This window comes from Chionomys nivalis, chromosome 2 (assembly GCF_950005125.1).
Source record: "Chionomys nivalis chromosome 2, mChiNiv1.1, whole genome shotgun sequence".
In the NCBI taxonomy this organism is placed as follows: Eukaryota; Metazoa; Chordata; class Mammalia; order Rodentia; family Cricetidae; genus Chionomys; species Chionomys nivalis.
The window spans coordinates 67,559,421-67,681,316 of NC_080087.1; the positions used below are offsets into that span (position 1 = coordinate 67,559,421).

Here is a 121,896-nt window from a genome sequence, read left to right on the forward strand (position 1 = left end):
AAACTTCAACAGTTTTACAAAAGAAAGGAGACAAAGAGGCTAAATAACCTTTTTGTGCTATTTGATCAATTTTAATAATGTATACATACTATTCTTATAATTAAACTATAGCAAAAAAAAACTTGAGATGAATTTTTTTTTTCTTTTTCCCTTTTTTCTTTTTTTTGGACACAGGATTTCTCTATGCAGCCCCAGCTGGTGGAACTCCTAATATAGACCAGGCTGGCCTGGAACTCAGAGATCTTTCTGCCTTTGCCTCCCCACTGCTGGGATTAAAGGCTTGTGCCACTAGATGGGTTTGTTTGTTGTTTTTTGAATTGAAAAAACACAATGGAAAAAAAAAAAAAAAAAAAGAAAAAACACAATGGGACCAGGAATGGAATATCAGCTTTAGCCAGAATCAGGGAGTGGAGTTCTGAAGCTCCTTGCGGCTGTTTCCAGTCTGTTGGCGATCATCCAGTCTTGGGTGACCTTGACCTGTACCCATTGCCAGCTGGGGAACGTCTCCCTCCTTCCAGGGCAAAGACGGGAGACCAACATATCAGCACGATTATGTTAGGTCACAAAGTCACAGTAAAGGCCACTCAGCGGTGGCACAGCTGCCCAGATGCCACCGGAGGAACTGGCTCACAGGGCACCTCATGGGGCAAAGGTGGTGAAGAAGATGTACATCTTGACCAGGAAGGTAGTGACAGAGCCCTGACGCCACAGCTTCATCTCGACATCCAGGGCAAAGTCTGGGGGCTCTAGGACAGACCTCTGTAGGGATAACACACCAGTGTAGGCATTGGGTCTGCTTGTGACGAAGTAGCCCTCCTCATTCCCCTTGGTGATGGTCAGAGAGATGGTGTCCCCAGCAAAGGCAGGAGCAGGGCCAATGCGGAAGATGTGAGCGGGTACCGGTAGGCCAGTTTGGAAATTGAGCTGGTAATACGTGATGCGGGCTGGCGAGGTCTGGCACTCAGTGATATCCTGGCATGTGGTGCGCTCACACTTCCTGTGAGGGGAGGATGCTTGGTCAGTGGCTGGGGATCCTCACTCCCATCCCAGAGATGGGACAGAACCCGGAATCTGGGTCAGGAACCAGAGGACCAGAGGTCAAATGTGAGCTCTACCCATAGGAGTCCAGATATCACTTTACCTCTGGGTCTCAGTTCCCACTAAGAGATGGTCTCCCAGGGGTGTGTGGTTGGCAGTGCTCGGCAAGGGTCCCAGCAGGCCTGTCAGCAGCTCTTTTTCATACATGTTTGCTTCTTCCTTTCTTCCCCTCCCATCACACCCCACTTCCTGATAAAACCTGAGTGCTGCCTGCTGGCAGCCACAACACACTCTCCTGCCTCCTCTTGCAGGGATGGGTGTTGTCACCTCCAAGTTAATAAATTCTGCATCTCCCTCACCCGGTGGCCTGCACTAAGGAGGGCAGATCCCAGGCAGCCCTTGAGAGGCTGAGGGGCGAGGAACTGAGGCCTCAGTCTACAACCTGGTAAGTGCCTGGCAGGATGCTACAAATGCAGGCCAGCAGCCAGATGACAGGGTAGGGACAGGACAGCTTGATGGTGTGCTCAGGAGGCCTCCACTGGGGGTTGTCTCATGAAGCTGCACCATGAGGCTGCTCTGGCTGCAGGTCCCCAGAACCCCCCGGGAGGTAATGAGAAGATCTATAGCAAGGGGATTACACAGTAGGTGAGGTACGAGGGGTGTATGCATGTGTGTGTGTGTGTCTGTGTGTGTGTGTGTGTAGGGAGGTGAGGTTGAGAACTGAAGTTATGTCTGTGTTAAGGATTCTATAAGGTTGATTAACTGATTGATTTCATTAAACTGCTCCCATGAGCATGTTATTTGAGGCAACCTTAATTCACGTTCCTGGGCTGTGGTCATTCATACCTGGCTCCAGATTAACTTTACTGTCTTGGAGGTGACAGCCCTCTACGTGCCTGGACAGCTCTCTATTCTCTTCATAGTGCACAGGGGCCATGAAGGGCGCTGGGTCACACCAGAGCTGAAGGCACTCACGTTTCCGAGACACGGACATAGTTTGGTGGGACTCAAAGCGCAGGCAGCGGAAACCGCCCTGGAGGTTATGGCACGTCTCAGATTCAGAGCAGTTGTGGGTGCCCAGTGCACACTCATCCAGGTCTGGGAGGGAAAAGTAGGGCTGTTAAGAGAGTCCTCGTGATGTAGGAATCCAGCCTGAACCACTCCCACCAGGCTGGAGGCCTGGGTCCCAGACACCATGAGGTCTAAGAGCATGATTCACTGTCCAGCCCCATCTCACCATCACACAGCAACAGCGGGCCCTGACCATGCTGGCTTCTCAGGTTCTCATAACAAAGTGCAAGGTGCCCACTGAACACCAAGTGCCACCACTAACGGGGATGCAACCTGGTGCTGGACTAACTCGCCGGACCCACAGCCACCAACCTGAATGCAGAGCTGCCCACCCCATGCCTAAGGCACTCTTTCCCTCGGGACACACAGGGCCACCGAGCCCCACTGATCTGTTCACTCACAAGGCCACCCAGGCTTCAACTCCAAAGCTTCTCTTGAGGGGGATTCAGGGCCCCTCCCATGGCCACCTTGCCTTGCTATCTTGGCAGACCCAAAATTTTGTGGTCAGTGGCACTGATTAGAATCATAGCGCAGGGATGCAGCTCGGAGGGAGAGTCAAAGTCACAGGTCTGGTCCATCCCAGAACTATCTCCTCTGTAGCAAATCTGATAAACTGCTAAAGCTGGGGCTTTCTGTGTCCCCAGTGGCAGAGCCACCTCCCCTATCTCCTGACTCGCACTGTGGTGACAGGGGGCTGTCAACCTGCACTAGACTAGACAGTGCTGACCTCCCTGGGACTCCTTCTCTACATCCCAGCCTGTGAACCACACACTTTCCTGTTCCAACCTGCCACTAGACAGTGTGATAGAAATTTGAGGACATCAGCTTGGGTCTCTGAGGCTCGTAGACAGTTCCCTGTCTCTTCACACCAGGGCAGGGTACAGGTTCATGGCCAAGCCTGGGAGATTCTATGCTGGCATGAGTGGCTGGAAGCTCATCCTCTTCCTCATCCCAGGTCTGGACATGGGGACTATCGTCCCGAACACAGCTGTTCTGAGCACATGGGATTAGTGCAGCCCTCCAAGCACGAGGCAGTTTGCAGAGCCTGGTGCATGCACAGAGCTGTCCAAGGCCTGGCGGAGTGGAGGCTGTCACTTACCCTTGCAGGACCTCTCATTGGCCATCATAGTGTAGCCCTGCTCTGGGCATGCACACTGGTAACTCCCAGGCACGTTGACACAGGGGAAGGTGCAGAGAATGCCAGCGCCCTGTTCACACTCGTCAATGTCTACCAGAAAGGGTCAGCTGGTGAGCCTCGGCCAGCCATCCACCAGCAGAGCCGGGAATCCCAGGGGCCCATTTACAGGGAAGGCAATAAGGCACTAATGGTGTGTGTGAATTGCTCAGAGCCACATAGACGATGGGGGCTAGAACTGGAGTGCACCTCACACAACAATGTGTGTTACTGATGCCAAGGCCTATTCAGGTGCCAGCCCAACTTGGGTGATACAATCATGTTGAGATCAGGGTCATCATCTCACTTTATAGCAGAAGAACCTTAGGTAAGAGTAGAGAGACCCAAAGTCCCACAGCAGAAACACTGTAAGCTAGGATATGAACTCAGACCCATCCCAGCACATGGGAAAGGGGTCCCCTCTTCACAGAGTCCTTGGGGAAGACAGGTGCCCACCTGTGCAGCTATGCCCATCCTCTGCCAGCTAGTAGCCCTGGCGACAGTAGCACTGATAGGAGTCGTAGATGTTGGCGCATTTCTGGCTGCAGCACCGGGCCTCACACTCATTCACATCTGTGGGGATACAGTCTCCATCACGGTGGATCCTCCCAGCTCATATATTGGGCTGGGCTGGCTCACCGGTATCCTTGTTCAGACAGACATTCCTTTCAGCCACCCATTGGTGAGGGTGGGACCAGGCAAGGAACGCAGCAAGAGCAGGTCCTCTGGCCCCAGGACAAAGTCAAGGCAGAGCCTTGTGCTGTCCTGCTGGGGACACACAACTGCTGGAGCAGATGGCTCTCGAGTCACCTGGGTGCAACACAGGCCAAGAGTTGACACTGCATGAAAGTGGTGGGGGGGAGTGCAGGAGTTGGGATGGGCGAATCAGGAAGTGGGGGGGGGTGCGGGAGCTGGGATGGGCGAATCAGGAAGTGGGGGGGGTGCGGGAGCTGGGATGGGCGAATCAGCAAGGTTAGTTCATGACTTCCTCAGAGCGTCTGCCCTTGAACATTTCAGAATAGACTGTGCCAGGCCCACACTGGACTTGGGGAGACAACCATAAGCAAGGCAGAGAAAATCTTCTGGGAAAACTATCTCACCTGGACAGAGAAGAGGGGAGGAGAAAGAGTGGTAAAAATGAGACAGCTAGCATGCCTAAGTATGTCAAGTGGCAAGGGGAAAACATCAGAGAAATGGGAAGGGGTGCCTCACAGTGGTCCTGTGGTGGGCTGCAGCCTTATATAAAGTGGTCAGCCTTATATAAAGAGGATGTGATCAGCTGAACAGGGTAATGTGACCATCTGGGAAAGGGGTTCTCCAGATAGAAAGCTCAGTATGTGCAAAGCCCCTGAAGTAGGAGTTGCTGGGTGTTTTTGACGAACATCAAGGAGGCAAAGGTGGACAGAGCAGAGGGAATGTAAAAGAGGGCAAGCCACGCCTGACGGTGCCTGACTCCTGAGATCCATGCCATTCACAAAGACATGCATCAATGTGTGGTTTTGTCCACCCTGCTGGACTGAGCTTCTGGGCAGCGGAATCCATGCTCAGTTCTCCTCCACATCTCCAGCGAGCAGCAGTGGGAGCACAGAGACGAATGTAGGAGCTGTGCCTAGGCAGAATGCTGAGACAGAGGCCCTGCCCGCCCCAAGCTGTTCACACCCAACCTGGATGTGGCAGGCCCAAACTATGCCACCAGTGTCCTGCCACAGGTAAGCCCAGAGGACTGGGAGTCCCCCCAAAGTCTCAGCAGATCTGTCTCATGTGGAAGAGAGTAAGAAAGACAGTGCTAAGAAAAGGGGCCAGAGATGCCAGGACCCAGCTTCTCACTGAGCTGCCTCATGACTTCCTTCCCAGCAGACCGAGCCAGCTGCACTAGGGGCATTTGTGGGGACAGTGTGCCATCATTTCCCCAGCTACAGGCCTGTCACACTTGAGAAGACTTGAACCACAGCCATAGTCCGTGCCCACACTTGGTTTAGGTCAGTGAGTACCTCAAGGCTTATGCCATCAGCAATGAGCAAGTAGCAACTAATTCTACATTCATACTGAAATTCCTGAAAAGCCAGAAAAAAATAGATTCTCCTGGACCCTATGGATTGCTGACATCATCCCTGGGAACCATGTGGCCATTGCTCCCTCACAACTCCTGAGCTCTCATGGTTGCCTTGTGGCATCTTGGCAGCAAAACTCCCTGTGATCACAGTAGGAGCAGAGCCTGTCTGTCCACGTGGGACCATGTTTTCTGAGCCCTGGACTTGTAGCTCACTCTTTTGCCTCTGTGCAGATGGGAGGGGGTAAGATCCTGGGACTGCTTAAGCTACTTCAGACAAAACTCACCGAGGAAGCCAACCAGCAAGTGTTAGAACTACTGCTCCCACTGTACACTGTGAGTTCTAGTACACAGCGACCCAGCCGAGACAGGACCATTCATAGAGGAGGAAGCTAAGGCTCTGGCTACAAACATACACACCTTGGGCAAGAGCTATCTCACAGTTACTTGGAGAAGGCAAAAGAGGGAAAGAAGCAGCAGGTATCTAGACTAAAAAGCAGTTCCACCCCATACAGTCGACATGAAGAAAGGCACGGTGCTAGGGACACAACTAGGGCCTGGAGAGGGTCTCTGAAGCCCAAGCCCAGCTTCAGGCAGTCTTCAGAGTCCCCAGAGCTAGGAGCCTCCTCTGGTTTCTGCCAGCATCAACCCAGAGCCAGGAGGAAGAGAGTCTAGCAAGGCCACCCCTCCACTGGCAGGACAAGCCTGTGCCTGGACTGCCTACAGCTCACCTGAGCAGAAGGTGTGGGCGTCACCCTGCAGCTTGAATCCAGGGAAGCAGGCACAGTGGTAGGAGCCCACAGTGTTGATGCATAGATGCTGGCAAAGCTCCCCAGGGAGCAGCAAGCACTCATCCTGGTCATCTCCCGGCAGGCTATTGGGAAGTTCCGCTTCTGTGCCCAGTGACAGGGCCTCCTGGCTTGCCATCTTTGCCTCTGAAACTGGGGTGGTTGGTCAGCACTTGGAACATAGCAAACTTGACCCATGGGTGGCTGAGCCCACAGGATCCAGGAAAGCAACAGAGGCTCAACGGATGGTAATGATGGAGAAGTGAAGGGGGAGAGAGGCAGGATGGGGGAGGGACTGAGGGATGGAGGGATGGAGGGGGAATGGAAGGGATGGATGAGGGATGGGATGGATGGGGAATGCGATGGATGAGGGGAGGGATGGATGAGGGGAGGGGTGGAGGGATGGAGGTATGGGATGGATGGGGGATGGGACGGGATGGATGGGGGGATGGAGGAATGGGATGGATGAGGGTGGTTGGGGGGATGGGGGATGGAGGTATAGATGGAGGGATGGAGGGATGGTGGATGGATGAATGAACAATAGTGAACCCCTGTAATGGGTCTGAGTCTTCATCATCTGGGTCCCTTCAACAGGACAGACCATGCCTAATTGAGGCTCTTGCTAAAGTGCTGAACTGGAGTCATAGAAAGAGTGCTGGCCTAGGTTAAGACAAATCAGGCTATGACGTCAGCACTAGGCACTTTGTGTACCCCAAGTCCTGGGACCCACAGCCTGCTATGCAGAGGGTAGTAGTGAGAGAAAGGCAGCTGTTGCTAGGCTGTTCTGCACTGGCCTGATACCTCAGCCCTTACCATCAGCCTCAGGCATCAAGAGAACAGTGTAGTAAGAAGGCAAGCAGGCCTGCTTTTTGTCCCGCTCGGCTCCCTCATGGCTAGGTTAGCCCCAGAATCATTACATGGAAACTGTATTCATTTAAACACTGCCTGGCCCATTAGTTTCAGCCTCTTATTGGCTAATTCTCACATCTTGCTTAACCCATTTCTAATAATCTGTGTAGCACCACAAGGTGGCCACTTACCGGGAAAGATTCAGCATGTCTGACCTGGTGTCTGGATCCATGGCGTCTGACTAACTATGCTTTTTTTCTCCCAGAATTCTGTTCTGTATACTCCACCTATCTAAATCCTGCCCTATCAAAAAGCCAAGGCAGTTTCTTTATTAACCAATGAGAATAACACATAGACAGATGACCCTCCTCCATCAATGCTTATATTGCCTCTTTTAGGTCTTAAACATTTTTATTCACTTCTTTCAACTCAATGTTTTCTTTGCTTTCCTTAAAGAATTTATTTCATTTACTACATTTTTTAGTTTGCTTTTCCTCAATTTCTTTCAGGTATTTATGAATTTTCTTTTTAAGGTCCTTGATCAAATTCATGAAGTTGGTTTTAAGGTTGTTTGTTATACTTCAGCTATGCTGGAATAGTCAGGGCTTGCTGTAGTAAGATATCTGGCATTCTCACATTAGTAGTTGCATATTACCCCAGCTGTTGCTGATTCTGTACTTAATCTGGTGTCTAGGCATCTGATTTTGTGGTGAATATAGACCTAGATGTTTATTCATGAGTTCATCTTTGGATACATGCTTTAATCCTTCTATTTTTTCTTCTGTCATCTTGCACATATTGCCTGAAGATTTTAAAAGCATCTCCACTAAAGTTGGAGGATGAATGTCTGGTGGCAATATTGGCCTCTTGTCCAGCAGGAGTACACTCCCTATGCTGTGGCTGGGGCTCTTCTATGCGTGGAGGTTTGGGATTGTAGGTATGGTAGGGCACCAAAATGTGGGATTATATGAGAGTAGGCCATCAATATCAACCTCTAGTACTCTTGTATGTTTTCTGTTTGAGTAGAGACTATCTTACAGTGTTGAAGGAGAAGCACTCTCGTCTGGAGACTTGTAGATGGGCAATCACATTTGAGGGATGTGGACAGTGGGGGGCATTCAGGGTGAGTGGACTATCTGAAATTCTGGTGGTCACCGAGGTCTCTGATAGAGCTGAGAGATTCTGCTCCTGTTGCAGACTGGGGTAAAGTAGAAAGGGAGATGGAAGACATGAGATATGGTGAACAGGCAATGAGAGAGTGAGGGACTTGGTGAGTTCAACATCCAAGTTGCCTACATGGATTTATATTGGCAACCATGTTTGCAGGTAAAGATTTAATAAACCAATGCAGGATTGTGTTGAATCATTGACTTGCTCTGTCATTGATGCTTTATCTGTGGTGAATAGTCATCTGTTCAACTGCCTAGGGAAAGTTTACACAAGGTTCAAAACGCTTGTGGGAACAGTAAAACATTTCTGAACAGGAAATTAACAAAAAGCATGTAATAATTAAAAGTAAAAGTACTGAGATTATTCCTACAGTGCCTCACAAGATGCATCATGACACAGTAATGCAGAGATAAGCACACACCAAGCATAATCTGTGCCTTGCGTTCCATCAAACCATGCAGGTTATTAGACTAACTGCAGATCATTGCCATCCTCTCCCCTCTAACAAATCCAACCTTAAAGTCTATTCCCCTGCTTAGTAGTAGATTACCTGCTGTAAAATTATGTCTATACACTGACCCTTTTGACAATGGAACACAGAGATCTTCTCTCCTAACTTTCTCCCTATCACTTATTGCTTTAAAAAGGCCCAGGAGACATTTTCTGAGTATTCACATCCAACTCCAGCCAGGGAAACATAAAACCTTACTGGAAAATGTTCACTTTTTCTTCATTTCCTCAAAAAATAAACAATGTCATGTACTCAACATTGTAGCAGATCCCCTGCTTCAGCCAGCAACATCAGCTTCTCCAGTTGGTCACATAAATCTTCCACACCAAACTTCCTTCTCCATACCCTATGTTTTATCCCAGTCATACAACGTAAGTGACAATAACCAGGGAACACTCAGTACACTATGGTCAGAGAAGAAATTGGCTATCCACAGATATTAACCTGTCCTTCCATTCTTCTCAGTCTAATCCATAATTACCATATCAAAACTAGTCCAAAGTGTTAAGAAGGCCACTGCATATTCACCAAAGGAAAAATCCACAGAAATAAAAAAAAAAAAATAACATATATGCCTTCAAGACAAATAACCCAGGGAAGTAAAAGAAACATCAATACTCCTTTACAACAAAACATTGATAGTGGAAGATTTTGATACCAATTATCACTAATAGACAGTTAATACAGACAAAAACTAAACAGAGGAATACTGGCACTAACAGATGTTGTAAACCATATGGACCTAAAAGATATTTACAGAACATTTCACTCAAACACCAAAGAATATACCTTCTTCTCTGTGCAGCAAGAAACTTCTTTAAAAGTGACCAAATTCTTAGAAACAATGGAAGTTTCAACAGATAAAGGAAAATTAAAATAACTTCTTGCATCAGATCAGACCTTCTTGAAATAAGTAAGATATGAACAACAACAACACAATCATATAAAATCATAGAAACTGAACAACTCTCAAGTGACTAAAAAGAAGGATGGGACAGAAATAAAAGAAAATAGGGACACCATAATCATCAAAGAACATGAATACACTGCATATCCAGAATTGTACAGAAGAAATATTGTTTTAATAGGCAATTTCAGAGCATCAACTATCTCCATAAAAATCCTGGAAATATCTCACATGACATCTACAGTGCACCTGAAGTCTCTTGCAAAAAAAAAAATAATGTCACCCCAGAGGAGCATACACAATGATATAATTAAAAACATCAATAAAATAAAAAATAAACAAAACAAAGAATCATTAAAACGAAGAGCTGATTCTTACGTAAATTTAGCAAGATATAAAAATCCTTATCCATCCTAACTAAAAGAAGCAGAAAGAATAATTATATTGAAAAATGCAAGAGAAAAGAAAAGGGTGCAAGCAACAGACACTGAGGGAATCCAGAGAATCTTAAAAACACAGTTTTATAACCTATACTCCACAATATTTGATAATCTAAAATAAATGGATAATTTTCTTGATAGATCTCCCTATCTGCTGTGGAACAATGGTTTTATATCCTGTCACTCATATTACTTTTCATAAAATGCGAATTGGCCACTAGCCAGGCAGGAAGTATAGGCGGGGCGACCAGGCAGGAAGTAGAGGTGGAGCAATGAGAATTCTGGGAAGCAGGAAGTCAGTCTATAATCATGACCCAGCTACTGAGGAAGCAAGATGTGTCTGCCTTGATGAAAAAGGTACTAAGCCCCGTGGCTAACAGAGACAAGAATTATGGGCTAATAAAAGTTATAAGAATTAGTCAATAAGAAGAGCCTGAGATACTGGGCCAATCAGTTTATAATTGATGTAGACCTCTGTTTTTTGGGACTGCATGCCTGCAGGACCAGGTGGGCAGAAATCTCGGTCATCAGAATGGCACCAACATGGACAACTAAATCCACTTATAACCTGAGAGAATTTGGGAAATAACTCTAGACAAAAATAAATAGAGTTAAGCATGGCTTCTTGGTAGCATTTTATCAGGTGGACTCTGCTTGGTAGAGGCACATGCTCTCATTTAAGAAAGGTTTCCTGACTCAGCTTTAGCTGTAGAACCTTGCAGCTCTTTTAAGAGGTCCTGCCACAAAACACTTAAATGATATTGGTGAAAAGCTGACCTCATGATTTTTGGTGGTGGTAGGGACCTTGAAATGCCATAAAATTTGTGACAATAAACATAGCTCTGGCTGGTACCTCTCCCATGAGGTTAGTCTCTCAGAAAGCTAAGGAAGCGGGTTGATCCAGGTGTCAAAGCCATGGCTTTAATCCTACCCATATCGCTTAGCAAATTAAAGACTCATGTGGTCAGAAAAAGAGAGATATACAGTAAAGATAGATTCAAAGACAAAGAAAACCTCTAAACAGTTTACAGTGTGTTTAAAAGTATATGTAGGCTTGGTAGAAAAAGAAAAAAAGGATATAGTTTTTAAAATAAAAAAAGAAAGTAGTTGGGTATGGTGGCATACACCTTTAATCCTAACACTTGGGAGACAGAGACAGGCAGACCTCTGTGAGTTTAAGGAAGAAGCAACATCTGTTTAAAGATATTTGAATATAAATACTGCTGAATTAATAAAACATAAATATTTTATAAATGCCTTGACTTCATGAAAAAGATATGTTACTTTGGAGAAGAGGTTTGCTTTTGTTTCCACAGTAAATGTGAAGCTGTGTGTTTATTCTGAGTTATGGAAAATCAAGTTTGACCAAGGAAGACCCCCTGAGAAAATGCTTATAAGAGGAATGGCCCAGATGTTTGGGTTCTACATCCAGAACTGTTCAAAGACTGCTGCCTGAGATGATCAAGCCTCACAGGATACTCTAGTCAGGACTCAAGCATAATTCTAAAATTTCTTTAGGTCCCCATAAGATTATTAGTACCCCCAATCAGCATGAAGTAACCTGGAAAACTATGCCAACATTCCCAAAATATGGACTATTAATATTTTCCTTTGTTTAGAATATTGGTTACAAGTCATTATGGATAATGATCAGAAGAAAAGTGTTAGGTTGGGAGCACAGATCCCAGTATCTGGCAACTATCCCAGCCCCCAGGCCTAGTCTGGACTTCAAATCCCAGCAGGCCAGGTCCTGACCCCTCCCTGGGTCAGGACCACTCCCCAGGGTACTTAAGTGATCCCCCCACCCAAAAGAAAGAAAAACACATGGTCTCCCTTTCTTCCTCCCCTGAGTCGCGTTCCTGCGGCTTGTTTTGATTTGGCTTGATTGGGAATTTTTGCGTCGTCAGAGAGCTCGCTTAGGAAATATTCCTAACATTTGGAGGTTCCCGCCGAGCTAGGGCAGGTCCTTTCTATGTGGCAGGCCTCATGTTGAAACCCTAGTCTGCAGTTCGAGCTCTCTATGCCACGCTTAAAACCCGCTTCTGGGCCACAGCGGCTGCGTCTTGGTGAGTCCCTTTTCTTGTCTATGCTATAGGGTTTGGGGGACCCATTCGTACTTATTTTTGGCTTTTTCGGATTTTCATTGAAGTCGTGAGCTCACGCTGGGAATTTGAATCAGGTGCAGGATCGGGCTTGGCTGAGGCGGAGATCTGTGTGTACTGGTATGCCAGGCATCCAATCTCCGTGACCCCTTGGGACCTAAGAGCCATCTTGATGGACCCACTAAGGTGGGCTTAGGTCATATAGGTGGGCATAGACTCTAAAATGGGCACTTACAGTTCAGCCAGGTCTGTTGTTGCCCCTGTAAGTCTCTTACAAAAATCTTTTACATTGAGCCTGCCTGACACAGATAAACAAAACTTACATATATATGTTTTTCCCCATGGTTTTCTTGGCCTCTGCGCTCTCGCCCCTTCCCCTTTAGCCAGCCTCACAGCACCATGCTGCCTGAGGCACTGGCCCCTCCCCCACTCCCTCAAGCCCACACTCCCAACCCCTCCTGTGGGAGTAACATTCTTTCCCCTCTCTTTCCCAATTCAGAGGTTCAAGGTTAACTTCCACCTTCCTTCTCCCCCTCCTACCTCACTGCTCCACTCCTGGACCCCCTCTGTGCACTGGGCTAGTCCCTCCCCTGCTTCATTTTTTCTTCCAAATCTCTCTCAGGTAAAAAGTGGCTAGCTTCCTTTTCTACTAATCATTCTTCCTCAGTCAGTACCAGATATTAGAAAAAAGTTTAAAAAAAGGTTGAGGATGGTCCCCAAACTCCTATACAGGAATCGGTGAAAATGGCCTTTAAAGTTTTTAATGCCTGAAAAAAATCAGCTGAGTCTTCCCGACAGACAAAGTTACAACAATCTACAGGCCCAGGCCTTACCAGCTGCCCTAAGGTCACAGGAAGGAGACAAGGGAAGCCAATCACAGGGTTCTATAAAGTGGCCTAATGGCCTAAATGGTCATGTGGCACGATTTTGCACTACACCTGCTCTGAGGTTGTGCCCTATCTGCCAGCAACTTGAACACTGGAAATCACAATGCCCCTGTGCGGGCTTGTACTCTATGCCAAGCCACAGAGGTCTGGCCTCATCACCATCAGCAAGTGAAACTGTGCCAGCCTTCAAATGTCTCAGCCTTGCAGATTAATGCTGCCCAGACTTGGTAAATCCCGTAACCCTCTCCTAGCCTAGGGTCATGCTACAAGTGGCAGGTAAATCCATTACTTTTATTTTCACTCAGGCCTTAAGTTTCCCTCACCATATTTAGCTATGGGGGTAGACGGGACCTGTTCATCCCCACTTAAAAATTTGCCACTGCCCTACATTCTTTTTTTTTTTTAATTTATTTATTATGCACCAGATCTCATTATAGATGGCTGTGAGTCATCATGTGGTTGCTGGGAATTGAACTCAGGACCTCTGAAACAGCAGTCAGTTCTCTTAACCTCTGAGCTATCTCTCCAGCCCTGCCCTACATTCTTGTAGGACAATTATTTTCTCTCATTCTTTCTTAGTGATACCAGCTTGCCCAGCACACTTACTGGGTGGAGATATTCTTAGCGGCTTCCCCAAAGCTTTGTTCCGCTTTTTTGAGCCCCTTTTAACCCTGCCCATCTCCAAGATTCTATTTTACAGGTTCACTCCTCCTGCCAGATGTGTGCACAGGCCAACCCACAAGGAGTTCTCCACATACACCAGCTTCATGGACACCAACCGGACAAAGATTGGCAGGTTAATTTCACCCATACGCCTACTCATAAAAGACTCTGTTGTCTCTTAACACTTGTGGCCGCTTTTACAGGATGGATAGAAGTATTTCCAGTCTCCAGGGAAACAGCAGATGCGGTGCTCAGAGTCATGGAGCTCGTGTCAGAAGCTCTCAACATCTTCTGGACAATGGGACTCATCAAACAACTAACCAAGCTCTTCACTGAATTCAGGTTGTCTTGGCCCTCGCCTCAGGGCCACCCCATGTTCCCCTATGGGCCTGAGCCCTTTTGAGTTGCTTTATGGCAAGCCCTTTCTCCTTAACCATCATCTCCCAGTTCAAACTCCTCCACTGGCAGGATACCTACCCTACCTCTCCCTTTTAAGGTACCTTCTCTGCTCACACGCTGACAATTGTCTCCCTGCCCTCACACCAGTGGGCCTAAACCTGCCCTGCTCTCCCCAGGGGACAGAGTACTCCTCAAACAGTTAACTCCTAGGTCTCTTGAGCCTCCATGGACAGGACCTCACACGGTAATCCTCACCACCCCCTCAGCTGCCAAGCTCTTGGGACACCCATGCTGGTACCATCTCTCCAGGCTCAAGCAGACACCTATTCAAGACACTTGGTCTATCTGGCAGACAGGACCTTCCTTCCACCCTCCAGTTTTCAAGGATGCCGCAATGAAGGGCCTACCTGCTTCTCATTCTGACACACTCATCTTTATCAATAACAACTTTTTTTTCCCTAGACACCTGCCTTCTCATCTCCCCCAAGGAACAGATGCCTGTCTTCTCTGGGATGACAGTTCATGGGATTCCTTTCCAGCCACACCTCTCGCTAAGCATAGATAACCTGGCTCTCCCCTTCCCTACGCCACCCCGTGCCCATGGAAAGTAGACGGATTTGAGTCTACGCCCTTTGTTCCCAATAGAGCCTAAGTGTTTGTCATAATTACCATTCCAATTTTTTGTCAGCCCTATAGCCAAAGAGTCTGGAATGTTAGGTTGGGAACACAGATCCCAGTCCCTCGCATCTATCCCAGCCCCCAGGCCTGGTCTGGACTTCAAATCCCAGCAGACCAAGGTACCCAAGACCACTCCCCAGGGTACTTAAGTGGTCCCCCAAAAGCTAAACAAAGGATATTCAATTCAGAGCTCTTGATTAAAAAGGGGAAAGTGCTATGGGAAAGTGGTCTTTTATCCTGTCACTTAGATTATTTTTAATAAAATGCTAATTGGCCAGTAGCCAGGAGGAAGTATTGGTGGGGTAACCAGGCAGGAAGTAGAGGCAGGGCAATGAGAATTCTGGGAAGACAGAAATCAGTTTAAAGTCATGACTCAGCTACTGAGGAAGCAAGATGTGTCTACCTTGATGAAAAGGGTACTAAGCCCCATGGCTAACATAAACAAAAAATTATGGGCTAACCAAAGTTATAAGAATTAGTTAATAATAAGAGCCTAAGATATTGCATCAATCAATTTATAATTGATGTAGATCTCTGTGTGTTTCTTTGGGACTGAATGACTGCAGGCCTGGGAGTGACAGAAATCTCAGTCAACACCTATCAAACTTAACTCAATATCAGATATACAATGCAAGTTGGCCTATAATCCCTCATGAAACAGAAGCAGTCATTATAAATCTCCCAAGGGGAGGAAGAAGGCAGTAGTCATACAGTTTTTATACAGAATAGAACTACACTTTTTAAGATGATTCAACACAAATTCTTTTTTTTCTTTTTTTTTAAATTTATTTATTTATTTCTTAAAGATTTCTGCATCTTCCCTGCCACCACCTCGCATTTCCCCCCCCTCCCCCAATCAAGTCCCCCTCCCTCATCAGCCCTAAGAGCAATCAGGGTTCCCTGCCCTGTGGGAAGTCCAAGAACCACCCACCTCCATCCAGGTCTAGTAAGGTGAGCATCCACACTGCCTGGGCTCCCACAAAGCCAGTACGTGCAATAGGATCAAAAACCCATTGCCATTGTACTTGAGTTCTCAGTAGTCCTCATTGTCCACTATGTTCAGCGAATCCGGTTTTATCCCATGATTTTTCAGACCCGGGCCAGCTGGCCTTGGTGAGTTCTCGATAGAACATCCCCATTGTCTCAGTGTGTGGGTGCACCCCTTGCGTTCCTGGGTTCCTTGCTCGTGCTCTCTCTCCTTTTGCTCCTGATTTGGACCTTGAGGTTTCAGTCCGGTGCTCCAATGTGGGTCTCTGTCTCTGTCTCCTTTCATCGCCTGATGAAGGTTAATATTCAGGAGGATGCCTATATGTTTTTCTTTGGGTTCACCTTCTTATTTAGCTTCTCTAGGATCATGAATTATATGATCAATGTCCTTTATTTATGGCTAGAAACCAAATATGAGTGAGTATATCCCATGTTCCTCTTTTTGGGACTGACTTACCTCACTCAGGATAGTGTTTTCTATTTCCGTCCATTTGTATGCAAAATTCAAGAAGTCATTGTTTTTTACTGCTGAGTAGTACTCTAATATGTATATATTCCATACTTTCTTCATCCATTCTTCCATTGAAGGGCATCTAGGTTGTTTCCAGGTTCTAGCTATTACAAACAATGCTACTATGAACATAGTTGAGCATATACTTTTGTTGTATGATAGGGCATCTCTTGGGTATATTCCCAAGAGTGGTATTGCTGGGTCCAGGGGTAGGTTGATCACGAATTTCCTGAGAAACCGTCACACTGCTTTCCAGAGTGGTTGCACAAGTTTGCATTCCCACCAGCAATGGATGAGTGTACCCCTTTCTCCACAACCTCTCCAGCAGATGCTATCATTGGTGTTTTTTATTTTAGCCATTCTGACAGGTGTAAGATGGTATCTTAATATTGTCTTGATTTGCATTTCCCTGATCTCTAAGGAAGTTGAGCATGATCTTCAGTGTCTTTTGGCCATTTAAACTTCTTCTGTTGAGAATTCTCTGTTCAGTTCAGTGCCCCATTTTATAATTGGGTTGATTAGCCTTTTACAGTCTAGTTTCTTGAGTTCTTTATATATTTTGGAGATCAGACCTTTGTCTGTTGCGGGGTTGGTGAAGATCTTCTCCCGGTCAATGGGTTGCCTTTTTGTTTTAGTAACAGTGTCCTTTGCTTTACAGAAGCTTCTCAGTCTCAGGAGGTCCCATTTATTCAATGATGCCCTTAGTGTCTGTGCTGCTGGGGTTATACATAGGAAGCGATCTCCTGTGTCCATATGTTGTAGAGTACTTCTCACTTTCTCTTCTATCAGGTTCAGTGTGTTCAGACTGATATTGAGGTCTTTAATCCATTTGGACTTGAGTTTTGTGCATGGTGATAGATATGGATCTATTTTCATTCTTCTACAGATTGACATCCAGTTTTGCCAGCACAATTTGTTGAAGATGCTCTCTTTTTTCCATTGTATACTTTTAGCTCCTTTATTGAAAATCAGGTGTTCATAGGTTTGTGGGCTAAAGTCAGGGTCTTCTATTTGATTCCATTGGTCAACTTCTCTGTTTTTATGCCAGTATCAAGCTGTTTTCAATACTGTAGCTCTGTAATAGAGTTTGAAGTCAGGGATGGTAATGCCTCCAGACAATCCTTTATTATATAAGATTGTTTTGGCTATCCTGGGTTTTTTGTTTTTCCATATAAAGTTGATTATTGTCTTCTCCAGATCTGTGAAGAATGTTGATGGGATTTTGATGAGGATTGCATTGAATCTATAGATTGCTTTTGGTAGAATTGCCATTTTTACTATGTTACTCCCAATCCAAGAGCAAGGGAGATCCTTCCATTTTCTGGTATCCTCTTCAATTTCTTTCTTCAAAGACTTAAAGTTCTTGTCAAATAGATCTTTCACTTCCTTGGTCAAAGTTACCCCAAGATATTTAATGCTATTTGTGGCTATCGTGAAAGGTGATGCTTCTCTGATTTCCCTCTTTGCTTCCTTATCCTTAGTCTATAGGAAGGCAATTGATTTTTTGGAGTTGATCTTGTATCCTGCCATGCTACTAAAGGTATTTATCAGCTGTAGGAGTTCTTTGGCAGAGTTTTTGGGGTTGCTTATGTACACTATCATATCATCTGCAAATAACAAAAGCTTAACTTCTTCCTTTCCAATACGAATCCCCTTGATCCCCTTATGTTGTCTTATTGCTATTGCTAGAACTTCAAGCACTATATTGAAGAGGTATGGAGAGAGTGGACATCCTTGTTGTGTTCCTGATTTTAGTGGGATGGCTTTGAGTTTTTCTCCGTTTAATTTAATGTTAGCTGTCAGCTTGCTGTAAATAGCTTTTATTATATGTAGGTATGACCCTTGTATCCCTAATCTCTCCAAGACCTTTATCATAAAGGGGTGTTGAATTTTGTCGAATGCTTTTTCAGCATCTAATGAAATGATCATATGGTCTTTTTCTTTCAGTTTATTTATATGGTGGATTACATTGATAGATTTACGTATGTTGAACCAGCCCTGCATCTCTGGGATGAAGCCTACTTGATCATAATGGATAATTTTTCTAATGTGTTCTTGGATTCAGTTTGCCAGTATTTTATTGAGAATTTTTGCGTCGATGTTCATGAGTGATATAGGCTTGTAATTCTCTTTCTTGTCAACACAAATTCTTAAGTTATTCCAAGGACAGAAACAAAATTAATATTGCCTAATTCTTTTTATAAGGTATAGTTTCTCTAATAACCATACCACACATGAGCAAAATAAAGAGGGAATGACAGATCAGTTTCCTTTGTGAGCATCAATGCAGAAATGCTCAGTAAAATACTTGGTAATTGTAATCCAATATCTCATCAAAATGTTCATCACTGACGTGTGATGGATCAATATATAAAAATCAACTAATGTTTCAATGATATAGGCAAAAAACATGTGGTCATCTCATTAGATGACAAAATTTAACACCACTTCATTGTAAAAGTACTGAAGATAATAATTGTACAAAGAACAGACATCAACCAGCTAAATGCAGTCTAGAGAAAGGCTATGATCAGCATGAAAATTTAGTAATGCTATCTTCTTTGCACCCAGTATTTTTACTTCCCATTTTTTATTATTTTAGACATCATGAGTGAAAATATATACAAATATTTTAGTTCTAATAATGGAAACTCTATTAAGACAGGTTTCCCACATCACAATAAGTATGAAAAACCAAAATTGGACAAATAAATTAGTATGTAGAAGTTATGGGAATTGCTGTCAATTTTTTTTGTGAAACTAAATTTAGAAACTAAGGATCCTACTGTGGTAAACACATACAGCTAATTCAGTCATTAAATGTAGGAATGTAGGAGTATCTTCTGATCCATCCATACCTCCTATAGATCTTTCTGAAAGTAGATAAGTTGTTAAAACATGCACTCTTGTCTACCCATATTTATTGAAGAATTATTGAAATAGTCAAGATTAAAAATCAACCTTGATGTCTCTCAACAGAAGAGGAGATATAAAAAATATTTATATAAAATTTTGTGATTTCTAGTGTTCATTCTGGATTTTGTTGAATATTTAAAATCACAATTTAATACTTAAAGTGTGGTTCTATGATCAGCTGGGTAGTTTTGGAATATTGGAATTTAGAAATTTTCTGTAGGTAGTTTGATAATTAGTTCTCAAGACAATGGAAGCACAAGATTTGGTTAAATATTCTGTACCTGCCACAGATGAAGCATAAGTCCAACTTTCATGCTGTTTGGAATTCAATTGTTCTAAGCATGAAGTTGGTTGTCCTAACATGAACTTTGTAATACTATGTTCTGTGTATAACCATGAATTTTGAATTTGTGAGTGCTCTTGAAACAATAATACATGTCTCACTGTGAGTCACCTAATAAATTTCCTGACAACATTTCTAAAGACATTAGTATAAACAGATTGATAGAATGTCATCTGACCTTTTTTTTTTTTTTTTCAAAAATGGCATCCACCCAAGGGCTTTAATTTTTACAAAGATGATTGATGTCATGAAACAACCTGAACTTGCATCATATTTGTTCATAACATGGACTTTAGACATCAGATGCAAAGCCTCTGAGAAGAGTGTTAAAGATCACAATGTGTGAGAAAATGCTTTCAAATAAGAAATCAGGAATGTACAAGTATCTATCTTTGTCCAAAGATTTAAAAGCACTTGGGAATACATGGATACCCATATGCTAAGCAGATATGAAAGGCATTTCACAATTACACTGCCCAGACATACAGATGGACAAATATTATTTTCCTCTTTTTGCTCCCAATAATTCCACTTTTTTTGGGGTCATTTTCATCTTATCCAAGAGATTTTGGAGAAGAAAGCAAAATGAAGACTAAGAGGGAGTCTTGTTAGCAGTTTGCCCCTTCTCACTTTCATTGTAGTAGTGCATTGGCCTGTGGAAAAAGCATTTAAACAGTATTTTGAATATATAGTAAGTTACTTTCTATGTTGTATGAAGTGTCATCATGAATATTTCATTAGGGCTAGACGATGAGTATCAGAACAATGGTATGGATTTTCTGCCCTGTTGTCACAGCCTGCACATCAATAGGCAACTCCAATTCTTTTAGAGACTGGAAGCTGACAAGAAAGGACTCTCTACAGTGTTCCATCATATGTAGCCATCTGCTTCTCAGTTTCTATAGCACTGTTGCAGGACAGGACTTATTAAATGAAACCCCATTTTATTTCAATTAGTATCATCCTAAGTGGTCCCAAGCAAATGGCCATAGAGTAAAATCAACTGATGGACATTCATCAATGTGTAGGTTCTAAAGCATGTGCGAGGGCAACCAATACTTGTGACACCTAGCTGTGAACAGTTTTCACATAGACATACAGTTACTCTCTTGAATGATCTTTATGTGGTCCCATTATCCTCAAACTGCATCAAGACTGGAAGTAAGAGACCTGTCCATTGTGAATATCATATGTGTTCATATTTCTCCATTCCTCATTTACATACATGTAAAATCACTGACATTTAATTTCAAAGTCCACTTGTTCATTCTAGTTTCGTTCAAAAAGGAATTATGAACTATGAATGATATGCTGGAATTCTTTTAAAAGTGCAATTGTCACTTCCCTTGTCACTTACTTGAGTGACAGCCCTGGTGTGTAATAATTAGAAAAACATTAGAATGGGAATAGAGCAGCTACATACTAGCTCCTCTTTGCCATTATTTTAAAAACAAATGTCTTCTCTCTTTGTATCTAAATTGTTTATTTTCTGACTTGTATTTCACTTAAACCTCTTATATTTTCTTTCAGTAAATTTGATAAGTAAATACATAAAGACATCAGAGTAGTACAATATCTAAGTAGGAAACAGATTTATACTCTGAGTGAATAAATTAGAATGAAGAAGCATGATTGATGTTTATTGGTCAGATGATATGAAATGACTAAGAAAAGACAGAAGTTACTGCTCTTCCCAAAAACATAAACACAAATTGGTATTATTGCTTCCCAACTTGCTTGTTACCTATTTTTATTACAAAAAAACCTCATGAACATTTTCCTCACATTTTATACTTTATTGTTTTCTATTTTACAAAGATGTTAGACTGGCATATACAAATTTATGTAGGATGCTATTGTTGTGTTAGTATAACTGGAAAGGTAGTCAAAACGATTTTCTAGCATAAAAATGGATTGGTGAGATATTCCCAGTGTGAATATATGACATTTTCTGTAAATATAAAGTGGGTGAAGAGTACATAGAAGGTAGTACAAGGCCTTAATCTCTGCACTAAGAACCCGGGTCGTGTGTATCTATGTACATTTGATGCCAGTCTAATCTCTAGAAAATTATTGTCCAAAACCTTGGAATCAATTCTCTATTTATGACCTACATAAGCATTAATACTGTCCACATACATTGGTTGACACATATATACAGCTTTATAAAATACATCTCTGATATTTTAATTCATTTAAATATAGATCTTTAAAAAGGTTTTACACCTCCATTAGATAAACCAGAAAGAAAAAACAAGAACACAGAGATCAAAGTTGTATGTTAACTATAATGCCCACTGATTATAAAGAATTGAAACCACAAGAACCAAACATTGTCCAGACTATTGGGCATTCACCGGGCATTATTTGAGAGTCTTATCCAATTCAGTTAATTTAAAAAAAAATATGATAAACTCATAGGCTCACATGTCACATAAATTTTTCACACACATTGCTCAGCAATTTCAACGTGAGTACATGAATAGGTTTATTGTTTGGTTAAAGCCTCTGCCATTGTCTTTATCTTTAAAGTAAGCACTCAAACTAGAAATTGAAAACACACTCTTTGAAAGGTGCTGATGGCTCATCTTATTTATGGAAGATGCACTCTAATGAATTTTTGAAGCTTTTTCAAGCTTCCAGATACTTATATTATTCTAATCTCAAAGCATAGGTCATTTGTATCAGTATTGGCAGTGGTTGGGAATACTTACAGCTCAGAATAGTACATCCATTGACTACATAGAATCATCTGTAGATCTCTGTAAGTATTAATTCCCATACCCCTTTACAGAACAACTACACATCCAGTCTGCATTGGCCTTAGCTTTTTCCATGGTTGAAGTCAACAGAAACCTTGATCTTTTACCAAATTCATCATTCGTATTTGAATGCCCAGAAGGTGGTTGTGCAACTGGGACAAAATTGTATAGTCACTTACAATTTTCTGAAGAATTTCGTGATTCTCCCTTTAATTATATCTGTGATGAACAGACTATGTGTATAGTGGTGCTTACAGGACCAAATTTAGCAACATCTGTGATGGCTGGGACTATGCTCAACCTCTTCACACCTCAACAGGTGAGGTTTTATTTTGTGAGTTTGCAAGAAATTCTGATACTGCTGTTATAAGTCGTAGATGCTAAAAAGATTGTGAGGAGTATACTACCTTCAAATTTGTGTTAAACAGTGTAGTTCATGGCTACTATTCAGTCTTGTTAGAGCTTCATTTTCTTTTTGTGAAACTGACATGAGGGATGAACTAACAGATAACAAGTTTTTAAGAAACTCTTGGCTGAAAGTGTGTTTACAAGTTCTTATGACTCTGTGCTACCTCATGCTGCTCCCTGTGTTGTAGATCTTTCAGATTACCTATGGACCTTTCCATCCCATCCTGAGCAATCATGAACAATTTCCCTCTCTGCATCAGATGGCTGCCAAGGACACATCTTTAGCCCTGGCCATGAAATCTTTGATGTTTTACTTCAACTGGAACTGGATTGGACTGGCCATTTCAGACAATTGAGAGGAGAGATGGAAAAAAATACAGTCTGCTTTGCCTTTGTGAGTATGATCCCAGTCAAGATGCATTTATTCTTGACACAAGCTGAAGTTTATTATAACCAAATCATGACATCATCCACAAATGGAATTGTCATTTATGGTGACCCAGAGAGTTCTCTAGCTTTAGAAGGTGGCAATCTCTAGGTTTACAGAGAATATGGGTCACCACCTCACAGTGGGATGGCACTACAACTAAGAATGACTTCCCACTTAATTCATTCAATGGAAAAATAACTTTTGCACACCACCATTCTGAGATTTCTAATTTTAAAACTTTTGTCCAGACATTGAACCCTCTCAAATACACTGGTGAATTCCTGGCCAGGCTGGAGTGAATGAACTTGAACCGAAATGTCTCAGCTTCTATGTGTAAGACCCTGAAGAATTGCTTATCCAATGCCTCATTGCAATGGCTCAAGGCACAGACTTTTGATATGGCCTTTAGTGATGAGAGTTATGACATATACAATGCAGTGTATACTGTGTCCCATGCCCTTCATGAAACGCTTCTTCAGCATGTATATAATCAACCAATGGATAATGGAAAAGGATGTTATACTGTTGAAGGAGCTGTGGGCTGCGTTCCTGCCACCCAGCTCCTGGCCGCCTGGCTAGCTTATGCCCCAAAATAACAACACACAAACTGTATTCTTTTAAACACTGCCTGGCCCATTATATCTAGCCTTTTCTAGGCTAATTCTCATGAATTAATTTAGCCCATTTCTAATAATCTGCATAGCACCACTAGGTGCGCTTACCGGGAAAGATTTAGCATGTCTGACCTGGCGGCTGGCTGCATTGCATCTGGCTCTGAGAGGAGCTACCCTGCATCTGAGCTCACTTTCTCTTCCTCCAAGCATTCTGTTCTGTTTACTCCACCCACCTATGTTCCAACCTACCAGAGCCAAGCAGTTTCTTTCTTAATTAACCAATGACCTTCCTCCATCATTATGCTCACTGCTTGAAGGTAGTGTTTCCTCTTTTTTTTTTTTTTTTTTTGGTTTTTCGAGACAGGGTTTCTCTGTGGTTTTGGAGCCTGTCCTGGAACTAGCTCTGTAGATCAGGCTGGTCTCGAACTCACAGAGATCCGCCTGCCTCTGCCTCCCGAGTGCTGGGATTAAAGGCGTGCACCACCATCACCCGGCTGTGTTTCCTCTTTTGAATGAAATTTGATGTCATCAAGATCAAAGTCTTTAAGTGTCTCTCAAATGTCCCAATTTAATGGATTGTGGAGTATTTCATAAAATAGTAAGATTTCTGGAAATTTTTCCCAGTAGTTATATAAATCTTGAAGTTGTATAAATCTTAATGCAAAAGCAATGGTGTGGATGGCACAATTTGAAAAAGAATCATACTAATTTTGTTACAGAGTACATGACTATCACCACACCTATTCTAATACTGTAGGCCAAGTCCTTCCTCCTTAATCCTCTTCCTAAAGAGAAGATGAATCCTTGTATATTTATTGTCAAATGTGTGATTATCAGTTTATGAGATGATTTCTCACACTGTTGTAAAAAGATTCTACTCACACTGTAGGCTCTTATAACCTCATTTCTCATCCTGAGTGAAAGTAATTACACAGTAAACAGTGTCATTATTCAGTTAAGGACATGCATTTGTGTTCATATGTGTGAATGCATGGTTCTTCCGGTGTATTGTTGAATGTTTGTGTGGCTGGGCATCTCTATTCATATCTGTATTGCTGTGTATATATGTGTTTCTGTATATCTGCATATCTATATGTATGCAGAACTAAACATAAATTTGTCTTCTACCAATGTCTTTCTGAATAGGAGTTTGTTTCTGTGAAAAACTTTCTGTGTATTTTTTCAGTGCATGTGTTTATATGTGTTGATCTGCATGTTGTATATTACTTGCACATATGTATATCTTTGTTTTTCTGTGTCTGTCTGTCTGTCTGCCTCTCTCAATCTGTCTTTGTATGTGAACACAAATCCCTCTATGCCAATACCTCTCTGTGTAGGTGTTTTTATCTGTGAATGTCTCCCTGTCTGTAATTGTAAATTAAAGTGTGCATGTATTTTTGGGCCTTGTATGTATTTTGCAGGTTTCTGTTTTTGTGTGTCTGTTTTGGTGCATATTTCTCCTTGTGTGTAGCTTTGTTTTGGGGTGTGAGTGTTGGCATCTATGTGTATGTCTGTATAAAATGTATGTAGCTGCATTATGTATGTCTGTATGGATTTGACTTTCTCTTTCTCTCACTGTGTCTGTTTTTCATATCTGTGCTTGATATCTGCATATATGTCTGTGTTGCTGTTTAGGGTTTTTTTTTAAAGAACTTAAATTCTAGGAAAATCATGATAATTTTATTAGTCCACTTAATCTATTGTTATATCTCCCCTGGACACCTTCAATAATACTGCCTTTAAAATGAAATAAAATGCATTTTGTGGATTCAACAAAGGACATACACATTATGGAATGGTGTGTCACTTTCAGCTGCACTCCTTTCTGAGGAAAACACATTTCACTAATCCAGTTGGAGATAGAGTGTTTATGAAACAGAAAGAAAAACTTCAGGAAGAGTATGACATTTCCCAGATTTGGAATTCCCCATATGGTCTTGGACTTAAGGTGAAAATAGGAGAGTTTAGCTCATATTTTCCATATGGTCAACAGCTGCATATATATGAAGACATGATAGAGCATGCAACAGGAAGTAGACAGGTGGGTCTGACTTAACTGCATTATTTTGCATCACACAGCAGTAACAGGGACAATGGGATCGATTTGTGATGTCCTGTAAATTACTGCAAATAAATAGTCACATTACAGAATATTTTCTGGCTTTCTATTTTATGTTTTTACATTTCCATTTTCAATGTGACAGTTCATTCGTACTTTGAGGATTTTACATATGCATACAGTGAATTTTTTCATTTCCGAATATCTTTCTGATTTTTAATATACAATGTATAATGAGTGTCACCATTGTTCTATATTGTGTCTAGTAAAGAGAGCCACTTTTTCTTCATACAGTTATGATGACTACACAGTGATTGTCATCCTTTCTGCGGAATTTGACACAGGTGTTGAAAGACTGAAGGTAACTCTAAGGGAAGAGAAAAGTATCACATACAAATCACTAATATTTATTAGATAATTTTTATTAAGCCTTTTTTTACCAACAGTTCCTAAACTGCCAACATATTGAACCATATATTAAGGTAATATTTTCATAACTCTATGAATTATAACTTTATTCATTTTTCTTTCTTTTTGGTTTTAAGTAGATATGGATATTTTGTATATATGTCTATGTAAGACTGATATGTATGATGTCAATGGATACATATCTGTTAAAGAAATTGCTACCTAGAGAAACTTTGCTGGGTCCTGTATATTCATTCATATTTTACTCAAACCAAAGAGTGTTTGTCTAGTTACCTTATCTGTGTGGGGAGAAAATATTGGTAGTAAAAGAAATGGCTTTTGGATGTTTATAAATGATGAATTCCATTATTGGTCTAAAGTATGCTATAAGTGTGAATTCTGATGTGGATGGTTTTAAGATATCCAATTCATACTACTCCAGTATTATGTGGCTTGAAATTTGAAGTAGTTAATTTCAGTAAAGTTGTCAAGCTAGATTTGAAGTTGTATCAGATAGCCCAGATAGTATAAAATCTACAAAATAATATTCAATCTCAGAGTGATGAGCAGAGTTACTATCAGGGAATAAAACATATGGACTGAAATTATAGTCAATGACTGACATATACATCCAGGGAAGAACAATGATTTTACAAGTATAATCTTTCCAAGACAAACTGAGCATGGAAAAATACCCACTGAAAGAATACAGATTACCTGGGGACATTTCTGTGAATACTTGGGGACCCTTTAGAGCCAAGCCTCTTGCCAACCCCAAAATGGCTCCTTAATTAAGATATCTTCTTCCCTGCTATGATATCCATCCTTCCTCCATCTCAACCATCCCACTCCCCCAAGCTCTCCCCACCCTCCCCTTCTCCCTTCTCTCTCCCCCTCTCCCTTTCCCTCCATCCCAACCCGACCCTCATGTTCCCAACTTTGGCCTGGCAATCTTGTCTGCTTCCAACTTCCAGGAGGATCAATATATGTTTTTCTTTGGGTTCACCTTATTACTTAGGTTCTCTAGGATTGCAAACTACAGGCTCAATGTCCTTTGTTTATAGCTAAAATCCACTAATGAGTGAGTACATATCATATTAATATTTTTGTGTCTGGGTTATCTCACTGAGGATAGTGTTTTCTACTTCCATCCATGTGCATGCAAAATTCAGGATGTCTTTTTTTTTTTTTTTTGTCTGCTGAGTAGTACTCTAATGTGTAGATGTGCCACACTGTCTTTATCCATTCTTCCATTGAGGGGCATCTAGGTCGTTTTCAGATTCTGGCTATTACAAATAATGCTGTGATGAACATAGCTGAACAAATGCTTTTGTAGTATCATTGGGCATCTCTTGGGTATATTCCCAAGAGTGGTATTGCTGGATCCTGGGGTAGGTTGATCCCGAATTTCCTGAGAAACCACCACACTGATCCAACATGGTTGCACAAGTTTGCACTGGGTTAGTGTTCCCCTTACTCCACATCCTCTCCAGCATAGGCTATCATTGGTGTTTTTGATTTTAGCCATTCTGACAGGTGTAAGAACCATCAAAGTTGTTTTGATTTGCATTTACTTGATAGCTAAGAAGTTGAACATGTCCTTAAGTGTCTTTTGGCCATTTAAAATTCTTCTGTTGAGAATTCTCAGTTCAGTTCAGTAGCCCATTTTTTTTGTCAGGGTTCATAATAATCTGTTTACTGTTTTTTATGATTTTTTTTTACTTTATAAACAATACCATTTAAAATTTCCATTTCCTCCCCTCCTCCCACTTCCCTACTGCTCCCCCACAACCCTCCCTTCCTCTCCCTCCAGTCCTAAGAGAGGGCAGGAAAATTTTAGCCAATTTTAATGTCAGGGTGCCAGAACTGGCCTTGTCCCATAATCAGACTGATGACTATCTTGAATATCACCATAGAGCCTTTGTTCGGTGACTAATGGAGATAGAGACAGAGACCCACATCGGAGCACTGGACTGAGCTCCTAAGGCCCAGTTAAAGAACAGAAGGAGGGCCGGGCGGTGGTGGCGCACGCCTTTAATCCCAGCACTCAACTCGGGAGGCAGAGGCAGGCGGATCTCTGTGAGTTCGAGACCAGCCTGGTCTACAGAGCTAGTTCCAGGACAGGCTCCAAAACCACAGAGAAACCTTGTCTCGAAAAACCAAAAAAAAAAAAAAAAAAAAAAAAAAAAAGAACAGAAGGAGGGAGAATAATATGAATAAGGAAGTCAGGACCACAAGGGGTTCGTCCACCCACTGAGACAGTGTTCCTGATCTAATGGGAGCTCACCAAATCCAACTGGACTGGGACTGAACAAGCATGTGATCAAACAACCCTCTGAATGTGGCTGACAATTGGGGCTGACTGAGAGGCCAATGATAATGGCACTGGGATTTGTCTCTACTGCATGTATTGGCCTTTGGGGATCCTAGTCTATTTGTATGCATACCTTCCTAAGTCTGGATATAGGGGGGAGGGCCTTGGACTTCCCACAGGGCAGGGTACCCTGCTCTCTCTTAGGACTGGAGAGAGAAGGAGGGAGGGTTGTGGGGGAGCAGTAGGGAAGTGGGAGGAGGGGAGGAAATGGAAATTTTAAATGGTATTGTTTATAAAATAAAAAAATTCATAAAAAAACAAGTAAACAGAAGATTATGAACCCTGCAACCAGTGCTCATCTCCCATATAGGCGAATTTCAATGCAAAAAAAATGAACAAAATGTGAGTCTTCAAGCAAACACAACTACAAATATTACAGTCATAGGCTGAAATGAGAATATATTCAATGACATTGTTGAAGCATTCAAAAAATGATGATAACAAAATTCCAGGACATCAAACATTACACAAATCACTTCTAGCAGAAGGCAATGAAATCATAAAACCTTGCATACCATAACTGAGTGAGCATGTGACAGATACTTTCCAAATGGTACAAAATGATAAAAATAATCAAACTAAAATATGTAAAGTAAACAAAAAAGCAATCCAATAAATATCACAAAATTTTTTTCTCATAAGGGAAAACTTCAAGTTGAATACAGGATAGCAAGACTCAAAGACAAGCAGAAGAATTAGAAACTGAAACCATGACAGGTAAAAATAAGAACAATTGAAATATATATGAGACAAAAGGGATGTGATTAAATAATCAAAGTTACTAAAACTGGAAAGAAGAAGAAAGATTAATGAAGACATCAACAATATATTCAATAAAATTCAATAACAATTTCCCAAAGTGCAATGAGTTATGTGGTCATCTGGAGACAGGAGGAATTTAAATACTAAACTCATAATATCAGAGAATAAAAACCTTCCTATGATGTATTTTACTTAAAATTTGTATTATACTTGTGAAGAATGAAAATTGAAGGATGCAGGAGAGAAAACCTATTCATAGAAAGACCCCTTAAAAATAACAGAAGTTTTCTTTAAAAACCCTCCTAAAAGGGGAGAGTATCAATGATGCAATTCAAGGAGTTAGAGATATATTTGTAAAATCCTGTTACCCAACAAAGTACCCTTTAAAAACAAAAGAATCTATGAAGGTTCTTCATGGATATAAATTTGACTTCATCTAGAATTTATTAAACTAAAAAATGGAGAGCATACTTGTGAGTTATTTTTGTTTAATTTGAAGTAAGAAGATACACTTGAGACCCAGATCTTTGAGATAGAAAGATATGCCTTACATCACGTAGTGGTAATACATGTCTTTAATCCCAGAACTCAGGGGGCAGAGCAAGGTGGACCCTTGGGTTTGAAAGAAACTCTTCTATATAGCAAGTTCCAGGACAGCCAGGGGTAGAAAGAAAAATAAGTCTCTAAAATAAAACCAAAAAATGAAAGTGAGAAAGAAAGAAAGAAAGAGAAAGAAAGAAAGAAAGAAAGAAAGAAAGAAAGAAAGAAAGAAAGAAAGAAAAGGCAGTCATGCCTTAAATCACAACTTCTAATCTGGGAAAGAAGAATTGTGTATCAGAATCTTAAATTGGGAAGACAATCTTTAATCATTTAGTTCATTTTACCTGTAAAATTATTCTATAATCTGTGCTACACCCTGTGCTGGAAGCACAGTTAGATAATTTGATCTTGAAAATCCCCTACAGTATGTGCTATACACTCTGCTGGATACCTATACAAGAGCAAAGAGAAAGGAAACTTGTTTTCTGTCTGCTGTCTCTCACCTTGCTAGAAAGTCCATTCCTTCATTGGCATTATAATGAACCAACATGTTTGGGATTCAAGTGTTTACTGAAGATCAACTGAGACATTCAGCATCATAGACTGAGTAGTTTCTGTATTCTTCGAGTTCCCATTTTTATCTAGCAGTTATTGGATCAGATAGACAACAAACTAAATGGCTATATATATAAAACCATAACTAATAATGAAAGAGATGAATATTCATTGATGCATTTAATTTATAAAAAATTTTGACCACAATGGAAGACACTGGAAGAACTCCTACACACTGGAAACTAAGATAAATACATGGTCAGGCAAGACAATGAAAGCATTAGAAAACTAGACAGAAAAACAACCATTAGAAAAGTATTATATATAGCTATAACAAAATGAACGACAATTAGCCAATTATTCTCAAGGGCAAATATTTTCACATTATCCTATCATACAAACAACACAATTCTGGTTTGTAAAACAAACATTCATTTCTGCATCCAAAAACAAACTGCAGTTATAAACATGAAGAGATCCCTTCTGTAAACATGGAGAAAAGGAATGTTATGGAAATGAGACATAATAAAGAACATCAGACACTACAGATTTTCTTGGACTTGAATAAAATGTTTACAACTAAATACTGAGTAATATAAATAAACAACACAACAGAAAGACCTGTCTCTGTGACAAACATTACTTTATTCCAAGGTTACAATCTGAGACTCTGTTTCAAGAAAGCCACAAGAAAAAACGAAGATCATCTTGTGGAGAACATGAAAGAACCAATGCGTAGAAAACACTCTGTTTTTGACACATAACTCAGTTCTAAACGGAGGAAGTAGAGTGAGCACACAACAATCAGCAGTTTGTATAGATCCCAATTGAGAGCTTTTTGTTTATACAAAGCTCTTTTAAACTTTAAGAAGCACTTCAATGAAAATTTTACAAAATCAAACTTTTATTCAGATTCCCCAAATATTTGCAGGCTTTTAAAGCATTTAAACCTCGGGAAACACCATTCCTTACAGCTCAATGCATATCTATTAAGCTCACTCTGCCTATTTAGCTGCTTTTTTTTTCTCTTTACACTATGTCATGCTTTGCAGTGCTGTTTTTGGAGTTTTGTGTGCCATCTGAAATTTAAAGAGATATTCCCGTTTCAGATGTTCATTCATCTTAGCTTTCTTTGATGTTGCTGTGATTAAATACTAACCAAAATCATATTGAGTGGGGGAGGTGTTGATTGGGCTCTTGAACTACAGCAAAGAAATGACAAGGCAGGCAGGCATATGGAGACTGCAACTAAATTGTAGACCCCGGAGAAACATAGCTTACTGGCTGTCTCTGAATTCTCATACAGACCTACTAGGAACAGCACTGCCCAAAGAGGGCAGAACAGTCCTAAATCAATTACCCATTAATAAAATGCTTAAATAATTCGACAGCAGGCTAATTAAATGGAGAGAAATATTTTAGTTAAGGTCCCCTCTAACTTATTAATGGACTTTGTGTCACTGTGATGAAAATTAAGTAGAAAAACCACTTTGTAAGCTCCATAGTGAAAGAGCCCCGGTAGGGACCTTCCCTCAGGTGGAGACCCCGGACCCACAGACCAGGCCGAGACCACGAGTCGGATGCAAACTGCAAGAGGTTTATTAGGTAGGCACAGGTACCTGCGGGCGGCAAAGTCTTTTGGAGGACTTGTGCACCTGCAGACTGGGAGGAGGACTTTTTATAGGAAAGAGGGCAGCAAAAAGCAATTTACAGAAGCAGAAGCTTGGTTATCGGAATGAGGCGGGGGGCATGAATGGTTTTCCTCTCCCAGCATGGATGTCTGGCAGCAGACATCCTGCTCTTATCTTATAGATATCCTACTTTGCAGCCATCTTGCTTTGTAGATGTCCTGTCTTATAGATATCCTGTTTTCTTCTCACGAGAGCAGGCTAGCTGCTGATCTTGAGAATTTTTCAAGCAAACAGGACGTTCTCCCGGGGAGCCTGCTGGCTGTGGGTTCTGAGGAGGGGGTCTGTAGGGTCTTTCATTCCCCCCTTTTCTTTTATCATAGAGTTAAATCTTTTACTCTAAGCAGTTATGGAACCTCGGTTTCTTGTTGTTGTACCATATGATACTGATGGGTCAGTGCTAGGGCCTGAATAACTGACAGCCTGTCTTTCATAAACTGGACCAAGCAGTTTAAGATGCAGGGCCCAAACAGGAGTGTCAGAAGGAGGATAATCAATCAAGGGACCCATCAGAGGAGACAATAGAGTCGTAAACCAGGGAGACTTATTAAACCACCCTTCGAACCATCCCTGTTGTGATTCGAGCAGCTTTTGTGTCTGTCTTTACCTCTCTCTAAGCTTTGTCGTAGTGTGGTTCGCATAGAAACAACTTTTCTCTTTGAGTGCTGCGCATAACCCTCCCTCTTGTAAAAACAACATGTCTAGCCCCCTCCTGTTTTGTAGGGCTACCTCTGAGAGGGAGGTTAATGACTCTCCAAGTGCGCTAACTGATTCTTCCAGCGCCTTGATATCGGTATGCATGGCTGCCTGAAGTTGTCTAAATTGGCTGGTCTCCATAATCTAGGACTAAGGGTGGCGCCCTGGACATTGGTAGCGGTAGTGATCTCATAGCAGGGGCCACAAGCTTTTCCCCCACAAGTCCAGGGTCCCCTTCCTGAGTACCCAGGCATGGTTCCTCGTCTGAGCATGATTAGATCCCAGGTGGAGGAGGGTTTCCAGTAAGCCTCCCCCATCGTTTCACAACCCCATTGGGCACAGTAACCGTCCCCCGGCCCTCCACGTCCCTTTTGTGTGTTTTGTCTTGGACAAACATAGAAGTCTTTGTTCCTGGTCCCATGTCATCCCCCTCCATCTCCCGGGTGATGGCAGTCATATCCCGGGAATGTCGCCATCCCCAGTCTTAGTAGGGCCCATATAATGATCCAAGGGCCCCACGGGTAAGCCTTATCTTTAAGGGGTTTTGAGTGCGTTGGGCTCTCCATGCTGGGGTTGCGGCAGGCTCCATTTTGTCAGCTGTATGGGCGGCCTTAACGTGTGAGGCGTGGATCCAGGCTGCGATGCCATCAACCTTTAGTGCCATTGGGGGTCAGAAGGACAGTGTAAGGGCCTTTCCACCGAGGTTCCAAGTTTTAGGTCTGGTGTCTGCGGACCCAAACAGTATCTCCTATCTGGAAGGGATGCGGTTCCACCGGCTGGTTCAGTTGGTCGCGGTAAGCAGCAGCGAGTGGCTTCCAAACCTCTCTCTGTACAATCTGTAGACACCTGTAAATGAGCTTCCAGAGAAGGACTGTTAGCAAAATCGGCAATGTTTGAATCAAAGAAATTTATAAATGGGGGAGGAGCCCCATATAGGATTTCAAAAGGAGTCAGTCCATGAGGCCCCAGGGTGTTGTGGGCCCTGTACAGGGCCAGTGGTAAGAGGAGCACCCAGTCTCTAGTGCCAGTTGCAAGCGTTAATTTGGATAAGGTCTCCTTAATTGTTCTATTCATGCGTTCTACCTGTCCTGAACTTTGGGATCTACACGCACAATGTAATTTCCATTCGACCCCTAGGAGTTTGGCCACCTACTGACTTACCTGGGAGACGAAGGCGGGCCCATTATCAGTGCCAAGACTTGAGGCATTCCGTACCTGGGAAATATTTCTTCCAAGAGCTTTTTGGTCACCACCTTTGTGGTTTCGTTTTTGGTGGGAAAGGCTTCTACCCATCCTGAAAAAGTGTCTATGAACACCAAGAGGTATCTGTACCCCTAGAGACCTGGCTTAACCTCCATAAAGTCGATCTCCCAATGTACTCCGGGACGATGTCTCTGTGCCCAAACTCCAGGACCAAGCTTGGTTCTGCCTGCATTTACCTGAGCGCAGACTTGGCATTCATCAGTCACTTTTTGCAGGGCTCCGTCCCTGTTCAGGAGGTATTGGCCTGACTCCTGTCTGTCCAACAAGGTTTTCATCTTCTTTGGCCCCAAATGAGTCAATTTATGCAAGTAGTCTATTATTTTATAAGTATGTTTTGTTGGCATACCAATCTTTTCCTTGAAAACCCAATGTTGCTTTTCGGGGTCATATGTGGCCCCCATTTTCTTTAGAAGATCAATGGCCTCTTTACTATAGGGTAGCGAACTGGAGGCTTGGGCCTCTTCCGGGTTCGTCAAGGGGAGAGCTTGGGAGGTCATGGTTGATTTTATAGCAATCTCTCGGGCAGTGTGATCTGCCAGTCTATTTCCCTTTGCCTCAGGGCTATGGACTTTTTGATGCCCAGGACAGTGCATAATACTTAATTTTTGGGGCAAAAATAAGGCTTTCAGGAGTGCCAGTATCTCAAGTTTGTTTTTAATTTCCTTTCCTTCTGAGGTCAGCAGCCCTCGTCTTCAATAAATTTCCCCATGTATGTGAGTCGTGGCGAATGCATATCGGCTATCCGTATAAACATTCAGTCTCTTACCTTCTGCCATCCGGAGTACCTAGGTCAGAGTGATGAGTTCAGCCCTCTGGGCGGAGGTGCCTGCTGGTAGGGCTTCTGCCCAAACTACCTCAGTCTCTGTTGTCATTGCTGCCCCCGCCTTTCATTTCCCATTTGCCAGGAAACTGCTGCCATCTGTATACCAAGTATAGTCAGCATCTCGGAGGGGTTGATTCGTCAGGTCCGGTCTGGTCCTATGTGTTTCTGCGAGGATCTGGAGGCAGTCGTGGTGTTCCGGGTCCTCCGGCAGGGGGAGCAAGGTCGCGGGATTAAGAGCGACCACAGGTCCGAATTGCACCCGGTCCGCATTCAGGAGCAGGGCTTGGTAGTAAGTCATGCAGGCATTGGAGAGCCAGCGGTCTGGAGGCTGCTTGACCAAGGCTTCCACCGCATGGGGTGCCAGGATAGTCAGTGGCTGGCCCAGGGTTAGTTTACCCGCGTCTTTAGTGAGGACTGCAATAGCTGCTACCATTCGCAGACAGGGCGGCCACCCTGAAGAAACTGGGTCGAGTTTCTTTGAGAGATAGGCTACAGGACGCCTCCAAGGGCCCAGTTTTGGAGTTAGGACCCCTTTGGCGTAACCCTGTCTCTCATCCAGGAACAAGTCAAAGGGTTTGGTAATGTCAGGGAGGCCTAAAGCAGGGGAGGCTGGTAAGGCTTTCTTAATGTTTTTGAAAACCCTCTGCTGTTCCTCTCCCCAATCAAACATTGTCCCCTGTTTAGTTAGAGGATACAAGGGTGCAGCCATTTCGGCAAACCCTGGGATCCAGAGGCGGCAGAATCCCGCTGTTCCCAGAAACTCTTGCAGCTGGCGGGGGTTCCGGGGGGCAGGGATGTTAGTGATAGTCTGTTTGTGCACCTCGGTCAGCCATCTCTGTCCATCTTTTAATTGATAACCTAGGTAAATGACTTGCTTCTGGCACATCTGAGCCTTCCTGGCTGATGCCCGATATCCTAATTGTCCCAATGTCTGTAGGAGGGACTTTGTGCCCTCCTGACATTCTTTCTCCGAAGCGGCCGCCAGAAGGAGGTCATCAACATATGTGGGATGGTGGCAGAGTGCTCAATAAGTTATAGGAGTTGGGGACCGTGGGGTGCATGTCCTCCACCCTTTTGTAATTTCCTTCAAATCCTGCACTGGCCGGTAGTTCCCAGTCCCTGGTTTCTTTACTGGTAAAAGGGGGGGTATTCCATGGTGACCGGCAGGGGATGAGGATGCCCTGGTCCAAGAGCCTCTTTTTTTTGCAATAAGCACATTGGTCCCTGTCCATTTTGGCCCCCTTCCTTTCTCCCAGCCTACCTCCCTTTCTTTCTTGTCCTTGAACTACAGTGGCCAGCAGCCTGCTTAATTCTTTATTCTGTTTCATGTCTCTTTCCTCATTTATTGGTTGCTCCTCTGAATATACTTGTAAATTCTCCTTTCCTTCTCTCTTTCTTTGCCTCCTTCAGCAGATCCTGTATTGTATATCCCTGCAGACCTTCCATCCTCTGTAATTTACTTCTGATATCCGGACTGGACTGCCAAATAAAGGACATTGAAATGCTAGTGGCCTGCCCCGGTTCCCCCGGGTCATAGGGAGTATACATCCTATAAGCATCCTTGAGCCTCTCTAAGAAGGCTGCGGGCGTCTCTTCATTTCCCTGTATTACTTGCCTAACCTGGGCCAAATTGGTGGGGTGGTGTGCCGCCCCTCGGAGACCCGCTATAAGCAGCTGGTGATAGAGGCGTAGGTGTCCCTTACCTGCAGCTGTGGTGAAGTCCCAATCAGGTCGCGTCAGAGGGAAGGCCTCGTCAATTTCGTTAGGCAAAAGGGTTGGGCGACCGTTGTCGCCTGGAACGTTTCTCCGAGCCTCCAAAAAGACTCTTTGCTTTTCCTCTGAGGTGAGCAGGGCTTGCAAGAGTTGCTGGCAATCATTCCAGGTGGGCTGGTGGGTGACTAAAATAGACTCGATTAGATTAGTCAGCGCCACTGGGTTTTTGGAAAAGGAAGGGTTATGCTGTTTCCAGTTATAGAGATCAGAAGCTGAGAATGGCCAGTACTGTTGCTGCCCATTCGGACCCTCTCGGAGGGGAAGGGCGTGGGAGGTGGAATCAGGCGGCGGCTCGCGTCTGTCCCTCTGTTGGCCAGCCATAGGTGAGAGGGCCGGGGATTCTTGTGGGGGCCCCTCGGCCATGGCCGCTTCAGGTCCCTCTGGGCTATCTGATCCTGCATGTGGAGGAGGCTCAACATTTTACAGGGTGTGTCAAACTTTTCCAACTTCTATAAGCAGTTACAAATATCATCAGGTCAATTCCAGTAAGAGTACAATGACAGACATTGTTGTTATTAAATACCATCAGTTCCAGTCTCTGAGCAACAGTTAAAACCCCAATTTTCCCCCCTTCTTAAGTGAAGAGGGGTTGTTAACGATTGTCCCATGGTACCAGATTTAGACTCAAGCACAAACAGATATACAAAAACAAAGAACATATTTAAACACAAAAATCCAACAATTAGACACAAACAATATGGACGTGCAGCACGGCTTCGGCGCAAAACCGAAAGCAAAAATTCAGACAGAAATCAGGCTCCGGCCACCTTTGGAATGTGGCCCGTCAGATGAGCACTGAAAAGGCTCCAGATTCAGACCCAAGTCAGCAAAGCAAGACTTTGGGATACAGTTGAGCTCCGGAAAAGCTGCCACCTAATTCCGGGCTCCAGACACCCTTGGAACGTCTTCCAGGGCTGCGGGGTGGAAGTCCGAGCTCGTCAGCTCCTTCCTGGGCCCGCCAGATACAGAGCACCCAGATCTGAGTGTACAGAGTTAACAAAGCACATAAACGACGCAGACACAGACTAACAAATCGGTGCTGGCCAGCTTACCTCCCGATGGTGGGTCGGTGGTCCCTGGGTGGGGGCCTTCAATTCCCGGCCAATGCACCAAATGAAAGACCTCCGGTAGGGACCTTCCCTCAGGTGGAGACCCCGGACCCACAGACCAGGCCGAGACCACGAGTCGGATGCAAACTGCAAGAGGTTTATTAGGTAGGCACAGGTACCTGCGGGCGGCAAAGTCTTTCGGAGGACTTGCGCACCTGCAGACTGGGAGGAGGACTTTTTATAGGAAAGAGGGCAGCAAAAAGCAATTTACAGAAGCAGAAGCTTGGTTATCGGAATGAGGCGGGGGGCATGAATGGTTTTCCTCTCCCAGCATGGATGTCTGGCAGCAGACATCCTGCTCTTATCTTATAGGTATCCTACTTTGTAGCCATCTTGCTTTGTAGATGTCCTATCTTATAGATATCCTGTTTTCTTCTCACGAGAGCAGGCTAGCTGCTGATCTTGAGAATCTTTCAAGCAAACAGGACGTTCTCCCGGGGAGCCTGCTAGCTGCGGGTTCTGAGGAGGGGGTCTGTAGGGTCTTTCACATAGTATTTGTTCATATCAAACAATCCATTCTTCCTCCTAAATTTCTGTGTTTAGGAAGCTACTCAAATTTACATCAGTTTGTTTCCATACATTTGTATGCGTGGTATTTTAAAAGATATTAAGCTTAATCTGATAACTCTTTTGGTGTATATAAAACTAGCTAACTGGTATATCAACATGATAAGGAAATATATTTATAGAAGTAGGTATAACTCCTGACACCAGCATGTATCTGATTTTTCACAGATGCCACCCTCTGTGTGCAGTGCTGATTGTGGTCCTGGATACAGAAAATTCTGGCAGGAGGGAATGGCAGCCTGCTGTTTTGATTGCAGCCCCTGCCCACAAAATGAAGTTTCTAATGAGACGAGCGAGTGTTTGGTAATGAGATAAACCCTTCACATCACATAGATCATCTTCTCTCAGTCATACTGGCACTATCAAATCGTCCAAAAGATAAGTGAAGAAATAAAATATATCACTTTCCTAAGTTAGTTTTTATAGGACTATGATTATTAACAAAGTCACTTTAAGTAACTTGTTATACCATTGTAGTGGCATTTCAATTAAAAACTGCATGCAAATTCATTCCTGTCCATTCATTCCCCCACGTCTGTCAACTCTAACCATTTCCCGTCACAGGTGCTCAGAATGCTGGGAATTGTAGTCTTAGACACGCACATCTTGTCTCTGTTACAAAGGACTCTGGGAAATGTAGTTCTGCCATTATCTCTAGCATCTGTCAGGGTAACTTCTGGTCACCAAACTATGGAACGCTGGGAAATGTAGTCTTAGACAGCTACTCACCAGGGAACCCCAACCCCCAGGTGGGATGACTTCATCCGGAATCCCTGACACCCAGGTGGGATGATGTCATAGGGAACCACAACCACAGGGTAGGATAATATCATGGGGAACCCCCAACCCCAGGTAGGATGACATCATTGGGAATCACCAATTGGGAGGCCCCGCCCCCTCCTGAAATTGATCCTGACTTACAGCTATGGGAGGGTGACGTCATCTATCCCCAGGGGTGAGGGGCGGAGCCGAGCCCAGGAAGTGGGTCCCTGGAGGGCGGGGCTTGGCCTTAACGGACAGGGCCAGCCCCAGGCTGACCATGGGGGTCCTGCGTGGGCGGGGCACAGACCAGAAACTGGGGGGAGGTGCTAGTTATGACGTCACTGCAGCCGGAACCGGAAGTCTCTCACCTTGTCTCCCCGCCCCCGTTGGAATTCCCACAATTCCCGTTCCCTTCCCCCCCTACCGGATGGGGAGGATATGACTGCGTATGCGATGACATCACCACTCCCGATGGCCCCGCCCCCTCTGGCCACCACTGCTAAGTCTGACATGGATGGTGAGGGGGCAGGGTCATGGTGTCAGGGTTCACGGGGGTCGTGGCCCCCAACTCTCGCGAGATCTGCACTGCTCCCCCCCCTCGTGGCAGTGACTAAGGCTTCGGATCCCAGTGCGCCCCGGGTTGAGCAACTTCTGGAGCTGACGCTGGGGACGCGAGGCATGATGGGAGTGAGTGGGTGGGGGATGTGGTCAGAGCAGGGGTGACGTCATCGGGGGCCAGGGTCGGGAGGCATGCTGGGAGTGAGGCAGGGGAGCTCGGGTCTGAGAAGGGGGTCGTGCAGATGTCACTGACTCGGGGTGACTTTATCACCCCCCTCCTGGACCGGAAGTGTGGAGTGACTGACAGCCATGCGGGCCCCGCCTCCGCCGGAAGTTCCCGGGAATCCTGGGCCTGAGAGTGGTGGGCGCCAAACCGGGTCATGGGGATCAGGGCGACTGCAGGGAGTCAGTCACCGGGCAGGAGGCGGGACTTTCGGGAGACTGGCAATCAGGGGGCTAGGGCGGGACTTCCAGGAGTTAATCAGTTCATCCCACGGGTTTGGCTTCCGTGTGATTGACAGCAGCAGAGGAGCCGATGACATCATGGACTTTTTTCCCCTTTCTAGGAATCCAGAGCAGAGTGTGCGGATCCCGGAAATCCCGCCTCCCCTGGGGTGATTGACAGGTGATTTTACACGTGACACGGACGTCATTGCCAGGCTCAGGTTTATTTATTAAAAAACGCCAGAAAGGATGAATCACTTCCAGGTCTGCGGGGGTGAGGTTTCATCTGTGTTCCAGGTCCCCGGGAGCGGGAATTCCTATGCGGCCAGGTCCTTCCTGAGGGTCTGGTGGGGTGGGGTGGGGTCAGTAGGGGGTCACGGACAGGCCCGGCCCCACTCTGCAATCCCTGACCTCTGACCTGGGGATTGACCGAAGCGTTGTCGTTGACTTTGTCCTGGATGTCGGGGATGCGGGGGAGGAGGCGGTGCCAGATGAACCTGGGGTCGGGGGTCAAGGTGGCCAATGTGAGGCCACCGGAGACATCTTGGGTCAGGGCAGCCATGACAGTCATGTTGGGCCAGGGTGGTCAATGTGAGGCCATGGCAGCCATCTTGGCTCAGGGCAGCTATGTTGATGCCTGAGCGGCCATGTTGGGTCATGGAAGTCCATGTGAGGCTGGGTTGGAAGCCATGTTGGGTAAGGGCAGCCATGTTGAGGCCATGTCAGCCATGTTAGATCAGGGCAGCTATATTGGGCCAGGGCAGCCATGACAGTCATGGTGGGTCAGGCTGGCAATGTTGAGGCCACAGTGGCCATCTTGGGCCAGGGTGGTGCCCACTCACCTCCTCCAGGCGAGTGCCAGGCCCAGGGCGCAGGTCAGGGTCACGGCCATCACGATGATGTAGACAGGCAGGCGGGGGACGGCTGGGCGGGCAGCACCTGCAGGGGTGGGGCATGGAGAGGTGGTGGCTGGGTCGAAGGCAGGAGGGACCGAAGTCATATAGGAAGGGGCGGGGCTTAATCGGGAAGGATGGGAATGGGGCAGGAAAAGGCGGGGCTCATGCTCAAAAAGGGGCGGGACCCGAACAGGAAGGGGCGGGACCCACCGAACTTCACCCACTGACTCCACGCACTCCACCGCTTGCTGCGCACATCGCCCGCACGCACCCTGACCATGTGACCCTCGCGCGGCTCCGGGCTTGGGAACTCGAATCGGTTCTCGGGGCGGCTGGAGACGGTGACCTGGGAGAGGGTTTCAGGTCAGGGGCGGGACTTCTGGGGTGGGTGGGGGCTGAGGGGGTCAATGCGGGGTCGGCTCACCGTGTCATCAGGGTCCGTGTCCTAGGAGACAGGAAGTGGGGTTACAACGACAGGAAGTGTGACCGGAACAACAGGAAGTCTCACCCCCAGGAAACAGGAAGTGGGGTCAAAGCAAAAGTCCTACCCCCCATCATTTCCCAGCATCCCCTGGGGCGCACGCACTGTGTGGCGCAGATCGAGCTCGTAGCGGAAGTCGGCGAAAACCATGGTGGCCCAGGTGCGGGGTGGAGCCCAGGAGACAGCGCAGTGCGAGGCGTTGCAGCTTCCGGTGATGTTGTGGGGTGCGGACAGGCGCTCTGGGGGCGGGGCCAGTGGTAAGGGAGGCCCCGCCCACGGGCAGGAAGTCCCGCCCCTCAGCTGTCAGTCAAAGCTAATCCTAATACCAAACAGGAAGTCCTCCCTCTCAGCTGTCACTCAAACTTAATGCCAAACAGAAAGTCTCGCCCCTCACCTGTCAGTTAATTCAGGTCCCAAACAGGAAATCCCGCCCCTCAGACGCCAATCACACCCAGCCCTACCCACACACCAGGAAGCTCCGCCCCAAGCCATGACGTCACCCACCGATGGCCTTGGTCTTCAGGATGACGTCGTAGGCCCTCAAGGCGCCGCCAGACTGGCTAGATCCGGCCACGGTCACGTGAAGCAGGTCCGGCAGGCCTGTGAGGTCATCGATGCGGCAGCCGAAGGGGGCGGGGCCACTGCGACATCCGGGAAGCTCGTGGCCCCTGGGGGGAGGGACAAGGGTTATTGGGGGTGATGTCACCCTCCCCTACCTATGATGTCATTGTGCGGAAACCTATGTTGTCGCCGTGCCTGATCTATGATGTCACCAAGGCCCGCGGGGCTCCCCCCACCTGTGACATCACCCCAGGCTCACGTGGCGTTGCGCAGGACCAGGAAGTAGTTAGCGTCAGGAGGCGCTAAGGGCCCTGCCTCCCAGGCGCACATCATGGCAGTAGCATCGCGGATCTCGCAGGAGACGTTGACGGCTTCGGACCCTGGGGGCCCTGGGGGGGTGTTTGACGTCATTGTGCATAGGGGAGGAAGCCCCGCCCTGGCCAGAAGTCCCGCCCCCAGGGACACACAGGAGGAGCTGGAAACGGGGTGACTGGCGCGCCCCGCCCACACCCGGAAGTCCCACCCCCGCACCGGGGACGATGTAGTCCAGCCTCTCGTGGAGGGTGACGTTGCCTGCGGTGGCGTTGACCCCCAGCGTGACCCCGAGGTGCAGGGTCAGGGGGCTGAACTGGCAGCGGCACCCAAGAGTATTCTGGGGGAGGAGATGACGTTATAGGAGACCCCCCCCCACCGCCCCGGAGGCTGACGTCAACGATGATGTCATTGGGTGTTCCCAAACCCACGTAGGGGTGACGTCATCAGAAACCCCTAACCCCGGGTAGGGATGACGTCATCGGGAATCCCCAAAGCTCCGGAGAGGGATGATGTCACTGGTGGCACTGCCCCTTCCCTGAACGGATGACGTCACCACGAGCCCTGACCCCCACCTGCATCCTGCGCCTCCTCGGCCTCCCCTGCAGAGTGAAGTTCACGTAGCATGACGTCACCGTGATGTCATGGGAGCAGAGCCAGGTCAGCGTCCAGGTGCCAGGGTCGAAGGTCAGGTTCAGGGCAGAGGACGTGGGAGGCGGCGGGACTTCCGGGGCAGGACCGTCCGTCACTGGGTGCCACGTCAGCTTGGAGTCAACCAGAAGTCCCGCCTCCGCCGGTGGAGAAGCGAGGGTCAGGGCGGTGAAGAGTGGGAGCAACATGGCGGCTAGGGGCGGGGCCTCGTGGGATAGGCGGGGCCGGGAGGTCACCTGTCAATCAAAAGACAGAAGCATGATGGTGTCAGCTGTCAATCACCGGGGCACTCAGCGCAGCCCGCTGCCCCCAGGAGTGCAGACCACAGAGAACTCAGCATAGCACCTTGAGAGACAGCACAGGACTCTACCTAGCACCCAGAAGGGCTCAGCCAAGGATCCAGGAAGCACTCAGCACTCGGAAGGCCTGAACACAGCACCCAGCACCCGGGAAGACTCAGCACAGCACTCAGCACCCAGGAAGACTTAGCACAGCACCCAGGATAACTCAGCCCACCACCCCACCCAGCATTCGGAAAGACTCAGCCAAGCACCCGGGATAACAGCCCAGCACCCAGCATTCAGGAGGACTTAGTCAAGCACCAGGGAGGACTCACTCAGCATAGAACCCAGCACTTGGGAGAACTCAGCCCAGTACCCAGCATCTTGAGAGACAGCACAGCATCTGGGGACTCAACCTAGCACCTGGGAGGACTCAGCCAAGGATCCAGGAGGACTCAGCTCAGTACCCAGCACCCAGGAGGACTCAGCCCAGCACCCGAGAGAAATCAGCCCAGCACCCCCCAGCTCCCTGCTCCTCACCCGGTCGCCATCGACTGCACTTCCTATTCTGGAAGAGGAACTGAGTGATTGACAGGTGGGTGATGGACAGCTGGAAATGGGGAAGTGGGCAGGGCATAGGGTGATTGACAGCTGGGGGCGGGTACCTGGCTTGATTGACAGTGGAGTCTGATGACGTCATCGTGGACGGTCTCTGGTGCAGACAAGAAGTGGCCATGGCGCAGTCCCGCCTCCTGTCAATCACTGGGAATATCTGACATCACTGGGGTCACGTGGTTGGAGGCTGTGGATGACGTCATGGACACAGCACCTGTCAATCATGGGGGGGAGCTGCTGTGAGGCCTGGGATTCATGATCACGGCACCTAGCACCCAGCATCCGGATCACCCAACACCCATATGACCCGGATCACCCAGCACTCAGCACCCGGATCACAAGCACCCCCACCCCATATCTGACCCCCATCGCTGACTCAGCCGAGATCCCCATCGCCCCCGCGCAGGCGCACTTCCTTCCTTGACTTCCCCAAAATGCCAGGGCCGGGTGGGGAGACCGCGCTCAGTCCCCGTGGTGCTCGGTGTTTAGTACCTGGGGTGCTCGGTTGCCGCGGTGCTTGGTCTTTAATACCCGGGGTGCTCGGTCCCCGCGGTGCTCAGTGCTTAGTACCCGGGGTGCTAGGTGCTCAGTCCGCTAGGTGCTCGGTGCTGAGTCCCCGCGGTGCTAGGTACTAAGTTCCCGGGGTGCTCGGTCCCCGCGGTTCTCAGTGCTTAGGACCTGGGGTACTCGGTGCTCAGACCGCTGGGTGCCTGGTGCTGAGTCCCCGCGGTGCTAGGTGCTCAGTCTACGGGGTGCCCGGTGCTTAGTACCTGGAGTACTTGGTTCCCGCTGGGTGCTTAGTTCCATCGGTGTTCGGTGCTCGGTCACCGCCATGCCCGGCCCCGCTGCGTTCATCGCCGTCATCCTCCTGCTGCAGCTCCGGATCCGGGAGAGCGCGGGTAAGTGGGGGGGGGAAACGGGCGGGGTCCCGGGGGTCGCGGGGTCACGTGGGGCCCGGGCCCAGGAGTCGCGGTGACGTCACAGGGGTCGTGGACGCGGAGTCCCCACTTCCGGGATCGGATCAGCGCGGGTGGCGGGCAAGGCCGGGAACCGGAAGTCCCGCCCCCGGGCCCAGATTGACAGGCGGAGTTTACAGATAGGAAGTCCCGCCCCGGGCACCCAGACTGACAGGCCGGGAGCGCAGCCTCGGGGCGCTCAGTCGTTCCCGCGCGGCTCCGCCCCGTCGCTGACGTCACCCGTCCCCGCCCCCCAGAAGACGTCACCGTCGTCTGCCGCGACCTGCGCGACGTGGAGGTCACGTGGGAACCGGCCGAGCATGCGGGGGCGAACCTGAGCCTGACATGGAGGTGTGACCTCGGCCGAGGCCCCGCCCCCTCCCCGACTACGCCCATTTCTCAGGCCACGCCCATTTCCTAAATCCCGCCCCACTCTCTGACCACGCCCACATCTTAAGCCTCGCCCACTAAGGCCCCGCCCCTACTCCCGTCATCCCCCGCTCTCCCCGCAGCTACACCCCAGAGCCCCTGCGGCCCTGCCCCCAGTACTTCCTGTCCGGCGGCCTCACTTCCGGCTGCGTCCTCCCCGCGCGCCTCGGACGCCCCCTAGAGATTGACGTGCGTCGGGGGGCGGAACCTGTGTTCCACCGGAAGGGGCTGGCCTCGGCCTTCCGTGAGTGACAGGGAGGGGGCGGGGCCTTTGTTCGTGAATGACAGGGGAGGGGGCGGGGCCTGTCTCTTGGGGGCCAGGGCTTGTGATCGTGAGTGGCACGGAGGGGGCGGAGTCTATATCCGTGAGTGACAGGGGAGGGGCGGGGCCTGGTTCTTGAGTAATGATTGACAGCTCTCTCTCTCTCGCGCGCGCGCGCGCGCGCGTGTGTGTGTGTGTGTGTGTGTGTGTGTGTGTGTGTGAGAGCTCTATCGCTGTCTCTCGCTCCCCCCACAGTGAAGCCCCGCCCTCCCGACAAACTCACTCTCCATTGGCTGGAGGACGCCATCCGTGTCACATGTCCTGCCCTCCCCCATGTCGGGCTCGATTACGTCATCCAGCACCGCGGGATGGGGGACACGGACTGGGTGGTGAGCAGCGACATCATTGGGTCCCAGCATCCACTGGGGCAGGAGTGACATCATCAGGTCCCAGCTTACAACGGGGAAGGGGTTGGGTGACGTCATGGTCCCAGCATTAGGTCCCAGTATGCCATGGGTGTGGTGGGCGTTATGCCATCGACCCAGCATCCACTGGGGCTGGGGTGACATTGTCCGGTCCAAGCATGCAACGGGTGGGGGAGGGATGATGTCATAGGTTCCAGCATGCACTGGTGATGGAGGTGACATCATCTGGGTCCTATGCACAGACTTCCAGTGACGTTTCTGGATTGTTGCCCATGTATTTCCTGCTTCCGTATGTCACCAGGGTCACGCCCAAAGACTTCCTGTCCCCGCCTTGCAGGCCTCGGCCCCGGTGCCCTCCTGTGATGTCATCGTGGGTGGAGTCGACCCCAGCGCCTGCCTCGCCTTCAGGGTCCGGGCGTTCCCGAGAGAATCGGTCTATGGCCGCGAAGTGAAGCCTAGCGATTGGAGCTCCGTGACACAATGGAGGGCGGGTGACGTCATGGGTGCGGGGAATGGTGGGTGACGTCATGGGTCGGGGCCTGGCTGTTAATGTCAAGGGTTTTGGGCTGGACGTGGGTGACGGCATGGGGCGGGCCCTGGCAACTGAGGACACCCATCCCGTGACCCTGAGGCCCCGCCCCCAGATTCCTGCCAGGCCCCGCCCTCTTCCGGGTTCCCAAAGCTACAGGTTGCCTGTGGCCTCGTGACCCTGGTGACATCATTGCTGCTGCTGCTGGCATTGTGGAGGTGAGGGCAGGGACAGGACAGGGACACAAAAACTCAGGCTCCCTGCTGGAGGGCACGATGACGTCACTTCCGGCTCCGCCCCCAGGGTCAAGTGCGGCCTCCTCCCCTGGGTCCCTGACCCCAGGGGTGGCTTCCGAGGACTGTTTGAGCGACATGGCGGGAACTTCCAGGTACCGCCCACCCACTTCCTGTCAGTCAGGGTCCCGTTTCCTGTCCCTCACCCTTCCACTTCCTCTGACTTGGGACCAACATTGGTTCCCGCCACTCTCTTCCGGCCCCGCTCCTCACTCCAGGCCCCGCCCTCAACCCCCAATCTTGCTCTTGCCACGCCCCAAACTCCCGACCGCGCCCCTCACCCCGCCCCTCCAGTCCCGGCCCCAAACCGACCCCACCCTGGCCTTGAGCCATGCTCAGGCTAAGTCCCGGCCCCGCCCCTCACTTCTGGCCCCGCCCCCAGGCCTGGATTGCGCAGGACGTGTCTCCGCCCCCGAATCCCGAAGCCATTGACCCCGCTGACCCTGCTGAGGTGGCCCTGGTCCTGGAGCATTATGGGAAGGGTGAAGCACCCGACCCAGCCTTGGGGTTTCCCGGGCTCCCCTGCCAGGGCCCGAGGGACAGGGACCTGGTGAGGGTGGGCGGGGCCACCTTCGTGATGGATGGAGGCTCATACATGACCCTGTGACCCCGACGTCACCCTGCTTTGACCCCGACGCGACCCTGCTGTGACCCCGGCGGCCATGATGAAAGAAGGCGCTCATAGTGCATGCTGGGAAGAGGGAAAATTTCTGGGTCTGTGCATTTCTAGTAAAACGTCACATGCGAGTCTCAAGTATTATGATGTCACATGTGAGTTTCTGGTATGCGAGTGTCACATTACTGTGGGGTTCTGAGGCACAGCATGACGCCTCGCAGACTGAACTACATCTCCCAGCATTCACTGCGGCTCCCGACTCATTACTTCTGGCTGTCAAGCAATTTTTTTCCTGATTCCCAGTATAAGCCATTAGGGCTCTCAGAGAAATTGCGGGTGCTCTGAGTTGAACTACATCTCCCAGGATGCACTGTGATCTCGTTATCCCATTTCCGGCGGGGATTCACATACTTCTGATTCCCAGTATGAAGCAGGGCTGTGGATCTCACGTTGAACTACATCTCCCAGCATGCACAACGGGGCTATTCCTCACTTCCGGCTGTCAAAGCGTCCTGATTCCCAGTATAAACCAGTGCAGTCCAGGAATGCAGTCTGGAGACCCAATTTGGGCCTCCCAGAGCAAACTACATCTCCCAGTATGCACTGCGTCGCCAGGAATTTCACTTCCACCAGTCAAGCACATTTATCCGATTCCCAGTATAAATCAGTGCTGTGCAGGACGGCAGCCGGTGTGGGGCTCCCAGGGAGAACTACATCTCCTAGCATGCACTACGGCCCCGGGATCTCACTTCTGGTCACCCTGCCTCCTCGTTCACGGCGTCTGTGACCATCGTAAGGGTCCCATTGTGAACTACATCTCCCAGCATGCCCGGCGGCTCTTCCTTTACCCATTTCCGGTGTCATTAGCTGTCACTCCGACCGCCGGTACAGCCGAAAAAAGTGTTCACCGCTGTGCCGGTTTCGCGGGCGCGCCGTGTCCGTTGACCCAGGTGAACTACATCCTCCCGAAGCTTCGGCGGTGTTCTACAAAACTTCCGGTACATACCGAAAACGCCCGTGGCTACCTTATTAACAAATCCCCGCCGTGGTCGACCGGTGGGCGGGGTTTCGCGGTAAACTACATCTCCCAGAATGCTCGGCGGTTCTGCCGAGTTTGTAAAGTTCCGCCGTGACCGTAAACAGGGCTCCCAAGTGAGCTACGTCTCCCAGAAGGCTCGACGGTTTGCCCAACTACTTTCTGGTATAAACCGGAAACGTCTTTGACCGGTTTCCTAGGCCCCACCGTGCTCGGTAAGCGGTAATCTCTGTTGAACTACAACTCCCCGAATGCTCGGCGCTTTGAACCTAACTTCCGCTACAAACCGGAAACGGCCTTGACTTCCCCATTTTTGATGCCCCACCTTGGTCGCGGATGGTTCGCGCGGCGGGAACTACAAGTCCCAGAATGCTTCTCTATGCTTATCTTGCGGTGTTTCCCGGAACATTACGGAATAGAACGGGGTCACGCCTTGATGGACCGGAAGTAAACGAGAGCTCTCCGTCCTACACCGGATGTGACCAAGGACAACCGGAGGGGCCCGAAAACGACTGGAATCCTACCGTGCTTGACCGGAAGTACTCCGTCCTCCATTCAAAACCCCATTCGCGGTGCTCGTCACTCTGAATTCCGCCGAAAGTCCCTCTCCTACCCGGAAGTCCCGCCCCACCCCTATCGCCAAGGCTTCCTTCTCTGCCATTGGCCGCGGCAATTTATTGCGCTTTTTAAAAATATTCTTTTCTTCCGGATTTTTGTTCGGTTTTTCTCGGGTTCGGGTCCCGGATGGGCACGCGGCGTGCGAAGCCGCAGGTACGGGGCGGGGGACGGGGTCTCAAATTTCAGATCTAAATTCAAATTTCCGTTGTTTTGTTTTAATTTCGATGATTCTGTAAAAATCATTTTTTTAAATGTTGTTTTAATTTCCTCCCCCTCCGCGCGCGGCCGCCGCAATCTTGCTCCGCTGCCGCGGGACCGGGAGATGGAGGCGCCGCGCGCGGGGTCCGCGTTCGATCTGAGTTCAATTTCCGTTTAATTCCGTTTCAATCCAAATTTAAATTTTATTTTATTTTTTTCATTGTCATCTGGGCTTTTTTTGTGTTTATTTTTTTATTTAATTTTATTTTCATCCTGTTTTCGTTATTTTTTTTCCTCCCGGTTTCTATTTTTCCCTTTCCCCCCAAATCTTTTAATTTCGTTTCCTTTCTTTCTTTCTTTTTTTTTTTTTTTTTAATTTAAATTTTTCTTTTTGGCTTCCATGCAGCCAAGTGCGCAGTCCGCGGGGGGTGGAGGGGGGCGGGGGGGGGAAGAAGGGTCCTCCGGGAGCTGCTGCATTCATTCATTCACCTCCTTCATTCGTTCAATTCGTTCATCCCCACTCAGCTTCTTTTTATTTATTTTTTGCAGCTGAATTTTTAATTTTCCTTCCTCTCTAGGATTTGGCACAGTGCGCAGGGCGGGGGTTGGGGGTGCGGTGGGGGAGCGGGGGGGGGGGAGGGGGGGTGTCCAAGGAGCTGTCAATCACCCTGGGGTCCCCCCCTCGTCCCGCCCCCGGGCAGGGAGCGTAGTTATTTTGAGTCCTTGTTATTTTTTTTAATTTCCATTTTATGATTTAATTTTAATAATTAATTTTCATGCTTAATTTTATTAATTTTCCCGTTTTAAATTTTCGTTATTTATTCCTGATAAAATCCCTTACAGTTTTACTTCGCTGGGTTGTCTGCTGTAACGTGTTCAAGTGTTCCATGTAGCATGATGTCCGACACGTGTGATCATGAATCATCACATCCTAAATGTGTGGTTTCTTAAATAGAATTTCATACAAAATATAAAGTTTTCATACCAACAATAATCTATTAGGGAACCATGTTTCCTATCACATGTGTCACATATGTTCCGTGAAGGGCCATATGTGGTCCTTGGTAGACATTGCAGTGCACACACGCGTGTGCGCACCTACAGGATGTAAGGATTTGTATTTCATATTTTATATTTTTGTTTATTTTTTTAAGGATTGAAATCTGGTTCCTTGTTGAGGATCCGCGACCTTCTTCTCGTGTGCGTGAAATCCCTCCGGGGAAAATTCATTCTGCATCCCATGCCTGTGCGTGTGTGCTATGGCGTGTGTGCCCGTGCTGTCACTACACACGTGTGAGATTCACATCTGTCGCAAATTCTTTACATTGAAATGTTCATTTTTCACTGATACTAGATCCTTGAGAGCTCACGTGTGTCTGCATGTCATCAACACAGATGAAATTCTGATTGTACATGTTAAATTGTGTGTACACGTATGCATGAAATTGCTGCTTAAACATTAGATTATTATTCATGTCACATTCCTACATACATGTCTATCAGATTATGACACAAAAACATCCATGTGTCTAACTTACGTGTCATGCACACAGCTCTGGGCCTTACGTGTGTTTAAGGATATATGTTCCTGGCTCATGTCTGATCGTGATATAAATGCAGCGTGTGCCCGTGCTGAAAATAATCCGTGTCACATGCATATCACACGCATTGCTCCAGGCCTGCATCTTTATACGGATTCACATTGTCTATATCACATGCGTGACCCTGCGCCTGGGTGTGCAGCTATTTAGTTATGGTACTCACGTATGTAACATGTTTTCACATGTATGAAGTAGACGGTTATGCATAGAACATGTGAAAAGCGTGTTTTTATTTTTGAAGTGCAGTGTACACAGGAAACACAAAGGGCCAGGCTTGCACATATAACACATATGCGGATGCACGTATAACGTGTGTGCACAGGTCTGCGCTCATGTCTCTGCCACTCCGCATAATCATGACATAAATGTGTTTTATATGTAAGAAGCATCCAGGCCCACAGTCACGCATGTCATGTCTGAAGAGCATGTTTTTGTATGTGAACATGGAGTGTGCCTATGGAGACAAAGACTAGGATGTATACACATAACATATATGCATATGTGTGTTTGAGACTCTAGCATTTTACAGACCCATTTTCTGCATAACCGTGGGCCTGTGTCACACGTGTGCATATAACCTTATCTTTGCATGTGAGCAAGGGAGTGGTGTTTTCCATACACGTCTATCATCACCCATATCTACGTAAAGCACATTTACATACGTGTGTGCACAGCGCTGTGCCCGTGTCTGTTTATTCATGGTATAAATGTAACGTGTGCGATATGTGCTTAACATAAAATGTCACACGCCTGATACCACACGCATGGCTGCGGCCTGAATCTTTATGTAGCATCCACGTGTAAGCGCCTGTTCCATATGTGACTCCAGCCCGTGGCCTCTAGTTTTCTGTGTGTGCATTTTACATGCATATTCCATGCATAACCCAGAGCCCATAGGCATATAGCTGTGTAACTGTGACATAAGCATGTGGTAAGTTTCATATGTGCACAGAGATATGGGCCTGGAACTATGCGTGTAACATATTAAAAATGTTTTTAGGTATGAATGTGAGAGTGTTCATGGGAAAAGACACTTGTATACATAAGCTTACATGTGTGACTCTAGACCCACGTCTGTAACTACACAGAACTGGTGTGCATATAACATCCACATCATATGTGCTCACTAACATACATGCTAAGAACTTCACGGATCCTCAACACCAATCCTTAAAAAGTAAATAAAAAATAAAATATGAAACATGGATTACTCTCAGCCTTTATCTTTACACATGTGTGTGTCACTTTACACGCATGTTGCATGAATAGCTCTGAGGCTGTATGAACATCACATTTGTGATCTTGGCAGACATATGTATTTCTGTATGGCTACATCATGCAGATCTAGAGTTGTATGTATAACACATGAAATGTGTACTTTTGTGTTGTGCACGCATGCACAGGCAAAGGATTGGCCTGTACACGTAACGTGTGTAATTGTGAGAACAGCTCTGGGCTGGATCTTTACAGCCGTGCGTAAATATGTCATCTTCATATCCATATGTGATCAGGATATAAACGTGTGTTTTATGTGTATGGAGAGGTACACGCCTGGAGTCAGGCACAGAACATGGGAAAAACAGGACTAGAGTGAAATACACCATTTTATTTATGAACATAGAGTCTACATGTGAAAAGGATATTGACTTAGGCCACACCTAATGTGTTAGCGTGTGTATGTGTCTGCCTGGGCCATCTTTATAAATACACATACACTGCGGTCACACGCATGTACCTGCAACCAGGCACACACAGTTCACCATCACCTGTGTCTACCCTGCTCATATTCTCGTGTCCACATGTGTAGAGCATATGTATGTGTTTGCATGTCCACACCCACTCCCGGTTTTATTTTCCACACATGTACATGTACATCTGGGTGCGCACATATCTGTTCACCAGGAGCCCACGTGCACGCGTGTGTACACAGATACTGTGCCGTGACATCTACTCTGTCCCGTACATGTGTGTGTAATGTGTGTGTGTGCGTATGCATTTGTGTTCTACATAGTCCTAAGCCTACCTTGCCTATGTCTGTGCACATATAACTTCATATGCATGCACGCACACACGTGTATTTGCAGAAACATGCATGCTCTTCCTTGACCAGTAGTCCTCTTGACTCCATATCTGCACACACATTCCCTCACATGTGTTTACATGTCATTTACACACATACACATGCTCCCTTGACCCACACTCATTCATATACATATATGTGGCATTCACACCTGTGTGTACACACTCTTGGTTCTATCATGCACCATCTGTCTGTTATGTTTGCTTGCTGTGACCCCCTCACCTTGCACACGTGTACACACACAGCACGCTGTGACGTTTACTCTGTCCCATACGTGTATGTATACAGGTGCATGGACGTATGTGTGGCCCATCAAGCACACATGCTTGTGTGTACTGGTTGACTCATATTTCTTTTCCATGCATATATACAACACCTATATTTGTACACGCAAATGATATGCATGTAGCAAACACGCACCTACCTGCAGATAAATCACATATACACGTTTACAGCCGTGGCAGGGTTACACTGAAAACACATGTAGCACACATGTGCACATGGATAGATTGCATGTGCACATGTGCAGTCTCCAGTCTGTCAGGCTGGGATTCGAACTCACGTCCTCCCTTCCCAGTGACACCACAACCATTAGTATTTCCATTACCATCGTTCACATGATGTGTGCCATCACTGTGACCACGTGTGTGTGACTGTACACGCGATTGCATCTTCCTCGTCATGCTAACATGAACGTGTTCTCTCTCTCCAGGCCTCGCACCCGAGTCCCCTGCATGGGGCGGGATGGCGCCTGACATGGTGACAGACACGCGGGACCCAGACATGACCCCAAGGGTCTCGGTGCCAGTGTCATCGTAGCATCACCTGTGGCATGTGCTGACATGTGTTGTCTGTGAAAGGTGACCGCCGGGTGTTCATTCACACGGGCTGTGCTTGTGCTGTCATCGGGCAACATCGCCATCTCGACATCATCACAATCATTGTGTGACATCACCGTGACCATGGCATGACATCACTGCATGTTATGTCGGTCATTCTTCCACATAGGTGACGTAGGTTCCCATGTTCCACATGTGTCACTGTCTGTTTTTTCACATTTCACAGATTCACACATTTTCTCATGTGTTTTACACACTCATCCTGGTTTATCGTTTATTTCCACATACAGACCGGTGTGCAAGTCGCGCTTTAGCCTGGTTGTTATGCTTGTGGACCTTCATCATGCGTGTACGTGGCTGTTTCCGTTTTTTTCCCCACAATTTAGAGATGCAAAACAATTTATGTGTTCGTATGTTTTATGTGTTCATCATGGGTGATTTTGATTTTCCGGATCTCATCCATTCCATGTGTGTTTGCATGGAGCCGCCTTCTGATGGTCTGCACCCATTCATTTACTTTCCGTGTGTTTTCTACACGCGTCGTTAGCTCCTGGTTTGTAATAATTCCCTATCACAGGTACATCTGTATGTTCTGCCGTGTTTATTCAGTTCATGTATTAAAATCGCTCGATTCTCTGTTTTTGTTTCCCGCATGTTTTCATGACACGCAACCGATCGCTCGACCTTGCTCATGTGTTCTCTCCGTGTAAAGCACTTATTTCCATTTCCTGCGTGTCCATCAGTTTTTTCCCCTGCATTTCACGTGTGTACAGTGGTGAGGTTGTTTTCCATGTACCGAATGTGCTCTGTGTGTGGCTCGTGTTTGTATCGCGTTTGCACGCGTGTGAGCATGGGAAGTCCCCACGTGGACTCAAGTGAGTTCTGCTCACATGTGTTGACCTGGGATCCACTGTGCCATAAGCTCACGGGCATGGACACAGGCTCTGATGTCACACGTTTGCTGGTGGGGTGGGGCACCATGTGACATCATTCCTTGTGTTCTGTGATGCCACTCCTGTTTCTATGGCTCCCATGACTTCCTTTCCCGTGTCCCGTGTCATTCCCAATCCCGTGTTCCCCGCAGGCTACCGTGCCATGACATGGGCAGTGCCTTAGAGCCACGCTCATGGTGATGTCGCTGAACACGGATGTCAGGGTAAGTATGTGAGTGTCTGATGCAGACACACTTGTGGGCTGGTGAGGATGAGTCTGTTTTAATCCATGCATGTACATTGTATGTGTGAGCACGTGTGTGTATGAACATGGCAGTGCACAAGTATAGTGTGTGTGATTTCCATACAGGGACAGGAGGCATCAATTTATGCACATACTTATGTGTGCAAGTCCATGTGTTTGGTTGCCTGTCTATGCATGAGCCCATGTGCATCTGTGTGCACATACCATCGTTTGGCAAACCTGTGTGGAAGAATGTGGTTTTACGTTCACATGCATGTGACAAAGTGAAAGGTTTTGCATGTGTGATATGGAGGAACGTGGCTACATGCATGCGATAGGAGGAAAAGGACAGGATCCTGAACAGTAGGCATGTGTCACGTGTGTTATGTGTCTGGTGTACATGTGTGTTTCAGTGTTTGACGCACATGTGTGTGGCGATGATGGGCTGCATCATACATGTGTGCATTGATGTTGTGGTATATTACATGCATGTGAACAGGATCCTGGTAGGCAGGTGAAACAGTCATAATTGTACATGTATGTGCGCGTGCATGCATGTGTGAGTCCAGGAGTAACTATGTGCACATGTGTGTGTGCACTGGAGATCACATGGACAGGCAAGGCAACTCGATGTGCGGCACAGGACACGTGTGGAAGTTGATGGATATATAATACATGTAATGGACATAGATACGTGCATCAATGAAATGTAAAATACACGTTATACACGTGCTGTGTTCAGCGTGTGTGCAGACACCTGTAGGTTCACATGTAACATGTAGGACACACAAGTGCACACAACTGCATATATTACGCTCTCCTTCATGTCAGGCTGGCACGTATGCACGTGTATTGCATGAGTGTGTGTGTGTCTGTGTACACATAGTTGTGTCGCGTGCAGGTGTGACCACGTGCACGTATCTACACTTCCTGAGTCTTCATGCAGTTGTGTTGGACATGGAGGTCCGCACGTTACACATACCGCCTGTACATAGGAATCAACATGTGATTATGTTATTTATGATTTCACGCAGGGAGGTCTTTCACATGTCTGTGCACATGTGTGTCTGCGTGTCACAGCGCATTGACATTTACATGCGATGTATGTACATTTGCAAGTCACATATGACAGGAACACACGAGTCTCCATACAAAGCAGCAACACACGTGCATTTTAGGTTTTCTTTCACACTGGGCTGCACACGTGTGTGTTTACAGCTAGGTGTCTGTCAGTCAGCATTCACAGATGCGTGTACACATGGGATCCTCTGCAGGTTTCTGTGTACATGTGTGGTGCATACATGTAGCATGTACAGGTTTACACATCACATATGACATGCGTGTCTGGGAATCGACCTTTCTAGGCTTGAATGATGCATGTGTGATGTGTGTAGCTGCGGATCGACTTAGTACAAGTTTACATGTCACATGTACGACACAGGAAGATATCAATCGACACGTTGTCATGCGTGTGCTCGGCTCTCACTGCCCCTATTTTTTCCCATCAGGCCAACTGGCTACCGAGGATGCTGGGAGCGAGTGGTGGGCTCGGCCATGATTGACAGCTCCGCAGACCAACCCTGTGCGGGCCCACCATGATGAGGCCCCACCCACCCGGCGGCGCCGTCATGCGTGTGCTCGCCTGCCTCTGCCCTGGATCCCACCCCTATCATGCATGATCATGTGTGTCCCCCCGTCACTGCCCCCATTGCCTTGTGACGGCTGGTGTGTTGCATGTGGGTGGTGTGTTGAGTGTGGGCATTGGCGGTGAGCATGCAGTACAGGAAGCTGCGTGGTCTGCATGCGCCCCTGCTGGGCCCCTTAAAGCAGTTCCTGGGTGTCATCAACACATAGTTAAATAGACAACATATTGTCTTATTTCATTCCCCATAATAATAATGAATATTATGAAATGAAAGTACTGCTATGCAGCAGTGTCTCTCAGCTACATCGTCAGCAAAGAATGCAGATATTGCAATGCTTATTCAACATAATTAATATAGTCTGTCAATAAATGGCCGACATTGTCCTAATCATGCTCTTTTCTGTCTGTAGCAGATGTGGATCAATGTGTGAAATGTCCAGAGGACCAGTATGCAAACAGAGAGCAGAACCAGTGCATTCCAAAAGTTGTGATCTTTCTGAACTACAAAGACACCTTAGGGATGGTTCTTACCTTTATGGCCTTGTTCTTCTCTGCATTCACAACTGTGGTTCTTGGGATTTTTGTGAAGAATCATGACACTCCCATTGTGAAGGCCAACAACCAGAATCTCAGCTACATCTTGCTAATTTCACTCATCTTCTGTTTCCTGTGTCCCTTGCTTTTCATTGGGCATCCCAACTCAGCTACCTGTGTTCTGCAACAAATCACATTTGGAGTTGTATTCACTGTGGCTGTTTCCACTGTGTTGGCCAAAACAGTGACTGTGCTGCTTGTTTTCAAAGTCACAGCCCCTGGAACAAGGATGAGGTATTTTCTGGTTTCTGGTCTACCCAACTACATCATTGCCATTTGTACGCTCATCCAAATTATTCTCTGTACAATCTGGCTGCACTTTTCTCCTCCTTTTATTGACAAAGATGTGTACTCTGAGCATGGCCAAATCATCATTGTGTGCAACAAGGGCTCAGTTACTGCATTCTACTGTGTCCTGGGATACCATGGCTCCCTTGCATTAGGGAGCTTCATTGTTGCTTTCTTGGCCAGAAATCTCCCTGACGCGTTCAATGAAGCCAAGTTGCTGACCTTCAGCATGCTGTTGTTTTGCAGTGTCTGGATCACCTTCCTCCCTGTCTACCACAGCACCAAGGGCAAGATAATGGTGGCTGTGGAGGTCTTGTCCATCTTGGCTTCCAGTGCAGGCCTACTGGGATGCATTTTTATCCCCAAGTGTTACATAATTTTGTTAAGACCAGAGAGAAATTCTCTTCAAAAGTTAAGGGAGAAAACATCTTCCTAAACCCACATTTCATAAATTGTAACTGACAACTACAGAATTGGTACAGAACCACCTAGTATAATACAATGCCAACTGTATGAATGGCTAATGATTCTCATGTCCTCTAATGATGAGGCACAGCATTGTCATATACACTACTTTTCTGTACATTGTCATCTATAATCATCCACACAGCCACTTGCTTTATAAGATTCAATTTTTGACCATTAGCGCATAAAGGATGCTTTCCTTTATTTCACAATTGCACAGTAACATTTGAAATAAACGCTAAGTAATTCTATTGATAAATGAGTGAATGTGGGCCTTTGAATGCAAATGAAAACAGAGAAATCTTTTAGTAGAGTGAAATATTGCTATCAGATGGTGAAACCAATATGCCCACTTTTTGGGGAAAGAAAAGAGAATACTATTGCATCCTGGGTGTTAGAGGAGTAGAACTTAGGAGAGAGAGAAATGTATGATAAATAGATATAAAGGATATTGAGCAAGATGAAATGTGTCTCCACAGTCATCAAACGCCTCCCAACCAAAAATAATCCCAGTACAGAATGGTTTCAGTGCAGAATTCTATGAGATCTTCAAAGAAGAGCTAATACCAATACTTCTCAAAGTGTTCCACAGAATAGAAACTAAAGAAACATTGCCAAACTCCTTTTTTTAACTACAGATACCCTGATACCCAAACCACACAAATACTCAACCAAGAAAGAGAAGTACAGACAAATCTCACTAATGAACATAGATGCAAAAAATACTCAATAAAATTCTTGCAAACCAAATCCATGAACCCATCAAAAAATCATCCCCATGATCAAGTTGGATTCATCCAAGACATGCTGGTATGGTTCAACATACAAAAAAAACAAAACAAAACAAAACAAAAAAACCAAAATAAAACTATAGTGTAATCTACAATATAAACAAACTAAAAGCATAAAAACAAAATAATTATCTTATTAGATGCTAAAAAAGCATTCAACAAAATTAAACATCCCTTAAGGATAAAGGTCTTGAAGAGATCATGTATAAAATGAACATATATAAACATAAGAAAACAATACAGAGGAAGCCAAGAGTCAAAATCAATTCTAATGGAGAGAAATTCAAAGGAATTATGCTAAAATCAGGAACAAGAAAAGGCTGTTCACTCTCACTATATCTATTCAACATAGTACTCAAAGTTCTAGAAGGAGCAATAAAACAACAAAAGGAGATTAAACGAATACAAATTGGAAGGAAAAAGTCAAACTCTCACTATTTGAAAATGAGATGGTTGTATACATAAGTGACCCAAAAATCTGTACCAGGGAAATCCTACACTTGTTAAACACCTTCAACAATGTGTGAGGATACACAATTAACTCAAAAAAAATTAATAGCCCTTCTATATTCAAATGATAAAGGGGATGAGAAAGAAATGAGAAAACATCACCATTTATAATATCCACAAATAACATAAAATATCTTAGAGTAAAACTAACCAAACAAGTGAAAGACATGTATACAATAGCTTTAATTCTTTGAAGAAGAAATTTGCCAAAGTTATCAGAAAATTACAAGATTTACCATTCACTTGGATATGTATTGACAAAATAGTAAAAATGGCAATCCTATCAAAAAGACTCTACAGATTCAATGCAAGCCACATCAAAATTCCAGCACAATTCTTCACAGAACTTGGAGAACAATATTCAACTTCATATGGAAAAAAAATCCAGAACAACCAGAACAGTTCTCTACAATAAAGAAACGTCTGGAGGAATTCTCATTCCTGACATCAAGCTTTACTATATAGCGCTACAGTAATAAAAACTGCTTGGTATTGATATAAAATCAGACAGGTGGACCAATGGAATTGGAACAAAGATCCTGACATTATTCCACACACCTATGAACACCTGATTTTTGACAAAGAAGCTAAAATTATACAGTGGAAAAAAAGTGTTGGAAGGAGGGGGAGGTGGCTTGTTGTTTCCAGGCCATGAGGATAGCTTAGACCCAAAACAATCACACAGAAACTGTATTAATTAAATCACTTCTTGGCCCATTAGTTCTAGCTTCTTATTGACTAACTGTTATATTAATTTAACCCATTTCTATTCATCTGTATTTCACCATGTGGCTGTGACTTACTGGATATAGTTCCCACTGTCTATCTCCAGAGGCTCGATGGCTTCTCTCTGAGTCGACCCTTCTTTCCCCTAGTATATAGACTAGCTTTCCCCACCTAGTTCTGTTCTTCACTACCATAAGCTAAAAGCAGTTTTTTATTCATTAACCAATAAAGGCAACACACAGAGAGAAGGACCTCCCACATTCAGACGAAAGCATCTTCAAAAAATGGTGCTGGCATAACTGAATGTCAACATGTAAAAGATTGCAAACAGATCCATCTATCTCATGTACAAAACTTAAATATAAATGGTCAAAAACCTCAACCGAAATCCAATCACACTGAACCTCATTGAAGAGGAAGTGGGAATTATCAATGAAATTATGGGCACAGGAGACCACTTCCTAAATATAACCCCAGTAGTATAGACATTGAGAGCACCAATTAATAAATGGGACTGCCTGAAACTAAAAAGCTGATATAGACAAAAGACACAATCACTAAGACAAAATGGTAGTGTGTTGAATGGGAAAGTATCTTCACCAGATCCACATTGGACAGAGGACTGATCTCGAAAGCTATATAAAAAAACCCAAAAACTAGACATTACATTATAAAATAATAAATAAAAATTGGGTAGAGATCTAAACAGAGCATAATCAACAGAAAAACTGCAAATAGCCAAAAGACAATTAAGGAATTGCTCAGCATTCTTAGCTATCAAGAAAATGCAAAACAAAATGACTCTGAGATAGCATCTTACATAAGTCAGAATAGCTAAGATCAAAAACACCAAAGACAGCTTATGTTGGAGAGGATTCAGAGTAAGGGGAACCCTCCTCCATTACCGGTGGGAGTACAGTCATGGATAACCACTTTGTAAAACATTGCTGTGGTTTTGGAAAATTTGAGACTCAGTCTTCCTCAAGACCCAGCAATATCACTCTTGGGAATATATCCAAAGGATGCATACTATTACCACAAGAACATTTGCTCAACTATGTTCATGGCAGCATTATTTCTAATACCCAGAACCTGCAAACAACCTAGGAGCCCCTAAACTGAGGACTAGATAAAGAAATTATGGTATATTTACACAAAAGAGTATTGTTCAGAGTTAAAAAGAATGAAATCTTGAAATTTGCATTCAAATGGATGGAATTATAAATAAAAACATTTTGAGTGACATAACCTAGATCCAGATAGAGAACCATGGTATATACTCACTCATGAGTGAATATTACATGTAAATCAAAGTATAACCAGTCTATAGCCCATGATCCCAGAGAATCTAGGTAGCAAGGAGAACCCTAACAAAGACATAAATGAATCCTGTTGGGATTAGAAAAAAGAGAAGATCTCCTGAAAATCTTGGGAATATGAAGGAAGGTTTCAAGGGGTGCGAGAAGAGAGAAAGAGAGGGAAGAGGGAATATGAGGGAACGGGATGCTCAAGAAGGGGGAAGGGCAGTGAGGGAGAGCAAGAAAAGAAATATCTTGATTGAGGGAACCAGCAAAAGACTAGCGAGAAACTTGGCACCATGGAAATTCTCAGGAATTTACAAGGATGGCCCCAGTTAGGACTCTAAACAATAGTGCAGAGGATGTCTAACCTGGCCTTCTTCTTTAATCAGATTGATGACTACCTTCATTGTCATCATAGAACCTTCATCCAACAACTAATAGAAGCAGATACAGTGATCCACAGTAAAGCATTGGACCTAGCTTCTGAAGACCAATCCATGAGAGGGTGGAGTGATAATATGAGCAACGGGGCCTGGTGTATGATGTTGATACCCACAGAAAGAGCTGACCTAAGTTAGCGAGACCTCATTAACTCTGAACTGATTGTGAGGGAGCCTGCATAGGAACAACCTAGGACCACTTATGCACAGGACAGCTGTGAGACTTAGAGGGTCTTTGGGATCACTAGCAGTGGACAAGGATTATTCCCTTGAACTGGCTTGAACTGGCATCTTGGAGCACATTCTTTTTGGAGGAATACCTTGCCTAGCCTAGATATAGGGAAGGGGGCCCTGGTCTTGCCTCAAACGGAAGTATCAGTTTTTATTTATTTGCCTTGGGAAGACTTACCCTTTCTGGAGATTAAATGGTGGCTAGGCAAGAAAGGATGAAATGGAAATATTAAAAGAAATTGTAATGTAGATAGCTATATAAAGGAAGAAAAAATTGTATTAAAAATTCTTGATAGAAAAAGGAAAGATAAAGAAATAGATAGGCACCATACAACTCATTAACTATTGGAACCAATGATAAAATTAAACATATAGATTGCTGGATTCATACTTCTCTTTCATATTGTAATTAAGATTAAGACCTCATAGTATTTATTTGCACATTAGGGGCTTCTCCTCAAGCTGGAAGAATTCAGTGATGTCATTAACAGGAATTGGGTCATCATATTACCTGAACAGACTCCGGAAATGCAGATTGTCCACAAACTCAAATGTAACAGTGAGAGTGTTTGTGTGTAAGGGGGGGATAGAAGAGGTATTATTTGAGATGTGAATGCCTGAAATAATTTGATTTGGATACCCTGTAATGCCAGTATGAAGAAAATATCACACTTGTATGCTAAACTGGACAAGTACACAAACATTGTTAAGTGAGAAGGAAGCTTTGTGAACTGAGTAATAGAATTGGTAGTATGGTAAGTATAATTGGCAACAGAAGGGTAAATACTGAGGAAGGTCATACAACACATATGTGAGTGTGATATAATGGATTCTTTTATGTTATCTATTAATTAAAATAATAGTAATTATATACATAAAACAAAAGTGGATACAATGCCAAACATTTACTGATGTAAATTTCATTGTACTGTTGAAGGAGGATTTTTTTCTGAGTCTTGAGTTAGAACAATTTTCAATTTTCTAAGAAAGGGGCCGTCTCAAACTTCTTTGCAGGATTTTGGGATCATACTCCTCATACTGTGTCACCTTGCCATCCTTAATACAAGGCAAGGTGTTTATTTTTGCTACAAATTGGAATTCCATGTCACATTGATATCCATGGGAGGGCTGATATTTTCTGAACAGAAACAGAGGAGGAGTTTGGGGTTAGAGGCAGATGGGAGGTCGGGGAGGACTGAGAAAAGAGGAGGGAGATGAAACTGTAGTTGGTATGTAAAATAAATAAATACATAAATAAGAAGTTGAATTTGTTTTGTGTTCCTACGGAAGACTCTTCCAGTCATATCCTTCTCTGTCCCATCTTAACCCCCCAGGACAGCTCATCACACAACCATAGCTCATGTACTTTTTCATATCGATCTTTAAATGTACTAAATTCAAAAGGAGAACACTAGTCATGTTTGCCTCATCAAATGCTAAGTAAATCTTACAACCAAGTAGAGACAGTCTTACACTATTGTTGGGGACCAGTCTCGACAAAAGTTCCACTTGCCAGTATAGGGGTGTGGGGATTTAGAAAAATTAGTAAAGAATACAAAATATTTATTTTAAAATAATAAAACAGAATAGTACAGGGAGAGAAATCCAATAAATATTGAAATTGGCCACATATAATTTCCAATTGCTTAAATACTCCAAGCCCCAAAATGTAGGAGTAAGATAAAAAACAAAACAACAACAACAAAAAAACTGCAAGCCGGGCGGTGGTGGTGCACGCCTTTAATCCCAGCGCAGGTGAATCTCTGTGAGTTCAAGACCAGCCTGGTCTACAAGAGCTAGTTCCAGGACAGGCTCCAAAGCCACAGAGAAACCCTGTCTCGAAAAACCAAAACCAAAACAAAACAAAACAAAACAAACAAACAAACAAACAAAAAAAAACAAAAAAAGAACTGCATCATCATGATACAAGAAACTGAATAGAACAATTGCCCAAGTTTGTGAGGTATATCCATAATTAAATAGTCTGTTGCTAGAACAAAGCAAGCCTTGCTCACACACTAGCTCAAAACATTCAATAGGCAAACTATTCCCTGGTTGGAATCCAATGCTACCTCTTTAAAGAAAATGGAACCTTAGTTGGATCCTGAGACTTTTGTTTGAGGTAGAAGCATATCTACTCTATATTCCTAAATACAAGGACTGGCTATTAGCAACACATTGAGAATAACCTTGAGAAAGCGAACTCTCTGATCTAAATCTACGTGGGACTTCTGTTTGAGGTAGAAACACAATAACCTTGAGGGAATAGAGGTATGTTTCAACTCTCTGACTTTTGGTCAATGTGGAAATAAGCTCATATTTTGGGGCCTTCATGCCCTATTTTTGTTCTGCTTTTACTGCAGTCCATATCCATCCACTGAAAGAGACTCATCTGCTCACACTCATCAATGCCCCCTCACACTGGCAATGCACAGTCTAGAAGGCAAGCAAAACAGTTGAGCTGGAAAATGGTATAAGAAGAATTTATGGGTAACAAACCTGGAATGTTTCCAGATGTTGGTCCTGAGCAAATCCTATCTTGGTCAATATGTAAATTTTTTTAAAAAGCATGCTTTAATTCAGGCAAAAGAAAACAAAGTATGCATTGAGCACATGGTCATGTCACAGTATCTCTTTCCTTTGCAGATTTTCACAAGACATATTCACAACCACTACAGAATCTCAAATGAGAAAAAAAACTGTAGTAAATCACAGATAAAGCAGAAAAAATTGTCTAATGACTAATTGATCTCTGAAAACTGATGCTGATGGAGGGAGATATGAGGGAGATTATGTTATAGACAAAATATTTGCTTTATCTTCTGTTTATTATTTATTGTTTGGAGGAAGTATAAAAGATATTTTGAGTGTTTGAAATGTAGAAAGAGAATCTATAGTGATCTTGTTGAATATTCAAAAACATTTTATAATGCTATAAATGTAACTGATTCTTTGGGGATTTGGATGATTGTAGAACAGCAGGATTCAGAAAAATTTAGAATTGCAGTGGATTATTTGTTTTCAAGACAATGGAAGCACAGTTTTTGGTTAGAAATTCTGTTACTGTCAGTCCTGTAGTATTAGCCCACTGTGCAAGCTGTGTGAAACTCAATTTCTCTAACCATGGAACTGTTGTTCCCTGACAGGGATTTCGTGAAAGGATTTCCAGTGTGCAATTAGGAATTTTGACTTTTTGTGTCCTTCCTGTCTCAATGTGTATCATCTAACGAAAGTCACTGACATCATTTTTAAAGGCATTAACATGAAAATATTGTTCTGGCAGTCTTGGTCCCAAATTTTTCTCAAAATGACATCCCCCATGGAGCCATAATTTCCACAAAATAAATGATGTCATAAAACTACCTGAATTCTCTTCATATATTTTTGAGCTAAATTTGGATCACATGCATATCAGGTGCACAGCCATAGGGGAAGAAAGTGTCCAAGATTCCACAGAGGCGAGGAATCAACTGGGAAATAAAGGAATCATGAATACACAAACAGCCTCTGCTTTGGCTGCAGAAATAAAAGCAGGTGGGAAAATATGGGTACCCATATAATGTGCTGATCTGAAGAGCACTTCACCACACACACTGCCCAGGCTTCAAGGAAGACAAAGATGTTTGCTTTGGTTTTTCTCTTTTTTTTCCCTGAACATTCCACTTCTTGTGTCCAGGTTCACTCAACTCAGGTGCTTTTGGAGAATGTATGAGAATAAAGACAAGGATGAAGATTTGTTGACAGGTTGTGTCTTCTCACTTATAACCGAGCAGCAGCCTGTGGAGAAAGATTATTTCAACCACATTCTGAATATACAGTAAGTTTCTTTGAATTGTCTATGTAAATGTCACCATTAATATTTCATAGGGGTCAGAAACATTTGTACATCCACAGACCTTTATTTCCATAGGACAGTGTTCACTGTCTCTTTAAAGTAAGATTTCTTTTGTATAAATGATATGTTTGCATTCTTTGAAATATGAGTTGTCACTAATAGTGGTGACTGCTTACTTTCTTTGCACTTACCTGATTGCAGCTGCAGCATGTGATACTTTTCAACACTTGAGAGTGTTTACCTACTAGCTCTTTGCCTTTTTTTTTAAAGAGATGTAAACTGGTTACTCACTGTCAACACTATTTAATTTATGTCTTATTTTCTCTTCAATAATTTTACTAATTATAGCTTTGTCTTTTACCAATTTGTGCACTATGCACTTTTGATTTCGTGTAATGTTGGTTGTTATTTTCAAATATAGCACATTGATCACTATGCCACCCTTAGAACTCAAATCATTGACAATTCCTAATGTTTAGTGTGCAGGAGTTAATGTGTCACTTCCATAAGTTCTTATCTCAAGTTCCTGCTGAATATTAATGAAACTTTTTTTTTTTTTTTTTTTTTTTTTTTGGTTTTTCGAGACAGGGTTTCTCTGTGGCTTTGGAGCCTGTCCTGGAACTAGCTCTTGTAGACCAGGCTGGTCTCGAACTCACGGAGATCCGCCTACCTCTGCCTCCCAAGTGCTGGGATTAAATTAATGAAACTTTTGATGGCATTTTCCGTAAGGTAATAACAAATATTTTAACGTTGTTTTTTATTTCAACATGTAGAGGTAAATACTTTTATTTATTCATAAATATACCACAATGGTAAGAAATCAAAATAGAAAATAGATTGTTTTTATGTCTGAATGTATCATTTAGTATGAAAGCGAATGTTTGAGTTTGTTGCTTATTGTTTATATGATCGATAATATGTAAGGAGACATAGGAGTCATTATTTATTATTAGTAGTAGTTGATATTATTTAAGGGTAAACATGAACACAAAATGGTATTGTCGACAATTTATATTATAAAAATTCATAAATATTTTCCATACATTGCACACTTTATATTATTGTACTTTACAAGCTTGTGATAGTGGCACAAACGAATCTCACTGCAATTTCCAGATGTACATAGTTCTCAATTGCATGCCAGTGTTGTGAGTTTATAACTGGAAATGTAGACAAAAGGTGCTCTGTACAAGAAAATTAAAGTTGTTCAGATATACCAGGTACAATTACATCGAACATATCTATGTAAGTTTTAAATATTTGGACAATATTGTGGTTTAGGCCCTTAATCTCTGCATTTATGAAATGGAGTAGGTGTATCATTATGCATTCAAGGCCAGTGGCAAATAAAAACCAGTTTTACTGAAAACTGTGAAATCCATTCCCTTTTATTGTCTATATATTTCTCATGTCCATACCCACAAATCAATTTATTTACCAAATGTAGTCTGATAGTTAAATGTATTAACAATTAAATATTTAAAAAACATTTTGTACCTTTAATAGATAAACCAGAAAGATAAAAATACAAGATAGTGATGGTAGACATGAGGGAATATGTTAACTATATTGTCCACTAAATATGAAAGAATTATTAGTATAGGAACCAAACATTACTCCAAGAGACCACTGTGCACTCACCAGTCATTCCTTGAATGTCTCATCCAATTAACTTTGTTTCATAAAACTTACCTGAATCTTGGCTAATGCATTACGTGTACTTTTAATGTTGCTCACTTATTTCAAACTGAATATCTGATCAGGTTTTCTGTATCACCAAAGCCTGTACCTTTTATTTATCTATTGTGCAAGCACTAAAAAACCAGAGATGCGGGGGCTGGAGAGATGGCTCAGTGGTTAAGAGCATTGCCTGCTCTTCCAAAGGTCCTGAGTTCAATTACCAGCAACCACATGGTGGCTCACAACCATCTGTAATGAGGTCTGGTGCCCTCTTCTGGCCTTCAGGCATACACAGAGACAGAACATTGTATACATAATAAATAAATAAATAAATATATATTAAAAAAAAAAAAAAAACCAGAGATGCATGGCCTTTTCTGTGAAAGTTGCAAATGGCTCAACTTATTTATCGGAGATTTACTTTCATGAACTTTTAAGTATTTTTAACATTCCAGCAACTCACAACATGGGACATTTGCTTCAATTATTGAGGGAGGTTGGGAATATTGTAGAGTATGGGATAATCCTTCTTTTTACTACAAATAATCCTATGTAGATCTCTGTCCATAATAAACACTGTTGTCTTTTATAGAACACAAACTGAAAACTGCCAGTTCGCTCTGTTCTTGAATTTTTGCATTGGTGATGTAGCAAGAACCCTGATATTTTACCAAATATGTCACTAGTATTTCAGTTACCAGCAATGATGGTGTAATAATGTGTCACAATTACACAGTCTCATTCATTTTATCTGAACAAAATAAAGAAACTTCCCCTAATTATGTCTGTAACGACAAGATTAGGTGTACTATGGCGCATAGAGGACCTTATCGAACAATATCTGTTATAATAGGATTAGTCACAGGTCTCTGCAAATCTCAGCAGGTGAGTATTTTTGGATGTTTGAAAGAAATCCTTGTCTTCATTTGTACTATTCCCAGATGCTAAGAAAAGTGTGAGGAAGATAATGGCCATACATGGATGTCAAAATGTGAGGTTATAGGCTACTATTCAGAGACTTGATGGGGCTTTTACATTTCCTTGTGTGTAACAGAGATGAGAAAGTTTACCAAGTGAGGGGGTTTTCTAGCACACTTGGCAGAACAGTGTTTTTAAGTTCTCAGGAGTTCATGCTACTCTAGCTGCTCCCTGTGTTCATTCAGCTTACCCATGCACTGCAGGTCATTGATTCAGCTTATCTATGCCCCTGTCCATCTTATCCTAAGTGATTGTGCTCAGTCCCTCTCTGTATCAGATGGCCCACAATGATGCATCTTTAGTTCTGGCCATGATTCCTTTCATGCTTCACTTGAATTAGAATTGGGTTGGGATGCTCATCTCAGACAATGAAGATGGTGCTCAAGTTCACTCATAATCGAAAAAAGTTAAATTGAATATACAGTCTACTTTGACTTTATGAATATGATCACAGTCAACATGCAATTATACTTGTCACAACCTGACGTATACGATAACCAAATCATGACATCATTCACAATTTATTTTTCATTTATGGTCACACAGACAGTTCTCTAACTGTGTGCTTTAGAATGTAAGAATCATTAGGTATACAAAGAATATGGTCACCACCTCACAGAAGGTTGGATGTCTCTATAAGAAATAGAGACTTCACAATTGACTCATCCCTTGGTGTAGGCCCATATATCGGTTTGGCACAAGAGCCATTAGCCAAACTGTCACTGTTTAACAATAGCCAGGATGTGCTGCTCCTAGTTTCTTTTGTTAAAATGTGGATTACCTAAAAAGAAATGTTGGCTAAAGCTGATAACTTAAGAGTTTAGAGGTTCGGTGCTTCCTCCCTTTGTAACTAAAAGGATGTCTTATAGAGATACTAAGTCATGGCCTATCTGACTGCTAGATGGGCCATGACTTGAGCCCAGGCACCTGCTTGCCTAGTCGACAGCCTAATGTGTCTGTCCGTCTCCCCCCCTCCCCCGCTCAATTCAGGTGGATATACAAGATGTTTGGAGAATAAAGGGAGATCTGGCTTTTTCCATGATGACCGTGTAAGCTGTGTCAGTTTTATTCCTCATGACTCCGTTCCAGTCAGGTTAGGAAATCTGTGTTGGACGCACACGGGCTCTAATACCTTGGGATGTTAACTTTTGCAAACGAACCTGCTGAGATTTATGCTTTTTAAATTTTGACCTTACTTGGACCAATCTCAAATACTCAGATGAATACCTCTCCAGATTAGGTAGATGAAGTTTAGAACTATCACCTTCTAAGTGTCAGACACTGAAGAAGTTCTCACTCAATTCCTCATTGGAATGACTAATGGTACAGACTTTTGACGTGGCCTTTAGTCAGAGCAGTTATGATGTATACAGTGCTGTGCATGCTATTCCCATGTAGTGCATGAGATTCCTCAATAACTGGACGATAGGAAAAAATCTGATATTAAATTTTTTTTTTATTCTTTTTAACTTAAAATTTCCAACTGCTCCCCGTTTCCCATTTCCCTCCCCCTCCTCCCACATATTGCCCCCTCCCCCCGCTCCCCTCCCCCTATCCCCACCCCCTAGTCCACTCCCCCTCCCTCTCGATACTGAAGAGCAGTCCAAATTCCCTGCTCTACATGAAGACCAAGGTCCTCCCACTTCTATCTAGGTCCAGGAAGGTGAGCATCCAAACAGGCTACGCTCCCACAAAGCCAGTTCATGTATTAGGATCGAAACCTAGTGCCATTGTCCTTGGCTTCTCATCAGCCTTCACTGTCCGCCTTGTTCAGAGAGTCCAGTTTCAACCCATGCTTATTCAGTCCCAGTCCAGCTGGCCTTGGAGAGCTCTCAATAGATCAGTTCCACTGTCACAGTGGGTGGGTGCACCCCTCGTGGTCCTGATTTCCTTGCTCATGTTCTCCCTCCTTCTGCTCCTCATTTGGACCTTAAGAGCTCAGACGGTTGATCCAAATTGGGTCTCTGTCTCTCTCTCGATCCATCGCCAGATGAAAGTTCCTGTGCCATTCTCCTTGGCCTCTCGTCAGCTCTCATTGTCCACCACATTAAGAGAGTCCGGTTTTATCCCATATTTTTTTCAGTAGCAGTCCAGCTGGCCTTGGTGAGCTCCCAATAGATCGGCCCCCCTGTCTCAGTGGTTGGGTGCACCCCTCATGGTCCTGACTTCCTTGTTCATGTTCTCTCTCCTTCTGCTCCTCATTATAACCTTGGGAGCTCAGTCCGGTGCTCCAGTGTGGGTCTCTGTCTCTATCTCCATCCATCGCTAGATGAAGGTTCTATGGCGATATGCAAGATATTCATCAGTATGATTATAGGATAGGTTCATTTCAGGTTCCCTATCCTCAGGTGCCCCAATGAACTAACTGGGGACATTGCCCTGGGCTTCTGGTAGCCATTCCAGGTTCAAGTCTCTTGCCAACCCTTAGGTGGCTCCCTTAACTAAGGTATGAGTTTCCCTGCTCCCCCATCCAACCTTCCTTTACCCCCAATCACCCCGATTCCCCCAGTTCCCCTCATCCTCTCCTTCACACTTTTCTCTCCCCATCTCCCCTCATCCCCATCCCACCCCACCCCCCAAGATTCCCATTTTTTGCCCATCAATCTTGTCTATTTCCCATAGCTGGGAGGATATCTATATGTTTTTCCTTGGGTTTACCCTCTTGTTTAGCTTCTTTAGGATCACAAATTATAGACTCAGTGGCCCCTATCCATGGCTAGAAACCAATTATGAGTGAATACATCCCATGATCTTCTTTTTGGGTCTGGGTTACCTCACTCAGGATCGTATTTTCTATTTCCATCCATTTGCATGCAAAATTCGAGAAGTCATTGTTTTTTACCGCAGAGTAGTACTCTAATGTATATATATTCCACACTTTCTTCATCCATTCTTCTATTGAAGGGCATCTAGGTTGCTTCCAGGTTCTGGCTATTACAAATAATGCTGCTATGAACATAGTTGGACAAATGCTTTTGTCATATGCTAGGGCATCTCTTGGGTATATTCCCAAGAGTGCTATTGCTGGGTCCAGGGGTAGGTTGATCCCAATTTTTCTGAGAAACCGCCACACTGATTTCCAAAGTGGTTGCACAAGTTTGCAGTCCCACCAGCAATGGATGAGGGTACCCCTTTCTCCACAACCTCTCCAGCAAAGGCTATCCTTGGTGTTTTTGATTTTAGCCATTCTGACAGGTGTAAAATGATATCTCAAAATTGTTTTGATTTGCATTTCTCTGATCGCTAAGGAGGTTGAGCATGACCTTAAGTATCTTTTGGCCATTTTAACTTCTTCTGATGAGAATTCTCTGTTCAGTTCAGTGCCCCATTTTTTAATTGGGTTAATTATCCTTTTAAAGTCTAGTTTCTTGAGTTCTTTATATATTTTGGAGATCAGACCTTTGTCTGTAGCGGGGTTGGTGAAGATCTTCTCCCAGTCAGTTGGCTGCCTTTTTGTCTTAATGACAGTGTCCTTTGCTTTACAGAAGCTTCTCAGTTTCAGGAGATCCCATTTATTCAATGTTGCCCTTAATGTCTGTGCTGCTGGGGTTATACATAGGAAGCGATCTCCTGTGCCCATATGTTGTAGGGTACTTCCCATTTTCTCTTCTATCAGGTTCAGTGTGTTCAGATTGATATTGAGGTCTTTGATCCATTTGGACTTGAGTTTTGTGCATGGTGATAGATATGGGTCTATTTTCATTCTTCTACAGGTTGACATCCAATTGTGCCAGCACCATTTGTTGAAGATGCTTTCTTTCTTCCATTGTATACTTTTAGCTCCTTTATCGAAAATTAGTTGTTCATAGGTTTGTGGGTTAAAATCCGGGTCTTCTATACGATTCCATTGGTCGACTGCTCTGTTTTTATGCCAGTACCACGCTGTTTTCATTACTGTAGCTCTGTAATAGAGTTTGAAGTCAGGGATGGTAATGCCTCCAGAAGTTCCTTTATTATATAAGATTGTTTTGGCTATCCTGGGTTTTTTGTTTCTCCATATAAAGTTGATTATTGTCCTTTCAAGATCTGTGAAGAATTTTGATGGGATTTTAATGGGGATTGCATTGAATCTATAGATTGCCCTTGGTAGAATTGCCATTTTTACTATGTTGATCCTCCCAATCCAGGAGCAAGGGAGATCCTTCCATTTTCTGGTATCCTCTTCAATTTCTTTCTTCAATGCCTTAAAGTTCTTGTCAAATAGATCTTTCACTTCCTTGGTTAGAGTTACCCCAAGATAGTTTATGCTTTTTGTGGCTATCGTGAAAGGTGATGATTCTCTTATTTCCCTCTCTGCTTCCATATCCTTTGTGTATAAGAGGGCGACTGATTTTTTGGAGTTGATCTTGTATCCTGCCACATTACTAAAGGCGTTTATCAGCTGTAGGAGTTCTTTGGTGGAGTTTTTGGGGTCGCTCATGTACACTATCATATCATCTGCAAATAATGCAAGTTTAACTTCTTCCTTTCCAATTTGCATCCCCTTTATCCCCTTATGTTGTCTTATTGCTATTGCTAAAACTTCGAGAACTATATTGAAGAGGTATGGAGAGAGTGGACAGCCTTGGCGTGTTCCTGATTTTAGTGGGATGGCTTTAAGTTTCTCTCCATTTAATTTGATATTAGCTGTCGGCTTGCTGTATATAGCTTTAATTAAATTTAGGTATGACCCTTGTATCCCTAATCTCTCCAAGACTTTTATCATAAAGGGATGTTGAATTTTGTCAAATGCTTTTTCAGCGTCTAATGAAACGATCATATGGTTTTTTTCTTTCAGTTTATTTATATGATGGATTACATTGATAGACTTGCGTATGTTAAACCAGCCCTGCATCTCTGGTATGAAGCCTACTTGATCATAATGGATAATTTTTCTAATGTGTTCTTGGATTCGGTTTGCCAGAATTTTGTTGAGGATTTTTGCATCGATGTTCATGAGTGAGATTGGCCTGTAATTTTCTTTCTTGGTTGGGTCTTTGTGTGGTTTTGGTATCAGAGTTACTGTAGCTTCATAAAAGGAATTTGGCAATGACTCTTCTGTTTCTATATTGTGAAATACCTTAAGGAGTATAGGTATTAGGTCTTCTTGGAAGTTCTGGTAGAATTCCACATTGAAACCATCTGGTCCTGGACTTTTTTTGGAAGGGAGGTTTTTGATAACTGCTTCTAATTCTTCACGACTAACAGGTCTATTTAGGTTGTTCACCTGGTCCTGGTTTAACTTTGGTATATGGTATTTATCTAAAAAAGTGTCCATTTCTTTTACATTTTCCAGTTTTGTGGCATACAGGCTTTTGTAGTAAGATCTAATGATTCTCTGAATTTCCTCTGTGTCTGTGGTTATGTCTCCCTTTTCATTTCTGATCTTATTAATTTGCAAATTCTCTCTCTGCCGTTTGATTAGTTTGGATAGGGGTTTATCAATCTTGTTGATTTTCTCCAGGCACCAGCTTTTTGATTTATTGATTCTTTCAATTGTTTTCTGTGTCTCTATTTTGTTGATTTCAGCCCTCAGTTTGATTATTTCCAGTCTTCTACCCCTTCTAGGTGAGTCTGCTTCGTTTTTTTCTAGAGCTTTCAGGTGGGCTGTTAAGTCTCCAATGTGTGCTTTCTCTGTTTTCTTTGAGTGGGCAGTTAGTGCTATGAACTTTCCTCTCAGGACTGCTTTCATAGTGTCCCATAGGTTTGAGTATGTTGTTTCTTTATTTTCATTGTCTTCAAGGAAGACTTTAATTTCTTTCTTTATTTCTTCCTTAATCCAGGTATGGTTCAGTAGTTGACTATTCAGTTTCCATGAGTTTGTAGGCTTTCTGGGGGTAGCATTGTTGCTGAATTCTAGCTTTAATCCATGGTGATCTGATAAGATACAGGTGGTTATGAATATTTTTTTGTAACTGTGAATGTTTGCTTTGTTACCGAGTATGTGGTCGATTTTTGAGAAGGTTCCATGAGCTGCAGAGAAGAAGGTATATTCTTTCCTATTTGGGTGGAATATTCTATAGATGTCTGTTAAGTCCATTTGATTCATTACCTGCATTAATTCTCTTATTTCTCTGTTAGGTTTCTGTCTGATTGACCTGTCCATTGGTGAGAGAGGAGTATTAAAGTCTCCTACTATTAATGTGTGCGGTTTGATGGCTGCCTTGAGTTTTAACAATGTTTCTTTTACGTACGTGGGTGCTTTTATATTAGGGGCATAGATATTCAGGATTGAGATTTCATCCTGATGAATTGTTCCTGTTATGAGTAGAAAATGTCCCTCTCCATCTCTTCTGATTGATTTAAGTTTGAAGTCAACTTTGTTAGAAATTAGTATGGCCACACCTGCTTGTTTCCTAGGTCCATTTACTTGATAAGCCTTATCCCAGCCCTTTACTCTGAGTAGGTGCCTGTCTTTGTGGTTGAGGTGTGTTTCTTGTAAACAGCAGAATGTTGGATCCTGTTTTCGTATCCAATCTCTTAGTCTGTGCCTTTTTATAGGTGAGTTGAGTCCATTGACATTAAGTGATATTAATGACCAGTGGTTGTTAACTCCGGTCATTTTTTTTTAGTAGTAGATTTTGTGTGTTTCCCTTCTTTGAGATGTGCTGGTAAAGGGTTTCTAGATGTCTGAGTTACTGTGGTCATTGTTGGACTCCTTGATTAGTGATTTTCCTTCTATTACTTTCTGTAAGGCTGGATTTGTGGCTACGTATTGTTTAAATTTGTTTTTATCCTGGAAAATTTTGTTTTCTCCATTTATAGTGAACGAAAGCTTGGCTGGGTATAGTAGTCTGGGCTTGCATCCATGGTCTCTTAGTTTCTGCAGTACATCTATCCAGGACCTTCTGGCTTTCATGGTTTCCATAGAGAAGTCAGGTGTAAGTCTGATAGGTTTACCTTTATAAGTAACTTGGCCTTTTTCCTTTGCTGCTCTTAGTATTCTTTCTTTATTCTGCATGCTTTGTGTTTTGATTATTATATGGCGAGAGGATGTTTTTTTTTGATCCAGCCTATTCGGTGTTCTGTATGCTTCTTGAACCTTCATAGGTATATCTTTCTTTAGGTTGGGAAAGTTTTCTTCTATAATTTTATTAAATATATTTTCTGGACCGTTGAGCTGCGCTTCTTCTCCTTCTTCTATTCCTATTATTCTTAGGTTTGGTCTTTTTATTGTGTCCCATATTTCCTGAATGTTTTGTGATGAGAATTTGTTGACCTTGCTGTTTTCTTTGATCAGCGTGTTTATTTTCTCTATGGTATCTTCAGAATCTGAGATTCTTTCTTCTATCTCTTGTATTCTGTTGGTTATGCTTGTTTCTGTAGTTTCTATTCGTTTACCTAGATTTTCCCTGTCCAGCTGGCCTTCTGTTTGTGTTTTCTTCTTTGCCTCCATTTCAGTTTTTAAGTCTTGAATTGTTTCCATTATTTGTTTGATTGTTTTTCCTTGGTTTCCTAGGGTATCATTCACTGATTTACTCAATTCTTCAAACTTTCTGTTATACTTCTCATCCATTTCTATAAGGGCATTTTTTACATGCTGTTTAAGGGCGTCAATCACTTTCATAAAGTCAATTTTATCTACTTCTTCATGATTAAGGTGTTCATGTCCTCCTGTTGTGAGGTCGCTGGGTTCTGGTGGTTTCATATAGTTTTTCAGATTGTTGGGTGAATTTTTGCATTGGCGCCTGCCCATCTCTTTCTCCGAATGCTCCCCTATGGATCTTCTTTTACCGGATCAGGTCTCCTTTCCTACTGATGTACTTTCCCAGTGATGGCACCCTGCAGTGATAGCTCTCCTGGTGCTCCAGTGATGTCTCTCCTGTTACCAATATCAGATCTCCGTGCCCAAAGACGGCAATCCTGGTACCCCGATTAGCTCTACCACTGATGGCTCTCCTGGTGCCAAGATCAGATCTCCGTGCAGGTTGGGTAGTTCGTAAACAAAGGCCTTACCTTGCTTGACGCAGGCAGGCTGGAGAGACAAAGGAAGTCTCCTCTGCCTACTTGCCCTGAGGATTTGCCCCCAGCGCCAGACAGACTGAGCTGGATGGTGTTATGTGCCCAAAGAGGAAAGGGGGCAGAAGGAAGAAGGGTTCTGGATGCAAACTGGGTGGGACAAGAAGAGAGAGGCAGTATGCAGGGTGTAGAGCCCCTGCAGGGAACCCTGGGAGTATAGGGTGGGGGATGAGGAACTTCAGAGTTCCCTGTCCAGGGCTGCTTCTGCTGCCGCCAGTCAGGTCACAAACTCACCCTGCTGCTGTCTCTCCTGGTGCCTAGATCAGATCTCCCTGCAGGTTGGGTAGTTTGTAAACAAAGGCCTTACCTTGCTTGATGCAGGCTGGCTGGAGAGACAAAGGAAGTCTCCTCTGCCTACTTGCCCTGAGGATTTGCCCCCAGCGCCAGACAGACTGAGCTGGATGGTGTTATGTGCCCAAAGAGGAAAGGGGGCAGAAGCAAGAAGGGTTCTGGATGCAAGCTGGGTGGGACAAGAAGAGAGAGGCAGTATGCAGGGTGTAGAGCCCCTGCAGGGAGCCCAGGGAGTATAGGGTGGGGGATGAGGAACTTCAGAGTTCCCTGTCCAGGGCTGCTTCTGCTGCCGCCAGTCAGGTCACAAACTCACCCCGCTGCTGTCTCTCCTGGTGCCTAGATCAGATCTCCATGCAGGTTGGGTAGTTTGTAAACAAAGGCCTTACCTTGCTTGATGCAGGCAGGCTGGAGAGACAAAGGAAGTCTCGTCTGCCTATTTGCCCTGAGGATTTGCCCCCAGCGCCAGACAGACTGAGCTGGATGGTGTTATGTGCCCAAAGAGGAAAGGGGGCGGAAGGAAGAAGGGTTCTGGATGCAAGCTGGGTGGGACAAGAAGAGAGAGGCAGTATGCAGGGAGTAGAGCCCCTGCAGGGAGCCCAGGGAGTATAGGGTGGGGGATGAGGAACTTCAGAGTTCCCTGTCCAGGGCTGCTTCCGCCGCCGCCAGTCAGGTCACAAACTCACCCCGCTGCTGTCTCTCCTGGTGCCTAGATCAGATCTCCATGCAGGTTAGGTAGTTTGTAAACAAAGGCCTTACCTTGCTTGATGCAGGCAGGCTGGAGAGACAAAGGAAGTCTCGTCTGCCTATTTGCCCTGAGGATTTGCCCCCAGCGCCAGACAGACTGAGCTGGATGGTGTTATGTGCCCAAAGAGGAAAGGGGGCAGAAGGAAGAAGGGTTCTGGATGCAAGCTGGGTGGGACAAGAAGAGAGAGGCAGTATGCAGGGTGTAGAGCCCCTGCAGGGAACCCTGGGTGTATAGGGTGGGGGATGAGGAACTTCAGAGTTCCCTGTCCAGGGCTGCTTCTGCTGCCGCCAGTCAGGTCACAAACTCACCCCGCTGCTCTCTCTCCTGGTGCCTAGATCAGATCTCTGCGCAGGTTGGGTAGTTTGTAAACAAAGGCCTTACTTTGCTTGATGCAGGCAGGCTGGAGAGACAAAGGAAGTCTCGTCTGCCTACTTGCCCTGAGGATTTGCCCCCAGCGCCAGACAGACTGAGCTGGATGGTGTTATGTGCCCAAAGAGGAAAGGGGGCGGGTGATATTAAATTTTTGAAGGTAGAGTTTCTTTTATTAGATTATGTTTGGTGTCATCAATATCATAGTGCTTAGAGGATATCAAATACCCAAATCTAGTAGTTTAAGAAATATTCAACATATAGAAAAATTTCTGAACATTTTTCTACAGTGTAAATAAATCTAGACTTTGATATAAAATTACAATACAGACAATGTCAGGGAAGAAACTAATTATTAGTGGAAATTAGTGATTGCTACAAAGCACATGAATATCATCCCACACTAATATTGAAAACATATCAGTCCTTAGTTATTAATGTTCACCATGTTGATAAGATGAACACTCCTTTGTTAATTGTCACACATGTGGTAAGTTACTGAATGTGATGTTTTCGATAAGTTTCCTTAACTGATTCTTCCCCCATGTAAACTCTGGGGACCTCACATATAAATCTGAGAGTAATTACGGAAGAAACTGTACTGTGATTCAATTTTATGCATACATGCATTTTCCTTTATGTGAATGGAGATTTCTCACTTTGTATGCATGTATGTTTGTGTGTTTCTTTGTATCTGGGTCTATATCTTTTTTGCTTTGTGTGTGTGTGTGTATTTGGTATATGCTTCAGTATAGCTGCATCTCTATCTGTTTTTAGAAGTGAGCATAAATTTGCCTTGTATCTATGTGTTTCTAATGGGAGTTTTTTATGTATATCTGCCTGTGAGTGTTTGTCAATAAATGTCTCTTCATGTGCCTATGTGTATGTTCTTCATATTTCTTTATATGTGCTTGCAAACATGTATATATGTGTTGCTATGTATGTTTGTGTGTCTGTTGTTATGTCTTTGTATATGGGCATAAATTTCTCTGTCATTGTCACGTTGTGTGGTTATTTGCATCCATGTATTTGTCCTTGTGTGTATTGTCTGAGAATATGCATGCATGTGTGTCTATGTATCTCTTTTGCAAAATTCTCTTTCTGTGTTTCTTTGGGTTTTATATGTCTTTCTGTCTACACATGCCACTGTGTTTATTGGTGTGTCATTGCACAAACCAGTGAGTATGTATAAATGAGTATGTGGCTGTAATATGCATTTCTCTCTCTATAGATGTATCTCTATGTGTAGCAGTTTCTGTGTATGTGTGTATAGTTCATATCTATGCTGAAGCAGCTCAACTGAAGAAGAAGCAGCTGTAATATGGGATCCAGGGAAAGTTTGCAACCCATGGAAAGAGAGAACAAGCCATTAAAGTAGACATGGAAATATTCAAAAGAGGAAACTGGTTCAAGACATGAGGGAATGGGGCTGCCTTTAAGAAGAGTTGGTCAGTGATCAGCCAACAACTATAGTTATATTCAGAGTTACTTTGCCTGTGAACTTTAAGGCCTGTGGTCTTTGGTCTCTGGGAATGGGCAACAGCTAGGAACTCTTGTAAGAGACTGAAAAAGGAAGATGCCAGACTTACTTTGATGACTGGAGGCAAGGGAAGAAAAGCCAGCATTGGTGGCAGTCACTAAAGTGGCAGCAAAGCCCAGGGTGACTGGCCAACTCTTGATTTTGTGCCCAGAGTTGAATGCCAGATGATGTTTTTAGCTAATTATTTTTTATCAATAAAAACTCAGGAGTTAGCTATCAATGTAAGAGCCTGAACAATCAGAATAGGAGCGGAGAAGCAACAAATGCCTGCATATCTCTTTTTTCCCCCATCAAAAAGAGTCAAATTCCTCTCTAATGTCCCACTATTACTTCCTCTGAGTAGCTGTCCTCTCTCCTGAAAAATTTCTGTGGTTAATTTTGGTCAGCTAGTAGCTAGCTAACCCTCCAACTCAATACAAACTTTATCATCACTCTTGGGAACCTTGAATATAGTATGATAGTTTCAATGTAATAAAATATACAATATAAAAGTCTTTCACTTACTTTAGATAGGAACATAGAGCTATTTTACATCATTTTTGGTTATCATGAAGGGTGTTGTTCAACTGATTTTTTTTCATAACCTCATTGTCATTATTAACTAGGATAGCTATTTTTTTAACCTCATATTGTATCCCACCACTTTTGGAGTGATTCAGCTGTAGTGATTCTGTGCTATAATTTTCTGAATCCCTTATATATTGTCTCATTTATTCTGCATATACCTATATTTTAGACTCCTTCTTTTCAATTTGTAGCTTTTTGATGTTCTTTGACAGTGTTACTGATCTTATTAAAAGTTCAAATAATATGTTGATTGACATAGAGAACATAGACAACCTTGACTTGGCTTTAATTTTAATAGAAAATTTTTGTAACTGTGTAAGTTTGCTTTGTTACTGAGTATGTGGTCAATTTTCAAGAAGGTTCCATGAGCTGCAGAGAAAAAGGTATATTCTTTCCTATTTGTGTGAAATGTTCTATAGATGTCTGTTAAGTTCATTTGATTCATTACCTCCCTTAATCCTCTTATTTCTTTGTTAGGTTTCTGTCTGATTGACCTGTCCATTGGTGAGATAGGAGTGTTGAAATCTCCTACTATTAGTGTGTGTGGTTTGATGACTGCCTTGAGTTTTAGTAATGTTTCTTTTACATAAGTGGGTGCTTTTATATTAGGGGCATAGATATTCAGGATTGAGACTTTGTCCTGATGTATTGTCCCTGTTATGAGTATAAAATGTCCCTCTCCATCTCTTCTGATTGATTTTAGTTTGAAGTCAACTTTGTTAGAAATTAGTATGGCCACACCTGCTTGTTTCTTAGCTTGATAAACCTTTGCTCAGCCCTTTACTCTGAGTAGATGTCTGTCTTTGTGGTTGAGGTGTGTTTCTTGTAAACAGCAGAATGTTGGATCCTGTTTTCATATCCAATCTCTTAGCCTGTGCCTCTTTATAGGTGACTTGAGTCCATTGATATTAATTGATATTAATGACCAGTGGTTGTTAACTCCGGTCATTTTTTCTTTCTTTCTTTCTTTTTTTTGGTAGTAGAGTTTTTGTGTTTCCCTTCTTCGAGTTGTGCTGGTGAAGAGTCATTAGATGTCTGAGTTATTGTGGGCGTTGTTGGACTCCTTGGGTTGTGATTTTCCTTCAATTACTTTCTGTAAGACTGGATTTGTGGTTATGTATTGTTTAAATTTGTTTTTATCCTGGAAAATTTTGTTTTCTCCATTTATAGTGAACGAAATCCTGGCTGGGTAAAGTAGTCTGGGCTTGCATCCATGGTCTCTTAGTTTCTGCAGTACATCTATCCAGGACCTTCTGGCTTTCATGGTTTCCATAGAGAAGTCAGGTGTAAGTCTGATAGGTTTACCTTTATAAGTAACTTGACCTTTTTCCTTTGCAGTTCTTAATATTCTTTCTTTATTCTGTATGTTTTGTGTTTTGATTATTATATGGCGAGGAGATTTTTTTTTAATCCAGTCTATTCAGTGTTCTGTATACTTCTTGGACCTTCAAAGGAATATCTTTCTTAAGGTTGGGAAAGTTTTCTTCTATAATTTTATTAAATATATTTTCTTGACCATTGAGCTGTACTTCTTCTCCTTCTTCTATCCCTTTTATTCTTAGGTTTGTTCTTTTTATTGTGTCCCAGATTTCCTGAATGTTTTGTGATGAGAATTTGTTGGTTTTACTGTTTTCTTTGATCAGTGTGTTTATTTTCTCTATGGTGTCTTCAGTGTCTGAGATTCTTTCTTCTATCTCTTGTAATGTGTTGGTAGTACTTGTCTCTGTAGTTCCTGTTCGTTTACCCAGATTTTCCATCTCCATCCTTCCCTTGGTTTGTGTTTTCTTCATTATTTCCATTTCATTCTTCAAGTCTTGAACTGTTTCCCTTACATGTTTGATTGCTTTTTCTTGTTTCTCTTGGTTTTCTTGGGTATCTTTGAGAGATTTATTCATTTCCTCTACCTTTTTGTTTGTAATCTCTAATTGATTATGGCAGTTTTTCACCTACTGTTTAAGGTCCTCTATTATTTTCATATAATTCACTTTTTAGTCGAATTCTTTTAATTCTTCTGGAATAGGGTGTACAATTCTTTTTATTTCGGGATTCCTGGATTCTGGTGATGTCACGTTGCCTTTTAGGTTGTTGGAGGAATTCTTGCATTGGTGCCTGCCCATCTCTTCCTACAAATGGAGCCAGGAGAGGCCTGGTGTCTTCTTCCTGTCTTTGCTGTGACTAACTCTCTGGGTGGATCTCCTCAGTGTAGGAGCAGGAACCATTCCCTTCCAGATGAACTCCTCAACACCAAAACATGGATGCCTGGAAGTCCAATGACCCTCAGACAAAAGGGGGAATGTGGGGCGTAGAGCGGGGTCGAGCAGAACACAGAAGACCCTGCAGCACAAGCTAAGGTGCCTGCGCTCCCTTTCGGGGGCCCTTGAGTTCTGCCCGCTAGGCAGGCACTCACTACTCTGAGTGGGTAGCCTTAGTGTAGGAGCAGGAAGCTGTTCCTTAGCAAAGGACTTTGCAGAGAAGGCCAGTTTTGGGGGGGTTGTGTTTAGGAAAGAAAGCCCTGCAGCAGGAGCTGGGGGAGGGGGATTTGTGCTGTCTTCAGGGACAGTCCGCCCCTGGATAGCACACACTCACCCATCCAGATGGAACTCCTCAGCACCTAAACAGGGATGCCTGGTAGCCCAATGAGCCAGGGACAAAAGGAAGAATGTGGCAGGCAGGGCGGGGTCCAGAAGAGCACAGTAGACCCTGCAGCCCCAGCCGAAGGTGCCTGCTCTCCCTTGCGGGGGTGGAGGTTGGGGGGAACTTGAGGCCTGCCCAGTAGTCAGGCACTCACCGCTCTGGGTGGGTAGCCTTAGTGTAGGAGCGGGAAAATTGTTCTTGAGCAGAGGACCTAGCAGACAGCAGGGCAGGCTTGGTGGGGGGGCGGACTGGGGGACTGGGTCGTGTGTAAAAAAAGGGGCCCCACAGCAGGAGCTGGGGGAGTGGGGTTTGTGCTCTCTTCCGGGACAGTCTGCCCCTGGGTAGCGCACACTCACCCGTCCAGATGGAACTGCTCAGCAACTAAACAGGGACGCCTGGATGCCCCATCATATGACAAAAGTATTTGTTCAACTATGTTCATAGCAGCATTGTTTGTAATAGCCAGAACCTAGAAACAACCTAGATGCCCTTCAGTGGAAGAATGGATGAAGAAAGTGTTGAATATATACATATTAGAGTACTACTCAGCTGTAAAAAACAATGACTTTTGGAAATTTGCATGCAAATGGATGGAAATAGAAAACACTATCCTGAGTGAGGTATCCTACACCCAAAAAGAGGAACACGGGATGTACTCACTCATAATGGGTTTCTAGCCAAAAATAAAGGTCATTGAGCATATAATTTGTGATCCTAGAGAAGCTAAATAAGAAGGTGAACCCAAAGAAAATCGTATAGTCATCCACCTGGATAGGGGAAGTAGACAAGATTGCCGGGCAAAAACTGGGAACTTGTGGGTGAGGTGGCTTGGGGCTAAGGGGAAATGGGATGAGAAACATGAGAAGGGGAGGATGGGAGGAGCTTGGGGGAATGGGATGGTTGGGATATAGGAAGGGTGGATACGGGAGCAGCGAAGTATATATCCTAATTAAGGGAGCCATCTTAGGGTTGGCAAGAGACTTGACTCTAGAGGGACTCGCAGGTGTCCAGGGAGATGTCCCCAGCTGGTACCTTGGGCAACTGAGGAGAGGGAACCTGAAATGACCCTATCTTATACTGATGAATATCTTGTATATCACCTTAGAACCTTCATATGGCGATGGATCGAGAGAGAGACAGAGACCCAATTTGGAGCAACAGACTGAGCTCTTAAGGTCCAAATGAGGAGCAGAAGGAGGGAGAACATGAGCAAGGAAGTCAGGACAACGAGGGGTGCACCCACCCACTGTGACAGTGGAACTGATCTATTGAGAGCCCACCAAGGCCAGTTGGACTGGGACTGAATAAGCATGGGTTGAAACTGGACTCTCTGAACATGGCAGACAATGAAGGCTGGTGAGAAGCCAAGGAAAATGGCACTAGGTTTCGATCCTAATACATGAATTGGCTTTGTGGGAGCCTAGCCTGTTTGGATGCTCACCTTCCTGGACCAAGATAGAAGTGGGAGGACCTTGGTCTTCCTGCAGGGCAGGGAATTTGGACTGCTCTTCAGTACCTAGAGGGAGGGGGAATGGAGTGGGGGGAGGGGGATAGGAGTGTGAGAGGGGGAGGGGAGTGGGGGAGGCAATGTTTGGGAGGAGGGGGAGGGAAATGGGAAATGTGGAGGAGGCAGAAATTTTAATTAAAAAAGAATGAAATAAATAAAAAAAGAAAAAATCCATATCTATCACCATGCACAAAACTCAAGTCCAGATGGGTTAAAGACCTCAATATTAGTCTGAACACACTGAACCTGATAGAAGAGAAAGTGGGAAGTACTCTACAACACATGGGCACTGGAGACCACTTCCTACGTATAACCTCAGCAACACAGACACTAAGGGCATCATTGAACAAATGGGACCTCGTGAGACTGAGAAGCTTCTGTAAATCAAGGACACTCTCACTGAGACAAGGCAACCCACTGACTGGGAGAAGATCTTCACCAACCCCGCAATAGCCAAAGGTCTGGTCTCCAAAATATATAAAGAACTCAAGAAACTAGACCATAAAAGACCCAACTATAAAATGGGGCACTGAGCTGAACAGAGAATTCTCAACAGAAGAAGTTCAAATGGCCAAAAGACACTTAAGATCATGCTCAACTTTCTTAGCGATCAGGAAAATGCAAATCAAGACAACTTTAAGATACCATCTTACACCTGTCAGAATGGCTAAAATAAAAAACACCAATGATAGCCTCTGCTGGAGAGGTTGTGGAGAAAGGGGTAAACTCATCCATTGCTGGTGGAAATGCAAACTTGTGAACCATTTTGGAAAGCAGTATGGCGGTTTCTCAGGAAATTCTGGATCAACCTACCCCTGGACCCAGGAATACCACTCTTGAGAATATACCCAAGAGATGCCCTATCATATAACAAAAGTATAAACTCAACTATGTTCATAGCAGCATTGTTTGTAATAGCCAGAACCTGGAAACAACCTAGATGCCCTTCAATGGAAGAATGGATGAAGAAACTATGGAATATATACATATTAGAGTACTACTCAACAGTAAAAAACAATGACTTCCTGAATTTTGCATACAAATGGACGGAAATAGAAAACACTATCCTGAGTGAGGTATTCCAGGCCCAAAAAGAGGAACATGGGATGTACTCACTCATATTTGGTTTCTAGCCATAATTAAAGGACAGTGAGCATATAATTTGTGGTCCTAGAGAAGCTAAATAAGAAGGTGAACCCAAAGAAAAACATATAAGCATCCTCCTGAATATTAACCTTCATCAGGCGATGAAAGGATGCAGAGACAGAGACCCACATTGGAGCACCGGACTGAAATCTCAAGGTCCAAATCAGGAACAGAAGGAGAGAGAGCACGAGCAAGAAACTTAGGACCGTGAGGGGTGCACCCACACACTGAGACAATAGGGATGTTCTATCGGGAACTCACCAAAGCCAGCTGGCCCAGGTCTGAAAAATCAAGGGATAAAACCGGACTCGCTGAACATAGCAGACAATGAGGACTACTGAGAACTCAAGAACAATGGCAATGGGTTTTTGATCCTACTGCAGGTACTGGCTTCTTGGGAGCCTAGGCAGTTTGGATGCTCACCTTACTAGACCTGGATGGAGGTGGGTGGTCCTTGGACTTCCCACAGGGCAGGGAACCCTGATTGCTCTTTGGGCTGATGAGGGAGGGAGACGTGATCGGTGGAGGGGGAGGGAAATGGGAGGCGGTGGCGGGGAAGGGGCAGAAATCTTTAAGAAATAAGTAAATAAATAAAAATTCTCTTTATATTAAAATTTTTTTTGAACTTTTTTCCTATTATTATTATGTTGGACCTAGGAGAGCTGTAAATAGCTTTATTATGCTGAGGTATGTTCACTGAATCCATACTTGCCCAAAGACTATTGTCATGAAAGTTTGTTGGAATTTGTCAAAGGAATTTTAGCATTAATGAGATTATGATGTGTATTTTTCTTTCAGTTTGCTTATATGGTAAATTATATTGGCTGATTTTCATGTGTTGAACCATCCACCAAACTCTGGGATAAAGCCTAGTTGGTCTTTATCTTTGTGATGTATTCTTGGATTCAGTCTGAAAGCATTTTTTTTGAGTATTTTACCCTGATATTCAAAAAGGGAAATTCATTGAAATTTTATTTCATAATGAAATTATTTGTGGACTGTGTATCAGATGATTGTGGTCTCATAAAGTGAAGTTGGCAATTTAGCTTCTGTTTATATTTAGTGGAATAACCTGAAAAAAAAAAACCTGTTGTTTGCTCTTACTGAAATATCTGTTAATCTTCTTTGCTAAAATTATCTATCTTTTGCTTTACAGAAGCTACTCAGTTTCAGGAGGTCCCATTTATTCAATGTTGTCCTTAATGTCTGTGCTGCTGGGGATAAATGTAGGAAGTGATCTCCTGTACCCATATGTTGTAGAGTACTTCCCACTTTTTCTTCTATCAGGTTCAGTGTGTTCAGACTAATATTGAGATCTTTAATCCATTTGGACTTGAGTTTTGTGCATGGTGATAGATATGGATCTATTTTCATTCTTCTACACGTTGACAACCAGTTCTGCCAGCACCATTTGTTGAAGATGCTCTCTTTTTTCCATTGAATACTTTTAGCTCCTTTATCAAAAATTAGGTGTTCATAAGTTTGTGGGTTAAAATCAGGGTCTTCTACTCGGTTCCATTGATCGACTTCTCTGTTTTTATGCCAATACCAAGCTGTTTTCAATACTGAGGCTCTGTAATAGAGTTTGAGGTCAGGGATGGTAATGCCTCCAGACGATCCTTTATTATATAAGATTGTTTTGGCTATCCTGGGTTTTTGGTTTCTCCATATAAAGTTGATTATTGTCCTCTCAAGATCTGTGAAGAATTTTGATGGGATTTTAATGGGGATTGCATTGAATCTATAAATTGCCCTTGGTAGAATTGCCATTTTTACAATGTTGATCCTCCCAATCCAAGAGCAAGGGGGATCCTTCCATTTTCTGGTATCCTCCTCAATTTCTTTCTTCATTGACTTAAAGTTCTTGTCAAATAGATCCTTTACTTCCTTGGTAAGAGTTACCCCAAGATATTTTATGCTATTTGTGGCTATCGTGATGGGTGATGCTTCTCTGATTTCCATCTCTGCTTCCTTATCCTTTGTGTATAGGAGGGCAACTGATTTTTTGGAATTGATCTTGTATCCTGCAACGCTACTAAAGGTGTTTATCAGCTGAAGGAGTTCTTTGCTGGAGTTTTTGCAATAAGGCAACCCACTGACTGGGAGAAGATCTTCACCAACCCTGTAACAGACAAAGGTCTGATCTCCAAAATATATAAAGAACTCAAGAAACTAGACTTTAAAATGCTAATGAACCCAATAAAAAAATGGGGCACTGATCTGAACAGGGAATTCTCAACAGAAGAAATTCAAATGGCCAAAAGACACTTAAGGTCATGCTCAACCTTCTTAGCGATAAGGGAAATGCAAATTAAAACAACTTTGAGATACCATCTTACACCTGTCAGAATGGCTAAAATCAAAAACACCAATGATAGCCTTTGCTGGCGAGGTTGTGGAGAAAGAGGCACACTCATTCATTGCTGGTGGGAATGCAAACTTGTGCAACCACTTTGGAAATCAGTGTGGCGATTTCTCAGGAAATTTGGGATCAACCTACCCCAAGATCCAGTAATACCACTATTGGGAATATACCCAAGAGATACCCCATCAAATGACAAAAGTATCTGTTCAACTATGTTCATAGCAGCATTGTTTGTAATAGCCAAAACCTGGAAACAACCTAGATGCCCTTCAATGGAGGAATGGATGAAGAAAATGTGGAATATATACATATTAGAGTACTACTCAGCAGTAAAAAACAATGACTTCTCGAATTTTGCGTGCAAATGGATGGAAATAGAAAACACTATCCTGAGTGAGGTATCCCAGACCCAAAAAGAGGAACATGGGATGTACTCACTCATAATCGGTTTCTAGCCATAAATAAAAGACATTAAGCATATAATTTGTGATCCTAGAGAAGTTAAATAAGAAAGTGAACCCAAAGAAAATTATATAGTCATCTGCATGGAGAGGGGAAGTAGACAAGATTGCAGGGCAAAAACTGGGAACTTGCGGGTGAGGTGGCATGGGGCAAAGGGGAAATGGGATGAGAAACATGAGAAGGGGAGGATGGGAGGAACTCGGGGGATTGGGATGGTTGGGATATAGGAAGGGAGGATACGGGAGCAGCGAAGTATATATCCTATCTAAGGGAGCCATCTTAGGGTTGGCAAGCGATTGACTCTTGAGGGGTTCGCAGGTGTCCAGGGAGATGTCCCCAGCTGGTACCTTGGGCAACTAAGGAGAGGGAACCTGAAATGACCCTAACCTATACTGATGAATATCTTGCATATCACCTTAGAACCTTCATCTGGCGATGGATCGAGGTAGAGACAGAGTCTCAATTTGGAGCAACGGTCTGAGCTCTTAAGGTCCAAATGAGGAGCAGAAGGAGGGAGAACATGAGCAAGGAAATCAGGACCACGAGGCGTGCACCCACCCACTGTGACAGTGGAACTGATTTATTGGGAGCCCTCCAAAGCCAGGTGGTCTGGGACTGAATAAGCATGGGTTGATTCTGGACTCTCTGAGCATGGCGGACAATGAAGGCAGATGAGAAGCCAAGGACAATGGCACTAGGTTTCGATCCTAATACATGAACTGGCTTTGTGGGAGCTTAGCCTGTTTAGACGCTCACCTTCCTGGACGTAGATAGAAGACCCTCGTCTTCCCGTAGGGCAGAGAATTTGGACTGCTCTTCAGTATCGAGAGGGAGGGTGAATGGTGTGGGGGGAGGAGAAGAGGAGTGGGGATAGGGGGAGGGGAGTGGGGGGAGGGGGCAATATTTGGGAGGAGGGGAGGGAAATGGGAAACGGGGAGCAGGTGGAAATTTTCATTAAAAAAGAATAAAAAATAAATAAAAAGGAAAAAAAATTATCTATCTTTGGGCTTTCTTTGGTGTTGAGACTCCTAAAGATTGTTGCTATTTCCTGAGGAATTGCAGAAGTACTTTTATTGATTCTCTGATCTTAATTTAATCTGATAGTTCTAGTGAGAAATTATCCTTTTCTTTTAAATTTTCCAATTGTGTTATTGTAAGTTTTTTAAGTAAGACTTAATGATTATCTAGGTTTCCTTGATGTATATTTTTATGTCTCCTCTTTATTTCAGGTTCTATTAATTTATATATTCAATCTTTAAGTTATTTTGGATAAGGATTAGGCTTGATTTTCTCAAAGAATATATTCTTATTTTATTGCCTATTTTTATTTTTCTCTTTTATCTAACTTATTAAATACAGATGTCATTTTGATTATTCCTGTGTCTTTTCCTTTTGGATGCCCACATTTGTTTTTGTTTTAGAGCATTTAGGTGTGTTTTAGACTGATAGTAGAAGATATAACCTATTTTGTGTAAAAAGCTAGATAAATGACATTTTTTACCACTTTCACTTTGTCCCATAATTTGAGTATATGTAGTATTCCTATTTAGTTAAGTCTAAGAAGTCTTTAATTTCATTATTGTTGTCTTGATTCCCTCATCATTCATTCGAGAGTTGTTTATTTTCCAACAGTGTGAAAGCTTTTTGTTTTTCTCTTTAAGTTAATATTCAGGTTAATCTCTGTTTCTTTGATAGGTTGCAGAGGGTTATTTTATTTTTCTTACATCATTTGAGATTTGCTTTGTGACCATGCATGTGGTCAATTTTGAGGACAGTTCCATGAGATCCTGAAAAGATGAATTATTCTTTTATGTTTGTGTCCAGCATTCTATAGATATTTGATAGGTTCTTTTCTTTACAATGTCTCTTACAAGGGGAATTTCTCTGCTTTGCTTTTGTTCAGATGACCTGTCCTTTGGAGTAAGTGGGATGTTGAAATGTCTATAGAAAATGTGTGAATTAAGCTTTAGTTATATTTCTTTTACAAATATGAGTCCCCATGAATTAAACTGTAGACATTAAGAAGTGAAATGTAGAGTCCGATTTGATCATATGCTTCAACAGTCCCAGTCCAGCTGGCTTTGGTGAGCTCCCATTCGATCAGCCCCTCATCTCAGTGGGTGGGAGACCCTTTGTGGTCCTAATTTCCTTGCTCACGTTCTCCTTCCTTCTGCTCCTCATTTGGACTTGAGAGCTCAGTCCAGTGCTCCAATGTGGGTCTCTGTCTCTAGCTTCATCCATCACCAGATGAAGGTTCTATGGTGATACGCAAGATATTCATTATTATGGTTATAGGACAGGGCCATTTCAGGATCCCTCTCCTCAGCTGTCCAAGGATCTAGCTGGGGACATCTCCATGGACACCTGCGAGTCCCTCTAGAGTCAAGTCTCTTATCAACCCTAAAATGGTTCTCTTAATTAAGATATATACTTCCCTGCTCCCATATATACCTTTCCTCCATCACAAAAGTCCCATTACCTCAAGCTCCCCCCATTCCCCCCTTTCACGTTTTTTCTCCCCATATCCCCTTACCCCCCACCCCCACCAACAAGTTCCCAATTTTTGCCCGGCAATCTTGTCTCCTTCCAATATCCAGGAGTATAACTATATGTTTTTCTTTGGGTTCACCTTCTTATTTAGCTTCTCTAGGATCACAGATTATAGGTTCAATGTCCTTTATTTATGGCTAGAATCCAGTAATGAGTGAATACATACCATATTCATCTTTTTGGGTCTTTGTTACCTCACTCAGGATAGTGTTTTCTATTTCCATCCATTTGCATGCAAAATTCAAGATGTCATTGTTTTTTACAGTTGAGTAGTACTCTATATGTATATATTCAACACTTTCTTTATCCATTCTTCCATTGAGGGGATATACTGAACATGTCTGACAAGGAGGGCTGACTGAGAAGCCAAGAACAATAGCACTGGGTTTTGACACTACTGCATGTATTGGCTTTGTGAGAGCCTAGTCTGGATGCTCACCTTCCTAGACCTGGATGGAGGGAGGAGGACCTTGGACTTCCCAGAGGGCAAGAAACCCTGACTGCTCTTTGGACTGGAGAGGAGGGAAATGTGAGGAGGGGAGGATGTAGAAAATTTTAAGTAAAAATAAAAAATAAAATAAAAATAAAATTTTTTTATTCCAACCATCCCATTCCCCCAAGCTCTCCCCATTCTCCCTTTCTCACTTTTCTCTCCCCATCTCCCCTCTCCCATCCCACGCCACGCCCCCATTTCACAATTTTTGCCCAGCAATCTTGTCTACTTTCAATATCCAGGAAAATATCAATATGTTGTTCTTTGGGTTCACCTCCTTATTTAGCTTCTCTACGATCGCCAATTATAGGCTCAATGTCCTTAATGGCTAAAAACCAATTATGAGTGAGTACATTCCATGTTCATCTTTTTGGGTCTGGGTTACCTTACTCAGGATAGTGTTTTCTATTTCCATCCATTTGCATGCAAAATTCAAGATGTCATTGTTTTTTACCGCTGAGTAGTACACTAATATGTATATATTCCACACTTTCTTTACCCATTCTTCCTTTGAAGGGCATCTAGGTTGTTTCCAGGTTCTGGCTATTACAATAATGCTGCCATGAACATAGTTGAACAAATGGTTCTGTAATATGATAGGGCATCTCTTGGGTATATTCCCACAAATGGTATTGCTGGGTCCTGGGGTAGGTTAATCCCAAATTTCCTGAGAAACCGCCACACTGCTTTCCAAACTGGTTGCACAAGCTTGCATTGCTAGCAGCAATGGATGAGGGTACCTCTTACTCCACATCTTCTCCAGCAAAGGCTAATTGGTGTTTTTGATTTTTGCCATTCTGACAGGTGTAAGATGGTATCTCAGAGTTGTTTTGATTTGCATTTCCATGATCGCTAAGGAGGTTGAGCATGACCTTAAATGTCTTTTGGCCATTTGAACTTCTTCTGTTGAGAATTCTCTGTTCAGTTCAGTGCCTCATTTTTTAATTGGGTTAATTAGCATTTTAATGTCTAGTTTCTTGAGTTCTTTATATATTTTGGAGATCAGACCTTTGTCTGTTGCGGGGTTGGTGAAGATCTTCTCCCAGTCAGTGGGTTGCCTTTTTGTTTTAGTGACAGTGTCCTTTGCTTTACAGAAGCTTCTCAGTCTCAGGAGGTCAAATTTATTCAATGTTGCTTTTAATGTCTATGCTGCTGGGGTTATATGTAGGAAGTGGTCTCCTGTGCCCATATGTTGTAGAGTACTTCCCACTTCCTCTTCTATCAGGTTCAGTGTGTTCAGACTGATATTGAGGTCTTTAATCCATTTGGACTTGAGTTTTGTGCATGGTGATAGATATGGGTCTATTTTCATTCTTCTACAGGTTGACAACCAGTTATGCCAGCACCATTTGTTGAAGATGCTTTCTTTCTTCCATTGTCTACTTTTAGCTCCTTTATCAAAAATGAGGTGTTCATAGGTTTGTGGGTTAAAATCCAGATCTTCTACTCGATTCCATTGATTGACTTCTCTGTTTTTATGCCAATACCAAGCTGTTTTTAATACTGTAGCTCTGTAATAAAGTCTGAAGTTAGGAATGGTAATGTCTCCAGAAATTCCTTTATTGTATAAGATTGTTTTGGCTATCCTGGGTTTTTTTGTTTTTCCATATAAAGTTGATTATTGTCCTCTCAATATCTGTGAAGAATTTTGATGGGATTTTAATGGGGATTGCATTGAATCTATAAATTGCCCTTGATATAATTGCCATTTTTACTATGTTGATCCTCCCAATCCAAGAGCAAGGGAGATCCTTCCATTTTCTGGTGTCCTATTCAATTTCTTTCTTCAAAGACTTAAAGTTCTTGTCGAATAGATCTTTCACTTCCTTGGTTTGAGTTACCTCAAGATATTTTATGCTCTTGTGGCTATCGTGAAAGGTGATGCTTCTCTGATTTCCCTCTCTGCTTCCTTATACTTTTTTATAGGAGGGCCATTGATTTTTTTTGGATTTGATCTTGTATCCTGCCACGTTACTAAAGGTGTTCATCAGCTGAAGGCATTCTTTGGTGGAGATTTTGGGGTCACTTATGTACACTATCATATCATCCGCAAATAATGAATGTTTAACTTCTTCCTTTCTAATTCGAATCCCTTTGATCCCGTTATGTTGTCTTATTGCTATTGCTAGAACTTCAAGCACTATATTGAAGAGGTATGGAGAGAGTGTACAGCCTTGTGGTGTTCCTGATTTTAGTGGGATGGCTCTGAGTTTTTCCCCATTTAATTTGATGTTAGCTGTTGGCTTGCTGGAAATAGCTTTTATTATAGTTAGGTACGACCTTTTTATCCCTAATCTCTCCAAGCCCTTTATCCTAAAGGGATGTTGAATTTTGTCAAATGCTTTTTCAGCAGATAATGAAATGATCATATGTTTTTTTCTTTCAGTTTATTTATATGATGGATTACATTGATAGATTTTCATGTTTTGAACCAGCCCTGCATCTCTGGGATGAAGCCTACTTGATCATAATGGATAATTTTTCTAATGTGTTCTTAGATTCAGTTTGCAGTTATTTTATTGAGGATTTTTGCATCGATGTTTATGAGTGAGATTGGCCTTAATTCTCTTTCTTGGTTGTGTCTTTGTGTGGTTTTGGTACCAGGGTGACTGTAGCTTCATAAAAGGAATTTGGCAATGACTTTCTGTTTCTATATTGTGAAATACATTAAGGAGTATAGGTATTAGGTCTTCTTGGAAGTTCTGGTAGAATTCTGCATTGAAACCGTCGGCCCTGGGCTTTTTTAGGTAGGGAGGTTTTTTTATAACAATTTCTAATTCTTCCCAACCAACACGTGTATTTAGATTGTTTACCTGGTCCTGGTTTAACTTTGGTATATCGTACTTATATAAAAAAGTGTCCATTTCTTTTACATTTTCCAATTTTGTGGCATACAGGCTTTTGTAGTAAGCTCTAATGATTCTCTGAATTTCCTCTGTGTCTGTGGTTATGTCTCTCTTTTCCTTTCTGATCTTGTTAATTTGCGTATTCTCTCTCCGCCGTTTTATTAGTTTGGATAGGGGTTTATGAATCTTGTTGATTTTCTCCACGATCCAGCTTTTTGTTTCATTGATTCTTTGTATTGTTTTTTGTGTTTTTATTTTGTTGATTTAAGCCCTCAGTTTGATTTTTCCAGTCTTCTACTCCTAGGTGAGCCTGCTTCTTTTTTTCTAGAGCTTTCAGGTGGGCTGTTAAGACTCCAGTGTGTGCTTTCTCTGTTTTCTTTAAGTGGGCACTTAGAGCTATGAACTTTCCTCTTAGCAGTGCTTTCATAATGTCCCATAGGTTTGAGTATGTTGTTTCTTTATTTTCATTGAATTCAAGAGAGACTTTAACTTCTTCCTTTATTTCTTTCTTGATCCAGGTGTGGTTCAGTAGTTGACTGTCCAGTTTCCATGAGTTCGTAGGCTTTCTGTTGTTGAATTCTAACTTTAATTCATGGTGATCCGTAAGACACAGGTGGTTACTAATATTTTTTTTGTAGCTGTGGAAGTTTGCTTTGTTACCGAGTATGTGATCAATTTTTGAGAAGGTTCCATGAGCTGCAGAGAAAAAGGTATATTCTTTGCTATTTGTGTGGAATGCTCTATAGATGTCTGTTAAGTCCATTTGATTCATCACCTCCCTTAATCCTCTTATGTCTCTGTTAGGTTTCTGTCTGATTGACCTGTCCATTGGTGAGAGAGGAGTGTTGAAGTCTCCTACTATCAGTGTTTGTGGTTTGATGACTGCCTTGAGTTTTAGTAATGTTTCTTTTACATAAATGGATGCTTTTATATTAGGGGCATAGATATTCAGGATTGAGACTTCACCCTGATGAATTGTCCCTGTCATGAGTATAAAATGTCCCTCTCCATCTCTTCTGATTGATTTTAGTTTGAAGTCCATTTTGTTAGAAATTAATATGGCCACTCCTGCTTGTTTCTTAGGTCCATTTGCTTGATAAACCTTTTCCCTGCCCTTTACTCCAAGTAGATGTCTGTCTTTGTGGTTGAGGCGTGTTTCTTGTAAGCAGCAGAATGTTGGATCCTGTTTTCATATCCAATCTCTTAGCCTGTGCCTTTTTATAGGTGAGGTGAGTCCATTGATATTAAGTGATATTAATGACCAGTGGTTGCTAACTCCGGTCATTTTTTCTTTTTCTTTTTTTTCTTTTTTTTTTTTTTTTTGGTAGCAGAGTTTGTGTGTCTCCCTTCTTCGAGTTGTGCTGGTGAAGTGTCATTAGCTGTCTGAGTTATTGTGCGCATTCTTGGATTCTTTGGGTTGTGATTTTCCTTCTATTCCTTTCTGGAAGCCTGGATTTGTGGCTATGTATTGTTTAAATTTGTTCTATCCTGCAAAATTTTGTTTTCTCCATTTTTAGTGAATGGAAGCTTAGCTGGGAATAGTAGTCTTGGCTTGCATCCATGGTCTCTTACTTTCTGCAGTACTTCTCTCCAGCACCTTCTGGCTTTCATCGTTTTCATAGAGAAGTCAGGTGTAAGTCTGATAGGTTTACCTTTATAAGTAACTTGACCTTTTTCCTTTGCAGTTCTTAATAGTCTTTCTTTATTCTGTATGTTTTGTGTTCTGATTATTATATGGCGAGGAGAATTTTTTTTATCCAGTTTATTCGGTGTTCTGTATGCTTTTTGAACCTTCAAAGGAACATCTTTCTTAAGGTTGGGAAAGTTTTCTTCTATAATTTTATTAAATATGATTTCTGGACCGTTGAGCTGTACTTTTTTCTCCTTCTTCTCCCCCTATTATTCGTATGTTTAATCTTTTTATTGTGTCCCAGATTTCCTGAATGTTTTGTGATTAGAATTTGTTGTTTTGCTGTTTTCTTTGATAAGTGTGTTTATTTTCTCTATGGTATCTTCAGTGTCTGAGATTCTTTCTTCTATCTCTTGTAATCTGTTGGTAATACTTGTCTCTGTAGTTCCTGTTCCTTTATTCAGGTTTTCCATCTCCATCTTTCCCTCAGTTTGTGTTTTCTTCATTACTTCAAGTCTTAAACAGTTTCTCTTACCTGTTTGATTGGTTTTTCATGTTTCTTTTGGTTTTCTTGGGTTTCTTTGATAGGTTTCTTCATTTCCTCTACCTTTTTGTTTATAATCTCTTACTGATTATGGCAGTTTTTCACCTCCTGTTTAAGGTCCTCTATTATTTTCATATAAATCACTTTTGAGTTGGTTTCTTCTATGTCTTCTGGAGTAGGGTGTATAATTCTTCTTATTTTGGGATCCCTGGATTCTGGTGATGTCATGTTGCCTTTCAGGTTGTTGGAGCAATTCTTGCATTGGCGCCTGCCCATCTCTTCCTTCAAATGGAACCAGGAGAAGCCTGGTGTCTTGGTCCAGTCTTTGCTGTGATTGACTCTCTGGGTGTATCTCCTCAGTGTAGAAGCAGCAACCGTTCCCATCCAGATGGAACTCCTCAGCACCTAAACATGGATGCCTGTCCAGATGGAACTCCTCCTATTTCTACTATTCTTATATTTGATCTCTTCAAAGTATTTCAGTATTCCTGGATGCTCCATGTCAAGGATTTATTTATTTATTTATTTATTTATTTATTTATTTATTTGAGATTTGTCAATTTTAATTTATTGTTCAGCAAAGTAAATTCTGACATTCTTTTTCTGTAAAGTTTAGTTTTGTTAGGTAGTGTTTTAAACAGTGCATTTAAAAAATATACCTCTGCATCTAACTTGTTCTTCTGTAGGTCCTTGAGATAGAGGCTCCATTTCTACCTTTCTTCTGTAATCTAGGAATTTTATTTATTTATTTATTTATTTAATTGAAAAAAATTTCCTCCTCTTCCCCGCCTCCCATTTCCCTCCCCCTCCTCCCACTCCCCCCACCTTGCCACAACTCCTCTCTCCCTCCCCCAACTTCTCTCCCACTCCCCCCACTCCATTCACCTCCCTCTCCAGTCTGAAGAGCAGTCTGGATTTCTTGCCCCATGGGAAGTCTAAGGTCCTCTCCCCTCCATCCAGTTCCAGGAAGGTGAGCATCTACATATGTAAAGGATATTTTATGGGAATTTGTGATGAGATTCTTCTCATTCTTCTATTTCTATTTTTCTTATATTTGATCTCTTCAAAGTATTTCAGTATTCCTGGATGCTCCATGTCAAGGATTATTTTAGATTTAACATATCCTATGATAATTGTTTCTATTTTTTATATTTTCTATTCTATTGGGTATCATTGTGTCTGTAGTTCCTGTTTGCTTACCTAGACTTTCCTCTTGCACAACTCCCTCAGATTTTGTTTTATTTATAGTATATGCTTCCTATTTTAGGTAAACATTTTTATTCATTTTTTTTCAACTGATTGTGCTTTCTTTGCTTTCTTTAAGAAATTTATTTCATTTACTACATTTTTGAGTTTGCTCTTTCCTCAATTTCTTTCATGCATTTATTTATTTTCTCATTAAGCTCGTTGGTGTAGGCAGTCCTTCTGTATTTGTGTTGTTTTCACTGGTTAATAAAGAAACTGCTTTGGCCTGGTGATAGGGCAGAACTTAGGTAGGCACGGAGACAGAACTAAATTTTGGGGGAAGAAGGCAGAGTCAGGGAGATGCCATTGATTTTCCACCTGAGACAGACACTGGTTAGAATTCTTTCCTGATAAGCCACTGCCACATGGCGATATACATATTAATTGAAATGGGTTAAATAAAGATGTGAGAGTTAGCCAATAAGAGGCTAGAGATAATGGGACAAGCAGTGATTTAATTAATACAATTTCTGTGAGGTTATTTTGGGGCTAAGCTAGCCAGGTGGCCAGGACAAACAAGTGTGCCCCACCTTGCAACAGGTCCTCAATAAAATTCATTAAGTTGTTTTTAAGGTCTTATACTTCAGCTGTGCTAGAAGACAAGTCTTGCTGTAGTAACATAACTGGCTTTGGCAATGACATATTGTCTTGGTTGTTGCTGATAGAATACTAACACTGGTGTCTAGGAATATGACTTTGTGGTGAATACAGATCTAGGTGCTTGTTGATAAGTTCATCTTGAATACATGCTTTATTCCTTTGTTTATGTTTCTTCTTTTGTCATCTGACATTTTGCCAAAAGATTTTAAACGTATCTCCACTTAAGTCGGAGGATGCATGTCTGGTGGCAATATTGGCCCATGGTTCAGCAGTAAGGCTTTCCCTATGTTGAGGCTGGGGCTGTTTGATTCATAGAGGTTTGGGATGAGAATATGGTAGGGGACCAAATTGTGTGATTGAATGGGAGCAGGCCATCAATGTCAACCTTTAACATTCTAGTATGTTCTCTGTTTGAGTAGAGATTCTCTTCCAGTGTTAAAGGACTGAAGCACTCTGGTCTGGAGGTTTGGGGATGGGCATTCACATTTGGAGTATATGAGGAGAGGGTGACATTCAAATGTGAGTGTCCCATCTGGAACACTAATGGCCATTGTGGTTTTTGGTAGAGCTGGGAAAGTGTCCCTTTGCTGGCTGGGGTAATGTAGAAAGGGTGATCAAAGACATGAGATATGGTGAACAGGCACAGAGAGAGTGAGAACCTTGGGGAATTCAATCTGCAAATCTCCTATATGGACTTATGTTTGCAAGCATGTTCCCTGTTAAAGATTTGATAAACCAATGCAAGATTGTGTTAAATTATTGAATTCTCTGTCATTGATTCTTTCTATTTGGTGAATAGTCATCTATTCAACTGCCCAAGGACAGTTTACACAATGTTCAAGACTGTTGTGGCAACAGTAAAACTCTTCTGAATAGGAAATTAGCAAAAAAGTATGTAAAAATTAAAAGTAGAAGTATTCTTTCTAGGAAAGAATCTGTCTTTAACTTTTCTTTATATCCACATTGTGGGCAGTCCAGACAGCTCATCAGAGAACCAGAGTCATGAACTTTTTAGATGTCTATTTTTCAATGTATAATAATATCTATAGAATAATAGTAGTCCTGTTTATCTCATCACAAATACTAGATAAGACCTAATACCGTTCACAGAAAAGACTTGTCCCATATTTCCTAAGTTCTCTACAGGCATATCCACTGAAAGATGGGCATTGGCCCACACTCACAAAACACTCTCCCATTATTGGAAGGAGTCTTCTTGGTGGTTCCTGGCCACCTGGCTATCTTAGAACTGAGATAATCACACAGAAAGGTATTATTTAAATCACTGCTTGGCCCATTAACTTTAGCTTCTTATTTGCTAACTATTACCTATTAATTTAGTACATCTCCATTAATCTGTGTATCACCATGTGACAGTGGCTTTCCAGCAAAGTTGCCATCACTCTGTCTCTGGTGGCAGCAGCTCCATGATGTTCCTCTGACTCTGCCTTCTTCCTCTCGGCATTCTGTTCTATTTTCTCCTCTTACCTAAGTTCTGACCTATCAACAGGTCAAGGGAGATTCTTTATTCATTAATGGTAACCACAATACACAGATAGGACTCCCACATCACCTAGTGTCAGAAGTAGGATACAAGCAGTTCCTTGCAATAATTGATCCGCCAATGTTGTGACCTAAATCTATGTTAAACCTGAAAACGCTTAAAAAAGACAAAAGAACAGTATTAAGCATGGTTTGGTAGTGGCATTTTCTTGGATGTGCTTTGTTTGCTAAAGGCAGGCAGAGGCATGGCTTCTTTAGGAAAGAATTTCCTAGTTCGGTCCATAGCAGGTAATAAAAGCCAAGCAGTTTTGAAGTGCAGCTTCCTGGGCCATGCTTCCAGCACAAACTCTGGCTATGGAGCATTTTGACAGTATTTTTGGGCCTGGATGATTTTTTGCCCACTCAGAGTTGGAAGACAAGTGGATGAGACTATGTCCGTTTCGCTGTGCTCTCTGCCTAGGCAGGTTCAAGGATCATGTTTACTAGGCTGCACAGGTGGAAGGGCAATTTTGACTTATATATTAATCTGTATTTCTTAATTATACAGAACATTTTTGGATAAGCTATACAGACAGAATGCCTTAGTCACGATCAGAAATACATATACATACAACACTGTAGCAGGAGATGACTTATTAAATAAAACCCCATTCTATTTCAGTTATTATCATCCCAAGTGGCCCCAAGTAAATGCCATAGAGTACCACCAACTGATGGACATTCATCAATGTGTAGGTTCTAAAGCATCTGCTAGGGCAACTAATATTTGTGACATACCTAGCTGTAAAGAGTTTTCCCATAGATATACAGTTACTCTCTTGAATGATCTGATGTGGTCCCATTATCCTCAAACTGCATCAAGATTGGAAGCAAGAGACCTGTCCATTGTAATCGTCATATGTGTTCCTCTTTCTCCATACCTCATTTACATACATGTAAAATCTCTGCCCTTTAATCTCAAAGTTCACTTCTTCTAGTTTTGCTAAAAAGGGAATTATGAACTGTGAATTATATGCTTGCATTCTTTGAATAGTGCGATTGACACTTCCCTTGTCACTTACTTAATTGACAGCCCTGGTGTGTGATAGTTAGCAACACATTAGAGAGGGAATAGAGCAGTTACATGCTGTCACATCTTTGCCATTATTTTAAAAACAAATGTATTGTCTCTTTGTATCTAAATTGTTTATTTTCTGACACTTATTTCCCATGTACCTCTTAAGTTTGCTTTCAGAAATTTAGCTAATTATAACTCTTTATTTTACCAACATGGGGACTACACAATTCGTATTGTTAATTGTTGTTATAAAGTGCAGAAATTTAGTCCGCTGGGACACTATAACTGCTCAAGGGATTTATGTTTCTTAATGTTTGGGAGAAAGGTATTGGTGTTTGGGCTTCACAAGATCTAGTCTCAAATTCCTATTATGTGTTACTAAAATTTTCAATGACACGTTTTCTGGGTAGTAATAAAAATATTCAAAAATTATTTTAGTTTTAAAATATACATGTAAATGCATAAAGAAATCATAGTAGTATAATATCTAAATGGGAAATAGGTTCATTTTACTCTGAGTGAATCATTTGGAATGAAGAAGTATGATTAATATTTATTGGTCAGATTATATGAAATGACTGGGAAGAGACAGAAGTTACTGCTCTTCCCCAAAAAATAAACACATATTGGTATTATTCACTCCCATCTTGTTTATTACCCACTTTTATTTCAGAAAGCCTCATAAACATTTTCCTCAGATTTTATTCTTTATCATCTTCTATTTTACAAAGATGTTAAACTGGCACAGTTAAATTAATGTAGGATGCTATTGTTGTGTTAGTGTAACTGGAGATGTAGTCAAAGCAGTTTTGTAGTATAAAAAACAATTGGTCAGAAGTCTCCAGTGAGAATATGTGACATTCTGTGTAAACATAAATTAGGTGAATATTACTTAGAAGGTAGTACATGGCCTTAATCTCTGCAATAAGAACCTGGAGCTGGTGTATCTTTGTACTTTTGAGGACAGTCTAATCTGTAGCAAATTGTTGTTCAAAACCTTGGAATCCATTCTCTATTAATACCCACATTAACATTAATAATATCTATATACATTGGTGAACACATACATACAGCTTTACAAAAGACACCTTTGGTATTTAAATTCATTTAAATATAAATCTTATAAAGAGATTTTACACCTCCATTAGATAAATCAGTAAAAAAAGAATAACCCAAAGTCAAGGGCCTATGTTAACTATAATGCCCACTGATTATAAAATAACAGCCAAATGTTTCTCATACTATTTAAACAATTGTATACTCAACAGGCATTATTTGACAGTTTTATCAAATTCTGTTAATTTTGTGAGAAAATATGATAAACTCATAGGCTCACATGTGTCTTGAATTTTTCACATTGATCTACAATGTAAAAATGAATATATGAATAGGTTTATTGTTTGGTTAAAGCCTCTGCCATTGCCTTTATCTTTAGAGTAAGCACTCACAAACCAGAAATCGAAAACACTCTTTGAAAGGTGCTGATGTATCACTTTCTTTATAGAAGATGCATTCTGATGAACTTTTAAAGCTTTTTACAAGCTTCCAGCTACTTATATTATTCTCATCTAACAGCATAGGCTATTTGTATCAGTATTAGCAGTGGTTTAGAATATGGTACAGCTCAGAATAGAACATCTATTGACTACTCAGGATTCATCTGTAGATCTCTGTTCATATTAATCACCATATCCTTTTACAGAACAACAACTAAAAACTTCCAGTTTTTACTGGCTTTAGCTTTTTCCATGGATGAAGTCAACAGGAACCCTGATCTTCTACCAAATTCATCATTCGTATTTAAATGTTCAGAGCATGGTTGTGCAACTGGGACAAAAATATATAGTCACTTTCACTTTTTTGAAGAAGTTCATGATTTGCCCCCTAATTATATTTGTCATGAACAGACTATGTGTCTCGCGGTGCTTACAGGACCAAATTTGGCAACATCTGTGATCATTGGGACCATGCTCAACCTCTTCATGCCTCAACAGGTGAGATTTTGTGTTGTGACTTTGCAAGAAATTCTGACTCTGCTCTTATAATCCTAGATGCTAAGAAGATTCTGAGGAGGATACTACCGTCAAATTTGTGTTAAACGTTGTCATTCATGGTTTTATTCATTCATGATGGGGCCTCATTTCTCTTTTTGAAATTGAAATGAGGGATGAATTAACAGATAAGGAGTTTTTAAGGAACTCTTGACCTAAAGTGTGTTTACAAGTTCTTATGTACGTGTGGTACTTCATGCTGCTCCCTCTGTTGTAGGTCCTTCAGGTTACCTATGGACCTTTCCATCCCATCCTGAGCAATCGTGAACAATTTCCCTCTCTGTATCAGATGGCTGCCAAGGACACATCTTTAGTCCTGGCCATGATCTCTTTGATGCTTCACTTCATCTGGAACTGGATTGGACTGGCCATCTCAGACAATGATCAGGGTACTCAATTTCTCACAAAATTAAGAGGAGAGATGGAAAAAATTACAGTCTGCTTTGCCTTTGTGAGTGTGATCCCAGTCAATATGCATTTATTTTTGACAAGAGCTGAAGTTTATTATAACCAAATCATGACATCATCCACAAATGTGGTTATCATTTATGGTGACCCAGATAGTACTCTAGCTGTGGGCTTTAGAAGGTGGGAATCTCTAGGTTTACAGAGAATATGGGTCACCACCTCACAGTGGGATGGCACTGCAACTATGAATGACTTCCCACTTAATTCATTAAATGGAAAAATAACTTTTGCACACCATCATGCTGAGATTTCTAATTTTAAAACTTTTGTCCAGACATTGAACCCTCTCAAATACACAGACGAATTCCTGGCCAGGCTGGAGTGGATGAACTTGAACTGCAAAGTCTCAGTTTCTATGTGTAAGACCCTGAAGAATTGCTTATCCAATGCCTCATTGCAATGGCTAAAGGCACAAACTTTTGACATTGCCTTTAGTGATGAGAGTTATGACATATATAATGCAGTGTATGCTGTGGCCCATGCCCTCCATGAAATGCTTATTCAGCACGTATATAATCAACCCATGGATAATGGAAAAGGACGTTATGCTCACTGCTTGAAGGTAGTGTTTCTTTTTTGGGATGAAATTTAATGTCATCAATGTCAACGTCTTTAAGTGTTTGTCAAATGTCCCAATTTACTAAATTAGGGAATATTTCATAAAATAGAAAGATTTATAAAAATTTATTTTCATAATGATGTAAATCTGGATGCTTGTATAAATCTTAATGCAAATCAAAGGTGTGGAAGGTACAATTTGTAAAGAAAGTATACTGATTTTGTTACAGAGTACCTGACAATCACCACAGCTATTCTAAAACTGTAAGCCTAAGTTTTCCTCTTTAATCCTCTTCTTTATGAGATGATGAATCCTTGCATATTCATTGTCACATATGTGATAATCAGTTGATGAGATGATTTGCACAAATGTTCTAAACTGAATCTGCTCACACTGTAGGCACTTGGGACCTCACTTCTCATCCTGAGTGAAAGTAATTACACAGTAAACAGTGTCATTCTTCAGTGAAGGACATGCATTTGTATACATAAGTATTAATGTGTGGTTCTCCTTATATATGGTTTCACGTTTTTGTGTTTCTAGGTATCTCTTATTGTATCTGTGTTAGTGGGTATATATATATATATATATTTCTGTATATCTGCATATCTATCTGTTTTAGGAACTGAAAATAAATTTCTCTTGTATCAATGTCTTTCTGCATGGAAGTCTGTTTCTGTGCATAACTTTTTGTATGTTTCTTCAGTGCATGTTTATATGTGTTGGGTTCACTGTTGTATATTGCTTGAACACTGTATATCTTTGGTTTTGTTTGTCTGTCTGTTTCTCTCAATCTATCTTTGTATGTGAGCATAAATCCATCAATACCAATAGCTCTCTGTGTAGGTGTTTTTGTCTGTGAGTGTCTCCCTGTGTGTATTTGTAATTTAATTTGTGCATGTGTTTGTGGCCCTCTTTATTTGTTTCACAGCTTTCTGTTTTTGTGTGTCTGTTTTGATGTATATGTCTCACTGTGTGTATCATTGTTTTCATGTGTGATTGTTGGCATTTGTGTGTATGTCTATATAAAATGTATGTTGATGTATTATGTATGTCTATATGAAAGTGAATCTCTGACTGTATGTCTCTGTCTCTCTGTCTCTGTCTCTCTCTCATGGTGTGTGTTTTCATATTGGTGTTTTGTATCTGCATATATGTCTGTGTCTGTTTGGTACTTTTTTTCTGAAAGAACTTAAATTGTAGGAACATTATGATAACTTTATTTGTCCACATGATTTATTGTTATTTCTCCCCTGGACACCTTCAATAATACTGCCTTTAAGATGAAATAAAATGCATTTTATGAATTAAAGAAAGGGCACACACACTATAGAATGGTGTATCTCTTTCAGCTGCACTCCTTTCTGAGGAAAACATGCTTCACTAATCCAGTTGGAGACAGAGTGATTATGAACCAGAAAGAAAATCTTCAGGAAGAGTATGGCATTTTTCAGATTTGGAATTTCCCATATAGTCTTGGGCTTAAGGTGAAAATAGGAGAGTTTATCTCATATTTTCCATATGGTCAACAACTGCATATATATGAAGACATGATAGAACATGCAACAGGAAGTAGACATGTGGTTCTGACTTAATTGCATTCTTTTTCATTACACAGCAATAACACAGACAATGAGATTAATTTGTGCTGTCTTATAACTAACTAAAAATAGTCACATTACAAAGCATTTACTGTCCTCCTATTGTATGTTTCTACATTTCCATTTTTGATGTGACATTTTATTAATACTTTAAAGATTTCAAATATGCATATAATGAATTTTTATCATTCCAGAATATCTTTCTTTTTTAATATATAATGTATAATGAATGTTACTACTGTGCTATATTTTTATTGATTTTTATTGAATTCTACATTTTTCTCTGCCCTGCTCTCTGCTCTTCCTCTCTTGTTCAACCCTCCCCCCAAAAGTATCCATGCTTTCAATTCACTCAAGAGACATTGTCTTTTTCTACTTCCTGTGCAGATTAGATCTAGGTATGTCTCTCCTACCATCCTCATTGTTGTCTAAGTTCTCTAGGATTGTCGTTTGTAAGCTGATTTTCTTAGCTTCTTGTTTAAAAACCACTTCTGAGGGAGTACATATGATAACTGTCTTTCTGTGTCTGGGTTACCTCACTCAAAATGATGTTTCCCAGCTCCATCCATTTTCCTGAAAAATTTAAGATGTCGTTATCTTTTTCTGCAGTGTAGTACTCCAGTGTGTAAATGCACCACTGTTTTTTTTTTCAAAATCCATTGTCTGGTAAGGGGCATTTAGGCTGTTTCCAGGTTCTGGTATGACAAACAATGCTGCCATGGACATAGTTGTTGATATGTCCTTGTGGCACAATTGACATCTTCGGATAAATACCTCAAAGTGGTATTACTGGGTTTTAGGGAAGGTTATTTCCTACTTTTTTGAGAAATCATACTGGCTTCCAAATGGGTTGTACCATCTTGTATTCCCACCAGTAATTCAAAAGTGCTTCCTTTACCCCACACCTCTCCAGCATAAGCAGTCATCAGTGTTTTTGGATTTTTGCCATTCTTACAGTTGTAAGATGGACACTCATCATAAAGCCAGCCACACCAAACTTTATAGAAGAGAAAGTGGAAAGTACATTTGAACACATTGACAATGAAGACCACGTCCTAAATATAACCCCAGCAGCACAGACACTGAGAGAAACAATTAATAAATGGGACCTCCTGAAACTGTATAGCTTCTGTAAAGCAAAGGACACTGTCAATAAGATAAAAGAGCCTACATAATGGAAAAAAAAACCTTCACTAACCCCACATCAGACAGAGATCTGGTCTCCAAAATATACAAAAATCTCAAGAAATTGGTCATCAAGAGAACAAATAATTCAAATCAAACTTTTACTCAGGTTCCTCAAATATGTGGAGGATTTGTAAAACATTTATACCTCAGGAAACACCATTCTTTCCAGGTCAATAGATATCCATTATGCCCTTCCCCACTCTGCCTATTTAGCTGTACTTTTCTTTATAATATGTCAGACTTTGCAGTGCTGTTTTTGGAGTTCATGTGTGCTATCTGACATTTTAAAAGACTTCACTCCCTATTTCAGATATCTATTCATGTTAGCTTTCTGTGATGTTGCTGTGATTAAATATTGACCAAAATCTTACAGAGGAGAAGGTTTGATTGGTATCATGAATTACAGAAAAAAAAAATGACAAGGCAGGCAGGTATATGGAGACTGTATCTAAATCACAGAATCTGAAGGAACATAGCTTACTGGTTTTCTCTGAATTCTCACACAGCCCTGACTAGGGACAGCACTGTCCACAGTGGTCAGGGCAGTCTAACATCAATTACCCATTAATAAAATGCTTAAATAATTTAAGTGCAGGTATTTCAATGGAGAGAAATATTTTAGTTAAGGTTCCCTCTAACTTATTAATGTACTTTGTGTCACTGTGATGAAAATTAAGTAGAAAAACTACTTTTTAAGTTCTATAGTGTTTGTTTATATCAAAAAAAAAAAAACCATTCTTCCTCCCAAATTTCTTGGTATGGGAAGCTACTCAAATTTACATCAGTTTGTTTCCATACATTTGTATGTCTGGTATTATAAAACATATTAAGCTTAATATGACAACACTTTTGGTGTATATAAAATTAGCTAATTGGTATATCAACATGATAATGAAATATATTTATAGAAGTAGGTAAAACTCCTGACACCAGCATGTATCTGATTTTTCACAAATGCCGCCCTCTGTGTGCAGTGCTGATTGTGGTCCTGGATTCAGAAAATTCTGGCAGGAGGGAATGGCATCCTGCTGTTTTGATTGCAGTCCCTGCCCACAAAATGAAGTTTCTAATGAGACAAGTGAGTGTTTCCTAATGAGATAAATCCTTCACATCACATAGATCATCTTCTCTCAGTCATACTGGGATGATCAAATGGACCAAAAGACAATAGAATAAATAAAGTATATTACTTTCCTAAATTAAGTTTTATAGGATTATGATTATTAACAAATTCTTTTTAAAAACCTTATTATACCATTGTAGTGGCATTTCAATTGTATTTTAATAAATAAAGACTATCTGAAGATCTAAGAGTAAAACAGTCCCACCGATCAGCCTTACAGACCACATTATGGTAACATACACCTTTAATCCCAGTAGCCACAATGGCACGCACATTTAATCCCAGTCACTACCCTAGCTGATATAGAAATCAGGGGGTGCATACCTTTAATCCCAGTGCTATATGCCTTTAGTCTGAGCCCTAGAGTGATGGAGGAAGGTTATTAATAAAGAAACTGATTGGCCTTCATAAGTTAGAACATAGTTGTGTGGAGCAAACAGAACAGAATGCTGGGAGGAAGAGGTAGTGAGGTAAGACGCATCAGACAGACGCCATGCAGCTCATCGCCAGGGCAGACGTGATAAAGCTCTGACCCAGGATGGATGTAGGCTAGAATCTTCCCGGTAAGCGCACCTTGGGTTGCTACACAGATTATTAGAAATGGGCTAAATTAATACGTGAGAATTAGCCAAGAAGAGGCTAGATATAATGGGCCAAGCAGTGTTTAAAAGAATACAATTTGTGTGTTGTTATTTTGGGGCATAAGCTAGTCAGGCAGCCAGGAGCTGGGTGGCAGGAACGTAGCCCGCAGCTCCCCACTACACTAGAGAGGGAGATGGACAGTTCTCAGACATGGTCTGTTAGGTTTTTTTCCACATTTATTTTATTTTTGTATATCGTATACAAATTTTCATATTGATACCAATTTTGTATATTCATACAAATTTGAGATTAATTTTGTTAAAACATATTGTACATGCATTTTGAATCTTGTTCAAGTTATTGTACCTATACAACTCATTTAACAATATAATGCTGCCAGAGGGGTGAGTGTCTGCCTGCCGGGCAGGCCTGAAGTTCCCTGCAAGGGAGGGTTGGCACCTTCAGCTTGTGTTGCAGGGTTTCCTATGTTCTACTTGACCCTGTCCTTCTCCCCACATTAGTCCTTTTGTCCGTGGTTTCCTGGAGCTACCAGGTGGCCCTGTTTCAGTGCTGAAGTGTTCCATCTGGACAGGTGAGTGTGTGCGATCCTGGGGCGGCCTGTCCCAGAAGAGAGCACAACCCCCCTCCCCTAGATCCTGCTGCAAGGATGCCTTTGTTACACACGACCCCCCCTCCCCAAGTCTGCCCTGTTGTCTGCAATGTCCCTGGCTCAGGAACAGTTTCCTGCTCCTGCACTAAGGCTACCCACCCAGAGGGGTGAGTGTCTGCCTGCCAGGCAGTGTTGAAGGTCCCCCGCAAGGGAGCATGGGCAGCTTCAGCTAGTGCGGCAGGGTCTCTTGTGTTCTACTTGATCCCGCCCTGTTCCCCACATTAGCCCTTTTGTCCACAATATTCTGGGGCTACCAGGCATCCCTGTTTCAGTGCTGAGGAGTTCCATCCAGACAGGAACAGTTCCTGCTTCTACACTCAGGAAATCCACCTAGAGAGTCAGGCACAGCAAAGACTGGACCAAGACACCAGACCTCTCCTGGCTCCATTTGAAGGAAGAGATGGGCAGGCGCCAATCCAAGAATTCGTCCAACAACCTGAAAGGCAACATGACATCACCAGAATCCAGGGATCCTGAAAGAAGAAGAATTGAACACCCTACTCCAGAAGAAATAGAAGAAATCGACTTTAAATGAAACTGTATGAAAATAATAGAGGACCTTAAACAGGAGGTGAAAAACTGCCATAAAGCAATAGAGATGACAAACAAAAAGGTAGAGGAAATGAATAAATCTCTCAATGTTACCCAAGAAAAAGAAGAGAATCAAGAAAAAGCAATCAAACAGATAAGGAAAATGGCCCAAGACTTGAAGAATGAAATGAAGGTAATGAAGAAAACACAAGGCGAGGGAAGGCTGGAGCTGAAAAATCTGAGTAAATGAACAGGAACTACAGAGACAAGTATTACCAACAGCATAAGAGACAGAAGAAAGAATCTCAGACACTGAAGATACCATAGAGAAAATAAACGCACTGACCAAAGAAAACAAATTTAACAAATTCTCATCACAAAACATTCAGGAAATCTGGGACACAATAAAAAGACCAACATAAGAATAATAGAGGTAGAAGAAGGAGAATAAGTACAGCTCAATGGTCCAGAAAATATATTTAATAAAATTATAGAAGAAAACTTTCCCAACCAAAGAAAGATATTCCTATGAAGGTTCAAGAAGCATACAGAACACCGAATAGACTGGATCAAAAAAAAAAAAATCCCCTCGCCATATAATAATCAAAACACAAAACGTACAGAATAAAGAAAGAATATTAAGAACTGCAAAGGAAAAAGGTCAAGTTACTTATAAAGGTAAACCTATCAGACTTAACCCTGACTTTTCTATGGAAACCATGAAAGCCAGAAGGTCCTGGGTAGATGTACTGCAGCAACTAAGAGACCATGGATGCAAGCCCAGACTACTATACCCAGCCAAGCTTTCATTCACTCTAAATGGAGAAAACAAAATTTTCCAGGATAAGAACAAATTTAAACAATACATAGCCACAAATCCAGTCTTACAGAAAGTAATAAAAGGAAAATCACAAACCAAGGAGCCCAACAATGCCGACAATACCTCAGACATCTAGTGATCCTTCACCAGCACAACTTGAAGAAGGGAAACACACGAACTCTACTACCAAAAAAAAATGTCCAGAGTTAATAAGCACTTGATGTGGGAGTGTCATATATTCATTGCTTTCATTGGTTAATTAATAAAGAAACTGCTTGGCCTGATAGGTTAGAACATAGGTGGGTGGCCTGATAGGTTAGAACGTGCTGGGAGGACGAGGAAATGAAGTAATCACCATGCCTCTTCTCTTGGGGTCAGACGCGATGCAGCAAGCCACCAGGTCAGACATACTGAATCTTTTCAGGTAAGACACACGACCTCGTGATGCTACACAGATTATTAGAGATGGGTTAAGGCAAGATGTGAGAATTAGCCAAGAAGAGGCTGGAGCTAATGGGCCAAGCAGTGTTTAAATGAATACAATTTGTGTGTTGTTATTTCAGGACATAGCTAGCCAGGTGATGGGAGCTGGGTGGCAGGAATGCAGCCCGCAGCTCCTACAACAACCGCTGGTCATTAATATCACTTAATATCATTGGACTCAATTCACCTATAAAAAGGCACAGTTTAGAGATTGGATATGAAAACAGGATCCAACATACTGCTTTTTACAAGAAACAAACCTCAACCACAAAGACAGACATCTACTCAGAGTAAAGGGCTGGGCAAAGGTTTATCAAGCAAATGGACCTAAGAAACAAGCAGGTATGGCCATACTAATTTCTAAGAAAGTTGACTTCAAACTAAAATCAATCAGAAGAGATGGAGAGGGACATTTTATACTCATAACAGGAACAATTCATCAGGATGAAGTCTCAATCCTGATCATCAATACCCCTAATATAAAAGCACCCACCTATGTAAAAGAAACATTACTAAAACTCAAGGCAGTCACCAAACCACACACACTGATAGTAGGAGACTTCAACACTCCTCTCTCACCATTGGACAGGTCAATTAGACAGAAACCTAACAGAGAAATAAGAGAATTAATGGAGGTAATGAAGCAAATGGACTTAACAGGCATCTATAGGACATTCCACACAAATAGCAAAGAATATACCTACTTCTGTGCTCATGGAACCTACTCGAATATTGATCACATACTCGGTAACAAAGCAAATTTCCACAGTTACAAAAAATATTAGTAACCACCTTTGTCTTACAGATCACCATGGATTAAAGCTAGAATTCAACAGCAATGCTACCCCCAGAAAGCCTACAAACTCATGGAAACTGGACAGTCAACTACTGAACCACACCAGGGTCAAGAAAGAAATAGAGAAAGAAATTAAATTCTTTCTTGAATTCAATGAAAATAAAGACTCAACATACTCAAACCTATGGGACACTATGAAAGCAGTGCTAAGAGGAAAGTTCATAGCACTAAGTGCCCACTTAAAGGAAATGGAGAAAGCACACATTGGAGACTTAACAGCCCACCTGAAAGCTCTAGAAAAAAAGAAGCAGACTCACCTAGAAGGAGTAGAAGACTGGAAATAATCAAACTGAGGGCTGAAATCAACAAAATAGAAACACAGAAAACAATCCAAAGAATCAATGAAACAAAAAGCTGGTTTTTGGTGACAATTAAGAAGATTGATAAACTCCTATCCAAACTAATCAAACGGCAGAGAGAGAACACGCAAATAAATAAGATCAGAGATAAAAAGGGGGACATAACCACAGACACAGAGGAAATTCAGAGAATCATTAGAACTTACTACAAAAGACTATATGCCACAAAATTGGAAAATGTAAAAGAAATGGACCTTTTTAAAAATAAGTACCATATACCAAAGTTAAACCAAGACCAAGTGAACAATCTAAATAGACCTGTTAATCGTAAAGAATTATAAGCTGTTATCAAAAACCTTCCTACCAAAAGAAGCCCAGGTCCAGATGGTGCAGAATTCTACCAGATCTTCCAAGAAGACCTAATACCTATACTCCTTAACATATTTCACAATATACAAACAGAAGAGTCATTGCCAAATTCCTTTTATGAAGCTACAGTTACCCTGATACCAAAACCACACAAAGCCTCAACCAAGAAAGAGAATTACAGGCCAATCGCACTTATGAACATCGACGCAAATATCCTCAATAAAATAGTGGCACAACCAATCCAAGAACACATTATAAAAATTATCCATTATGATCAAGTAGGCTTCATCCCAGAGATGCAAGGCTGGTTCAACATATGAAAATCTACCAATGTAATCATCATATAAATAAACTGAAAGAAAAAAACCCTATGGTCATTTCATTAGATGCTGAAAAAGCATTTGACAAAATTCAACATCCCTTTATGATAAAAGTCTTGGAGAGATTAGGGATACAAGGGTCATACATAAATATAATAAAAGCTATTTCCAGCAAGCCAACAGCTAACATCAAATTAAACAGAGAGAAACTCAAAGCCCTCCCACTAAATTCAGGAACACAACAAGGCTGTCTACTCTCTCTATTCCTCTTCAATATAGTGCTTGAAGTTCTAGCAATAGCAATAAGACAACATAAGGGGATAAAGGGGATTCGAATTGGAAAGGAAGAAGTTAAATTTTGTTATTTGCAGATGATATACATAAGTGACCCAAAAAACTCTACCAAAGAATTCTTACAGTTGATAAACTCCTTTAGTGATATGGCAGGATACAAGATCAACTCCAAAAAATCAGTTGCCCTCCTATATACAAAGGATAAGGAAGCAGAGAGGGAAATCAGAGAAGCATCATCTTTCATGATAGCCACAAATAGCATAAAATATCTTGGGGTAACTGTAACCAAGGAAGTGAAAGATCTATTCGACAAGAACTTTAAGTCTTTGAAGAAAGAAATTTAGAAGATACCAGAAGATAGAAAGTACTCCTTGCTTTTGGATTGGGAGGATCAACATAGTAAAAATGCCAATTCTACCAAAGGCAATTTTGATTCAATGCAATCCCCATCAAGGTCCCATCAAAATTCTTCACAGATCTTGAGAGGACAATAATCAAGTTTATATGGAAAAACAAAAAACCCAGGATAACCAAAACAATCTTATACAATAAAGGAACTTCTGGAGGCATTACCATCCCTTACTTCAAACTCTATTAAAGAGCTACAGTATTGAAAACAGCTTGGTATTGGCATAAAAACAGAGAAGTCAACCAATGGAATCAAATAGAAGACCTGGATTTTTTATAAAGGAGCTAAAAGTATACAATGGAAGAAAGAGAGCATCTTCAACAAATGGTGCTGGCATAACTGGTTGTCAACACATAGAAGACTGAAAATAGATCGATATCTATCACCATGCACAAAACTCAAGTCCAAATGGATCAAAGACCTCAATATCAATCTGAACACACTGAACCTGATAGAAGAGGAAGTGGGAAGTACTCTATAACATATGGGCACAGGAGATCGATAACTACATATAACCCCAGCGGCACAGACATTAAGGGCAACATTGAATAAATTTGACCTCCTGAGATGGAGAAGCTTCTGTAAAGCAAAGGACACTGTCACTAAGACAAAAAGGCAACCCACTGACTGGCAGAAGATCTTCACCAACCCCGCAACATACAAAGGTCTGATCTCCAAAATATATAAAGAACTCAAGAAACTAGACGTTAAAATGCTAATTAACCCAATTATAAAATGGGGCACTGAACTCAACAGAGAATTCTCAACAGAAGAAGTTCAAATGGCCAAAAGACACTTAAGGTCATGCTCAACCTCCTTAGCGATCAGGGAAATGCAAATCAAAACAACTTTGAGATACCATCTTATGCCTGTCAGAATGGCTAAAATAAAAAACCCCAAAGATAGCCTTTGCTGGAGGGGTTGTGGAGTAAGTGGTACACTCATCCATTGCTGGTGGGAATGCAAACTTTTGCAACCACTTTGGAAAACAATATGGCGATTTCTCAGGAAATTCGGGATTAACCTAATCCAGGACCCAGCAATACCACAATTGGTAAAATACCAAGAGATGCTCTATTATAATACAAAAGCATTTGTTCAACTATGTTCATAGCAGCGTTATATGTAGTAGCCAGAACCTGGAAAAAACCTAGAGTCCCTTCAATGGAAGAATGTATGAAGAAAGTGTGGAATATATACACATTAGAGTATACTCAGCGGTTAGAAACAATGACATCGTGAATTTTGCATGCAAATGGATGGAGATAGCAAACTCTATCCTGAATGAGGTAACCCAGACCCAAAAGGATGAACATGGGATGTATTCACTCATAATTGGTTTTTAGTCATAAACAAAGTATATTGAGCCTATAATTTGTGATCCTAGAGAAGCTAAATAAGAATGTAAACCCAAAGAAAAACATTTGTCATCCACCTGGATATTGGAAGTAAACAATATTGCTGGGCAAAAATTGGGAACATGAGTGTGGGGTGGGATGGGGGTAAGGGAAAATAGGGAGAGAAATGTGAGAAGGGGAGGATGGGGAGAGCTTGAGGAAATGGGATGATTCTGATAAAGAAAGGATGGATATGGGAGCAGGGAAGTAGATGTCCTAATTAAGGGAGCCATCTTAGGGTTGACAAGAGTTGACTCTAGAGGGGCTCACAGGTGTCCAGGGATATGTCCCCAGTTTGTTCCTTGGGCAGCTGAAGAGATGGAAGTTGAAATGACCCTATCTTATAGCTATACTGATGAATATCTTGCATATCACCATAGAACCTTCATCTGGCCTTGTATGGAGATAGATACAGAGACCCATATTGGAGCACCGGACTGAGCACCCAAGGTCCAAATGATGAGCAGAAGGAGGGAGAACATGAGCAAGGGAGTCAGGACCAGGAGGGGTGCACCCACCCACTGAGACAGTGGGGCCCATCTATTGGGAGCTCACCAAGGCCAGCTGTACTGGGACTGAAAAAGCATTGCATAAAAACAGATTGTCTGAATGTGGGGGACAAAGAGGGTTGATGAGAAGTCAAGGACAATGGCAGTGCGTTTTGATCCTACTGCATGAACTGGCTCTGTGGTAGCCTAGCCTGTTTGGTTGCTCACCTTCCCAGACCTGGATGGAGGGGGGAGGACCTTGGACTTCCCACAGGGCAGGGAACCCTGACTGCTCTTTGGACTGGAGAGAGAGGGGAAAAGGAGTAGGGGGAGTGGGAGAGGAGTAGGGGGAGGGGGAGAGGTATAGAGGAAGGGGGATAGTACTGAGGGAGGGGTAGGGAAATGGGAGGTGGGGAGGAGGCAGAAATTTTTTTCAATAAAAAACCAATATAATGCTAATTTCTAGTCCTTGAAAATTAGTATTATCAACTGTTTAGGAAAATAGAGCAGACCAATCTACTCTAGAGAAGATAATGGATATTGAAGAAACTCCATATGGAGTTTACTTTCTTTGTGGCAAAAGTAAGTCATTGATAGAAAGTAAATAAGCTATAAGCCTTTGGACTCACCAAGATAAGCTACATCCTAAATATTTTTTCTCAATATGTCAAATGCAAAAGGACTAGATATTGTGGATATATTTTTTCCCTGTATATATTACATACAGTCATTGTACTTATTGTATGTAGCTTTTTATATTAATTATAGCCTTCTTTTTATTATTTTTTTGACAAAAAAGGGAAATGGAGAGGCATTTCAATTGTACTTTAATAAATAAAGACTGTCTGAATATCGGAGGGCAAAACAGTTTTACTTTTCAGCGTTATAGAAGAGATTGTGGTAAACAAAAACACCACCTTTAATCCCAGTAGCCACCTTGGTTAAAATAGAAATCTGGTGTTGCATGTTTTTATCCCAGTGTGCATGCCTTTAATTCCAAACCTAGAAGGAAATATAAAATGGGCTGGGGAGACAGCTCTCAGACACAGTCTCTTTCTGAGATTCCAAGAGGCAAGATTGCCATTTCAGACTGAGGTCAAGGTAAGAGCCCGGGAATGGGTGTTTTGGTTTCTGATCTTCAGGTTGAACCCCAATTTCTGACCCAAAGTTTTTACTAATCGTGCTTCATACCATGACATACATGTTTGATTCCCTGAAAGTCTGTTTTTGCTGGACTTTTCTCAAAGAAACAGTTTTGACAGTCATATAACATTGTGACTGAATTCTACCCAAATGTGAAATGTTTTATATATGTCTGTTAAGTCCATTTGATTAATTACCTCTGTTAGTTTTCTTATTTCTCTGTTAAGTTTCTTTTTTATTTTATTTTATTCTTTTTTAATTAAAATTTCTGCCTCCTCCCCATTTCCCATTTCCTTCCCCCTCCTCCCACATATTGCCCCATCCCCCCAATCCTCTTCCCCTATCCCCACTCCTCCTCCCCCCACTCCATTCCTCCTCCCTCTCAATACTGAAGAGCAGTCCAAATTCCCTGCCTTCAGGAAGACCAAGGTCCTCCCACTTCTATCTAGGTCCAGGAAGGTGATCGTCCAAACAGGCTAAGCTCCCACAAAGCCAGTTCATGTATTAGGATCGAAACCTAGTGCCATTGTCCTTGGTTTCTCATCAGCCTTCATTGTCCGCCATGTTCAGAGAGTCCGGTTTCAACCCATGCTTATTCAGTCCCAGTCCAGTTCTCTTAAGTTTTTATCTGCCTGTCCTATGCATTGGTAAGAGAGGAGTGTTGAAATCTCGTACTATTAGTGTGTGGGGTTTGATTTGTGAATTGAGTTCTAGTAATGTTTCTTTTACATATGTGGATGCTTTTATATTAGGGACATAGATATTCAGGATTGAGACCTCATCTTGGTGAATTTTTCCTGTTATGAGTATAAAGTGTTCTTTTCCATTTCTTCTGACTGATTTTAGTTTGAAATGAATTTTGTTAGATATTAGGATAGCCACACGCACTTGTTTCCTAGTCTGTTTGATTGGAAAATCTTTTCCCAACACTTTACTCTGAGGTAGTGTTTCTCTTTGAGGTTGAGGTGTGTTTCTTGTAAACAGCAGAATTTTGGTTCCTGCTTTCATTTCCATTCTCTTAACCTGTGCCTTTTTATAGGTGAATTGAATCCATTGCTATTAAATGATATTAATGACCAGTGGTTGTGAACTCTAGTTATTTTTGGTGGTAGTGTTTGTGTGTTTCCCCTCTTTGAGTTGTGTTGGTGGAGGCCTGTCAGAAGTCTGTGCTATTTTGGGTGTTGTTGACTTCTTTGGGTTGAAGTTTTCCTTCTACTACTTTGTGTAAGGCTGGGTTTGTAGATACGTAGTGTTTAAATCAGTTTTTGTAATGGAATATCTTATTTTCTCCATCGATGGTGAACGCAAGCTTTGTTGGGTATAGTTGTCTGTGCTTGCATCCATGGTCTGTTAGGGTCTGCAGCACATCTATCCAAGATCTTCTGGCTTACATGGTTTCCTTTGAGAAGTCAGGTGTAATTCTGATAGGTTGACCTATTTATGTTACTTGATCTTCTTCCTTTGCAGCTCTTAATATTCTTTATTTATTCAGTATGTTTTGTGTTTTGATTATTATACGGCAAGGGGATTTTTTTTTTGATCCAATCTATTTGGTGATCTCTAAGCTTCTTGTACCTTCAGAAGGAAGGCCATTCACAGTGAGATCATTTACTTTCCATTGCCCATGGATCAAAGATATAGAATACTCAGCTCCCTCTCCAGCACCATGTCTTCCTCCATGCCAGCATATCCCAGGATGATAATAATGGATTCAGCCCACAAACTCTAGGACATCCAATTAAATGTTATTGAAGTTTAGTGAGCAATAAAGTGTTTTATGACTGTCCAAATTAACCTGTTCAATCAAAGTTAAATTATTTGTCCTATCAGGGGTTTCTGCTTTTACCTTTATAAACTGCTATTTTCTTACAGGCCACACCTATCTCCTCTAACCAGAGGTAGGGCTATGTACTCCCTGATCAAAACCCGTTCCCTCCTCCCTTGTTGACTTACCCCTATTCATTCTCTATCTCCTGAGTTTGATTCTTTTTCCCTACCCATTGTCCTCTTGGACAGATCAATCTCCTTTTGGTTGAGAACTTGATCTTAGTATGTTGTGTGAAAACTCCAAGGGTCCCTACAGATTCTGTTTCCTGTTTGTTATATGTCAGTGTGTTTTGGCTGGTGAATTCATACTAGAAAATATATCACATAACTTGTCCTTTAGAAGACATGATCTCCATCTATTTCAGGAAAACTACTCATAAAACAGAAAGACATCAAAAATCTCTGTAACCACGGGATCTGAGATATTAAATACACTCTGTGCAATACAGTGATTAATCATTTCAATCTCTGTAAACTCACTAGTTTCAGTCAATTCATCATAGCATTTAGAAAGGACTGAAAATATCTGTGTTTTCTATTAACATAAAATGGTATCACCAAGACATAGTTAATTATAAAGCATATTATTTTATTTCATTTTCAATAATTATAATGAATATTATGAAATGAAAGCATTGCTATGCAGCAGTGTCTCCTAGCTACATCATCAGGAAAGATGCAGATACCACAATGTTTACTCAACCCACTGAATTGAAATATTCTGTCAATAAATTGCAGAAGTTGTACTAATCATGCTTTTCGGTCTCCAGCAGATGTGGATAAATGTGTGAGGTGTTCAGAGGACCAGTATGCCAACAGAGAGCAGAACCAGTGTATTCAAAAAGCTGTGGTCTTTCTGAACTATAAAGACACCTTAGGGATGGTTCTTACCTTAATGGCCTTGTTCTTGTCTGCATTCACAACTGTGGTTCTTGGGATATTTGTGAAGCATCGTGACACTCCCATTGTGAAGGCCAAGAACCAGAATCTCAGCTACATCTTGCTAATTTCACTCATCTTCTGTTTCCTGTGTCCCTTGCTTTTCATTGGGTATCCCAACTCAGTTACCTGTGTTCTGCAACAAATCACATTTGGAGTTGTATTTACTCTTGCTGTTTCCACTGTGTTGGCCAAAACAGTGACTGTGGTGCTTGCTTTCAACGTCACAACCCCTGGAGGAAGGATGAGGTATTTTCTGATTTCTGGTGTACCCAACTATACCATTGCCATCTGTACGCTCATCCAAATTATTCTCTGTACAATCTGGCTGCAATTTTCTCCTCCTTTTATTGACAAAGATGTGCACTCTGAGCATGGCCAAATCATCATTGTGTGCAACAAGGGCTCAGTTACTGCATTCTACTGTGTCCTGGGATACCATGGCTCCCTTGCATTAGGGAGCTTCATTGTTGCTTTCTTGGCCAGGGATCTCCCTGAAACATTCAATGAAGCCAAGATACTGACTTTCAGCATGCTATTATTTTGCAGTGTCTGGATAACCTTCCTCCCTGTCTACCACAGCACCAAGGGCAAAATAATGGTGGTTGTGGAGATTTTGTCCATCTTGGCTTCCAGTGCAGGCCTACTGGGATGCATTTTTATTCCCAAGTGTTACATAATTTTTTTAAGACCAGAGAGAAATTCTCTTCAAAAGTTAAGGGAGAAAACATCTTCCTGAACATAATTTCATAAATTGTAACTGACAACTACAGAATTGGTACAGAACCACCTAATACAATACAATGCAAACTGTCAATGGCTAATGATTCTTATCATTTATTCCAATGAGGAACCACAACAGTGTCATATATATTAATTTTCTGTACATTTTCATCTATAATTATCCACACAGCCACTTATTTTATAAGATTCAATTTTTTACAATTAGTGTACACAGGATGTATTTCTTTATTCCTCAATACTCCGACAACATTAAAATAAATGCTAAGTAATTCTACTGATAAATGAGTGAATGTGGAACTTTGAATGCAAACGAAACCAGAGAAATCTTTTAGTAGAGTTAAATGTTGCTATCAGATGGTGAAACTAATGTGCTCATTTTTGGAGCAAGAAAAGTGAATACTATTGCATCCTAGGAGTTAGAGGAGTAGAATTTAGGAGAGAGAGAAATGTATGATAAATAGGTATAAAGGATATTGAGGAAGATGAAATGTTTCTCCGCATTTAAATTCATGTGTGCTTTTTCTGAGGATATGACTTCACTACTCATTCCCCACAACTTGCAGTTCACACTTTCCTATTACAATAGCTCTAATGAAAGAGTTGCCCTCTTCTGACTTCCAAGAACACATACATTCAGATGTGCACATAATAACACATTAAAAAAACATACATACTCCTAATTGAAATTTAAATAGTTTTTAGAATTGAATTTATAAAACACTGAAATGGAACACTGGTTTATTTTTTTCCCTTAATTAAAAATATTTTACCAACATAATAGTCCCTGATTATGGCTTCTCCTGCCTTTATTACTTTATTCTTTCACACTCCTTCCCATAACCCCTTTATGTTATTTTATCCACCGCTTCTATCTCTCACTGCAAAACAGTTTTTGATGGGAAAGTAAAAAATTTATACTAAGATTAAGAAAAGCTAATGCATTATGTTAGGTCAAAATGAAGAAACATGAGGACAGATCTAAAGAGATTCAATGCGAATTAGTCACATGCATTTGAACACTCATGAATCCCATAAAAATTTAACATGAAACCTATAATAAATATTCAAAGTATCAGTAAGTTAAAAAGAGGGAATTGTTATACATATATACTATATATATATCTACATACGCATATATATATAATGTATGTATTGGTTAATATATATGCTATGACAAGCTAACAATTACAGACAAGAAGAAAACTCTGACACAACACTGGGAGACAAGGACATCCAAGAATTATGTTGAGTGAATTTTCTGCTCACATCTCTTTCTGGGCATTCAAATTCCCTACTGAGACTTTTAGGAGGAAAGGCAATTATCATTAGTCAGTGATTATAAATTGGATTTTATTTAAGGATTAGGCATAAAGCCTGTGTTTACTTCTACTTTCAGGTATGTAACCACAACTGAGAAACACACATGTAAGAACTGTGCCTGTTGCTCCAGGTTCTGTGATTTCTTCTGTGTTTGAATCCTGTTTATATAGAAGGCCTTTTTTCTTTGGTATCCTCCTTCCAGTCTAACTTTAATATACTGTACATGATCTTCCATACTATTTTCTGCGGCTTGAAGGAAGAAATGTGAAGGAAACAACTCTTTTAAATTTAGATTTCTTTTTCTCACCACTATGTCTGGTTGCTATTTCTATATTTTTTTCTTTCTGCTGCAGAAATTTTCTCTGATGATGTCAAAACAAGGCCCTGATCTATAAGTGTAACAAATACCATTGCAAGACACTTGTTCTTTTTTTTTTTGTACATTAGGATTTGGTTTTACTGTAGATAATTAGACCATCTAGTTTCTGATTTTTCTTCACCCAAGTGGTTTCTGGTTGGATCAATTTTATGGATCTGGTATCCAATCTAACCTGATATTGATTACTTACTCTTAGAAATTTTGTGCAACCATTCTTTAATCTATTTTGTGGGCAAAATATCTTTGTAGAGCAAGAGGTTTTTGGATGTGTTTTCATTTACAGTTTATGTTTGGTACAGGATAAAATATATTTCATTAACAAAGACACTAGAACACTGGGATAAAGCTCCATGAAAGCAACAGGTCAACTTCTGCATGATCAAACTGTTGTGAAATTGAAGTTGTTTAGGTTTTATTAAAAATGTCTTGCCTTCAATCTGTGGATGATCATTTATAATCTTGTCTGTAAATGGGGTGTTTGGTGGCAGCCAGTGTATCACTTTTAGGCAATAACTCAGTGGATGTA

General features: G+C 42.4%; 2 protein-coding genes, 1 long non-coding RNA gene and 2 pseudogenes across 6 annotated transcripts; 4 read left to right on the forward strand and 1 right to left on the reverse strand.

Annotated features, from left to right (window-relative positions):
• Positions 1-20,209: 20,209 nt before the first annotated feature.
• On the forward strand, positions 20,210-58,215 carry LOC130867973 (vomeronasal type-2 receptor 116-like; annotated as a pseudogene).
• On the reverse strand, positions 40,325-43,917 carry LOC130864451 (granulocyte-macrophage colony-stimulating factor receptor subunit alpha-like). The gene is made up of 11 exons (XM_057754859.1): positions 43,802-43,917; positions 42,905-43,216; positions 42,549-42,669; positions 42,277-42,406; positions 41,961-42,124; positions 41,562-41,695; positions 41,400-41,420; positions 41,186-41,321; positions 40,922-41,018; positions 40,498-40,576; positions 40,325-40,423 (listed from the first exon to the last, which is right to left on the reverse strand). The coding sequence occupies exons 2-11, from the start codon at positions 43,166-43,168 to the stop codon at positions 40,397-40,399; spliced, it is 1,173 nt and encodes a 390-aa protein (XP_057610842.1). The 5' UTR covers positions 43,169-43,216; positions 43,802-43,917; the 3' UTR covers positions 40,325-40,396.
• Crlf2 (cytokine receptor like factor 2) lies at positions 44,377-47,967 on the forward strand. Of its 4 annotated transcripts, none has more exons than XM_057754883.1 (8): positions 44,377-44,775; positions 45,090-45,183; positions 45,345-45,505; positions 45,779-45,912; positions 46,250-46,451; positions 46,593-46,695; positions 46,781-46,865; positions 47,153-47,967. In XM_057754883.1, exons 1-8 carry the CDS (start codon positions 44,709-44,711, stop codon positions 47,375-47,377), a joined length of 1,071 nt encoding a protein of 356 aa, XP_057610866.1. In that variant the 5' UTR covers positions 44,377-44,708; the 3' UTR covers positions 47,378-47,967. The 4 variants fall into 4 exon arrangements, with proteins under 4 accessions (XP_057610866.1, XP_057610875.1, XP_057610856.1 ...); XM_057754892.1 differs by having other exon boundaries at positions 46,250-46,439; XM_057754873.1 differs by having other exon boundaries at positions 46,250-46,463; positions 47,153-47,914.
• On the forward strand, positions 48,974-56,967 carry LOC130864478 (uncharacterized). Its single transcript, XR_009055990.1, has 3 exons — positions 48,974-49,193; positions 53,632-54,914; positions 56,443-56,967. It is a non-coding gene; the product is annotated as an uncharacterized LOC130864478 (long non-coding RNA).
• Positions 58,216-65,544: 7,329 nt separating the features above from the next.
• LOC130864441 (vomeronasal type-2 receptor 116-like) lies at positions 65,545-119,666 on the forward strand (annotated as a pseudogene).
• The last annotated feature ends 2,230 nt before the right edge of the window (positions 119,667-121,896 follow it).

Bases quoted from the DNA above. Each gene is read 5' to 3' on its own strand.
- LOC130864451 (XM_057754859.1), bottom strand. From the start codon at position 43,168: ATGTTGCTCCCACTCTTCACCGCCCTGACCCTCGCTTCTCCACCGGCG. The intron at 42,670-42,904 runs GTGGGGGTCAGG...CTCCTCCCCCAG, and splicing joins CGAGGAGGCGCAGGATGCAG to AATACTCTTGGGTGCCGCTG. The intron at 41,019-41,185 runs GTGGGTCCCGCC...CCACCCCTGCAG, and splicing joins GAGTCAGTGGGTGAAGTTCG to GTGCTGCCCGCCCAGCCGTC.
- Crlf2 (XM_057754873.1), top strand. From the start codon at position 44,709: ATGCCCGGCCCCGCTGCGTTCATCGCCGTCATCCTCCTGCTGCAGCTC. The intron at 45,184-45,344 runs GTGTGACCTCGG...CTCTCCCCGCAG, and splicing joins AACCTGAGCCTGACATGGAG to CTACACCCCAGAGCCCCTGC. The intron at 45,506-45,778 runs GTGAGTGACAGG...CTCCCCCCACAG, and splicing joins GGGGCTGGCCTCGGCCTTCC to TGAAGCCCCGCCCTCCCGAC.